This window comes from Hibiscus syriacus, unplaced genomic scaffold, assembly GCF_006381635.1.
Source record: "Hibiscus syriacus cultivar Baekdansim isolate YM2019G1 unplaced genomic scaffold, ASM638163v2 tig00111027_pilon, whole genome shotgun sequence".
In the NCBI taxonomy this organism is placed as follows: Eukaryota; Viridiplantae; Streptophyta; class Magnoliopsida; order Malvales; family Malvaceae; genus Hibiscus; species Hibiscus syriacus.
In genome coordinates this window covers 550,578-694,756 of record NW_024062960.1, presented here as the reverse complement: position 1 = coordinate 694,756, position 144,179 = coordinate 550,578, and the positions used below count along the sequence as shown (strand labels likewise).

The 144,179-nt window shown below is 34.0% G+C and overlaps 7 protein-coding genes and 4 pseudogenes across 8 annotated transcripts; 5 read left to right on the top strand and 6 right to left on the bottom strand.

Annotated features, from left to right (window-relative positions):
• The first annotated feature begins 28,119 nt into the window (after positions 1-28,119).
• On the top strand, positions 28,120-29,388 carry LOC120150890 (probable inactive 2-oxoglutarate-dependent dioxygenase AOP2). The gene is made up of 2 exons (XM_039163493.1): positions 28,120-28,496; positions 29,151-29,388. The coding sequence occupies exons 1-2, from the start codon at positions 28,120-28,122 to the stop codon at positions 29,386-29,388; spliced, it is 615 nt and encodes a 204-aa protein (XP_039019424.1).
• Positions 29,389-32,087: 2,699 nt separating this feature from the next.
• On the top strand, positions 32,088-33,260 carry LOC120150995 (annotated as a pseudogene).
• A 17,306-nt stretch (positions 33,261-50,566) lies between these two features.
• On the bottom strand, positions 50,567-51,451 carry LOC120150889 (annotated as a pseudogene).
• A 2,526-nt stretch (positions 51,452-53,977) lies between these two features.
• On the top strand, positions 53,978-63,428 carry LOC120151125 (pre-mRNA-processing protein 40A-like). The gene is made up of 29 exons (XM_039163673.1): positions 53,978-54,112; positions 55,204-55,290; positions 55,436-55,504; positions 55,617-55,946; positions 56,032-56,193; positions 56,319-56,395; positions 56,798-56,871; positions 57,597-57,648; positions 57,735-57,792; positions 57,886-58,202; positions 58,289-58,361; positions 58,456-58,551; positions 58,640-58,708; positions 58,801-58,878; positions 59,035-59,121; positions 59,213-59,247; positions 59,378-59,483; positions 60,164-60,244; positions 60,322-60,414; positions 60,507-60,560; positions 60,643-60,759; positions 60,857-60,955; positions 61,145-61,192; positions 61,274-61,366; positions 61,682-61,789; positions 61,887-61,951; positions 62,355-62,457; positions 62,769-63,059; positions 63,145-63,428. The coding sequence occupies exons 3-29, from the start codon at positions 55,451-55,453 to the stop codon at positions 63,277-63,279; spliced, it is 2,955 nt and encodes a 984-aa protein (XP_039019604.1). The 5' UTR covers positions 53,978-54,112; positions 55,204-55,290; positions 55,436-55,450; the 3' UTR covers positions 63,280-63,428.
• A 13,629-nt stretch (positions 63,429-77,057) lies between these two features.
• On the top strand, positions 77,058-77,611 carry LOC120150888 (cysteine-rich and transmembrane domain-containing protein WIH1-like). Its single transcript, XM_039163492.1, has 3 exons — positions 77,058-77,109; positions 77,207-77,378; positions 77,566-77,611. The coding sequence occupies exons 1-3, from the start codon at positions 77,058-77,060 to the stop codon at positions 77,609-77,611; spliced, it is 270 nt and encodes an 89-aa protein (XP_039019423.1).
• A 1,671-nt stretch (positions 77,612-79,282) lies between these two features.
• On the bottom strand, positions 79,283-89,152 carry LOC120150769 (LIM domain-containing protein WLIM1-like). 2 transcript variants are annotated; one of them, XM_039163396.1, is made up of 7 exons: positions 89,121-89,152; positions 84,139-84,147; positions 80,407-80,625; positions 80,223-80,319; positions 79,950-79,993; positions 79,744-79,827; positions 79,283-79,523 (listed from the first exon to the last, which is right to left on the bottom strand). In XM_039163396.1, the coding sequence occupies exons 3-7, from the start codon at positions 80,542-80,544 to the stop codon at positions 79,287-79,289; spliced, it is 600 nt and encodes a 199-aa protein (XP_039019327.1). In that variant the 5' UTR covers positions 80,545-80,625; positions 84,139-84,147; positions 89,121-89,152; the 3' UTR covers positions 79,283-79,286. The 2 variants fall into 2 exon arrangements, with proteins under 2 accessions (XP_039019327.1, XP_039019328.1); XM_039163397.1 differs by lacking the exons at positions 84,139-84,147; positions 89,121-89,152 and having other exon boundaries at positions 80,407-80,581; positions 80,617-80,635.
• On the bottom strand, positions 87,611-106,800 carry LOC120150770 (annotated as a pseudogene).
• On the bottom strand, positions 90,157-110,777 carry LOC120150887 (annotated as a pseudogene).
• Positions 110,778-111,667: 890 nt separating this feature from the next.
• Positions 111,668-112,347, bottom strand: LOC120151061. Its single transcript, XM_039163609.1, has 2 exons — positions 112,100-112,347; positions 111,668-111,981 (listed from the first exon to the last, which is right to left on the bottom strand). Exons 1-2 carry the CDS (start codon positions 112,259-112,261, stop codon positions 111,799-111,801), a joined length of 345 nt encoding a protein of 114 aa, XP_039019540.1. The 5' UTR covers positions 112,262-112,347; the 3' UTR covers positions 111,668-111,798.
• Positions 112,348-112,738: 391 nt separating this feature from the next.
• On the bottom strand, positions 112,739-113,188 carry LOC120150886. Its single transcript, XM_039163491.1, has one exon. The coding sequence runs from the start codon at positions 113,186-113,188 to the stop codon at positions 112,739-112,741; it is 450 nt and encodes a 149-aa protein (XP_039019422.1).
• Positions 113,189-117,129: 3,941 nt separating this feature from the next.
• Positions 117,130-118,185, top strand: LOC120150885 (zinc finger protein ZAT10-like). The gene is made up of 2 exons (XM_039163490.1): positions 117,130-117,134; positions 117,525-118,185. The coding sequence occupies exons 1-2, from the start codon at positions 117,130-117,132 to the stop codon at positions 118,183-118,185; spliced, it is 666 nt and encodes a 221-aa protein (XP_039019421.1).
• The last annotated feature ends 25,994 nt before the right edge of the window (positions 118,186-144,179 follow it).

The window sequence follows — 144,179 nt, the reverse complement described above, 5'->3', positions numbered from 1 at the left end:
TATTCCCTGGTAATCTTTTATTCCCACTGGTAATCTTACATTCCGTGAACCAAACGCACCCTTAGTGTAATCCTTAGGTCCCTGGTTCAAATTCGACAGGTAGGTAAAAAATATTTTACATTGATTTATGATCGTTGGATGAATAAAAAAAATACGTTTTGAATGACTGAAAATAGACAGCTGAGATTAAGAGTAAAAAATAAAAAGATATTCATTAAAAAAAAATAAGTGTAAAACTAAAATTCTTTTACTAAGTGAATTTTAACTCACATGTATATATATAATTGTCGAACTAAACACACAATTCTATTAAAACTTAATAATATTATCTTTGAACCTATCAAGTAGAAATTGTCAAAATTGAAAGTATAATGGGTTTATCGACACGAATCTCATGGTTAAGTGGTCATTCGAGTAGTTTACCTAAAAAAGTTTAATATGTTTTAAAAGATCATGAGAACATTTTAGAAGGTCATGAGTATTCATTGTTTTAGTACGAACTAACTTATTTTAGTGGTTAAAAGAATTGTTGTTGTTCCTAGAGATCATAAATTCGAGCACCGGTAACTGCAAAGGTAATTGAGTATTCATTGTCAAATGATAATTTTTTTTGTAACTAGTATAATAAATTATTTAAAATAGAATGATCTTAATGGTTTGAGGATTGATTCTCAATTTAAAATTCCAAAGTATTTATTCTACTGAAGGCCGTTTCTTCTAAACACTGAGTCGTTAAGCATCAATATACATTATTTTTAAAAGTACTATGAAGTAGTTAATAAATTTGAGGCCAAACATGAATGCATCATTCCTTTAAATGATAATATACAAAATTAAACTAATATCGTTGGCCCCAAAATTAGAATAAAATAAATGCTATAGTATTCCTGAAACTCGTTAAATGAGATATTAATTTTTATTGATTTTGTTCATGTGAGTTTCGTGAATCATATTGTTTTAATATATTTGACGGAACTCGTCATGATCTCTTAACGTGTTTTTTTTGGTGAACAAAAGAAATAAGCTGCAATAGATTAAGCTTCTATTGTCAAAATGCAGTCGGCAGCTTCCTGTTGAACTAATTCAACCACTTCCCGCGGTAGAACGGAGAATACCTTATGAACCTCTCCTCTTGTTATGGCAATCTTAGCTAGTCGATCTGCCACCTTATTTGTAGTCCGGCTTATATGCCTCAAAATAATATTCCAATCTCGGTTAATCAACTCAAAAACACGATCAAGAAGTGTAAAAATCGAGCCCCTCTTAGAGTTTACCTTTAGCATTCAGACAGCCTCCAAACTATCTGCTTCCACTATGATTTGCCTTTCTCCTAGGTTCCAAGCATGAGAGAGATCTTCATGGATACCCTATAATTCTGCTTCAACTATGGAACAAACTCCGACCACTTTAGAAAATCCAAACATCCAACCACCATTCGAGGATCGAATGACGCCTCCACATGACGCTAATCCATTTTCTACGTTACGAGACCCATCCGTATTAACCTTACACCAATTATGAGGAGGCGGATGCCAAATATCGGACATAGTAGAGGAACGATGAGAAGGCTGGAACATTGACAAAGCTGAATCCAATGCACGGGTAGCTTCAAGAGTGAGGCGCCTACTCTTTTCTAGTACATACTCATGCTCAAAATAATCTGGATCAAACAATCTTCTATTCCGGTTCTTCCAGATCAACCAAAGAATCGAACCAAACAATAAGTCCCAATCACCTTCTTCACGTGCATAAAACCCCGGAGAAGCGATGTTAATTTGCATCCAATCTCTGAAATCCCTTGGGAAACAATCCGCTAACTTCTCCGTTTTAATTAATGATGACCAAATAGCCATAGCCATATGACACTGACGAAAGAGATGATCTGATGTTTCGCCTGACTGTCAGTAGATTCCACAGCTGTTAAATGTGGCCATATGTCGTCTGACTCGCGCCGCATTAGTAAGTAGTTGATCATTCGCTAGTAACCATAAAAAGATTTTAATTCGCTGTAATCCTCAATACTTTGATATCACCTACCACACTTTATGCGAATCATCATTCAAAATTCCCCGCCTCAACTCGTAAGCTGATTTAACTTGTTTTTCATGTAAATTAAAAGAAATCCTTTTTCGTAAAATATATTATTTTAATTTTTATTTTATTCAAATAATAATAATTTTAAAATTACAAACACTATTTTTTGGGCCCTTTGACGTTTCTCAGTGAGATCCATCCATTGATCCGAATTAACGATGATTGACAATGATAAAAAAATAAAAATCAAAGTTTTATCTTTAAACTCGAATTATTTTTAAGTACAATAAGGCCGGATCCGAGTTCAAAAGAACAAAAATATTTAAAAAAATGAGTTCTTAAGTTTTCAACCATTATCGATGGTAATTGATTGATGACAAAAAATGATGGCTGGCGTGGGGAGACGCGACCGTCACACGGGTAGGTTTAAGAGTTTACAGAGAGAAAAAAGAGAAGAAAAACAATTTTTTAAGAGGAAGGCGAAAGTGAAATTAATGTCCTTCAACTTGACCTACACCCCAAAGATAAGAGGAATGATAATATATTATAAACGTATAAATCACAAATAATACAAATAATAAATTTCATATTTTTATAACCCAATATATGTATATACTATGTATCTAAATACTTTCTCGACATCTTTATAAATATTGACGAGTAGTGATGTGAAATGATATGAAGAAAAGAAACAAATATATATATATATATATATATATATATTGTGCAAACATTGAAAGTTCGAAAGCCCTCGATCCATTACATATCTTCATTTTCTAAAATTATTTTTATTAAACAAATCTAACGGTAATTTTTTTGAGTTAAATTAAATTTAATTTAAATTATAATTTCTAATAATTATAATAAATTGATATTAACTAACCTAATAATCAATCGGATACTTCATAAATAAGTTAAACGCAATGTAATATATCACTATGAAAAAGACTCGTCATTTATACATGTTACTATTATTGGGGACCAACATTATTGCCGGGGACTAACATGATTGATATGATGTAATGGAATTTACGTATAAAACAAATTGATTTTTTGATAGCGAGAGGATCGAGTCTTGGAATATTATATACATTAATTTTCTTATTTGTGCGATGTTAGAACTATTGGTTTTATATTGAAAAATAGTACTTCTTTTGTTACATATAACGAATTTAAAAAATATGAAATTGGGTTTTCATATTAATATAAATTATTATACTTTCGAAGATAGTTTTTTGAATCCTTCAAACTTTCATCAAATCAGACTCTTAAAATAATCAACACTCTGTCAATCAAGGTCTTTAGACATATTCCTTCGTTAACCATAGTCTCCAACAAGCCTATATTCTGTAGTACCCATAATGACCATATGACTGACACACATTAAATACTCTCAACCAAGACTGAAAAAGGGATTGTAACCTTCACAATCCATGTATTTTCTTCATCCTCCATGACCAATCATTTTCTGTAGAAAACATTTTGATGTTTCGATATAACAAATTAAGTTAAATGAATTTTAAGATTTTACAAAAGATTTTCTAAGTATATTCGATGTAATTATTCGAATATCAAAATATTACTCCAAGTCTTTCAAAGTTCATTTTAATCCTTACTAAAGTGTAAAATTGTGTTTTATACTTAAACAATTTTACAAAGTATTTCTTTTCAAAGGGTTTCAAGAAAAATCAGATTACCCAGGGGGTACAGATCCCCCCCAGGGGGAACAAATTCCCCCCCAGGGGGTACATATTCCCCCTGTCTAACGGTTAAAAATAGATTGCACTTAGGGAACCGATTCCCCATGAGGGGGTACCGATTCCCCCCATGCGCCAAGTTTTTATTAATTGTTTCATCTCCAAACGGCTCCAAAATCCCAACGACTATACGACTTCAACACATTCCAAGCTATAATACAACCTAAGGACACTTGAAGATGCAAGAGAACAACTATCCAAACAATCAAACACAAGAGAAGAGTTTTTCAATCTTATTCATCTTTCTCTTGTAAATATTTGTTCTGTGAGCTCAATCTTGTAAACACCTACCTTAGAGATGTTTTCTTGTTACATATTTTATCCTTTTGTAAAGGTGAAAGTTCTAGCTAATCCCGTGTAAAAGCTAGGAAAGGTTCTAGTTTAACCCGGAAAACTAGGGAGTTTGTAAGGTTACTCTTTATCTTAAAAAGAAAGAACAAATTAGTGAATTTGTTGGAAAATCCTTGGTGAGAAGCTAAGGTAGTGGACGTAGACTTTGGTTGAGAAAGTCGAACCACTATAAATCGCTATGCAATTATCTATATTTCAATCTCCTTACTCCCTAAACACAAAACCGTTTCGACCCCTCTTTGCAAACCGTTCCAGTGTCGATTTGAGCTTCTGAAATGGAAGACTCCCTACCAACAGACAAGCCTCCATACTTCAATGGAGATAACTATCGTCATTGGAAGAAATTAATGAAGGTATTCATCCAATCCAATGATCTTGATGCATGGGAGATAATCGAGAACGACTACTCTTCTCCAAAGAAGAAGGAGAAGAAATTGAGTGACAAAGAACGGAAGAAACCTCAACTTAATGCCAAGGCCATGCACATGGTGTTGTGTGCATTTGGTCCTGGAATCTATTAAGGAGTTTCTTCATGTTCAAATGCCAAGGAGCTTTGGAATAAGCTCGATGAAATCCATGGAAACAAGAAAGAAGAACCAACAAAGGTGGTGTCTCTAATGGCTCTTGAAGAGCTTGAGGTATCTTCTAACTCAAATGAATTTAATTCATTTACTTTTGATGAGTTACAAGATGCTTATAATAGGTTGTATTTGGGATTTGAGACCATGAATTCCAAATATACGAAATTAATTTCAAAACTCAAAATTGAAAATAAATCGATTTTGAAAGCTAGAGTTGATTTTGAAAATCAAAATGAAATTTTGAAAAATGATTTAGAACTTTCAAAAATCAAAATAATGATTTAGAAAAGAAAAATTTTGAGTTAGAAGTTAAGCTTGAAAGCTTAACAAAAGAAAAAGAATTAATTTCTAAAAACAATCTATTATGTTTAAAAATGGCAAATGTTCACATTGCCATTATCATGGTCATTTGGAACATACTTGTCCTTTGAAGAAAGGAAAACGTTTTAAAATTAGGAAAGTATGGGTTCCGAAAGGAACAAGGGGCATTGAAACTAACGTCCAAGGATCCAAAGTAATTTGGATACCAAAATCTACTTAAATGTCTCTTGTAGGTGTGTGGTGAGTTTTGTTTTTAAATAATTATACATTATTGTTTTAATCTCATGTATGTTAAAAAGGTTTTATGATGAACACTTTAAAGTTTTAATGTTTTTTTTTAATTTTTAGTTCATCATAAAAAATTTTGGTCAAAATTTGTTTTAATGCAAATGATATCTCTCTAACAATTGATATCAACTTTTCAAATACTTTGATTTTATAAATATTAAAAAATTTTTGACCTAAATTTGAATGTTTATGCATGTGGTTTAAATAAAAATGATATATCTCTAATAATTGATATCAAAAATTTTCAAATGCATAACATTTTTAGAAAACTTTATGCATATGATCTTAAATTCAACAATTGGTATTGCATAAAGTATTTTAGTTGGATATATTGAATTTCATATGCTACTAACATGTTTGTTATTCTTTGTTGAAATTCAATTTTGTTTAAGTGTCAAGATCCTAAAAGCAAAATTTTATTTGAAATGCATTTATTGAGGGGGTGCTTTGATTTTTTCAAATGATTTTTAAAATGTCAAATTTACTACTTACTCTCCAAAGTTATTTTGAACTTCAAAGATTAGAGTCTTTTTGATTTAACAAAAAGGGAGGAGAAGTGTTAAATAAATGTTAAGGTGTTAAAGGGGAGAAGTGTTAAAGTAAGGGGGAGTAATTTCAAACTTTATTTCAAAATCTTAAAATTACTCAAATGTTTTGTTATATTAAAAAGGGGAAGATTGTTGAAAACATTTTGATGTTTTGATATAACAAATTAAGTTAAATGAATTTTAAGATTTTACAAAAGATTTTCTAGGTATATTCGATTTAATTATTCGAATATCAAAATATTACTCCAAGTCTTTCAAAGTTCATTTTAATCCTTACTAAAGTGTAAAATTGTGTTTTATACTTAAACTATTTTAAAACAATCGAATATCAAAATATTACTCCAAGTCTTTCAAAGTTCATTTAATCCTTACTAAAGTGTAAAATTGTGTTTTATACTTAAACTATTTTAAAACAATTTTACAAAGTATTTCGAGCCTTAAATCGATCCAAAATATTTTCTTTTCAAAGGGTTTCAAGAAAAATCAGATTACCCAGGAGGTACAGATTCCCCTCCAGGGGGAACAGATTCCCCCCAGGGGGTACCGATATTAATTGTTTCCTCTCTCAAACGGCTCCAAAAATCCCCAACGGCTATATACGACTCAAACACTTCCAAGCTACAAATACAACCTAAGGACACTTGAGAGAGAACAACTATCCAAGCAATCAAACACAAGAGAAGAGTTTTTCAATCTTATTTCATCTTTCTCTTGTAAATATTTTGTTCTTGTGAGCTCAATCTTGTAAACAACTACCTTAGAGAGGTTTTCTTGTTTACATATTTTATCCTTTTGTAAAGGGGAAAGGTTCTAGCTAATCCCATGTAAAAGCTAGGTAAAGGTTCTAGTTTAGCCCGAAAAAACTAGGGAGTTTGTAAGGTTACTCTTTATCCTCAAAAGAAAGAACAAATTAGTGAATTTGTTGGAAAATCCTTGGTAAGGAGCTAAGGTAGTAGACGTAGACTTTGGTTGAGAAAGTCGAACCACTATAAATTGCTGTGCAATTATCTATCTTTCAATCTCCTTACTCCCTAAACACAAACCGGTTCCGACCCCTTTTTGCAAACCGTTCTGGTTGTTGATTTGAGCTTCCGAAAATCCCAATATTTTCTCTACAAAAGCAATAGTTAATAACTATTCCTTCATCGATCATGACTCTCTTTCCAAACCAGAAGGGGTGAATCGCTAACGACCAATGAGACTAATTTGTTCTTGTTAACAATTGGTGCGATGAATATAGACAAACCCCTTACCGAAAGAATCAATTGAGATATCTCTCAAAAACAAAAACTGTTAGCATTAGTGCCCTTGGCATATTGTATGGACATCATATTTTGATTATTGGTTTTTATTTATGAAAACCAAAACAGATATCCTCACTTTTCCTCAAAATCGGAACAACCATCCTCATCTCTGGCCAATCCATTAAAGTAGCCATGGACTTCTTTGCTTGTACCTCATACACCTTTTACAAATTAGAGGTCCGAGCATAATAATGAAAGCTTTGAGCTATAGCAAGGCATATCAGACGAGGAGCACCAGACGTTAATGTCTCACACTTGACCGTGGCAAGGGTAGAAAAGTTAAACAACGTGCGCGGAGAAGCATCCATGAAGATCACAAGGAGTCACACCTTGAATGACGACCCCAACAAGGGTGATATAGAAAAGTACACAAAACTGTTTCAAAGACCCTCCTAGTAAATCTCGATTATCAATAAGCATCACCAACAAACATGTAACAATGATTATGAACTAACTCATTTCTTGAAGGAAACTTTATTGCGAGAAACTGCCAACTACTTGAAACTCAAGTATTCGTAAAACTCCCTCTAGGAATAGGTGTGAATTTTAACAAATACATGTAAGCATTTTGATATCTCTGTGTAAGCACCCGATCTACTGGTACATTTTATTACCTTTTGTTGTGCTGCCATGGTTAGAGTATGCCCAAAGACCAATCATGAGATGATTGAAATGATATACTTTCTTTACTGTGTTTATTCAATAAAGGATTGTCATTATTTTTCTTTAGTTATATTTCTATGTATTAAATAAACTTAAAGATAATAATGTCTATATAATAATATGATTATTATTGAAAGGTCCTTAGTCGAGTATTATTGTGGGCATGAACAACAATAATATGTTCAAGACTAATATGTTGATTAATGACAATGAGTTGTCATTGAAATAGAGATGTCAAAATTGATACATGAGTATGTTGTTAAAGAACAAAATATTGGATTGAGTCCCTATGAGCATATGTCTTGGATATTATTGATGTCAACATTGCTCATGGTGATGACTACATTATGATCCTTAGACTTGAGATCATTACTATCTCAACATATATAGTCGTATGTTTTGATACATTTAGACATGCTCTGTAATTGGTTGCACTATAAATACTGATGTTGGACATATCACGATATATGTAGTGGGGTGTGAATGATTAAGATATGATTTGTCTTTCCCACATAATAAGAACTATATCACAGGCCACTTGATTGAGTGGGACTAGAAATGCATGGTCATGCTCGAACAAGTTGATTTGAGATATCATAAGTTGTTTGCTTATTATAGTCTACTCTTGATATCAAGAAACATTAGAGGGCTATACAAGTGTGACTGTTCCAAGACTTGTGCCCAATTTAGATATAAACGATGAAATTATTTAATACATAAGGAGTTAGTCATGAAGAGGTTATGTTGAATCATGACTTCTTGTAACTTAGGTGAAAATGATACATTGCTAGATGACACTCATTGTTTGTAATATTAGAATGATTCTAATAATTACTACTAATGTTACATGAACCTATAGGTCACACCCCAGGGTTGAAATGAGAAAATATTAAGTGAGTTGTACATGTACAATTTTATTGTATATGAATTAAGTGTACAATTAACATATATATATATGTATGTATTCTAATTATATTGAATATGTTAAATAAATATTAAAGAATATAATTAGAGTAATTATATTTCTTTTAATAATTTCAATATAAAACCCTAAGGGTCATGGTAACAACACAATATAAAAAGAATAGGATGGTCTAGCAGTTGTTTTTATCATTCTTAGACAAAATTCTCAAAATAGTTTTGAGTAAAGAAAATTTTCTCTCAACCAGGTAAACCAAGTAGAGGCCGAGACGACTTTGTGGAGGCTTGAGATTTGAACTAATTGTGACTTTACTACGGATTTACTGTTATTCCAGGAACCTAAGGTAGATCACACATCCCTTACTCCAGAATTCGATTTTGCGTACATGGATCACTCGTGAGATAGTCCGATTAATTTTTCCGCTGCGTCATGGGGTGTACCAACAATTGCAACAACCATGGTGTTGAGATACCTCCACTATGCTGCCATAGTGGGGATGCCCCTGATCTACAATTAATAAATCATTGAGCTACCTCCGATCGGAGTGTTGAGATGCCTCCACTCACCAGAAGAGACGATATGTCTCCAAACACGAGAGAATTCTCCACCCCTTAATTATAGAAACATCGAGTTACCCTCGTACTTATTGACAGTGAATTATCTCCATAGGGTGTTGAGTTATCTTTACCCTGACTCGTGTCAAACATTTAAATGACAAAACACCTTTGGCTATGGAGTACACGGCTGATGGAGGAAGAAGAGAAGAGTTTTCTTGAAATTTCTCCAAAAAATCTCCTTAAAAAGTCATTAAAGTGAAACATTTTTAGGTTATATCTACAAAGGAAGAGAGATCTGAGGTGAATGGCTCTATAAGAAATTATTTCTTTGTTTGTGGATTATCTTCCATTCTCTATTCATTGGAAATGTCTGTGGCAGATAGTGGGTCGTTATGGAGAGGTTCTGAGTGTGTTTATTCCAAAAAAGAGGAGTCAAGTAGGAACAAGGTTTGGTTTCGTAAAAGTTTGTAATATGAAAGAAGCTGAAAGAGTTAGGGATCATTTGAATGGTATTATGGTGTATTGCAGTCGTATTTCAGTGAGTTTAGCCAAGTATACGTTAGAGGTCCCAAAGGATAAAGGTGTGCTAAATTTGAGTTCATGGAAATCTAAATTAGGGAGTTCATCCTTTCATGAAAAATCTCAAAGTACAGAGGGTGGTCAAGTGAGAGTATCCAGAAAGGAAGTTATGGGCCATGCTGATGAGGACGATGTTAGCAAGTTGAGGAGATGTTTGGTGGGAGTTATGGCTGGTGTTTGTAGTGTTGGGTGTATCGTCGATAGATTACATAACTGGGGCTTAAGGGATATTAAAGTTCAAAGATTAGATGGTACTTCCTTTTTTGCTTTCCATTGAGGATGAAGAGTGGTTTTCCATGCTAGAAGACATCCAATGGTCTTACTTGTAGGAGATTTTCGTTGATGTTTTGCCTTGGGCTGAATCGTTTTGTCAAAAAGAAAGAGTTGTTTGGATAGAAATCGTTATGTTGCCTTTGCAGTGTTGGAATACAATCACGTTGAAAAGATTAGCAGGCTTGTGGGGAAGATTTGAAGCTTTTAGAGAAAATTTAAGCCATCATTTAGATTGTGAAAAAGTTAATATGTTGATATCTACTTCAATTGCAGCTCGGATTGATGAAGTTGTTGACTTCGTGTTTGAGAATAAGAAAGTTACTGTTTGAGTGCTCGAAGTAGGGTTGATGGACCACTCGTTAGTTAATTCGTCCTTTCCTGCTGGTATTAAGAAGAAAGAGCTTGAGGATGAGAATGATGGAGTAGAGTTTGGGACTATTAATGTGGATTTTCCTTCGGCAAATCGTTCCGTTGATCCGTCGGAGGATTCTGCTGCGTCGGAAAGTTCTGACGGCAAGAAAGGGACTCCCATCTTTTATGGCAGCGCTTTTGATGAAGTATGCAACGAAGTCAGTCTTGGAGATGGGTTCAAGGACGTTGTCGGGCAGTCGAGCATGAGTGTTAGTGGTTTCGAAGTAGGTAGAAAGGGAGTTGATTTTCAAACTCTAAATCTATCTAATCACGTGGGGCTTCAAAGAGTGGATGTTAATGAGGTAGTGATCAAGGATGAAGGTTTTAATATTGCCAATGCTTTTCCAGAAGATGATTTAAGGAATGAGGTTAGTGGGTTGGTTGTAGGGGCTGTTGAAGGTCCAACAGTAAATGGGATTCCACGTGGAGTGGATATTTCGGTAGAAGCTTTAGTGGATATTAATAAAGATAATATCGTGGAAACAGGGGGGAAGTGTGTTGGATTGATCGAGGGTGCAACTTTCTTAAGTGAAAAAGGTTATTCTAATATTAAGAAGAAAGCAAATAAGGAGCTTGTTGGGTGTGACTTTGAAGAGACGTCGGTCTTGCCGTATCGGTCCGTTAGCAATCATATAAAGTTGAAGAAATTCGACTTTATGTTGGAAATCCAGGGCAAAGTTCTATCTAAAGCTGAGAGAAGAAGAAGAGATCGAGCGCTGAAGAGATTTAATTTGAAGATGTCGGATCTAATTCTCTCTGATTTATCAGGTACTTCTATCTCAGATTCGATTTTAAAGCAAAGGTAGGCTAAAGCTTTTGTTGAAGCGCAGGAGGCAATGTCTTTAGGAAAGCATTTTGGTTATGTTTGGTAGTCATGAAACTGAGATTCTTAAGGAGTTAGTGTCATTTAAAAGGTGTTGAGGGTAGTTAGAGTTTTGTAGGGGTTGTTAAGGTTTTAGCGTTCGGTCTTTGTGTTCAATTAAGTGAATTTAAAGGTCTTGGTTTCTTATTTATGGGTTTTATGTATTTTAGTTCGTTTTGCAGTGGGCTATCAGGATCGGGGAGTGTCTTAGTTCTCTATAGTATAAAAATTATTGAGTTTTTGTCTGAGAATGAGAGAGTCTTGGTCTTTATAGGTTTTTTGACGAAAAGGTAAATGGGAGTGGTTTCTTTGGAAGTTCCATGGTTGTGAAATCTTGGTTTTCGGGGTGTTATGGTGGTCTTTTTTGATTCTAAAGGTTAGGGTTCTGTTCATAAGGCCTTTTGTGCTTTGTTTTGGAGCTAGGTAGTCCTTTATTTATTTTTTCAGTGGAGGCTTCTTCGGTGGATAGGTGATGCTCTTAGTTGTTTTTTGGTTGGTGTTTATTTGTCCTTGGTTGAGGTGGGATGTATGTGGACATATTGTTTGGTTTATTAGAGTTCTTGTGGTAGAGTTGATTGGATGGTATTTTGATGGTTGGTTTTCTGCTCCTGATTTCTAGTTTAGAGGCTTTCGTAATGTTCTATGTTGGGTTCTTCTTGTTATTATAGCGGTGGTTATGGCTAGTTCTACTGCTGTTCTTATTGATTTGTTCACTATGACTGGTTTCTACTTTCGTTTGCAGCTTTTTACGTTAATCAGATTAGTTGTTTCTCTGTTGTAATCTGTTCTTAAGCAGTGTTGTTTCTTAGTAGCATGGATTGAGCTATTCCGTTGGTTGGTTTCGTTTTCTCCACATCATGGTATACTCTTTTTACTCCAATAGGTTTATGGAGGTTTTGTAATGAGATCCATAGGGTGGTGTACCTTGTATCCTTATCAATACAAAGTACCCATCTTTCAAAAAAAAAATCTTTACCCTGACTTAATTATACAGAATAGCTCAAAGGGTCAAGATGCCTCATCTACGGTGTTGAGATACCTTTTTTCTATTTTGGCAAAGGTAACTCAGTTCCACTCGCAGTGTATGGTACACATAGAGATGCCTCTACACCCACTATAGTGTGCTACCGTAGGCTGAGTAACCTCTTCTACCTAGCTGAATAATGTTGAGATTTATCACGCCTTCTCCATACAAATAGGATTATATCCCAAAACCGATCGAAAGATTTGAGAGCCTTCACTTAGACATCGAGATGCCTTTTCCTTGATTTTGTCATGATAAAGATGACTTACTTTCACCTGCAGTGTATAAAACACATTGAGATGCCTCCGCACCCACTGTAGTATGCTATCGTAGATTGAGAAGCCTCTTCTACTTGGCCTAATAATGTTAAGACACCTCACACTCTTCTTAGATAGATGAGATTACGTCCTGAAACTAGATGAAAGATTTGAGAGCCTCTACTATAATTGAGTGTTAAGATACCCTACCCCAGAAATGATGAAATACCTCCAATATCTTGACCAAATTAGGGATGTCTCTTTCTCTTGCTTATATAGCTCATATCTACCTCCAAACAGAGTTAAAATGTCTTCGCTACAATGTCGAGATGCCTTTATTATGATAAGAGGAAAGTTGGCCATTTTCCAAGGTAAAGATGCCTTCACCCAACTACTAGATTAATCTAAGGGTGTGGAGTTTCCCCTCCCTTAGTTAGGGACTTAGAAATCTTTGCATGTGACTTTGTCACCAATGTCGATGAATTGACCAGAAAGACAAAAATCCTTTGCTTTTTTTGCAATGTTGAGAAGTGGACATACTCTATGAGGTTCTCCCTAAGAAATGACACCCTTTGTGAAAGATATAACACGAAATATCAAAACAACGGCGTAGAAAGGAATCCACATTCTCCTGTTACATGTTAATGTCTCTGTGTAAAGCATTGAGAAATTTGGCTAGAGAAGGCTACACTTCATGTTATATAACAAAACATAAAGTGTTAAAGTTGGTACGAAGAAGCCTTCCCCCTATGACATGTAACTTCTTACAAAGCGTTGAGAAAATAAGCTCAAAAAAATACCTTCGCAAAAACGAGGAGAAAAATCTTATACAAAAAAACAAATACTATATGAATTATGTTAAAAGTAAAGCCTACAATTGTTTAAAGTTAAAGAAACTTTCGGTGGCAGCAACAATTGTTGAATTTGGAAAATGGTTAAATCATAATTTAGTAATTATAATTTAGGGTATTTACAAATTAGTCCTTAAGCTTCAACTATAAATACCCTAGCTCATTTAGCTTCAAAACCATCCCAAGTCATTCTAGCTTTCTCCCAATACTAGAGAATTTAGAGAGTTTCTTGAGAGTTGTTTTCTCCTTTTTATCAAGAGAAAATTATCATTGTTTTCACCTTGGTAGATCGAGAGAGGTTGTAATTCCTATTTTTCCATAGTGAAATTCTTCTACCGTTGCCCGTTGTTTTTTATCCTATATTATTTATGGGTTTTCCACATAAATTTTATGTCTTCTTTATCTTTATTTTTATTTTCTCAAATTATCAGTTGCGATTTTGCTCTATCCGATAGCCGTCTTCCGCAATAATTGTAATTAGAGCCAGATTTGAGTGTGTAATATCTGCTTATTGTCTTTGTGGTTGTCACCAAAAGGTGGATCCTCCAACATAAGAAAGTAAGAAGGTGTTAACCATTATTTGAAGGTTCTAGAAAACTATTCACGATAGTGAAATAATGGGAGCTATCCATAATAGAAACTATGGCAACGAAATTTGATATTGAAAAATTTAATGGGAGAAATTTCTCATTGTGGAAATTGAAGATGAAGGCTATCCTGAGGAAAGACGGATGTCTAGCATCTATCAGTGAAAGGCCAATAGATTTCATAGATGACAACAAATGGATCGAAATAGACGGGAATGCTATGGTAAACTTTCATCTAGCATTAGCAGATGAAGTATTGTCAAGCATTGAGGAGAAGAAGACAACTAAGGAGATATGAGATCATCTCACCAAATTGTACGAGGCCACATCGTTGCATAATAAATTTTTTCTTAAGAGGAAATTGTACACTGTCCGTATGCCAGAATCTACTTCAGTGACGGAGCACTTAAACAAGCTGAACACTTTATTTTCTCAGCTTACATCCCTAAGATGTACAATAAGAGAACAAGAACGTGATGAACTTCTACTTCAAAGTCTACCTGATTCATATGATCAACTCATCATCAACTTGACAAACATTAATGTCACCAGTCTAGTCTTTGATGACATTGCAGCTACTGTTCTACAAGAAGAAAATCGGCGCAAGAACAAGGAAGACAAACAAGTAAATCTGCAACAAGCAGAAGCGTTGACAACGATAAGAGGGAGATCAACAGAACGTGGCCAAAGCAGTAGTCACAAACATGGTAGATCAAAGTCGAGAAGCAAGAAGATTTTAAAGTGCTACAACTGTGGAAAGAAGGGTCACTTGAAGAAGGATTGTTGGAGTCTAAATAAAAACTTTAATCCATTAGGCAATACCGCAAACACTTCAGATAATGGAGATGCTCTACGCTGTGAAGCGTCAACCACTGTGGAAGGTAGAAAGATATATGCAGATATATGACTCATTGATTCGGGAGCAACATATCACATGACCTTGAGAAGAGAATGGTTCTATCATTATGAACTTGTCTTAGGAGGATCTGTGTATAGTTACAATGATCATGTCTTAGAGATCGTTGGCATGAGAACCATAAAATTGAAGATGTATGATGGAACAATTAAAGTTGTTCAAGATGTTGTGGCACGTGAAAGGCCTGAAGAAAAATTTATTATCCTACGGATTATTGGATAATAATGCAAGCAAGATTGAAACACGGAAAGGAATCATGAAGGTGTTCCGTGGAGCGCTTGTGGTGTTGAAAGGCGAAAAGATAGCTGTAAACTTGTACATGCTGAAGGGAGAGACTTTGTTAGAAGCATAAGCCTCTGTTGCCTCATGTAGTTCAGAATCTACAATGCTATGGCATCAGAAACCTGGACACATGTCAGAACAAGGAATGAAAGTCCTTGTAGAGCAAAATCTACCTCTAGGCTTAACAAATGTATCACTTACTTTGTGTGAGCATTGTATAACAAGTAAGCAACACTGGTTGAAATTCAACACATCAAATTCTAGAGGCAAAAGTATTCTAGAATTTGTTCACTCTGACGTATGACAAGCACCAGTTATATCCCTAGGCAGAGCAAAATACTTTGTCTCATTTATTGATGACTACTCTAGGAGATGTTGGGTGTACCCTATTAAGAAGAAGTCAGATGTGTTTTCAACTTTCAGAAACTTCAAAGCACGCGTGGAACTTGATTCTGGAAACAAGATCAAGTGTTTTAGAACAAATAATGGAGGAGAATACACAGGCAAAGAATTTGATGACTTTTGCAGAAAAGAAGGCATCAAAAGACAGTTCACAGTGGCGAACACTCCTCAACAAAATGGAGTGGCAGAGCGGATGAACAGAACCTTGTTAGAAAGAACAAGAGCAATGTTGAGGGATGCATACCTAGAAAAATCATTCTGGGCAGAAGCAGTCAATACCGCCTGTTATTTGGTGAATCGAGCCCCATCAACTGCAATAGAGCTAAAGACACCATTGGAGATGTGGACTGGTAAACCAGCTGATTATTCAAACCTCCGTATATTTTGGAAGTATTGTGTACGTGATGTACAACTCCCAAGAAATTTCAAAGCTAGATCCAAAATCTAGGAAATACAAATTCTTGGGGTATGCTGATGGTGTAAAGGGGTATCGCTTGTAGGATCCCACTGCTCGCAAAGTGATCATCAACAGAGATGTTATCTTTGTAGAAGATAAAATACAAAGAAAAGAAAAAGAATATAGCACTGAAAAGTCAGAGACTACACATATACATGTGGAAAAGGAGTTTGAACAAAGAGATTCTTCTGAAGCAGAACCAGCACATGATGAACAAGAACCAGAGGGTTCTGAAGCTCCAAAAACTCGTCAATCAGATCATATGAGAAGACGTCCAATTGGCAGTCAGATTATGTTATAGAAGGTAATATTGTATACTGCCTTTTAACAGAAGACAGTGAGCCACCAACATATGAGGAGGCAATAAACAACTCAGATGTTTCAGTGTGGATGATGGCGATGCAAGAAGAAATTGAAGCCCTTCATAAAAATAATACATGGACCTTGTGCCACTACCACAAGGAAGAAAGCCAATTGGTAACAAATGAGTCTTCAAAATCAAGCAAAATGGTGACGATCAAGTTGAGAGGTATCGTGCAAGATTGGTGGTCAAAGGATATGCTCAAAAAGAAGGTATTGATTTCAATGAAATATTTTCTCCTGTGGTTCGACTAACAACAGTTCGAGTTGTTTTGGTTATGTGTGCTACATTGAACTTACATCTAGAGCAGCTAGATGTTAAAACAACTTTTCTTCATGGAAATCTTGAAGAAAAGATTTACATGCTCTAGCCTGAAGGTTTTGAAGAAAAAGAAAAGAAGAACTTGGTTTGCAGGTTGAACAAATCTCTATACGGTCTAAAGCAGGCGCCGAGGTGTTGGTATAAGAGATTTGATTCCTTCATTATGTGCCTTGGATACAACATACTTAATGCAGACACATGTGTTTATTTCAAGAGGTCTGGTGATAACGATTTTGTTATATTGTTGTTGTATGTGGATAACATGTTGGTTGCAGGACCCAACAAAGATCATATTGAAGAATTAAAGGTACAACTGGCTAGGTAATTTGAAATGAAAGACTTGGGATTAGCAAACAAGATTCTAGGGATGCAAATTCACCAAGACAGAAGTAATAAGAAGATTTGGCTTTCACAAAAGAATTACTTGAAGAATATCTTGTCACGATTCAGGATGAAAGATTGTAAGCCAATTTCTACCCCTCTTTCTATTAACTTCAAATTATCCTCCAGTATGAGTCCTAGCAGTGAAGAAGAGAAGATGAAGATATCTTGAGTACCGTATGCATCAGCAGTGGGAAGTTTAATGTTCTCTATGATATACACAAGACCAGACATTGCACAAGCAGTGGGAGTGGTTAGTCAGTACATGGCTAAGTCAACAACAGAAGAAGAATATCTACTACATTTTCTTACGGAGGATCAAACTTACTAATAAATGGGTATGTAGATTTTGACTATGCATGGGATTTGGATAAAAGAAAATCTACTATAGGATATGTGTTCAAAGTTGCTGGTGGAGCTGTAAGATAGGTTTCAAAATTGTAGTCGGATGTGGCTAAGTCAACAACAAAAGCAGAATATGTAGCAGCTACACAAGCCAGTAAAGAAGCAAGTTGGTTGAAGATGCTTTTGAAGGAGCTTGGACACAATCAAGAGTATGTATCTCTATTTTGTGACGGTCAAGGAGCCTTGCATCTAGCAAGGAATCAAGTATTTCATTCAAGGACGAATCATATACGAGTTCATTACTATTTCGTTCGTGAAAAGGTGGAAGAAGGGACAATAGATATGCAGAAAATTCATACCAAAGACAACATAACAGATTTCATGACGAAGGCAATCAATGTTGATAAAATTACCTGGTGTTGATCCTCTTGTGGCCTGTCAAAAACGTAGCAACATGAAGGTACAAGGTAGAAAGAATGGTGTGAAGATATGATTGTTCCAATCAAATATTCAAGTGGGACATTATTAAAAGTCAAGCCTACAATTGTTGTAAGTTAAAGAAACTTTCGGTGGCAGTAGCAATTGTTCAACAATTTCTTTCGATGGCAGCAACAATTATTGAATTTGGAAAATGGTTAAATTATAATTTAGTCATTGTAATTTAGGGTATTTACAAATTAGTCCTTAAGCTTCAACTATAAATACCCTAGCTCATTTAGATTCAAAACCATCCCAAATCATTCTAGCTTTCTCCCAATACTAGAGAATTTAGAGAGTTGTTTTCTCCTTTTTATCAAGAGAGAATTATCATTGTTTTCTTCTTGGTAGAGTGAGAGAGGCTGTAATTCCTATTTTCTCATAGTGAAATTATTCTACCGTTGCCCGTGGTTTTTTACCCTATATTATTTAGGGGTTTTCCACGTAAATTTTGTGTCTTCTTTATCTTTATTTTTATTTTCTCAAATTATCAGTTGCGATTTTGCTCTATCCGATAGCCGTCTTCCACAACAAATTATGACTCTGCGTAAAGTGTTGAGAACTTTGGGATGAGAAGCCTTCGCTCCATGTTATATACCTATGCATAAGGCGTCGAGAGCCTTGCGAGAAGAATCCTCTGGCCTAAAACTTGCCTCCGCTCTACTATTAAATGTTTAAATCTCCTACCTTGGAGACTCCCAAGATGAAATCAATTTTGGGTTATCTCTAAAGAAGTTAAAATGACTCCACCACAAGCATATAACATATATCTATGTATTCCATATGGAGAACCTTGACATGGAAGAGCTTCACACCCAAACATGATAGAGACAACCCCTTTTTAGTTAAAGCATCAAAGTCCCTCTCCAAATAACACAACGAAGAGAGACCTCCACCAATATTCATATTGGAGCACCAAAACACCTCTGTGTAGATACCTTCCTTAAATTAAAATTTCAATACATTCTATATGTGCCTCTAATTAATTGTAGAATCATCGAGTTTCCTCCATACCTACAAAGTCCTGAGTTATTTTTTAGGACCAACTAGACCCATACAAGACGGTAAATTGCCTCATTCTTGATCAAGACTTTGGGGAACCTTTAACCCTACCTTTGATATAACAACTCTACCACTTCCACTAGTTTTCAACCGAAACAATTAAAGTACCATCGTTACCCTTTGGAGTGTCAAAGTGCGAATAGGAGTGCTTATCAAGTGAGTCGATTGTGAGTTGGGTAGTTCTTGACTCGTGCTCGTTAAAAAAAATTGTTGCTCGACTTGACTCGTTGTTCGTTAAGCTCATTACTCGCCTTGTTGCTTGTTAAACTCAACGAAATTTTTACCTAATTTTTTTAACTATATGTAAAATATATTAATACTATATAGAGCCTAATATAAACATAAATTAATAAATTTAATCAAAAATTACCAAAAGAGTGTATGAAGCAATTTTAAAGTCTAAACTCCAAAGCAATAATCCATAAATACATTAAAATAATAATTAGGGTTTGATTTTAAGTGTAGTAAAATTATAATAATTAATTAATAATTTAATATTTTTATTATTTATTGGAAAATTAATATATTATTAATTTCTCATCTTTTTTTATTATCTATTAGTAAATTATTAGTTTTTTAAATGTAATTTTTTAAAATAATTACTAAAAAATTATAAAAAAAATTAACAAACTGCTCACGAACTTATCGAGTTTTGACCTAGTCTAGTTTGAGCTGCTCAACTTATTAAGCACCCTAGACGCAAAAATCCTCTTCCTTATCCCTATGAAAGATTTTGGTATGCAAAAATCATCACTGTCTTCTAGGGTCATGGACAAACAAAGGTCGATACGACCTATGCTTCACTAGCACAAACATTCAGATACACTTATCCCTCTTACAAGGGCTAAGATGCCTCCTACTTCTCCAAAATTATCCACTAACCAATTCACATTCATGCATCGATTGTAGCTCTCCGTCCAAGACAGAAGGGATGAACCACTAACGACCCACTTGTTCCTAATCAGGAGATTCCCAACAAAATCAAGAAAGAGTCGCTATATTTTCTACCATAAATCTTAGGTCAAGCCACTTTATGATGTTTCCCTCGACCAAGGGGGACAACTTGTTATACCCAGGAGATGGCCTCCAAAAACCTTTAAGCCTCCGCCAGATCGGACTCGCTAAAGTTATCAGCACTTCTTCAGCAAAGGTCTCCATATGTATCCTGATAACTCCGTAAAAAGACTATTTTTAAGGCCCTTTTCACTTAAGTTATTGTTTGTTTAAGGGTACATATAGGTCATTTTAGATATATGTAGCTGCATATAATTGCATTTGTGGTGGTTGTGTTATTTTATTTTATTAAGGTGCTATATGAGGAGGAAGGTGCAGTTTTTTTAGTGATGTGCAGAAAATAACAAACAAAATAGGTGAGTTGTGAAGTAATGTCGTGGCATCGCACGTTGCTGAAGCAGATTGAAATGCCTTGGCAATTCTGGCGCAGAAAACGACAAAAATATATAGCTGTACGTGGACAGCTGGCTCTGCACGTGAAATGATGGCTGTAACAGCCTGCTAGGGGACCACTGACACCTGGAGGATAAGGTTCACATGCAAGGTGTGATTCTAGGGGTATGAGGGGTATTTTGCACCCAACAATCACACAACAACCTCATCATTACCCCTAGATATTTTTATTATTTAAGGACACCTCACAAGAGAGAGGGTGTGGAAGAAAGGAAACGCATACTGTAGCAGAAAAATTAGATTTTTATTTTTCCTTTTCCTTTCTTCTTCCTGGGTTTTCCTCCATTGATAAAGCTTCAAGGAGTGGTGAGCTAGGCGCCGAGAGGAGCTAGCGAGCTAAGGTGGTTCGTGGTGGCCGAGGAGACCTCCGGTGGCGCGCGTCGAAGGCTCTTTCTCACTTCCCTTTGCTCCTATTTTATTTATTTTATTTGTGGGCTGTTGGAACGATATTTTATGGATTTTTCTATGATATTTCGAACCCCACCATGAACTAACTATTTGGTGGTGGTTGGTTTAATGGATGTTTAAACTTTATTTTTAATGGTATGTTTAAGTTTATTTGGTTCTTATTTGCTTGCTTATGAATGCTTCACCATCTAGGCTTGTAAGAGGCATGGAAATGTCCATTTCTTAGATGAAGGTTAGGTGTTCGGAAGAATCCTAAGCTAAAATACTTGTAAGTATTCGGAAGAAACGCAAGACAAGATCCTCATAAGCAATGGGTTAGTATTTTCAAGGGGCTTTGAAACGGCCTAGGAGTATTATAACCTAATCCCTTAGATCTCGGAAGAGACTAGGATAGGATTTCAACGACTAAAAAGGGTGTCTTTATCAATAGGGTAGGCTGTCCAACATCGTTGAGTGAGAGCAGATGCCTTGGCATCCTATTCTGTTAGGTTCCTGTGAGAACATTTTAGGAAAGCCCTGTCGAGTAAGTAACGACCAGGTAGCTTAAATCTGCCTGAGAGATAAGTTTAACATCCTTAGATCAATCCTACCATTCCATTGAAAGCTTGTCACGTGAGGATTATCTTCTTTTTATTTATTTACTGTTTTTTTTTACCATTTTCCTTTGCCATGACATTTCTTTTTGTTACTCATACACATTTCATTTGCCTCGGCATAATCATTTGTGAATACCATTAGCTATACTTAATTAATTTAGAATAGTGCATAAATTTTACTCAATATCCTTCCAATCCCTGTGGAGACGATACTCACTGTATTACTTTTGCGATTGTGTATACTTGCACATATTTGCGTATAATTTTATAGTACTCGCAATACGCAACAAGTTTTGGCGCCGTTGCCGGGGATTGGCAATTGGCGATGTTGAGTTTAGTGTTGCACCGTTTATTTATTTTCTTTGTACATAGTTACTTGTTTTTGTGTTTACCTTTTTCAGGTGTTACGTTATCACATGACACGTAAAAGACCCAAAGAACCATTATTTCATATAGAACCCGAGGCTCATGTTGTTCAAAATCAAGTGAAGGATCCTGCAGTTCTAAATGCCACGACAATTCCAAATGCTAGGAATGCTGCTCAACCACAAACTATTAGAGATTACTTAGCTCCCACCTTAGATGACCTACAACCTGCTATTATACCTCCCAAGATTCAGGCAACCCAATTCGAGCTCAAACCAGTTATGTTCGACATGTTGGACTTGATTGGAAAGTTTGGTGGTGCTCCTCATGAGGATGCAGGGCAACATGTTCGAGAATTTTTGGAGGTCTGTGACTCCTTTCGACAAGAAGGTGTGCATGAAGATGTGCTGAAATTGAAGTTATTTCCATATTCTTTGAAAGATGATGCCAGGGCATGGTTCAAAGGATTACCTTCCAGCTCTATAAGGTCTTGGACTGAATTGTGCAAAAAAATTTTGCTACGGCATAATCCACCGAATATGAACAACCATCTTAGGAATGCCATAGCATCTTTTCACCAAGCTGATGACGAGTCAATGTATGAGTGTTGGGATCGCTACAAAGAATTACTTCGCAAATGTACCAACTATGTATTCCACGACTGGACTCAAGTCGTGATGTTCTACAATGGAGCCAATGCACCCACGAGGATGATGCTAGATGCCTGGACAAATGGCACTTTGCTTGACAAATCACCTGAAGAGGCTTTTGGCATTCTTGATCGAATTACTAACCATGATTACCAATTTCCCTCTTCAAGGTTTGAAACTCGAAGAAAGGCATCTGGGACATTCAAGTTGGAAGCTGAAGATTCAGTGTCAGCCCAACTCTCTACCATTACCAATATGTTGAAGAATTTGCAACATTCTAATGAGGTGAAAGAAGTGAAGGTTGATAGCTTGGCATGTCTGTTATGCCAAGGCAATCACCATGAATGTGAAGGCCCGAGCAATCAAAAGTCCATCAACTATGTGGGAAGCTTCAATGGATGGAGTCAGCAGCCCAACTTCTCATGGGAAAATCAAGGAGCTTGTAATGTCAGTCATCTCGCTCAGCAGCAGTATATGGATGAGCCCCCAGCCTTGCGAACGAATATGCCATGGCATACTTTTAAGGGGACAACATCTTCTCTAGAGGCCACTATGCAAGACTTTATGGCAACTACAAAGGCTCTATTACATGACACACATCTATTAAGAGTCAAGAAGAAGTATTACAAAGTCATGGAGCATTGTTGCAAAGTCATAATTTGTCTTTGAGAGCTTTGGAAATGCAAGTGGATCAAATTGCCACGGCATTACAAGAATACCAACCAGACAGATTGCCTAGTGATACTGAAGTCACTAAGGATAAAGGCAGTGAGCAATTTAGTACACCTCAGGGAGTAGCACCCAGATCTACAAAGATGCTAAGTTTGGGGGGGAAACACTCGAAGAACCTAGCTATGAGATTGTGCATGAAGAATCTCAATTGCAAGAGGACTTACATTCGTTGGAGAACAAAGTTGAAGGTTCAATGAGTAAACCCAATGATGGCAGGCAAAATAATGCCACGGCAAACGAAAAACCCCCACTAGCAAAAGTTGATGACCAAAGGGAAGCTGCAGAATTATGCCATGAAAATTTTGTAGGCACTTGTGAGTACTTGAAGCTCGATGAAGAAGACAAAGATGAGCTTAAGGATATTTCAAAAGAGACGGGTCAGTCTAGCTTACTCATAGCTAGACCAGGTACGAAATCTGAACCTTTGGATTTCATTGAATTTCCTCATCCTAAACTCCAAGTAGCTGTCCATTTTTCTAGGCTAGAAAGTGTGAAAGAACTAAGGAATGAAATGGAGATTAAATTCCCTGATGAGAAATTATTATTTGCCACGGCATTGTCGTGGTATGCTGACATTATCAATTTTCTCGTTAGTGGTATTTTACTTCCGTACTTGAATAGCCAGGGCAAGAACAAGTGGATGTAGGATGATGACCCCTACTTCTTCAAAGACTTTGTTACCCAAGCAATTAAAATATGCCACGGCAACGGGGAGCGAAAAGAGATCATATTTCACCACAAATTAGCTTTATGTGGAGAACACTCAAGAGGAGAGAGGACTACTGCAAAGGTCCTACAGATCAGGTTCTATCGACTTACACTGAAGGTGGCGCTGTTATATATATGGAGCATTTTAGTCTATACTGGTTCCAATCGAACGCGACAAAATTCCATAGTAATTCATGATGTTTGGAGTTGCATCCCTTCAACTCTCTTTAATTTATGTTTTAGAAGTTTTGTTTGTTTTTTTTCATGAGTGTTTGTTTGTTTTTCTTTGTTTTATTTCTTTATTTTTATTTTTAATATTAGTTCTTTTTAGGACGAAGGGTGTTTTGGAGGAGGAATATGATGAAATCTCATGAGGGAACTTCACAAACCAATATGCCACGGCAAATCTAGATGTAATTGAGGCTCTAACAAGACGCAGTCGTGGCACCTGTTCACAAGGATATACTCCCACATTTGGCTTATAATCTTCTCGTCATCCTGGACGTGATATTGCCATCATTTGAGGATGCCACGACATTTGAAAATGTCACTCAGCAAGACAGTACACCCAAGCCAGAGGATGCTAACCCAGGCAACATGGACTAGATGACGTCTGAAGTCATCTGGGCGTATGGAGACCTCAACATCTAAGAACACTGAAGGCCCTAGCACACCAGCTGCTGAACCCAGTTCTGATCCTGACAAAAGCCCCACATCACTGAGGAAGTGCACCAGACGCAATACTACTAGCACTGTCAGCGCGACTCCACCACCATCTTAGGAAGACAAGGTACCTTGCATGGAATTGCATCGCATCACATAGCATGTAGTCTAGTTTTAACTTAGTTTTTATTCAGCATTGAGGACAATGCTTCTCTCAAGTTTGGGGGAGGTAGTTCTTTTTAGAACATGTGTATGATAATATTAGCATAATGTTATGTCATGGCATCAGTAAATGGTAGGACAGTTAGATGAAATGTTTTGATGATACCTGATGATGATGAACTTTTTAGGCTAGAAATTGAATGTAAATGATTGTTGAGAATGATAGAACTGACTCTAGGGCTTGATGCTTTGTGAATTATTCTTACACGATTTGTATGTTTTCTATACTTAAAGAACTTAGGAAGTTTTTATGAAAGAACTCTGGTTAGCCTTGGCATTAAAATATGGTATTATGCTTAAATGATAAATCAATTAAAAAAAACTCCCTTATCTCTGAATTTTGTTTAATCGTGAATAAATGCTTCGGCATAGCTGTAGAGGGACACTCCTCTTTGCCGTGGCATTACCTGGAACTCTCTTTATAAATGGCAGCCACGCGCATACGTGAATGAAAGTAGTCACGGGATGACTCTACCTGACTAGCTTGGGGGTGGAAGGTATGCTCCCTTTCACCTAGAGTGTGGGATGGTAGGTGTGATGGGCTGACTCTCTTCGTAGCAGCGTAAAAAAAAGAAAAAGTGAAAAAAAAGAAAAAAAAGAAAAAAAAATGTGTACTAAATGAAAAGGGAGTATAAATGTGCTTAATGAATGAGTAAATGCTGTGGCAAAACTAGGGAACTCAATTAGAAATTGCCTAAATTCGTTAAGTATAGATTAGATACAATCAATCACACACAACACCATAAAGGATCTTGACCTAGGGAAAAGTACTTGAATTCTTGATATGTCTAGCATGTAGAAGCCGATTTTTCTGAGGGTTGAAATTCAATTTTTGTCTTGTTGTCCTACTGTTGAAATTGCCATGACATTTTGATTATGTTAATTGTTATCCATTGCTTGAGGACAAGCAATAGCTTAAGTTTGGGGGTGTGATAACTCCGTAAAAAGACTATTTTTAAGGCCCTTTTCACTTAAGTTATTGTTGTTTAAGGGTACATATAGGTCATTTTAGATATATGTAGCTGCATATAATTGCATTTGTGGTGGTTGTGTTATTTTATTTTATTAAGGTGCTATATGAGGAGGAAGGCGCAGTTGTTTTAGTGATGTGCAGGAAATAACAAACAAAATAGGCGAGTTGTGAAGTAATATCGTGGCATCGCACGTTGCTGAAGCAGATTGAAATGCCTTGGCAATCCTGGCGCAGAAAACGACAAAAATATATATAGCTGTACGTGGACAGCTGGCTCTGCACGTGAAATGATGGCTGTAACAGCCTGCTAGGGGACCACTGACACCTGGAGGATAAGGTTCACATGCAAGGTGTGATTCTAGGGGTATGAGGGGTATTTTGCACCCAACAATCACACAACAACCTCATCATTACCCCTAGATATTTTTATTATTTAAGGACACCTCACAAGAGAGAGGGTGTGGAAGAAAAGAAACGCATACTGTAGCAGAAAAATCAGATTTTTATTTCCCTTTTTCCTTTCTTCTTCCTTGGGTTTTCCTCCATTGATAAAGCTTCAAGGAGTGGTGTGCTAGGCGCCGAGAGGAGCTAGCGAGCTAAGGTGGTACGTGGTGGCCGAGGAGACCTCCGGTGGCGCGCGTCGAAGGCTCTTTCTCACTTCCCTTTGCTCCTATTTTATTTATTTTATTTGTGGGCTGTTGGAACGAATATTTTATGGATTTTTCTATGAATATTTCGAACCCCACCATGAACTAACTTATTTGGTGGTGGTTGGTTTAATGGATGTTTAAACTTTATTTTTAATGGTATGTTTAAGTTTATTTTGGTTCTTTATTTGCTTTGCTTATGAATGCTTCACCATCTAGGCTTGTAAGAGGCATGGAAATGTCCATTTCTTAGATGAAGGTTAGGTGTTCGGAAGAATCCTAAGCTAAAAATACTTGTAAGTATTCGGAAGACACGCAAGACAAGATCCTCATAAGCAATGGGTTATAGTATTTTCAAGGGGCTTTGAACCGACCTAAGAGTATTATAACCTAATCCCTTAGATCTCGGAAGAGACTAGGATAGGATTTCAACGACTAAAAAGGGTGTCTTTATCAATAGGGTAGGCTGTCCAACATCGTTGAGTGAGAGCAGATGCCTTGGCATCCTATTCTGTTAGGTTCCTGTGAGAACATTTTAGGAAAGCCCTATCGAGTAAGTAACGACCAGGTAGCTTAAATCTGCCTGAGAGATAAGTTTAACATCCTTAGATCAATCCCTACCATTCATTCCATTGAAAGCTTGTCACGTGAGGATTATCTTCTTTTTATTTATTTACTGTTTTTTTTACCATTTTCCTTTGCCATGACATTTCTTTTTGTTACTCATACACATTTCATTTGCCTCGGCATAATCATTTGTGAATATCATTAGCTATACTTAATTAATTTAGAATAGTGCATAAATTTTACTCAATATCCTTCCAATCCCTGTGGAGACGATACTCACTCATCACTGTATTACTTTTGCGATTGTGTATACTTGCACATTATTTGCGTATAATTTTATAGTACTCGCAATACGCAACATATCCCTTCGCCTACTAGAGCCTCCAACGAGCCTACATCTGGCAACTACAATACATATATAAAACCTCTGATAGATCCACATGACTTGTCAAAATGGAATCCAAGGTCTGACAATCATATCTATCTAGCCCATTAATCTACAAATAACTATAATGACCCTATGACTGACACGCGCACTAAAAGCCACTATAAATAACCCAAACCAAGACTGAAAAAAGGGGCTAGAACCTTCACAACCCTTGTATCATCTTCTTCCTCCATGACCAACAATTTTCTCTACAAAAATATTGACCAACAATTGTTCCTTCACCGATCGCAATTCTCCACCCAAACATTAATTGCAAATATTAAACAAGAATGAAAGTCTTGAATTTGAAAAACGGTGGCATATATTCTATCAAATATATTTTTTTGAGAAGAAATTAATAACCTCGTGACAAAGAGAATCACAAATATTAAGATCTACATTATATATAAAATCCCAATTAATTTAACAATTTTCATCTATAAATAGCAAGCTCAAAAAGCCAATTAGGTTCATCGGAAAAAAACTCAGTCAATAAACAATAATAGCAATTGATTTGTTATGGGGTTGGAATCACATAGAAAGCTTCCGGTTATCAATTTTTCTGAGAAGAATTTAAAGCCTGGATCAAGCGCTTGGACATCAACTTGCAACGATGTCCAGCGAGCTCTGGAGGAATGCGGTTGCTTCGAAGCAAAATTCGAGAAAATGTCTCCCCAGGTTTACGAGGTAGCTTTCGCCGGAGCCGAAGAGTTGTTCGGTCTCCCAACCGAGGTAAAAATGAAGAACACCAGCAATAAACAACCCTACTTCGAATACTTAGGACAATACCAATCTCTTCCACTCTATGAATCATTGGCGATTGACCATCCAACATCTTTCGATGCAACTGCAAGTTTCACCAATCTCATGTGGCCTACCGGAAACGATAGCTTTCGGTATAATTTTTTTGAACAAAATTATTCACCCACTTAAACCTTCTTTTGGGATAAACTATATCAATGCCCACTTAATTATTGCATCCTTTTAGTTTTGACCACCAATTTTTTAATCAGACTATTTAACTATTTATATGATGCCAATCAAACCACCTTTCATTAATATTTAACAGAAGTATTGATTTGACAGTTACCAAATTTTGAATAATTACATATTTGGTCCTTAATACTTATAAATTCTATCAATTTAGTTGTAATTTGAACGGAAGTGCTAACGTATCATCATTTGATTGGAGAATTAAATTTATTAAGTTAAACCAAAATTAGGATCACATTTATAGAATATATGAGTATTGAGGACCAAATATGTAATTATATCAATTTTTTTAACTGTCACGTCAAGATTTTCATTAAATGTTAACGGAAGGTGGCTTGATTGACATCATTTAAATAATTAAGTAGTCTAATTGACAAAATTGAAAATTCGGTGGTCAAAAGAAAAAAGATACAATAGTTAAGTGGTCATAAGTATAGTTTACCCTTTGTTTAACGATCCCTTAATTATGTTTACTGGGATTTTAACTTTGGATGAATAACAGTGTCGAGAATGTTATTCGAAAGCTATGGTGTTGGATATTACTATGATTATTACAGCAAAAATACGAACAATCTTCTTCGATACTTCAAATATAATGAGCCTAAGATGGAGCAGAGTAATGCAGGTTTGTTGCCCCATGCAGACAAAACTTTGTTTTCGATAATTCATCAAGGTAAAGTCAGTGGGTTGCAGCTGAAATTGAAGGATGATCAATGGGTTGATGTTCCACCATTGCCAACTTCTTTTTATTGTCATTGCTGGAGAAGCATTGATGGTCAGTACCCAATTCCCTAAAATCCTAAATTCATAAATTAATGTGCATTTTTTCACGAGGGATGAACGTTGAGATTTTATGTTAAGAGGGCATGACTTTTAAAATTTTAGAATGAAACGAATTTATAAAATTTTGAGGGATGAAAACAAATTATCAATGAAAATAGAAAGAAAATAGGGTAAAGTACACAAATGATTTTCCAATTATAGGACGCTAGTTTGTTGAGTCTTCCGACTATTAAAAGTTACAAAATAGTGATCCGACTATTCATATATTCCAAACTTGTCATTTTTCGTTAAAAAAATTGATAGTTATATGAGCTGGACGTTAACCTGTTGACTTGGATATGATAAAATCTGATCACATAACCGTTTAAGTTTTTTTTTGTGGGTCGACTCTTCGTTTATATTATGTCGTCGAGCTAGTGTTTGAAACATTATATCATTGAGCCAATGCTTAAAAACAACGGCAGTGCTAATAGACATCATTAAAATATGATTTCATCAAATCCCAATAAGCAGGTTAGTGTTCAGCTCAGACGACTATCAATTTTTTAACAAAAAACGACGAGTTTAGAATATATGAATAGTCGAGTCCTCATTTTGTAGCTTTTAATAGTTTGAGGACTCAACAAAGTAGCACTCTATAATTGGGGGATCATTTTATAACTTTTAATAGTCGGTGGATTCAACAAAATAGTATCCTATAGTCGATGGACCATTTGTATACTTTATCCAATAAAATATCTAAAATATACCCTAATTTAAAACTTTTAAGGGGATAACTGCCCCGTCCGTTCCCCTCAACCCATTCCTGTCTACCCCTGACTACTCATATATCTTTTTGTTTGTTTAGGCATGGAGTAATAACCGAATACCATCATGTTATCATCAAGTGATCCTCAAGGAGAAGGGAACAAGATACTCATTGGGGATGTTTTCATTCATTAGTGGAACCGTACACATCCTTGAAGAGCAAGGGGGCGAGACTCACCCCATCAAATACAAGTCCTTCGACCACTTTGAATTCCTTCATTTTGTGAAATTGAACCTGGGACCGAACTCCAACCCATGTTTGGTCAAAGACTTTACTGGTGTTTGAGACCTATGTTTCTATATATATGGTTGAAATGTTTGTTCTTAGTTGCCACATGAATGTTTATTAGTGTTAAGTGCTTTCTGTCTGAGTTTTAAACATTGTTCTTCAATAAAAGAATGATATTATCACGATCCAGAAACAAAATATCATATAGTTAGAATTTACATTTGCTAAGCTTAAACATTTGCTTTTCACATAGGGTTTAGAGAATCATTTGAATATGTTTATCATGATCATCTTCAGTTTTAGAGTACATAAGGATGTCATTAATAAACAAAACTTAAAATTGATTCATATAGAGTTGAAAACTTAATTCTACAAATCCATAACAGCACTAAATACAATTTTTGAGTTTTTAGACTATTTCACTTTCATGTGATAATATCCAAAAGGAAGATCGATCTCAGAGAATACTAAAACATCTTTAACTAATCAAATAATCGTTAATTCTTAGAAGGTGTATATTTATTTTTTATAGCTAATTTATCCAACTGACGATAATCAATACAGAGCTTCATTGAACTATTTTTCTTCCAAAAAATAATACAAGAACATCCTAAGGTGATATGATTGGTCGTATAAAGCCTTAGTCTAACAATTCTTGAAGTTGTGCCTTCAATTCTTTCAATTTAATTAGAGTCGTTTAATACAAAACAATTAAGATTTATATAGTCTCATCTTATAATTCAATTCCAAATTTTACCTCTAAATTGGGAAACACATCAAAATACTCACTAACAGTTGGAATTGATTCTAGCTTTGGATCAAATTTTTGGGATCAAACTATAATTTTTTACAAAATTAATTTAAAATTTAATGATTCAATATTTAAAATAATTATTTTTAATTATAATTAACATATAAAATAATGATATTATAATTAAAATATTATTTCTAGATCAATCAATATCATCAGCACTTGTCATCTACCTGTGATTTTCAATATATTAAACAAATTACTTTTATTATTACATAAGTTCTTGTCGTTTTATTTCTAGACTCGGTATCATTGGAATTTTTTAACATATACAGATAATATATATACTATTATTAGATAAGTTCTTGTCGTTTTATTTCTAGACTCAGTATCATTTAAATTTTTTTAACATATACAGATAACATATATACTATTATTTTAACATTTCATTTTGCGCATTATAGATGTGATTATTTTAAAATTGTTTAATTATCAATTTATTATCTATTAGAAATGTCTAATAAAACAAATCAATTTCATTTTAAATTGGATTTAAGCTTATGGATTAGCATTATTTTACTACTTCTACGATGCTTTATTATTAATTTTATTTTATTAATTCAATGAAATTTTATTAATAAAAGAGGTAATGATTTTTATAAATTTTTTTATAATTATTAATTATTTAATAGTTTTCTAGTGATATTTTTTGTTTGTTAATGTGAGAATTTTAGAGTATGTCAATGCGATAATTTTAGAGTGTGTTGTGCGTTATTATTCCATCGACTCGTTTATGATTTTTTGATTTTTAAAAAAAAAAGATAAACCTCGTTAAAAAATCTTTAATCAGAATAATTTAATTTGATCAATTAATTCATTTAAAACCGAGAAACAACCTTTCCCTAGTAATCCCCTAGCTAAACAACTCTTCTATAAATATCATATTGAAAAAGCCAATAAACCAATGAAGAAATATAACAGTTATACCAATAGATTCATTATGAGTTCGGAATCACAGATAAAGCTTCCCGTTATCCATTTTTCTGACGAAAATCTAAAGCCTGGATCAAACACTTGGACATCAGCATGCAACGATGTCCGGCGAGGTCTCGAGAAATGCGGTTGCTTCGAAGCAAAATTTGAGAAGATACCTGTCCAGGTTCACGATGCAGTTCCCAACCGAGGTAAAAATGCAAAACACCAGCAACAAACCTGCCTTCCATTATTTAGGACAACTCAAAACTCTTCCACTCTTTGAATCTTTGGCGATCGACCATCCAAAATCTTTCGATTCAACTGCAAGTTTCACCAATCTCATGTGGCCTGATGGAAACGATCGCTTTGGGTATAATTTTTTTGAACTAATTTACAAACTGAACTTTTTTTAACCATCTCATACTTTTCTGGGGTTTTGACTTTGGATGAATAATAGTGAAAGTGTTCAAAGCTATTCGGAGCTGGTGACGGAACTCGATCGAATTGTGGCGAGAATGTTGTTCGAAAGCTATGGTGTTGGATATTACTATGATTATTACAGCAAAAATACAAACTATCTTCTTCGATACTTTAAATATAATGAGCCTATGATGGAGCAGAATAATGCTGGTATATTACCTCATACAGACAAAACTTTCTTTTCTATAGTTCATCAAGGTAATATCAGTGGGTTGCTGGTGAAAGTGAAGGATGATCAATGGGTAGAAGTTCCTCCGTCGCCAACTTCTTTTGTTGTCATGGCTGGGGATGCATTGATGGTCAGTAATCCATTCTCATCTTCCATAACCTCTGTATTAAGTATAATTACAATTTGGATGATGTTGGTTTGTTTAGGCATGGAGTAATGACCGAATACCATCATGTTATCATCAAGTGATCCTCAAGGAGAAGGGAACAAGATACTCATTGGGGATTCTCTTTCATTAGTGGCACCGTACATATACTTGAAGAACTAGGGGACGAGGCTCATCCCATCAAATACAAGTCCTTTGATCACTTTGAATTCCTTGATTATATGAATTCGCGTGGGAGTACAAACCGAAAAATTAGTATTATCAAAGAGTTTTCAGGCATTTGAGACTGTTTCTATATGATTGAATAGATTGTACTTATTTGCCGCGTGAATGTTCACTACTCTCAATGCTTTGTGTTTCTATTTTAAACTTTGTTCTTCAATAAAGGAAAAGCTATGCAATGTCATTTCCAATGTTGAAAAATTCGAGTCAAAAAACCATTAATTGAACAACTCTTGTCTTTCAAAAAATACAATGTCCACATAACTCTAATTTATTAATGGTTTTTTCGTCAACGAGTCATCTTTTGCTTAATTCTTTCGGGGTAGAACGTGACTTATTATCGCGTAGTAAAAAAATGTGATATTTTGATAAATATTAGAGAAATGATTTGCCATTTTAGTAAATAATAAATTTTAAGGTGATTTTTAGTAAAATTGCTTACAGTGTCACATTTATATGATTTTGAAAATTTTATTTAAAATAAAAAATATTTTTTTAACAGAAGCTCAATTTTTTTGGAAATCATAAAAAATCTCAAAACTTTGAAAATCCTAATTCAATCCCTAAATCCACACTTTGTCGCCACTAAACCTCTTCCTGGCGAACAACCACCAGAACAAGAGCCAATAAATGCTAAACCCGACGAAGAACAAAGCTGTAAATTGCAACATCATGTGACCTCGACGGTATTTGACGACAAGGGCGACGATCAAGAAGGAGATGTCAAGGGTGGCGGAGGCGATGACGACCGTGGCCGGCAATGGAGATGATAAGGTTAGAGTTACGAATTTTAGGGTTGATTTTAAGAATTTTCGAATTTGATACTTTTTTGTAATTTTAGAGAAATTAGGATTTTTTAAATATAATAATATTTTAAGTTTTTTTAAATAAAATTTTTAATGAATGCAATATGTGACACTTAATGGACTTTTAACGGCCGTTATGACCGAGATATTTAAAATGAAACGTTTGTAACGTTAGACACTGGATTGACCAAAAATAGTCTAGGCACCTAAATGGGAAAAAGGCAGGGCGGAGCTAGAAAATTATTTAAGTATCAAATTTAAAGAAATTTTATTTTGGGTGTCAAATTAGAAATTATATGAAGAATTTTTTTAAGTGGATGAAAATAAATAATGAGTATTATTTATGTTTAAGGTTAATATTCTTGTAAAAGTATGTTTATTTTGTTTTTCATTACATTTTTATATTAAATGTATAAATGATTTTTTCAAATAATTTTATTTTACACTAACTTGGCTCCGCCAATGGAAAAGGGTATAGTACTTTGGGTACTTATTTTGTATTAAATCTTATTGAAATATAAGTATAAAATAGGAAAGTATACAAATGGTCCCTTGACTATAAGACGCTACTTTGTTGAGTCCATTGACTATTAAAAGTTACAAAGTGTTCCTCATGTTATAGGGTGTTGCTTTGTTGAGTCATCCGACTATTAAAAGTTACAAAATGGTCACTCGACTATTCATATGTTCTAAACTCGTCCTTTTCCGTAAAAGTTTGACGACAGTTTGAGATGATCGTTAACATGATGACTATGATATGATAAAATTTGATCCCAGAATTTCAAACGACTATCATATCACAGTCAGCATGTTAACGTTAAGCTTAGACCGTTAATTTTTAACAGAAAATGACAAGTTTAGAATATATGAATAATTTGATGATCATTTTATTTTTAATAGTCGAGGGACTCACAAAATACTTTCTTATAGAATGCAAATGCAAGCATAAGGACGAAAACAGAAGAATAATTAAGAACATGTCACCATTTTATCCTCACTTGTCCTCGAATCTTACTTTCCCATATTCACGTTTAGTATTATTGTAGCATTGGTTCGCCATCCATATTCTCTAGTCTTGTTTTGTTCATTGAACCAAACGATTCTAGGCTAGAATATTGGAGTTAATTTCTAATCTGATGATGGATTTGGAGAGATTAGAAAGATGAATTCAAAAGATTATAGACTAGATTATGGAGTTCATGATTTTTTCAGTGCAGGGATATTAAATTCGTGTTTAAGATATCAAACAGAGGTGAACTGAAATTTTTAGTGTAACGATCACTACTGACATTAGTTGATAGTAGTGAGCGACTGCATGCAATTGGGGACTGTTGGGAAATAAACGAGTACAAGTAATTTTCCTATAACCAGATTAGTGAGATGCGAAATAAAAGCGGAAAAATAATACCGAAATTGATAACGGAGTTCAGCCAATTACTTACGTCTCCGGACTGATGCAAATCTTTTAATAAGAGAAAATTTACAGGTGTTACAAAACACTCACTACTCACAAAAACTCTCTAGTAATGGGAGAAAGAATGATTTTAGGGATGATTTTGAAGCTAAATATGTTAGGGTATTTAGTTGAAGCTTAGGGACTAATCTTATGAATACCCTAAAGTACAATGACTAAATATGATTTTACCCATTACCATTTTCAACAGACATATACCAAACTTTGAAAACCAATTTCAAAGGTATGCCAAACTTGAAAACCCATTGCATGTGCGTTGTGCCTTCCCCTTTTTCCATTTTTGGTGGCCTCCCTTTTGACTTTACAATCTCCTACTTAAAGACTGATTTTAATCTGTTTCATACCTCAATCAATGCTCAACATTTATGGTCTTGTTATTTTAGCATGCCAACTGAAGTTGAACACAACTTCAGTTTTCGTAGTCACCATCTTTGTCAACATGTCTACCGGATTTTGAGCTCCACTAATCTTTCAAGTTTCAAAATCCCATCTTCCAGAAGAGACCGGATAAAATGATATCGCAATTGTATGTGCTTCATCCTGGAATGAAAGACGGATTATTTGCTAGATGGATAGCACTTTGACTATCGCAATACAAGGCATTGTTTTGTTGTTTCTTGCCTAACTCTTCCAAGAAACTTTGGAGTCAAACCATCTCTTTGCTGGCTTCTGTAACAAGACATATCTGCTTCAGTTGTGGAGAAAGCAACTATCTTCTATAGTAAAACCCAACTCACTGCGGTTCCCTAGTATAGACATACCCTGTAGTGCTCCTTGATGTCAACATTTCCGACTAAGTCAGCATCTACATAGCTTGTCAGTATCGTATCTCCACCTTTAAAACAAGTGCTTTATTTGTAATACCTCGCATATATTTGAGGATCTATTTGACAGCTTCCCATGTATCTTGCCTGGATTATTCATGTACCCGCTAACAACTCCCACTGTGAGCAATATCTGGTCTAGTACAAACCATGTCATACATTAGACTTCCAATTGCTGAGCATACGACACCTTCACCATGTGTGCACGTTCATTCCGTCTTTGGTGACGTTCTTTGGTGAGTCTAAAATGAACACCTAAAGGTGTACTGGTTTAACATCTTGCATGTTGAACCTGGAGAGTACTTTGTTGATGTACTCAGCATGTGATAACATCAAAGTCTCCAACTTTGTGTCTCTCTTAATCCTCATTCCAAGAATCTGCTTTGCAACGCCCAAATCCTTCATAGCAAACTGATTGACAATTCTTGCTTCAAATATATAATCTTGCATGTTTGAGCCTGTAATGAGCATGTCATCACGTAATAATAAATATGAAGTTGTTATCGAACCTCTTGATATAGCAAAAATGATCTGCTTGACATATGGTAAAACCACTGCTACTCATGAAACTATCAAACTTCTTGTACCATTGTCTAGGAGCTTGTTTAAACCATACAAGCTTTCTTCAACCGGCATACCAGGTTTTTCTTACCTGCCTCTGAAGCCTTTTGGCTGCCTCATATATATTTCTTACTCTAAATCACCATGAAGGAAAGCTATCTTTACATCTACTGCTCAAGATTAGATTTTCTGCAGCTACAATTTTCAACACCAGTCTGATTGTAGACAGTTTCACGACTTGAGAGAAAATTTCATTGTAGTCAATACCTTTTTTTTACTGAAAACCTTTGACAACCAATCTCACTTTGTAGCATTTGCTCCATCGTGCTCTTCCTGGATCCTGTAAATCCACTTGTTGTGGGCGCTTTCTTGCCTGGTGGTAATTCAGCTAATTCCCACGTCTGATTTGACATAAGCGAGTTCATCTCATCTTTCATGGAAGACTCCACTTGACTGAATCCTCCACTTCATTGCTTCATCATAACACTCTGGTTCACCATTGTCAGTCAGCAACAAGTAGTGCAAAGAAGGAGAATACCGTTGGGTTGGTTTAGGAATTCTGGAGGAGCATCTCAGTTCTGGTGTGACTGGTTCTTCTTGAACTGCTTCAGGAGTGATCTGAACATCATTTCCAAAATCTCCTCAAACTCAACAAATTCCTTTGTTTCAGCTTCAGTGTTGGAGCTACTTGATTCCATGGTTGACCTTTCTTTGTACATCACATTCTCATTGAAAATGACATCTCTGCTTATGATGATCTTCCGATTTTCATAGTCCCAAAATCGGTAACCGAACTCATCACCACCATAACCAACAAAGACGCATTTGTTGGACTTGGCATCAAGTTTACTTCTTTCACCAGAATCTATGTGTACATAAGAAATACAACCAAACACTCTTAGTGTGAAAGGTTTATTTTTTCTTGCTCCAAACTTCCTTGGTATTCTATCATCCAAAGGAACTGAGGGCCCATGGTTGATCAGGTATTGCAGTGTTGATAGCTTCAGCCCATAGAAATTTAGGTAGTCCGGCATGTATTCTCATGCGTCTGGCACGTTCATTTAGAGTTCTGTTCATGCGCACTGCTACGCCATTCTGTTGCGGTGTCATGGAAACTGTTGTCTCCATCTTTATCCCATTGTTTGCGCAGAAATCTCTGAATCTTCTATTTTTATACTCTCTTCCATTATCAGACCTCAACCGCTTAACTTTCAAACCAGTCTCATTTTCCACCATGGCTTTCCATTTTCTGAAGGTATCAAGACTTCTGATTTCTTCTTCAGAAAATAAACCCACCTTCCTCGTAGAATCATCGATGAAGGTTACATAATATAATGAGCCTGCAAGAGATGGAACTGGAGATGGTACCCATACATCAGTATGAACCAACTCTAACTTTTCAGCCTTGAGTGTCTTGCCAATCTTTGCAAAACTCACTTTCTTTTGTTTGCCAAAGATGCAATCCTCGCATAGTCCGACATCTACACTCTTAGATCCGCAGCTTCCCTTTTGACAAAAGCGTTCATCCCTTTCTGCTCATATGGCCAAGTCTTTGGTGCCATAGGATTGATTTTCCATCAGCATCTGCGGCTACAATGATATTCTCTAAATTTGAGGTTACATAGAGAGTACCAGTCTTCTTACCACGAGCAATGACGAGTGCTCCTTTGGTAATCTTCCATTCACAGCCTGAAAAGGTTGTGCTATCCTTCTCCATCAGCTGTCCAACAGAAATCAAATTCTTTTAAGACCATAAAATGTCTCCACCTTTCAGCGTCCAGGTTTGGTTTGGCAAATTTAGTCGGATGTCTCCTCTTTGACGATCTTCAAGGTTTCATCATCAGCTAGATGAACCTTCCCAAAATCACCACTGACATAGTTCTCCATGATTTCTCGGCATGGGGTAGAGTGGAAAGATGCCCTGAATCCAAGATCCATGATTCAATCGGATTGTTGACGCTTAGAATCATGGCATCACCTGTCTCATCTGTCATGTTGGCAGATTCCTGTGCGCCGGTATTTTCTTCAGTTCTCGGAAATCTCTTTAAAGTGACCTTCTTGCCACAGTTATAACATGTAAAATCTTTCTTTTCCGTTCTTGATTTTCCCCTTCTGGATTTAGATCTACCATGATTTGAATTTCTTCTGAAGTTCTCCCTCTGGACTCCGTGTGCAAGGCTAAGAGTTGATGCTTCACCCGATTCTCCGTTAAATTTTAATTTACTATTTCCCGACGAGCTGCTAACTGCTGTAACAGTAGCATTCCAACTGTCTGGTAGAGATGATAAGAGAATTAAAGCTCGAACTTCATCATCGAATTCAATTTCCACGGAACTCAACTGGGTTGTAATTGTGTTGAGTTCATTTAGGTGTTGAGCCACTGTGCCCTTCTGCCATCGCAAATTGAATAATCGTCTCATCAAATGAACTTTTTTTGAGGCCGATGGTTCTCATACATACTGGAGAGAGCGCCATAAGACCCGCCGTGGTCTTTTCCTTTGCTATGAAAGCAACATTGCGGATAATGTCAGTCGGATAACTCCGAGGGCTTGTCTGTCGAAAGCTCAGTCTTCATTCTTCATGCCCTCTGTTGTTTTCCTGAGAGAGGTTGATATAGATTTTTCTGGTACAGAAAATCTTCAATTTGCATCTTCCAAAAGCCAAAGTCCGCACCATCGAAATTTTCAATTTTACTTCCAAATTCACTATTCATGTGAATAAAAAATAGTAACCTCAAAAAAATTGATAAAATTCACAACCAAAAGCTTTGATTACCAATTGTTGGGAAATAAACGAGTACAAGTAATTCCCTATAACCATTAGTGAGAATGCGAAATAAAAGAGGAAAAATAATACCCGAAATTGATAACGGAGTTCAGCCAATTTTGCTTACGTCTCCGGACTGCTGATCTTTTACTAAGAGAGAAAATTTACAGGTGTTTACAAAACACTCACTGCTCACAAGAAAGCTCTCTAGTAATGGGAGAAAGAAATGATTTTAGGGATGATTTGAAGCTAAATGGGTTAGGGTATTTATAGTTGAAGCTTAGGGACTAATCTTATAAATACCCTAAAGTACAATGACTAAGTGTGATTTTAGCCATTACCATTTTCAATAGGCATATACCAAACTTTGAAAACCAATTTCAAAGTGCAGTACCAAACTTTGAAAACTCATTGTATGTGCGTTGTGCCTTCCCCTTTTTCCATTTTGGTGGCCTCCTTTTGACTTTATGGGACTTAGCCGAATTCTGAGATTAGAGAAAGTTTTAAGGATATTTTTAGGAGAAAAAAATTAGGGTTAAATTAATATTTTTTTCTAAAGTTCAAGAGTCAAATTAAAAATTAATCATTTTTAGCGTGTCTCGTCATCAAATGATATGAATTAATGATTCAGTGACGAAACTATAACAAATTAATAACACAAGTGATCAGAATTTAATCTTCGATGATGGAATTTCGAAAGTACTAGCGGAGAGAACTTAAGTCGTCTCTTAACTTTTTTGGTACAATTTTTAATATTTTAAGGACGAATTGGCCCTCCAACCTCTAAAATTTTATTTTGTTGCATGAACTTATTATGTTTCTTTGTTCATCCTTGCACATGACATTAATAAGCTATAAAATCATCAGCATCAAACAAGCAAATGAATTGAAAACAATACAGATAACTATGGAACAGCCTTTAATGGTCCCTAGATGCAAATTATCATCATCGTCTTCATATGTCAAGTGACTTTTAATGCAATAATAAATCTCATGCATTGTATAAAAAGTGCCATTCAAGTATAGATTCTGGCATCAATTACATCAGGGAAAATAAAGAAAGAAATGGTTATGATTCCAGTTATAGATTTCTCTAGGCTTAATAAAGCCGTGCAGCCTCGAATGGGATTCAGTGAAATCTCAAGTCATGGGAGGACTCAAAGCGTACAATTGTTTCGAGGTGTCTCTCGACCAAGCCGTCGAGCATCGAGTTCTTTCACTTGCCTTTAGAGACAAAAAGGCTTTGTGAATCGGAGAAGCCCTTTCGTAGCTATTTGGCCCTCCACCACTGGGGTTGTATGAATGCTGTCTATTGATGGTGCACATGTTGCTGAAAACGTTGAGCCCCTCACGAACACTTTGTGGCCTCAAGGAAACATAAGCTTCAGGTAATTAGAAAACAATACAGATAACTTAGGTTTGATGATTATTAATAAAATTTAAATTGCCGATAAAAAAGCATAAGCTTCAGGTAATTTAGAAATATGTCTAATTATGAATTCCATCCCTATTTTACTATAACAGAAAACTTTAATAGTGTTGTCTAATCTGACTAACTTCATTTCTTTAAAAGATAAAGATGATCAAGTTTTGACATAGAAGAACTAAATTTCAATTCTAGACAAGGAGATTAATTTAATTCAGAAGGATATATTATCCTTTTAGTCACCTAACTTTCAACATGTTTCTTTTTGGTCACCGACTACAAATATTTTCAATTTAGTCCGTAAACTTATGAAATTTGTTTTTAAGTCACTGAAACCTTAATTATTTAGCATCTTGATGCTATAACACCAAAACACTATTTTGGATCTTTTTATTTCTAAAATAACCTTCTTGTTTTCCCTCGTCGACCTCCTTCTCCACCACCGTTCAACGCTGTTGGTCGTCGTTTGCATTGGAATAAAAATGTTCCTTTTTATCCCATCTTCTTCTCAATTTAGTTGTCCTAAAATTCCCTCAAAATGATAAAACCGAAATCAAGGTTTAGCCGTATTTTGGGCTGATCAATAATTTATGTACTAAAATCTACATGAAATCATGATATATTATTTTTATCCTCATTTTCGACCAACGAGCCAATGGTCAATTGACTTAAAAAAAAATTCCAAAAGTTTATTGATCAAACTAAAAAAGTTTATAATTTGATGATCAAAACCGAAATAAACTGAAAGTTAGGCGACTAAAAAAGTATTTTACGGAATTCAGAATTAGACCTCGACAATAATAACTCGTTCAGATTCACTTGCAAAAGTCCTCTAGCAAAACTATTAAACTTGTTTGGTTTGATCAATTATTTTACGGGATTTGGCAGTAAACTATGGTATCATTCACTCAGCTACTATCAGAATTAGATAAGACAATTATGAGAATGATTTTGGAGAGTTTCGGAGTAGAGAAATACACGGATGAGCTCATTGACTCCACAAATGATCAGCTAAGAGCCTTGAAATATGAAGGGCCAAACTCCAACGAGCCAATTGTTATGTCCGTTCCGCACCATGACCTGATCACTCTTTGTATCAAAACGAGGATAACGGATTGGGTATTCAAACCAAAGCCGGCGAATGGATTGATGTAAAGCCTTCACCGAGCTCTATAATTGTCATCATCGGAGAATCGCTCCGTTTATGGTAAAATGGTAGATTGTCTCCGACTCGTCATCGCGTCATTAAGACACAAAACAAGGTCCGGTATGTCGTCGGATTGTTCGCGAGAACGAGAGGAGGCTACCTAGTGAAGGCTCCGAAAGAGCTTGTGGATGATGAAAATCCCAGGCTCTTCAAACCCTATGACCACGAAGATTTTCTGGAATATCTCTACGTTACTTGATCAAGGAGTTAGGACCAATTATAACTTATTGCAGTATCTAAGATTTGGCCGTAATAAATAAATTTATTTTGAGGTAAGAATTTTTTTAAAATGAAGATGAAGAAATGTAATAATGAAAAAAGAAAGAAAAGGAAAAATAAATTAAGAGAAAAGAAATTTGAGAATTAGTGTGCGGATACAAACTCGATATATCATGTATAAGATTCGACACGCTCATGTATAAGTTACACATTCATACTACCTTCAGATACATCGGTTCTTGATATATCAAATCATCCAAGTCACACATACAATTCTACAATTACTTCAAGATTGAGGTCAATATATTTGAACGTCACAAGTGAATTTAATAGAAAAACGGATTTAAGATTATTCCATCTTGCTCTATTTTTATATCGGCAATAAAAATTATATAATTAAGAAGCCAACTTGATATACACCTTATTAAAACCTCCATAATCCTAAGCGAAGGAGAAGAATACATAAAATTAAGACCCAAATGAACGAAACAACCCAAGAATCTACTACTACAACCAGCAAAGAAGGTACGACTCTTACACATATGAAAAGCACATAAACAACAAGAGACAAATAACACCCCAAAATACCCACATAACAACCAAAAAAAAAATCACTAACATAAAAAGGAAAGCATAAGGCGAGCACCATGCCTTCACCAATCCACATCGTGCTAGCCTGGACACCAATTTTGAACACAAGCAAAAGGATCAACAACACAGCACAACCCTCCGAAACCAAAAGAACATACCAGAAAAGCTTACCACCAATCCTTGAACATATCAAGTCTAGCCATGCCAAAATTAGCCGACCAGTCCGCCATCGAAGGGCAAGACGCAACAAGTTTAAAACAAACTGAATCGAGCAGATACCTCATCTCAATATCATCCGGTGTTGTCAGTCCAAACTAATATATCTATATTGCTACTTGGGAATTAACCTACTTCGATAGCTAAAATAAACTTCTTTTTCAAACTTTAGACAACATAATAATTATAATATGAATCATTTTGTCGAGGTAATTTAATGGACAGTACTTATTTAAATTATCAATTAATATAGATTATCTTCTGTATTATAAATAATTTATAATACATTTATAATTAATTAACCGGTGGGGATGCCAGTTAGGTTTGAGAGATATTTTTATAGATTTTAACTTTTTATATATTATAGGAGGAAATAGTTTTCATTTGATTGTCAGTTTCAGGAATCTATCAATAAATTAATCATTGTTTTTATTATACCACTTCTTGTCTTCATGTTCTTGTTCTATGTTACCTGGGAATTCTTTATATTATGAATTGATTCCTTTAGTTGGTAGTTGTTATTTTATTTATCATCATTAAAAATTGGAATCAAATTGAAATTAAAAATTGATTATATTCCTTTGGTTGATCATTTGTTTTATTATTATTATTTATGAATTAAAAAAGAATAATTTTATTTACTATTCGTTGAATAAAAAATTATAAATAGACTTAAGAAATTTAAATTAATTATGAATATATTTTCCAACTCCATCAAGTCACCATTATATCTAATAAACAAAAAATATTCACGAGAAAAAAAAATATATAAAAACATTATACATCATATAATATGGAAGTATACATGAATTTATTGTTGAAGTCTAAAAAATTTTGATTTCCTGAGATGCTTAGATAATGGATATCAACCATTGATTACATTATTTGGTCATGTTCTTAACTATTTGCAGGTATAAATAATTAAGAAAATTGGTAGGATAAATGCATTACACGTGACATGTCATGCATGCATACTCTATTTCTTATATTAGATTAATGTTTCGGTGACAATTCCCATTGTGATTGTTGCAGACAGAGAGAAAAACAAAAACCCTTAGCAGACCTTGACGTACATGGCTACGATTCCAGTTATAGATTTCTCAAAACAAGACTTGATAAAGCCCGGCAGCCTTGAATGGAATCGGCGAAACTTCAAGTCCGGGAAGCTCTAGAGGAGTACGGTTGTTTCGAGGCTTGTTCGACGGAGTCGTGGAGCTTCAGAAGCCAGTATTTGGAGCTTTGGAAGAGGTCTTCGACTTGCCTTTACAAACAAAAAGGCTTTGTGTTTCTCAGAACTTTCGTGGCTATCATGTGGCTCCGCCACCGCTATCGTTCGAAAGCATATCGGTTGATGATGCACATATTGCTGAAAACGTTGAACAACGGCTCACCACCACTTTATGGCCTCAAGGAAACATAAGCTTCAGGTAACTTAGAATATGTATGACTAGTAAAACCCTTTAGCAAAATTAGTAAACTTTTTTTCTAAATTAAAATTGTTTGGTTTACTTATTTTGCTGTGGATTTGGCAGTAAAACAATGGCATCATTCACTCAGCTACTGTCAGAATTACAGAAGACAATCATGAGGATGATTCTGGAGAGTTTTGGGGTCGAGAAATACTTGGATGAGCTCATTGACTCCACAAATGATCAGCTAAGAGCCAATAATATAAAGGTCCCAACAACAGCGAGACAACCCTCGGGGCAATTGCGCACCATGACCCGAATATACTGACTCTTTTGCATCAAAACGAGGTGGATGGATTGGAGGTTCAAAGCAAAGATGGCGAATGGATGAATATAAAGCCTTCACCAAACTCTATAATTGTCATAATCGGAGATTCCCTCACAGTAAGTAGTTATTATGACATAACGAACGATACGATTAGTAGAAATAAACTCACAATATCATTGCAGATATGGTTAAATGGTCGATTGTCTTCGCCATTCCATCGAGTCATGATGAGGGGAAACAAGACCAGATACGTCATCGGATTGTTTGCAAGGGCGATAGGAGGCTACCAAGTGAAGGCTCCAGAAGAACTTGTGGATGACAAACATCCCAGGCTCTTCAAACCCTTTGAACACGACCAATATTTGGAAGTTTATCCACCAAACTTGCTCAAGGAGTTACATACAGAGCTAAAACTCACTGCAGTACCTAAGATTGGGGCATAAATACAATTCTATATTGAAGAATTGTTTGTTTTCTGTATATCTAAGGCTCATGGTACAGCGGATGCATTCGAAAAAGCTGCTAGTGTTGTTTATGTATTATCACTCCGTTTTATGTTTGATTGTTACTTTCTTTCATTAATAAAGGTACCATGGCTTATCAATGAGTATAATCTCTGGCTAAACTTAATTGTTAATTGCCAGCATTTTAAATAGGATTCTCAAATCAAAACCTAAATCGAGCAGCTTTGAATGGAATTTGGTGAAATTTTAATTTCGGTTCTGTGTATTGATTTTGTCACATATTAAAAAAATCATTTCCATTTAATTTAATATTGTTTCTAAAAAATGATTTATAGTAAAGTATTTAAATTGTTTTATTTTGTGTGTATAAATTTTATAGTGTTTTATTTCATTCTATTTTGATTTTTTCTGAAAATAATGTGATTGTGACTTTTACAATCTCTAATACTAGAATCTGTAACATCTAATGATAATAATCATTTCTTAACTATTGAAATAACTTTTAATTATCATTTTGCTCCCTTAATGAAAGTTTCTATCAACACGCAATTCAATACCATATGAAGTCTTTTAACAAAGACTAAACGATTCAAAGCTTGCAGAACAACGAACCAACACATAAAGACACATTTGCCACTAATTAATACTCTCATCTTCACCCTCATTACCCTCAGCTGACTCAGCACCAACTGTTGAAAGTCCAACTTCGGTGGAAAGTTGTAAAATAATAATAATAATTCCACCGAAAATTTGGTTGAATAGTAGCTGGAAATTATTGATTTTTTGGAAAATGGTAAAATCATTTTTAGTCATTGTAATTAGGGTTGAATAGTATCTCCCACTTGAAGATTGATTGAAACAATCATATCTTCACACCATTCTTTCTACCTTACCATCATGTGCTTAGTCTCTAATAGGCCACAAGAGGATCGACACCAGGTAAATTTATCACATTGATTGCCTTCGTCATGAAATGCTATATTATTTGGTATGGATCTTGCATCTATCGCCCTTCTTCCACCTTTTCACGAATGAAATGGTAAACGTATGTGCTTTCTTTGAATGAAATGCTGATTCCTTGCTAATGCAAGGCGCTTTGACTGTCACAAAACAGAGAGACATACTCTTGATGTGCCCAAGCCATCCAATAGCATCTTTAACCAATGCTTCTTTACTGTATCCAATGCTCTTTGCCTGGATTCACCATATACCAACTAACCACTCCCACTGCTTGTGCAATGTCTTGTGCATCATAGCGAACATTAAACTTCCCACTGCTGATGCATACGGTACTCGAGACATCTCTATTCTCTCTTCACTGCTAGGACTCATACTGGAGGATAATTTGAAGTTAATAGGAAGAGGGGTAGAAATTGGCTTATAATCTGCATGCTGAATCGTGACAATATTCTTCAAGTAATTCTTTTGAAAGCCAAATCTTATTACTTGTCTTGGTGTATTTGCATCCCTAGAATCTTGTTTGCTGATCCCAAGTCCTTCATTTCAAATTCTCTAGACAGTTGTGCCTTCAATTCTTCAATATGATCTTTGTTGGTCCTGTAACCACATGTCATCCCATACAACAGCAATATAACAAATCATTATCACCAGACCTCTTGAAATAAGCACAAGGGTCTGCATTAATTTTGTTGTATCCAAGGTACATAATGAAAGAATCAAATCTCTTATACAACACCTCGACGCTTGCTTTAGACCGTACAGAGATTTTTTCAACTTGCAAACCAAGTTTTCTTTCTTTTCTTCAAAACCTTCAGGCTGGAGCATATAAATCTCTTCTTCAAGATTTCCATGAAGAAAAGTTGTTTTAACACTAGCTGCTCTATATGTAAGTTCATTGTAGCACACATTGCCAAAACTACTCGAATGTTGTTAGTCGAACCACAGAAAATATTTCATTGAAATCAATACCTTCATTTGAGCATCCTTTGACACTAGTCTTGCACGATACCTCTCAACTTGATCGTCGTCATTTCGCTTGATTTGAAGACTCATTTGTTACCAATTGGCTTCCTTCCTTGTGGTAGTGGCACAAGGTCCCATGTATTTTATGAAGGGCTTCGATTTCTTCTTGCATCACCATCATCCAGTGAAGCATCTGAGCTGTTTATTGCCTCTGGTATGTTGATGGCTCACGTCCTCTGTTAAAAGGTAGTATGCAATATTACCTTCTATAACATAATCTGAGTGCCAATTGGGACATCTTTTCACACGATCTGATTGACGAGTTGTTGGAGCTTCAGAACTCTCTAGTTCTTGTTCATCATGTGATGGTTCTGCTTCAGAAGATCTCTTGTTCAACATCATTTCCACATTTATCTGTGTAGTCTGACTTTTCAGTGCTATCATTGTCTTCTTTTCTTGTAGCTTATCTTCTACAAAGATAACATCCCTGTTGATCACTTTGCAGGCAGTGGGATCCCACAAGCGATACCCCTTTACACCATCAGCATACCCCAAGAATTGCATTTCCTGGATTTTGGATCCAGTTTGAGATTTCTTGGGAGTTGTACATCAGGCGATATTGACTGTTTCTGCCCAGAATGATTTTTCTAGGCATGCATCCCTCAACATTTCTCTTATTCTTTCTAACAAGGTTTTGTTCATCGCTCTGCCACTCCATTTTGTTGAGGAGTTTGTCACTGTGAACTATCTTTTGATGCCTTCTTTCTTGCAAAAGTCATCAATTTTTTGCTTGTGTATTCCCTCCATTATCTGTTATGAAACACTTGATCTTATTTCTAGAATCAAGTTCCACCCGCGCTTTGAAGTTTTTGAAAGTTAAAAACATATGACTTCTTCTTAATAGGGTACACTCAGCATCTCCTAGAGTAGTCATCAATAAATGAGACAAGTATTTTGCTCCACCTAGGGATGTAACCGGTGCTTGCCATACGTTAGAATGAACCAATTGTAGAACACTTTTGCCTCTAGAATTTGACGTGTTGAATTTCAACCGGTGCTGCTTACTTGTTATGCAATGCTCACACAAAGTAAATGATCTTGCAAAAGTCATCAAATTTTTTGCTTGTGTATTCCCTCCATTATCTGTTATGAAACACTTGATCTTATTTCTAGAATCAAGTTCCACCCCGCGCTTTGAAGTTTTTGAAAGTTAAAAACATATGACTTCTTCTTAATAGGGTACCTCAGCATCTCCTAGAGTAGTCATCATAAATGAGACAACATTTTGCTCCACCTAGGGATGTAACCGGTGCTTGCCATACGTTAGAATGAACCAATTGTAGAACACTTTTGCCTCTAGATTTGACGTGTTGAATTTCAACCGGTGCTGCTTACTTGTTATGCAATGCTCACACAAAGTAAATGATACTTTTGTTAAGCCTGGAAGTAGCTTTTGGTCCACAAGGACTTTCATTCCTTGTTCTGACATTTGTCCAAGTTTCTGATGCCATAACATTGCAGAATCTGAACTACATGAGGCAACAGAGGCTTCTGCTTCTAGCAAAGTCTCTCCCTTCAGCATGTACAAGTTTGCTGCTATCTTTTCGCCTTTCAGCACCACAAGCGCTCCACGAAACACCTTTATGATTCCTTTTCGTGTTTCAATCTTGCTTGCATTTATCCAACAATCCGTAGGATAATAAATTTTTCTTCAAGCCTTTCATGTGTCGCACATCTCGAACAACTTTAATTGTTCCATCATACATCTTCAACTTGATGGTTCCCACGCCAACGATCTCTAAGGCATGATCATTGCAACTATACATATCCTCCTTATACAGGTTCATAATGATGGAACCATTCTCTTCTTCGAGGTCATGTGATATGTTGCTCCCGAATCAATGAGCTATATCTGTATATCTCTTTCTACCTTCCACGGTGGTTGACGATTCACAGCATAAAGCATCTCCATCATCTGAAGTGTTTGCGGTATGCCTTGTGGATTGGAGTTTTTATTTAGACTCCAACAATCCTTCTTCAAGTGACCATTCTTTCCACAGTTGTAGCACTTTAAATTCTTCTTGCTTCTCGACTTCGATCTACCATGTTTGTGACTGCTGCTTTGGCCACGTTCTGTTGATCTCCCTCTCATCGTTGTCAACACTTCTGCTTGTTGCAGATTTACTTGTCTGTCTTCCTTGTTCTTGCGTCGATTTTCTTCTTGTAGAATAGCAGCTGCAACGTCATCGAAGACTAGACTGGTGACATTATTATTTGTCAAGTTGATGATGAGTTGACCATACGAATCCGGTAGACTTTGAAGTAGAAGTTCAGCACGTTCTTGTTCTCCTATTTTACAGCTTAAGGATGTAAGCTGGGAAAATAAAGTGTTAAGTGTATTTAAGTGCTCCGTCACTGAAGTAGATTCTGGCATCCGGAGAGTGTACAATTTCCTCTTAAGGAAAATTTTATTATGCAACGATGTGGCCTCGTACAATTTGGTGAGATGATCTCATATCTCCTTAGTTGTCTTCTTCTCCTCGATGCTTGACAATACTTCATCTGCTAATGCTAGATGAAAGTTTGACATAACATTCCCATCCATTTCGATCCATTTGTTGTCATCTGTGAAAATTGGCCTTTCACTGATAGCTGCTAGACACCCATCTTTCCTCAAAATGACCTTCATCTTCAATTTCCACAATGAGAAATTCTCCCATTGAATTTTTCAATATCAAATTTCGTTGCCATAGTCTTTACGGATAGCTCCCACTATTTCACTATCGTGAATAGTTCTCTGGAACATTCAAAGAATGGGTAATACCTTCTTACTTCTTATGTTGGAGGACCACCTTTTGGTGGCAACCACAAAGAATAAGCAGATATTACACACTCTAATCTGGCTTGGAAGAAAGCTAGAATGCTTTTGGATGGTTTTGAAGCTAAATGAGCTAGGGTATTTATAGTTGAAGCTTAAGGACTAATTTTTAAATACCCTAAATTACAATGATAAAATGATTTTACCATTTTCCAAAAAATCAATAATTTCTAGCTACAAATCCAACCAAATTTTTCAACAAAATAGGTGGAAATATTTTTCCACTTTCGGTGCAGCCCATAATTTTTGACTTTCTACCTTCATTTTTATTTTCTGAAATTATCAGTTGCGATTTTGCTCTATCCGATAGCCGTCTTCGTAACACCAACTTCTTTATAATCCTTCTCCAATGCAGCAAGGTCCTCACGAGCCTCAGAGAATTCTCCTTCTTCCATACCCTCGCCGACGTACCAGTGAACAAAGGATCGTTTGGCATACAAGATCGAACTTGTGGTTGATGCGATAGAACACTTCAACAACACTAGTGGAGTTGGAAATCATGCAAACTGAATGGTGCGCTTGGTCGGTTGATACCACACTTGAAGCCTGTTGGGCACTAATCAACAAACTGAATGGTGCGCTTGGTCTTGATGGTAGCGACGACAGCATTGGCATCCTTGGGAACAACGTCACCACGATACATCAAACAGCGAGCCATGTATTTCCGTGGCGAGGATCACACTTGGCCATCATAGATGAGGGCTCAAAGGCACTGTTGGTAATTTCAACAACCGAGAACTGCTCGTGATAAGCCTTCTCGACAGAGATGACTGGTGCATAAGAGGAAAGCATGAAGTGGATCCCTGGGTAGGGAACCAAGTTGGCCTGGAATTCGGTCACGTCAACATTCAAGGCACCATCAAACCTCAGTGAGGCAGTCAAGGAGGAAATAACCTGAGAGACAAGGCGGTTAAGGTTCGTGTATGTGGGTCGCTCAATGTCGAGAGAGCGTCTGAGATGTGTAGATAGCTTCATTGTCGAGGAGAACAGCGACAGTATTCTCCAAAAGGGGGTGTGCCTTCCAAGTTCGTTTTTCCTGTGATAGAGAAAGATAAGATTGTGTTCAACTGATCACTACCATTTTGCTTACTGTTGTGATTGGTTGTTATTATATCCTGGAAGACCGACATTCAATGTTACTCAAGTACCGAGGAGAGGACGAATTTGTCTTGAGTAAACTTCATATAGGCGTCAACAAAACTTCCTACTCTAATCATTCGATTCAGTGTCTACATACGAGTAAACAAATTTCGTTTCTCTATTTCAATTTCATATTTATTTCGTTCGTTCGATTCAATAATAATATATGTTATTATTTTTTAATCTCGGATTAACATTCTGTCAAACAAAAGGCAATGTAACCTTGTTTTTTTATGAGAATTTCTATGATCGTGAGGATCTTATATTATCGTGCCAACACATTGTATCAGCGATTGTTGCAACAAGTCACCAGTGCATTCACCAAGTCCTTGCTTCAGGCAAGTGTCACGAGTCCTTCCGTGCGACCTTGAATTGCCTCTCTCTTTGTTGGATTAAGGCAAATGTGGATGGTGCGGTTAATCTATAAGGAAGCGAACTTGCTACGGGTGGAGTGCTCTAGGATGATCGTGGTGCATGAATTTTTAGTTTCTCCTGTAGTTTGGGTAGTTGCCCTGCTATTATTGCATAACTTTGAGTTGTCCATGGTGTACTCTCACATGCTTGGCACTTGAGATTTCGATGTGTTGAAGTTGAAAAAGACAATCCTGAAGTATGGAAAATTTTGTCTCGATCATCTGATGTGCTTGTTGCTAACGCTTTGGTTGAATCGATACATACTTTGATTTCATGGGTGGTTGATTCGCTTTCGTCATGTCCGACGCGAGTTAATTTTGTTGCAGATAATTGGTTAAACTTTGAAGAAACTACCTGTTGGAGATATTCTCAATGTTGATCGTCCATATGAGGTTGCTGCACTGATTGCTAAGGAAAGCCTAGGTTCTTAGACCTTTTGATTCATGTAATATCGGGGGGGGGGGGGGGGAAGTCTTGAACTAAAATTTTAATTAAACTCAAATAATTCGCATCAATTGATTTAAAATCTTTTTTATTTGATTATTTTTAAAAGTTCTTGACAGTCTTTTATAAAAACAAATAACCTTTCTTAAAAAAATCTAGAGCATGTTCTCATTTATCTCGTATTGTTGTCTTCCCTTTCCCTTCATGTTCTTATGTCGACAACAACATTAGTTTTTAGCGATCAGATCAGATAAGTTTGGGTTTAAGATAAAAATCTCTAATCTGACCCGAAATAATTTTTTTATATAAATTTAGAGAAAATTACTATAATATTCATTCTTTTTATAGTTTTTTTTTTAAATTATATCTTTATTTTATCAAACAAAAATATTTTTTATATATTTATATCAAATTAGGTCACGTCAGATCAGATGTGAAATTTTACTCTAAAAGTTCATGTTAGATTAGGTTCGGGTGGAGAGAATATACAAATCAGGTCAGGTAAAGCGTGTATGCTTTCTGGATTAGGTCGAGTTGACAAAAATTCTAATCCAACTTGACTTGTTGTCATCCCTAGGCATGGATGATGACCTATGACATAGATGTCATACCAAAAACTACAATGTTTTTGGTCACAATATTTTGATGTCAAAAAAGACTAAAAAACGATATCGTTTTTATATAGATAAATAATCAAATAAGCATAAAGGTACTTAAATCTAAGATATATGAGAAGAAAATATAACACTTAACCATTGAATACTTAAAATCTATTATAATTTGAACCAAAATATTATATGCATCAAAAGTTGAGATTAATAACATCTCTAGATCTCTAAATATTTCGCTTGCAACTCCACGACTCTAATTTTTTTTCCCAGCATCCATTTTTCATTAAGTTAACCTAATATCTTATAATTTAATTAACTCATTCTTTTTAGGTTTTTAATAGGAATAATTATATCTTTGTAACACATTTTTTTCAGTCTTTGTGACATTTTTTGTCTTCTTTCTCGGTCATTTGACCATTCTTTCTATTTATGTTTTTTAGGATTTAATTTGATAACACCACTACTGATCAAGATGACGTTTGTTTGTAATCATGTTGGACTTTCTTGTTTTGGATCCTCGAATTGAATTTGGATACGAGATTTTGTGTTCATGGATAGATTCTCATGATCCTCGGCTTTGATTTGTGGTTCTTTGTGATCTTTCAATAGTTTAATCTTCTTTTGTGGTTCGTTTGTCAATGCATTCAAATTTATTCGTATATATTATTTGTTCAAGTCTTTTGATTAAGTTTTTAACCTTTCCATTTATGTCCTTGTATGATATGAGATGACTAGTTTCTTGTGTCAATGTTATTAAAAATGTTTAAATTATATATTTAGTTTATGATGATAATTATGAACTGTTAGTGAAATTTTAAATATTTTCAAATTTTAATAATACTAAAAGCCACTACTAAAAAAATTAGCTCATTCTCTTCGAACGTAGGTAATAATTTTTGGTGATTCGGGTAACATTTGTATACATTTAAGATGCTAATTATTAAATACTAAATAGAGAAAATAGGTAAAGATTAGGGCAAATGGTGGGTGCATAAGCCTAATCAAAGTATAAAATCCTCGCACTTAAATACAACCATAAAAGTTGAGGAGCTTCTTAGCAATTTAGCAATTCTTTCCTTATTCATCCAAGTAACTGATGTAAAATCATTCTGTAGGTCCTTCACTTATAATTATTTTCAGTACAGTGACTTCCTTCAGTTTCAATTTACTCCTTTGTTTCTATTTCTCTCTGTGCTTCTGCTTCTGCTATCCCCATCTCTATCCAACTGCTACAAAGTAAGTTTTTTGAATAATTTTCTGTTGTTTATTAATGGGTTTCAGATGCCCGTTTCAATTCACCAACTGCAATTTTAATAGATGCGATTTTTGAATTAGTTTGGCCATTAGGGTTATGAATGTTGTTTTTTTTTTTTTGAGGTTTGGCTTGCAATGGTTTTGATATTTGGGGGGTGATTGATGAATTTGGGGTTTCGTTCTGATGGAATTATTCTAAGCCTGAACAGTTGATTGCATTTATTTGGCATTCTGGTGATTGTTTTACTGCTCTACCCAATGACTCAAAATTTGATATTTCCATTGTTTTTTACGTATTCTTGGTGTATGAAACTGATTGAGTCATATGCGTGAATGAATGTTTGTTTGCAGATAGGGAATTAATGGATGCCCAATGCGAAATTATATGTGTGTGTGTGTGTATGCATGTATATTTTTCCTTCGTTAGGTTTTCTACAGGTTTAATTAGATGTAACTGGTTTTGGTTTTTGCAATGCATTGTTGTTTTGTTAATCTAATTAGGCTCTTGATCAACTTTATTGTTAGTCGAGAAAAAATGAAATGGAAAGAGTTTTTGAGACATGCATGTACAAGGTGGACAATTGTATATATAAATATGTATTTGCTTTTTAATTATGCCTTTCTACTTTATTTGATGCTACCCTTTATTGCCTTGGATGCATGTGAAAAGGTTTAATGCTTAATTATCTTTACAAGATTGAATATTGAACCGCCTTTTAAGGGTTTTTATATTTTATCTATGCCTTGTCTGTTGTTATTATTAATAGTGTTATTTAATAACCAGCGTTCATCTGGTCCTACGGATTCATATTCACCTAAGATAAGTCTGCTAGTTCTCTCATGTGCTGATAAGAATGAGAAAGATTGTTGTAATGTGTCAAACTCACCAAACTGTTCGAGTAAACTATCTAACTTCTATAGGTTATCCAATTGCATCATCATTAGAATTACGAAGAAAATACTATCTTATTCAGCAGTTGGCACGAAGCACTCACTATCTAACTTATTCTGGTCTGTTTCGTGGAGGCCTCTAACATGATAATGATGCTTGTTCATTGTTTACTGCTTTCTAGGCTAATCGGATTGCTGAGATGCCCAATAACCCTCAATTTTCAGGTGTATAGGCAGCTTGTGATTGAAAGAATGTTTTTTGGATAGAGGTTGGTCTGAATGTAATTATGAAATACGATTCTTTTCCTTCACTGGGCTTATGTACTATATATGAAAATCTTCCCTAGAGAACTGGTGGCTATTTTCGCCCTCCTACAAATAAATGCTAATTGCTTCACTTTTTTCCTGAATTAGCATCACACCCCTCCTATGGTTGGCAAAATGGACCCATCTCAAAATTTCCCTCCACCTATGTCGGGTCAGGTATTAACTTATCTTTTCGTTCTTCCTAATGTCTATGTTGTATTGTTCAACACTATCTGTATAAACTATTTTCCAATTTATATATGGGTGTATGTTTATATATATTATGCAGTTCCGACCTGTTGTTCCATCTCAGCAGCCACAACAATTTGTCTCAGTGCCTCCTCAGCATTTTCAACCTGTTGCTAGAGGAGTTACTATGATGAATGCTGGGTTTCCTTCTCAAACCCCACAATCCCAATTTCCTCAAATAATGCCGCAATTACCAGCTAGACCAGGCCAACCAGGCCATATTCTACCTGCACCAGCCGCAGGTTCATTGCCAGCTGCACAGCCTAATCAGCATGTTAATCCAGGGGCATCACTGCCTCAACCTAATATTCAAACTCCAACCAACTATTTTCCTGGTGTCCCAGCATCACACCTCTCTTCATCATATACAGTAAGTGATTAAGAATTTATATGTTTAGTGCTAAATTTATTTTTTATTTTTTTAACCTTGAGTTTCTATCTTCATGTCTTTGCAGTTTGCACCACCTTCGTACGGTCAATATCAACCCATGGCACAATTGCAGGCGCCGAATGTTCCTATTGGAGGCCAGGTGGGTGTCCATGTGAGCCAGAGTACTTCTGTCATATCAGCGCAGCAAATTGGTGAACAACCTTCTGTTTCAACAGCTACTATTCCAGTAAGAGCATTCATCTGCCATCACCTTTTGCTACAAATCTAAACCAAACACTTCCACATCTTGTATTTCTTGTGCTTCTATTTGTGCAAGTACCACATCCAGTTCACAATTTTATTAACTTTAAGGTACCCATCTTTCAGCCGAAGCCCACTGAAGAGGCTTCAATAGATTGGATAGAGCATACTTCTGCAAATGGCCGGAGGTACGTAGTACTCTACTGTTGGGCTTCTAATAGATGATGATTTTAAGGCTGGGATTTTGGTTTCGGTAGCGAAAAAAATTATCTTTTATGTACATTTGAATGGATTGCTTTGCGAGGATGTGTTGGAATAATGTATCCTTCCACTTTAGTTGACATGGCTGCTGAAATACTCATATCCCCTTGTTTGTAATGGAGTTTAGAGAATGTTGAATGTCCATCCAGCACAGGCTGCTTCTTGTGTCTTGGATCAATTAATACTACTTAAAAGTTCCTTGATGTTTCTGTTAAGATATTGCAATGCTCATCAGAGAGTTTACCTATGCATTTTCATACTTCATATCCGTGATTTGCATGCTTTATTCTTGTATTTATTTAACCATGGATTCATTTTGCCTTATGCAGATATTATTACAATAAGAAGACACGCCAATCTAGTTGGGAGAAGCCATTGGAGTTGATGTCACCAATTGAGGTTAGTTATGCTAATTATACTGGTTTTCTACTATTATTTTCTGTCTCTGGTTTCTTACTTATACTATTAAACTGTGTTAGATGCATTGCCCCTTGTATTTTATCGGTTCCAGCCATAGTGAGAAAGTACTTTGCATGATAAGAAAATTAATCGTTGTTCAACGTGGGGAACACATTTCTAGTGGAGTCTCTACCCTATTCCTTTTGAAATATGTGTTTTAGTTGGTACCTTCTGCAATATAGTGTATTCAAATTTGCCCGCAGAATCCCAAAATAATTGAAAAAGTGGCCAGGGAGATGGGAAGGGGTAGGAAACATAGTGGTCTTCTTTTTAGTAAATTGTGTCTTTCATTTTTTTTCACCGTAGATTCATATTGCTTATAAATTTTGCTGTGAGCCTTTGGTTATTGTTGAAATTTCTTTCGTTCTTTGTTTGTTACTAAATCCTGTCAATGGGCATTCCATTACGTATAGAACCTGTGAAGGGTGGTGATACAATAATCATTTTTCTTATTTGACCTTTGTAAAATTTCTAACATTGTCTTAACAGTTGAAGTCAAACTTTATGACCATCAAATCACTTTGCTTTTTTATGGTGTTTTAGCCTGGAACGGAAACCTTTGAGATTTTCCTTTCCTTTTTGAACTTTTTACTTTTTCCTCCAATTGATTTTAGTTGTTTTTCCTCACCAAAGTTGAGTGCCTACTTACCTCTTTTCTGCATGACAGAGGGGCGGATGCATCGACTAACTGGAAAGAATATACAAGTCCTGATGGAAGAAAGTGCGTAATTAGAATGATTCCTTTTAAGCTTCTGTAAATTTTGTTTATCATTTTTTTTATCAGATCCTTTTTGTGAACATCTGCAGGTATTACTACAACAAGGTTACAAATCTATCAACATGGTCAATCCCTGAAGAGCTGAAGGTTTCCTCCCATAACAACCTTTACTCCTGTGATTTCCTATCATAGGCATGGCTCCTTACCTTCTCTTATCTTATTGGTGTTATAATATTCAAGTTGGCTCGTGAACAAGTAGAAATGGCATCAGCCAAAGGAACACAGTCAGAAGTTTCTTCTCATATGCCAGCTCCTGTACCTCCTGCAAGTAAAGCACAATCTGATGCTGATACATCATCTACGATAATTCAAGGAGCTTCCTCACCAGTTCCTGCTAGTAGTAAAATTGAATCTGTGGTGGTTTCTGGGTCAGATTTACCTGTTGCAACTTCTTCAACAGTGACCAATGCTGTTGAGGATGCTATCACACCATCTGTTTCTGTTTCAGAAAGTTCCGAAGTTTCTTTCACAGAGGCCAATGCTGTTACAACTCCAATGTATTTTTATCTTAACTGGTTATGAGTGATCTTCTTGTAACTTTGCCTTTTGTACCTTTGAATGATTTTCTGCTCTTCGAATTTAGGAATAATATGAGCAAAGCTTCTTCTTTAGATATGGTTAGTTCTGCCGAAGGAGTTTCAACTCAAAATGAAGATGTATGTGATGGATTATTCATCTTCCCTTCTAGCAATAAATTCTGCATATGTTTAATTGGCAAGATGAGTGATATCTTTTTTTTTTTAATTTCAGGAAACTGTAAAGGATGTGGTAGTGAGTGAGAAAATTAACAATGCCTCAGAAGAGAAAGCAATTGATCAAGAGTCTTTGACTTATGCCAGCAAACAAGTATGTAGCAGATTTTCCAAACCCTTCAGCTAATGTTCCTTTTACAGTTCTTGACCCTTATTACTTTCAAAATAATTTTCACTTCTAGGAGGCTAAAGATGCATTCAAAGCTCTTTTGGAGTCGGTAAATGTTGGTTCTGAGTGGACATGGGATCAGGTAAATCAATAGGTAGTTCGAATTATGTCAATACCTTTAAATGTATTTCTCACATTTCTGCAAGTATATGATATTTGCATTGATTATGATAGGCCATGAGAGTAATAATAAACGATAAAAGATATGGTGCTTTGAGAACACTGGGAGAGAGAAAACAAGCTTTTAATGAGGTAAATCCTTGCATTGTTTTCACTTTTAGTCAATCTCTTAATCAGCGTGCATGTAGCTTGGTAATTGGTTGTTTTCAAATCAAGTGACAATTTTATGTTGTTCATTAAATTTTCATTTGGTGTTATATATAATTATCACATTTTTTCCCTTTTCAGTTTTTGGGTCAAAAGAAAAAACATGAGGCTGAGGAAAGGCGGATGAAACAGAAAAAAGCACTGAAAGAATATAAAAAAATGTTAGAAGTGAGTTATTTTCCTCCCTAGAGATTGTATAATCTCTCTTTGCTAGATTCAATATGTTCTTACTCATGTGATATGTGTGAATCTTGTACAGGAGTGTTCGGAGTTGATGTCATCCACAAGATGGAGGTTTGCTTTCCCTTTTTGCCTACATAACATTGATAATTTTCTGGTTTGGATCGTATGCCAAAGTTTGGTATATCATGCTTGTAACATGGAAAGTGGTCTTTGCTAATTGAGTAGTTGCACTATTATTCAGCAAAGCAATTCCTATGTTTGAAGATGATGAGAGGTATAAAGCTGTTGAAAGGGAGAAGGATAGGAAGGATCTTTTTGAGAATTACATTGATGAACTCAGGAAAAAGGTACAGTTTGACCCATTAACTCCCATCCATTTCGACTGGTGTCTCTCTAGAATGTATATTAAATGCCTTACACAACCTCTCTGTCTGCCAAAACTAGTATTTGTGGTCTAGTATGCTTGATTATTTGTATTCACATGGATGCACGTGCATGCATCAGATGTTTGTTTGTCTCCTTCCAACTATAAGCCAAATATCGTTTTGATATTGTCTGTGCTCAAACCTTGTATTCCTGCTCATTGTTTGCCCTGTGGTCCTGTAAATTTATGCTGAGATTTGTTGGGGTTTTTTTAAGGAGAAATGTAAATGCTTGAACTTCTAAACACCTTAGTAATCATGTAATCATTTGTTTTGGATGAGTTTAGTTGACATGAGCTATGTTTTGTGTTTATATTTATATCTTTCTCCTCCATTACAACATACTATTTGGGTTTATCGCCTGTTGATTTAATATGGAAAATGTTATGGTATCCTTTGCAAGTACATTATCATCTATAAATTTTGCATGTCTATGAAATATAATTGTGAAACTATCCATTATATGTATTCACATATTGTGCGGTTTTCTGATAAATGACTTTGTTCATAGAGGGAAATGGGCCTTTTAGGCTTTTACCAATATTGGGACTATGGTTTGGAAATTTTATCATGACTTCATTTTCTTGAAATTGTTTATTGCATAGGAACGGGCGAAGGCTCAGGAGCAGCGCAAGCATAATATTATGGAGTATAGACAATTTTTGGAATCTTGCGACTTCATTAAGGTACCTTTAAGCACGTTTCAAGTTTGCATTTATGGTTTACATTGGACTCTATGTAAGGTAGTACTATTGCTCTGTAGGCAAATAGCCAGTGGCGAAAAGTTCAGGACCGCTTAGAGACTGACGTAAGATGTTCACATCTTGACAAAATTGACCGCTTGGAAATATTTCAGGTAATATCCTTCATTTGACTGTAAATAGTTTTCATTTTTTACTTATTTGCAATTTCTTTGCAATTTTCAATTCTAAGGGAAGTTTTTTATAGGAATATATAAGGGACTTGGAGAAAGAAGAAGAGGAGCAGAGGAGGATACAAAAGGTGACCTCAGTTATTTCCTTTAGTCTTCACGCGTGTCTGCATTTTGGGATTATGGTCTGATCTGGGTTTTTTGTCAAAATAGGAAGAACTGAGAAAGACAGAGCGTAAAAATCGTGATGAGTTTCGCAAGTTGATGGAAGAACATGTTGCTGCAGCAACTCTTACTGCCAAAACACACTGGCGTGATTATTGCATGATGGTTAGCAAGCTAGTTTGATAGAATTTTTGGAGAATGGTGCACAAAGTAGCTATTATTATCTTGCTTTGTGACATCTTTCATGTCTTTTTGTTTTCAGGTTAAAGATTCACCTCCCTTTCTGGCAGTTGCATCTAACACCTCAGGTCCAACACCAAAAGATTTGTTTGAAGATGTAGCTGAGGAGCTTCAGAAACAGGTGAATCTTTACCTTTCTACTCTGGTTATTTTCTGTATTTTACCCTTAATCTAGTAAATCATCGGCTTTCTTTTAGCCTTTTCTGGATTGAAGAGCAGTCCAATTATTTATGTCTTGTGACTTTGGTTACTTTCTTTGAGCAAACAAGTAATGCTGCTTATAACTTGCCTGCTTATGTTTAATTTACAGTATGATGATGATAAAGTTCGTGTAAAGGATGCAGTGAAGTTGAGAAAGGTGTGGGAGTGGCATTCAACTGTATATTTTCCTTAACATGCCCATATGATTTTTTCGTCTAATATTCTTGCATGTTTTCAGATTTCTTTGGCTTCAACTTGGACTCTAGAAGACTTGAGGGTTGCCATTTTTGAGGATATTAGCTCTCCACCTATATCAGATGTTAACATGAAGGTGCCTGCATGTTTTTAATAGTTATCGTATTGTTTGAACACGGAGTGGTTTTCCAGGGCATGCTGTTGGAATTTTGGGCTGTTCTAAAACATTTTTACTTTTTCATGAACACGTGTTGCTCATACTTGCATACCATATGTGTATGTATATGCGTCAGTGACTACATTTCTGTTCAAATTAGACACACGGTAAAGGGTCTGAAAAGCGGACATGGGTGCTCGGATTCATTGTTCAAACTATTGCGTTATTTTGCGATTTTGATTGATATTGAGGGACAACCAGCTGACTAATTAAATTGGCCATCTTCAATTGCAGCTGATTTTTGAGGACTTACTTGAAAGGGTCAAGGAGAAGGACGAGAAAGAAGCTAAGAAGCGCAAACGTCTTGCAGATGGCTTCTTTGATTTATTGCAATCTATGAAGGTGAGGCAGGCTACATCTTTTAAAATTTTGGTCGAATGGTTCAATAGTCTTGAAAGTTCTTTTTTTTTCAACTATATGATTGTTTAACCTATTGCAGGAAATCACTTCATCTTCAGCATGGGAGGAGTACAAACATCTTCTTGAAAGCAGTCAGGAATTCAGGTACTTGCTGGTTAGATTGGCTTGTGATAGTCTTAGTTTAAACATCTACTTACGATACCGCAATAGTTTATAAATAATAGCCATTCATCATACAGAATCTCCTCTCTCGGTCATGTTGAGAAAATTTCATTAAATTTGGAAATGCTTGCAGTTCTCTGTTGGTGTCCTAGATACTAATAAGGACCTTCTTATAATTGGAAAATTTTGTTATTTGTTCCTCATTGCTCTTTTTAGTTGTGATATGATTTCTCTGAAAATTGACGATGAATTTGGAAAAAGAAAATAATTATGCATTATTACCTTACGTTTTGCATATAACTTCCAAAATTTCTTTTGATCATTCTATATATTCTCCCTCAAAAATTGCTTACTTGAAGCTTATTTGTTGAATGTTCATATGTAGTTCCATTGGGGATGAAGCCTCCTGCAAGGAGATATTTGAGGAATATGTAAAACAGTTGAAAGGAGATGCAAAAGAGAAGGAACGAAGACGGAAGGAAGACAAGGTATTAGATCACTTTGAATCAAGTCTACGCATTTTCTTTTGAATTTTTGTTTAACCTTGAATGTGTGGCTTATTGACTTATCGTTAGTCTATTCTTTGCACTTGCTTGAGGTTAGTGATACTCTCGCTGCCCACGACCCTCTTTATCGATGTTTGTTTTCCGTAAATGATTGTGAAACTGCATAAATAAAATATTTCCTTACCCATGCTGAATATATTTGGTATTTAAAGAAAAACGTAGTCCAACTATGCAGTCTCCAATGGCTGTTTAGAAGCATGCAAACGAGAGCAAATGATTCTTTTATCCTACAGGCAAAGAAGGAAAAGGAGAGAGAAGAGAGGGAGAGGAGGAAGTCGAAGCATGGAAGGGACAAAGAGAGAGGATACGAAAGAGAAAAGGAGGAACCCTTGAGGGAGGGACCTTCAGATGCACACGTTGACACAGGTGAATTTCACAATGAAAACGAACACAAACGGTCAGGAAAAGACGACAGTAAGAGACATCATACACGACATCGAAGTTCAGTGGATAACTCAAATGAAAGTGAAAAAGATCGGACTAAGTCTCACAGGCATAGCAGTGATCACAGAAGATCAAAAAAGGTATGATATTCACTCCCATTCATATGTTTGAAACAGTTGCGACCATGTTTTGACAGCACTTCATTAATGATCGTTACTGCTTCAGCACACATCGACACCAGAATCCGATAGCGAAACTAGGCATAAAAAACATAAGCGAGACCATCGGAACAGTTCGCGTAGAAATGCTGATCCCGAGGAGCTTGAAGATGGAGAGTTTGGTGAGAGGGAAAGTCAGTAGCAGTAGGTATGCTTTTAGCTCCTCTTTGTTTATCAAGCTTAATGTATTTCAACAATGAAAGGTGGCCTGTTTTTAGCAGTTTCTTAAATTTGATGATAGTGGCAAATGTTGTATTAGTATTTCATAATTTATAGCTGGTAATTTCATGTTCTGTTTTTATTTTAATAATATCGATTTTTTATTTTAAATTTGATTTTTGTTATGAATATATTTTGTGGATGTCATTATTACTCCTTTTAGTTAATGCTTTTAGCATTCTTCAATGAATTGAGAAGATGAAATGCCAAAGGACTTGACTTTTCCCATGTATTATAATTATTAGAGAGTATTCCTCACCCCTATATATATATATATATTTGGGGTTCATGTACTCATCAAAATAAGAAAAAAATATCGATACATCTATCTCTATTTTCTCTCCCATATCTCTCCTTTATTTTAAAATACATTATCAGCACGATATGAAAATATTATTGGGCAAGGTTGGACAAAAATGAACCCAACGTTACCAACTACTATTATTGTTAAAAGTATACATGACATGACTTCTTTTATTGAAATTTACTATTTAAGTGACATTTATTTTGTAAAGAGATTTATGACTATATTTTTTTTGTAGTTTTAGCATGTGTGAATATTTTAATTTATGTTTTCCTTTACTGTATATTATTTAAGGTTTGTCCATTATTTTATTTATATGAATTAGTTATCATACACAAGTCTCTTGTTTGTAATAGTGATTTAATCTAAATATCTAGTATATATTAGCTCAACTTGTAAAATGTATTTTGTTGTTTGACTTTCTTATCATCTATCATTGGGATTAGAGTTTATCCATGCATTGTCATTTTAATTATAATTTAGTAGTTTTTAGAGTTTATCTATCACCAATTGTTTTTTAATTATAATAGTGATCATGTCGAATCTTACAAAGCTTGAATTTTTGGCCTTGAACATCACTGGAAAGAACTATTTATCGTGGGTTCTAGATGTTGAAATTCACTTGGAAGCAAAGGGTCTTGATGAGACCATTAAGGAAGGAAATATAATAACAACTCAAGATAAGGCTAAAGCCATGATATTCCTTCGGCATCACCTTCATGAAAGTCTTAAGATTAATACTTAATTGTTAAAGACCCTCAAATCCTTTGGATAAATCAAAAGGAAAGGTATGACCACAACAAAACTATAATTTTACCTAAAGCTTGTTACGATCGGTTGAATTTAAGATTATAAGATTTTAAATCTGTTAGTGGTTATATCTCGGCCATGTTTGAAATCACTTCAAATTTGAATTTATTTAGAGAGAAAATTACTGATGCATAAATGTTAGAAAAAACATATTCTACTTTCCACACAAATAATATTGTCTAGCAAACACAATATCGTAAAAAGAGATTCAAGAAATATTTTGAATTAATTTCTTGTCTCCTAGTGGATGAGCAAAACAACGAGCTACAAATGAAAAATCATGAATTACGCCCAATTGAATTTGTTTCTGTCCCTGAAGCGAATGTGACAACTAAAATAGGCAAGAATTAAAAAAAAATCATGCCAATGGCAGTGGTAATGGACACGGCCGTGGTCGTGGACATGGATATAGATATGGTCAAGGTGGTCATTTTAGAAACTCATATTCCCACCGAAAATCGGATCGTAAAGATGAAATCAAACATGAGAAAGAAAAGGAAAACAATGTGACCAATAAATGCTATCGTTGTGTAGGAAAAGGTCATTGATCATGTTTATGTCGTACTCAAAAGCACCTAGTTAATTTTTATCAGCAGTCACTAAAACAAAAGGGAAAGAAAGTAGAGACAAATCTTGTGTATGAAGATGACGAAGGTGATTTTGATGCTAGCAATACAACCTACTTGAAAAATGCTGATTTTTATTTTACCCCTGAAGAAAATAATTAAGTCCATAAATTTTCATTGATCGTACTAAACTCTATCAACTTATGTTTATTTTTAATTATCTAGATTTATTATTACTTTTATGAGACAATTTATTGTCGGATATTTTAACTATTTGGATTTGGATATATGTTTTAGACATTGTAATTGTTTTTGTGACTATTTTTTCCTTCTTTAAAGAAAATTATGGATACCTCTCAAAGTCAATTAGCATTGAATGATGAAGATTTATGTCTGGTAGACTGTGCAACTACTCACATTATACTCAAGATAAGATATATTTTTCTCACTTAATAATAAAAGAAGTAAATGTGAGCACTATATCTGGTAGTACAAACATTATAGAAGGCCCCGGAAGAGCAAATATAATATTGCCAAGGGGAACAAAGTTTGAAATCATTGATGTGTTATATTTCCCCAAGTCTTAAAGAAATATATTGAGTTTTAAAGATATTCGCCAAAATGGATATCATAGTGAGACTATAAGTGAAGGAAATCATGAATTTCTTCAAATTACGAGAACTACTCAAGGAAATAAACAAGTTCTTGAAAAGTTGCCTACATTCTCTAATACTGGTTTGTACTACACAAAGATAAATTCAATAGAAACACATGTTATAGTAAACTAGAAGTTTATTGATAACTTTATTGTTTGGCATGACTGATTAGGCCATCCCAATTCAATTATGATACACAAAATAATCAAAAGTTCATGTGGACATTCATTGAAGAGCTAATAGATTCTTCAAAAATATTTTTTCATGTCCCATATTCACTAGGCAATTTAATAATTAGGTCATTACCTACTAAGATAAATTATGAATCAATTACTTTTTTGGAACGAATTTAAGGGATATATGTGGATATATACATCCCCATGCAGACCATTTAGTAACTTTATGGTTTTAATCGATGCATCGACTAGATGGTCCAATGTATCTTTGTTATCAACTCACAATATGTGTAACATCCCAAACTATGGGTTAGTGACTAAATGGTAAAGTTTCAAAAATTTGGTGATTAAAGTAGAAGAATGGATTAGTTCAATGATTTATCTGGAAATAAATCCTAAAAGTTGTTAGTAATTATCAAATGAAGTAGAGGGCAAAATGGTCATTTGACTAATAAATGAATTAAAAATAGATATGATAAGGATATATATGTTAGAGGGGATAAGGATGAAGATATATTTTCTTCATCTTCTTCTTCTTCTTCTTCTTCATGTACGAGAGAGAGAAGAGCCAAGCTTGCAAAGGTAAGATTCCTTGTTAGCTGATTATTTGTTAATTTTAAGAGTGGGTTTTGATCATTAGGTAATACTTAAGCTTATGGAAAGCTTAAGTTGTCCTAAAATCAAAAGATAAAGAAGTTATGAAAGATTAAAGAAAATGAGTTTCTTAAGGAAATTCTGGAAAAGAGTTAGTAAGTGAATTTTGAGTAGGAATTTGACTTGTCATCAATCTAATTAAGGAATATGGAGTGTTAGAATTAGATTTAAAACATGTTAAAAATCTGGTATGATTCTTGAAGTTAATAAAGAGGAGAGGATATTAAGGTTAAAGACGAGATAATTGATTATAAATGAGTTTAAACATGTATATGAAAGTTAGGAATATGAAAGGGGATGAAATATGAAGCATTTGAGTGAAGAGTTGATGATTTTCGGGTTCAAAAAGAGGTTCTGGGCAGAGTGCATCGATGCACATTCATAGTGCATCGATGCACATTCATAGTGCATCGATACATCAAGGTTAAAACCCAGAAATTGTTTGAAGGTGTATCGATGCATTGGTAGTGCATCGATGCACTCTTTTAAAATAAAAACATCGAATGCAATTCATGCATCGATGCATAAGTAGTGCATCGATGCATACCAGTAATAATATAACATCGAATGCATTTTATGCACCGATGCATCAGTAGTGCATCGATGCATACTTTCATTAAAAGATGAAATTGTCATTTTTCTTAGTCTAAGGAGTGAACCATTAGAGTATATTAGTTATAATACTAATATAGATCTATGTATGATAATGTAGATATAGAATGTGATCCCGTTCCGGATTAATTCAAGGATTATAATCGAACCAAAGCAAAGCTAAGGTGAGTGCAATTTAATTTGTACTTATATTATTGAATAAACATTTGGCTTGCGATGAGCCAGTGATGGAGTTACTATGGTAAGAAGTAACTCCTAAAATGTTATTTGATTGGTGATCAATGTTATGATTTGTGTGATTATGAGATATATAAGTTATATGGAAAGTATATATGAAATAAGATATGAGCTTATATGAATATGTGATATGAATAAAGCTATAAGAAATGATTTATGTGAATACATGAATTTGTGATGCGTGTTATATGATATTAGATATATGTTTACACATACATATGGTATGTGACTGAAGAGAATGAACATGTGATTATAAGATCAATGATTACACGTACATTTGGTACGTAACTGAAAAGAAAAGATATATGTTCATAAGAGAAAGGATATGAATATGTAAATTGAATTGTTATAAATGTTAATGCCCATGTTATGTGATAAGAGAGCTAGTGGTATAGTTGGCATGCCAAGGGTAGAGGGTTTACCTATGTTCTTCGGGACATATGGACTGTTTACCTATGTTCTTCTGGACATATAGACTGTTTACCTATGTTCTTCGGGACATATGGACTGTTTACCTAGGTTCTTCGGGATCTATGGACTGGTCCTTTGGGATGAATACTAAACTAAGGTTCGGTGCCCCATGAGGGAATTGATACGAGCTGTGGTGACAGCATTAGTGCACAACCTCAATGTACTCACATACCTTAAGTTCTCAAAAGTATACATGTCCTAATGCAAGGGCTTTAAAGATAATAAATAACTTGTTATGATACTATATATATGCTTACATGATAGAAAGAAATTAGTAATAATGATATGAGTACTGATAAGTATATTAATGATATATGTATAAGTATGCATTATGTTATATGAAATGGTTTGTGGTTTTATTATATGTTTTATATGCCTCACTAAGTCAACGACTTAGCGTGTAAGTGATTTACACGTAGGTATGGAGAGGAGTAAAGAGCGATGTGGAGTAAGACAGATCAGTTCTCCTTACTCAATATCAGATCAGAAAAGAGGTGATTAATATGTACTTTAATATATAAAGTTCTAGTTGGCATGTATTCAAAAGAATATATTGTATAAACTCTGAATAGTTTTGTAAACGTTTTGAATAAGTTGAATGTTATAAAAGTTTTTAAATTACTCAATATTTTATACGAATAAATGTTTGAAAAGTCAATGTGACACTTTGGACTCGTATCCGGGTCGGATACGGGTTGGGGATGTTACATTTAATGGTATCAGAGCTACGGTTTAGCCGATTCTAGGCTTAAATCGAAGTCAGAAGTGTTTTAAAAAGTATACATGCCAAATCAAAGTGAAAAATTCTGATCTGATAGTGTAAGGAGTATGTTGTCTTGCTAATAAAAATAGATTATTATATGATAATAGAAGTATGATAATAAGTGCTTCGAAAGAAGTGAAAGGTAATAAACCTGAAGGTAATAACATTCACCTGCCCTGGCCAGGCAGGGAGAAGAGCGAACACCTCAGGAAGTGATTGTATAAAATTTGGAAAATTATTCTTCATGTTGAAGAATGTTCTGATGTGTTTTCAATTTATATTTCTTTAACTCATAGAATGAATGTATCAAATTAGTTGATAAAGTTACGAGCACCCAAGTTAAAGGGTGGATTTGAGGAAGGTTCTATTGTTATAGACCTTTCGTTAAATGATATGATAGAAGGTTTTCATTTATTCAAAGTGGAGATGTTGAATTGAGTAGTTTTGTTACTACTTTGGTAAGTTAGAGTATGGTGGACAATTGTCACCATAAGAACGTTAAAAGATTAAATGATGTGATTAGAATTGTATAAGAGTTCAAGAATAAGTGCATTGATGACCAGTTTATAGGACATATGAAACTGGAATACACGCGCTTGAAACAAGGGAATTACACCTTGTATGAATATGATTATAAGTTTAATAAGCTAAGCAGAATTGCTGCTGAGTTAATTCCGACTGAAAATGATACATGTGATTTGTTGTTTAGGACTTGCGCCTTAAATTAAAAGAGTGTTACTGGTTTTGAATTTGTTATCGTTTTAAGAAATGGTTAATTGTGTTAAAGCTTTAAAGAGAAAGAGCTCAGAATGAAAAGTTTGGAGAATAAAAATCTCATATGATTAAGAGAATTGGTGCTTCATATAGTTCAGTACCATCAAAGAGAGGTAGAGATTCTGGTTTTTAACTTCAGATAAGGTATGAATTAGTTGTATTCTCTGCCAGAGAATCAAATCTAATGAGAGTCAGACAGACTCAATTAGTATGGTCTGGTACTGAAAGATTAAATATGATAAAGGGTTATAAGGAAGTGCAGATTATAAGTTTGATTAGAAGTAAGAAAAGTATGTAAGGTTATATGAAGAGATTATGTGTATCGTAATACAGACAAGGATGAAAGAATGAGTAAAAGTTTGGATTGTGGTGAATTAATTAGAAAATGAGGAAAGAAATCAATTGATTGATTTTTGATTTTGAGTGATAAGAATTGATGTTACTGTCTACAGGATAAGTAACATTATATGAATGAAATCAGAGTTATGAATTTGAAACAAAGGGATAGTATTGTGTATAAGAAAGAGTGTGGAGATGATAAGGATTTGTACTTTAGAATGAAAGAGTTAGCGTTGACTAACAAGATTTTGTGATGAAATTGTATTGGATATAGTTGTATATTTTGATTACGTAAATGTGATATAGTGAATGAAGTGAGGATTCGTATGGAAGTGTAAATGATAAATTCGATATAGAAACATGAAAAGTGTACAAGGTGATGTGAAAATATTGTTTGACTCCTTAAAGTATATGTTTAATCACAATTAAAGAAGATTTAAAGTTGTGTTTTGGTCAAATGATGACGAAATACAAGTTTGGTATGGTTATAAGGTAATTAGAGAGTTATGAAGGAATAGATGGATTTATGATATAGAGTGATGAGATGGATGTTACTGTCAACGTGATGAGTGACATTATATGGAATTTTAGAAAGGTCAAAGGAAAAATGCATAATCGAATGAGAGAAAATACAACAATGGATTGGTATTACTGGTTATTGTTTATATGATAAGCAACAGAAGATGAATGTATAAACAAAAAAGATAGTTGGAAAACTAAAGGATTGAAAAGTAAGTTTCTGATGATGACAAGAAAGAATAAGTCAGGGAAGCAACATAAGAACATTAGAAGATATGTTCTTATTAAGATGTGCAGTGAAAATTCGAGGACGAATTTTCTTATAAGTAGGGGAGAGTTGTAACATCCCAAACTATGTGTTAGTGACTAAATGGTAAAGTTTCAGAAATTTGATGATTAGAGTAGAAGAATGGATTAGTTCAATGATTTATCTGTAAATAAATCCTAAAAGTTGTTGGTAATTATCAAATGAAGTAGAGGTCAAAATGGTCATTTGACTAATAAATGAATTAAAAATATATATGATAAGGATATATATGTTAGAGGGGATAAGGATGAAGAGATATTCTCTTCATCTTCTTCTTCTTCATGTACGAGAGAGAGAAGAGCCAAGCTTGCAAAGGTAAGATTCCTTGTTAGCTGATTATTTGTTAATTTTAAGAGTGGGTTTTGATCATTAGGTAATACTTAAGCTTATGAAAAGCTTAAGTTGTCCTAAAATCAAAAGATAAAGAAGTTATGAAAGATTAAAGAAAATGAGTTTCTTAAGGAAATTCTGGAAAAGAGTTAGTAAGTGAATTTTGAGAAGGAATTTGACTTGTCATCAATCTAATTAAGGAATATGGAGTGTTAGAATTAGATTTAAAACATGTTAAAAATCTGGTATGATTCTTAAAGTTAATAAAGAGGAGAGGATATTAAGGTTAAAGACGAGATAATTGATTATAAATGAGTTTAAACATGTATATGAAAGTTAGGAATATGAAAGGGGATGAAATATGATGTATTTGAGTGAAGAGTTGATGATTTTCGGGTTCAAAAAGAGGTTCTGGACAGAGTGCATCAATGCACATTCATAGTGCATCGATGCATCAAGGTTAAAACCCAGAAATTGTTTGAAGGTGTATCGATGCATTGGTAGTGCATCGATGCACTCTTTTAAAATAAAAACATCGAATGCAATTCATGCATCGATGCATAAGTAGTGCATCGATGCATACCAGTAATAATACAACATCGAATGCATTTTATGCACCGATGCATCAGTAGTCCATCGATGCATACTTACATTGAAAGATGAAATTATCATTTTTCTTAGTCTAAGGAGTGAACCATTAGAGTATATTAGTTATAATACTAATATAGATCTATGTATGATGATGTAAATATAGAACGTGATCCCGTTCCGGATCAATTGAAGGATTATAATCGAATCAAAGCAAAGCTAAGGTGAGTGCAATTTAATTTGTACTTATATTATTGAATAAACATTTGGCTTGCGATGAGCCAGTGATGGAGTTACTATGGTAAGAAGTAACTCCTAAAATGTTATTTGATTGGTGATCAATGTTATGATTTGTGTGATTATGAGATATATAAGTTATATGGAAAGTATATGTGAAATAAGATATGAGCTTATATGAATATGGGATATGGATAAAGCTATAAGAAATGATTTATGTGAATACATGCATTTGTGATGCGTGTTATATGATATTAGATATATGTTTACACATACATATGGTATGTGACCGAAGAGAATGAACATGTGATTATAAGATCAATGATTATACGTACATTTGGTAAGTGACTGAAAAGAAAAGATATATGTTCATAAGAGAAAGGATATGAATAAGTAAATTGAACTGTTATGAATGTTAATGCCCATGTTATGTGATAAGAGAGCTAGTGGTATAGTTGGCATGCCAAGGGTCGAGGGTTTACCTATGTTTTTCGGGACATATGGACTGTTTACCTATGTTCTTCGGGACATATGGACTGTTTACCTAGGTTCTTCGGGATCTATGGACTGGTCCTTCGGGATGAACACTGAACTAAGGTTCGGTGCCCCATGAGGGAATTGATACGAGCTATGGTGACAGTATTAATGCACAACCTCAATGTACTCACATACCTTAAGTTCTCAAATGTATACATGGGCTAATGCAAGGGCTTTAAAGATAATAAATAACTTGTTATGATACTATATATATGCTTACATGATAGAAACAAATTAGTAATAATGATATGAGTACTGATAAGTATATTAATGATATATGTATAAATATGCATTATGTTATATGAAATGGTTTGTGGTTTTATTATATGTTTTATATGCCTCACTAAGTCAACGACATAGCATGTAAGTGATTTATACGTAGGTATGGAGATGAGTAAAGAGCGATGTGGAGTAAGACAGGTCAGTTCTCCTTACTCAATGTCAGATCAGAAAAGAGGTGATTAATATGTACTTTAATATATAAAGTTCTAGTTGACATGTATTCAAAAGAATATATTGTATAAACTCTGAATAGTTTTGTAAACGTTTTGAATAAGTTGAATGTTATAAAAGTTTTTAAATTACTCAATATTTTATACGAATAAATGTTTGAAAAGTCAATGTGACATATCAGACTCGTATCCGGGTCGGATACGGGTTGGGGGTGTTACAATATGGCATTTACGAGGTTACTTTCTCAATTGATTCGATAATGAGCCCATTTTCCATATTTTTCTATTTAGACAATTCGTCTTGATAATTCTGGAGAATTTACTTCTTACTATTTTAATGACTATTGCAAGTCCATTGGAATAAGTATTGAACATCATGTAGTTCATGTTTAAACACATAATTGTCTTGCATAATCTTTAATTAAGCAACTTCAATTGATAGCAAGACCATTACTCATGAAGTCTAAACTCCTAATTATTTCTTGGGGGCATGCAATTTTACATACATCAACATTGATTCGCATCAGGCCAACGAGTTATCATAAAATCTCTCCATTACAAATGATTCATGGTCAGGAACCAAATATCTCATCTAAGAACTTTTGAATGTGTCATATATGTTCCAATAGCTCCACCATACAAAAGTAAGATGGGTTATCGGAGAAGGATGGATATATATGTTGGATTTGAATCCCAATAAATAATTAAATATCTAGAACCATCTACTGGAATTTATTTACCGCTTGTTTTGCATATTGTCATTTTGACGAGTCAATTTTTCCAACATTAGGGGAGAGATCAAACATCTGGTAAAGAAAATTAATTGGAAAGAATATCATTATCTCATCTTGATCCTCGTACTAAGAAATGTGAATTAGAAGTTCAAAAGATTATTCATTTACAAAGTTTAGCTAATGAATTGCTAGACGCATTTATTGACCCAAAGAGAGTGACTAAGTCATATATACGAGTCGTGAATGCCCTAATAACACTTGACGTCCCAGGAGGACAAATTCTAGTTGCTAATATGTCTAATGCACGTCTAAAGCAGGGTAGACCAATTGGTTCCAAAGATAAAAATTCTCGAAAAAGGAAAGGAGAAAAGAAGAATGATTGTCAAATCGAGGAAACAATGGTTTTACCAAGATTTCTATAAGAGAATTCAGACATGATTGATAAAATAGTTTCAGAAGAAACTCAAGTACCTGAAAATGAAGAGATCTCTATTGATTATGTCATATCCAATATTAAATGGAACCGAAATCAAATCGACGTCGATAATGTTTTTGCATGCAATATAGAACTAGATGTTATGAATGACAAATAGGATCATGAACCAAAATCAATTGAGGAATGTAGACAAAAAGATGATTGGCCAAAATGGAAAGAAACAATTGAAGTTGAATTGAAATCGTTAGCGAAAAGAGAAATGTTTGGACCAGTAATTCGTACACCTTCAGGTGTGAAACCAATGGAATACAAATGGGTCTTTGTGCGTAAAAGAAATGAAAAGGGAGAAATTGTGAGATATAAAGCACGTTTAGTTGCAAAATGATTCACACAAAGACTTGGAATTGATTATGAGGAGACATATTCTCATGTGGTGGATGCAACTACATTTATATTTTTGATAAGTCTGGCTATAAGAGAAGGGTTTGATTAACACCTAGTGGATATAGTAACAACTTATTTGTATGGCCCACTGGATACTAACATTTACATGAAACTCCCTGAGGAATTTAAACTGGCAGAAGCAGTGAACTCAGGTTCTCGAATATATTATTCAATCAAATTGAATAGATTCCTCTATGGACTGAAACAATCCAGACACATATAGTATAATCGCCTAAGCGAGTTTTTGTTAAAAAATGGTTATAAGAATGATCCAGTTTTCCCATGTATTTTTATTATGAAGTCTGGAACTGGATACATTATTATTGTAGTATATGTTGATGATTTAAATATCATTGGAAATCCTGAAGAGATTCAAACTGTAGTTGATTGTTTGAAGAAAGAATTAGAGATGAAAGATCTTGGAAAATGATTTTTTTAAGGTTACAAATTGAGCACCTAAAAGATGGAATCCTTGTGCATCAATCAACATATATAGAAAAAAGTGCTAAAACGGTTTTATATGGATAAGGCACATCCAGTGACTACCCAATGGTTGTAAGAGCACTTGAACTGAGTAAAGATAATTTCTATCATCGGAAAAATTGGTCCCAAAATATCATACCTCGGTGCAATTGGGGAATTGATGTATTTTGCTAGTCATACCCGACCTGATATATCATTTTCTGTAAATTTGCTGGCAAGATTTAGCTCATGCCCAACTCAAAGACATTGGACTGGAGTTAAGCAAGTATTTCATTATCTCCAAGGCATAAAAGATATGGGTTTTTTTCCATAATAAATCCAAAACAGAGTTGATTGGTTTTGCAGATGCATGATTTATATCATATCCTCATAATGGTAAATCACAGGCTGGATATGATTTTACATATAATGGTACAACAATCTATTGGTGCTCCATGAAGCAAACAATTGTAGTAACTTCTAATCATGCAGAAATCTTAGCAATACATGAAGTTAGTCCTGAATGTGTATGGCTATGATCTATGATTCAACACATATGGAATAACTGTGGTTTGTCATATAGAAACGAAGTTGCTATTGTCTTATTTGAAGATAATACAACTAGGGATGACAACTCAACCCGAACCCAACGGGTTCCGACCCGACCCGACCCGATCAGGTCAGATTTTTTTTAAAAACAATTTAGGTTCGGGTCGAGTCGGGTTCTTTTATGCACTGTTCGGGTCGGGTCGAGTTTAGGGTGGAAAAAATCCGACCCGACCCGACCCGAAAAATATATATAATTTTACCATATATATTTAGGGATAATTACAATAATACCCTCTATATATAATTTTTTCAATTAAGTAACTATTTTTATTGAATAAAAATATATTTTTTATTATTTCGGGTAGGGTCGGATTTCTAAGTCATATATTCAGGTCGGGTTGAGTCGGGTGAAACCTTAATTTCATCGGGTCGGGTCGGGTCGGGTCACGGGTGGAGGATCTTTTCTTCTCGGGTCGGGTGGCCCAAAAACCCGACTCGACCCATTGCCATCCCTAAATACAACATGCATTGAATAACTCAAGAGTGGGTACATCAAAGGTGATAGAACAAAACACATTGTACCTTAGATTTTCTTCACTCATGACCTTCAGAAGCTTAAAGAGATAACAATTAATCAGATCAATTCAAGTGGGAATTTGACAGATTTATTCACTAAGACACTTCCTACATTTGTGTTTCAGAAGTTAGTACATTACATTGGAATGCGTCACTTTAAAGATCTCAAGTGATGTAGCCATTAGAGGGAGTAAATACACGTTATACTCTTTTTTTCCTTAACCTTGGTTTTTCCCTATGGGTTTCCAGGTAAGGTTTTTTAATGAGACAACATATTAAGTGTAAATACGCATTGTACTCTTTCATTTCACTAGGTTTTTGTCCCACTAGGTTTTTCCTAGTAAAATTTTAACGAGACACAATTAGACGAAATTACTCCTATAAGTTATGAATATATTATGTGGAAGTCATTATTACTCCTATTAGTTAATTTGGCTTTTAGCATTCTTCAATGAATTGAGAAGATGAAATGCCAAAGGACTTTACTCTTCACAAGAAAAAGATACAGATACATCTATCTCTATTTTCTCTCCCATATCTCTCCTTTGTTTTAAAATAATTTTAATGTTTTTCCATATTATTTTTAAGAATACAATTGTCTATATTCTCAAATTTTATCAATTATCTTTATTATCAATATTTTTTTAATTTGATTAAATTTTAAGGCTTTGACATTAAACCTAGAAATTTATAATTGAAATTAATATAATGTTAAAACATTAAAACTAGAAATTAATTACCAACAGGGGTTGGATAAATTAATATTTTTTTATTTTCTTGTTTAATAATAATAATTGAAGATAAGTTTTAAACTCAACTTATTACAATTAATTAAAACACAATAATAGTAGGTTTCTAATTTTAAGATATATATTGATTATAAGCGGTAAGTTTTTGTTGTTGTTATTGGTTATTATTACGAGTAATCGACACCTCTGTATTACCTATAATTTGTTAAAGATCGAATTTTCCTTTTCGATCTCTACTATATAACACTTCCCTAATTCCCTTCCTTTTTTGCATAAACGTTTTATTTCACTTTTTCTTGTGAAATTTTCCAAGGGGGATTTCTTTTCTCGAGAAAGGATTAGAAAAGAACAGAAAAGAAACGGAAAGAAAAAGGCATTTTTCTACGGAAACGATTAGCACATAATATTAGAAGGAAACAATGAGCTATTATGATCAAAAGCAACCTCCCGTCGGTGTCCCTCCTCCGCAATGTCAGCTCTCGATTTTTTCCCTTTGTTTTTTCAATTACATTTTGATTATTATAGAATGTATTTACTCATTATTTGTTCTTTTTTTTTTTAATTATAGATTATCCGCCACCTCCGGGATATCCACCGCAAGAAGCTTATCCTCCACCGACGTATCTACCGCCACAAGGGTATCCTCCTCAAGGATACCCTCCTCAAGGTTATCCTGCTCAGGGATACCCTCCTCCCTATGCCCCTCAGAAGGAAAAGCATAATGGTTGCTTACAAGGCTGGTAAGCTCCTCATCCTATATATATATATATATATATATTCATGCATGGTACGGGGCCAAAGCCCCTATTTGATCCTTTTCTCCACCCTTTATTGCTGTGAATGCGTTACTCTCGAAACTTATCCGTAATTGTAACCGAAATTTAAATCCCTTCGAATCTAATTCTTGGTTTTCATTTGTACCTGCAGTTTGGCTGCTATTTGCTGTTGCTGCTTGCTGGATGCTTGTTTTTGAGGGAACCAAACTTTGCCAGCAATCTCCAGTTGAATTCAACCCTTTCTCTCTAATAAAATTCAGTAGTATTTTCTATTATCTTTTTCTTTAACAGGCCCGACTCAATACATGTGTCAGATGGGCTTTAGCCCAGGGCAGCATGTTTGAGGGGCATCAGTTTTCTAGTGCTTATAGTGTGTATATATATATTTGGCCAAAAAAATTAGCCCAAAACACATGATCGTCGATCTAAAAAAATTAATTTTCCCTTGGAAGTGCATATGCCAAACGGTGTTTAATCAATTCTCCCTTCGAAAATCCAAAAAAAAAATTATGTTTTGTCTATTATACGGTACAAGTATAGGGGCATAAAATTATTATCTCGCCCAGGGCATTAAAACTCATTGGACCGGCCCTGCTCTTTAATATGCAAGTTCATGGTTAAATTGAATTATTAATAACTGAGAGGACCATTTCTGCTGCTGTCCCATTTAACTAAGGGGAGACGAGGCATTTACCTGCCTCCCTTTGGCTATGTCTCTTCTCATGAATTATTTAAGCTGGCTAGTCGAATAAGAGTCCGAACATGACAAGGTGAATGTAATAAAGCTATTCGTGATAAAGTACGAGTCGTTTTATTAGAATATCGACAAGTTTCAATCTAATTTAATAACGATTTTATTTAAATTTAAAATAAAGCCTTAATAATCGATAACTTCAGCATCAAGTTAAGAAATACACATATTGAAACCTGTCGAGCAATGGCAACAAAAGAAGATGCATTAGACCCCTTGCAAACAGAGGCGTCAATCAACATTGCACTTGCCACCCTCCCAACAGATTCCGCCACCTTGTAGCAGCATCGTCGTGATCGTTTTCGGTTATAGAATTCTTACAAGAGCAGTCTCTGAGTCATGCCGGAATTGCCGGAACCTAGTTCCGAAATTGAGCACAATGGTCGAAGTAACATCTTTTCCCTGTCACACTGCCAAATCCCTACGGAACCAAAGGCTCCAAAGCATCACCAGAGCCAAACGACGAACATTGTTAATTGCAATGTTAAAAAGATGACCAATAAAATCGTTAAACATTGAATACCAATGGAACTCTGACAATTTTACATCTTCGTTAATTTGTTTCACATCAAATTCGAGTCAAATTAATAATGTATTACTGCAAACTTTTATTGATAATTCATTTATTGCAGTTTTGCCCTTTGTAACCTTCATTTTTATTCAATTTAATCCTTATATCTTTTAAGCTTATACATTGACATATTTAAATATTCCATTCATCTGTTAGGCATATTACAGAGTAATGTTTACCACTTAAATTTCATTTTGTTATCGTTTTAATTGGAACTTAATTATTTTAAATACTCTATCCTTTGCTTGAAGCTCCAACTTTTATCTTTCACATTACACGTTTAACCAAAGTTGATATTTAATTGTTGATGTTTATCCAAATCCAAAATTGAAATAATTCAAAATAAATTTCGACATTTCAATAAACAATACAATCATGAAATGAATCTTATTTTCATAAGCTCACTCCTCTTGGTATTAAAAAAGAAGAAACGGATAACCCAATTAGCACACCATACAGTCTCATCTATGCAACAATGGATTGAAGAAAAGAAAAATTAAAAGGATTTCCAGATTCAACATTGAGGCAAAGTAACGCGTATGAGTTTTCATCATGACTCAGTAGCAACTTCCATGGAAGCAACCTTATCGGCCATGGCATTCTGTTGTTTCTCGCAATCGGTCGTCTCGAGCTGGCTGTAGTTTCCTTTGACCTTGAAGAGTTGGATATGGTGATGTTTGCAGTAGAGTTTACCTTCATGTGCTACGTAGTTTGATGGGCTAATGGTGCAACCTCCATGTGTACATTTGAAGCAGCTCTTGTGGTATATTGTCCCATTCACAGTAACCTTAAAAGCAACAAAAAACCCCCTCAAATTTCATTGTTATAATTCACATGGGTTTTAACTTATGTTTTTGAATTCGGGTGCAAGTGTCATACACGAATAATGTGACTAATACGATTGTATTTAAAAAAATTACCAAGATTTTCATTTATCTAGAAAGATATGGATCGAACATAAATATGTTAAAAAGAAGAAGAATAGGAGTAACATAGATTTTAATTACCCTCTCAATTGGATAAGCAGTCTTGCTACAGCCCTTGCATTTTTCTCTGGTGCCCTCAAACAAGTTCAACACTTTCAATGCATTCTGTTCGATCCAATTTGATACAAATCAATGAAAAACTTAAAAGTAATTTTTGAATTTTAAACAATTTTATCATCAATACATTAAATATTCCTCTGTATATAAATATAAATTTTGAGAATTACCTCATTTTCTTTTTGTCTTTCGGGCTTGACAATCTTTGGAATTCCTGAAAAAAAAATATTGGAGTAAAATATTATGTTGTTTGAATATTTTATTTTATTAGAAATATTTGTGTCTGGTGTTTATATAAGACATGTTGATATGAAAATACGATTTCTAAAGATTCTCAAATACAATGATTTTTTTTTTAAATAACTAAAACGTATTAAGTACATAATCGAGGCTGAAACTCGAATAACATATGTTAAAAATGGTAAATGAATAGAAAAGTTTACCTTCAAAACTCTTGTCCAGACTGCCAGTTCTCTTGAAGAGTTGATCAAAATGAGGCCTGCAGTATAACACCCCTTCAAAAGAGTTGTAGTTGCTAAGCTGCGAGAAGTAACATATTCGTGTTTAATAATCATTCGATACCGAAACCCAGATATCGAAAATCGATAGTCATAAAAATATGTTTACCTTGAGAGTACTCCTGCAATGGTAGCATCGGAAGCAAGCCTTATGGAAAACCCTATTATCAGCCGTCAACTTATCAACCAAATACACTGTCTTGTCGCAGGCACTGCATTTTTGTTGAGTCGCTTGGAATGTCGCCATTGTTGCTTCCACCAAAAGCTCTGATCTCTCAACAAAAGAAGAAGAAGAAACCAAGATCAGAAGAAGGCGAAAAAGAGTAACCGAAAACGATTCTTTTATGAATCGAATTTCACCCTTTTTGCCTTTCGATCTGAGTTTCTTCCTTCGTTTGGAGCTTTGAGATTTGTTTATTAATATAGCTCGAAGGAGGGGTAGAAGATGGAAAGGGTGAGCACAAATTTTGTGGACTGCAGTAAATTGAGGGAGGCAACAAATTAAAGCGAAATTATAGGATTTGGTGTCACTTTTTCCATTTTCGTACTATATTTATCACTTGAAGCAATCCATTAATACCATCTACACTGCATTTGATTAATCTTATACAACAACTTTCAGCAAGTGATTGAAAACAACAAATCTCAATTAATGTTATTGCTGAAATTAATTTAATCTCTAATCACTAATCACTAGTCATATATGCTACAGAAGCTGCATGTTGAAGTAATGAGATTGATTGAACTAAAAGTTAAAAAGAGAGCTAAAATCTTCTATTTGATGACATTTTTAGGTAAGATTTAATTTATTTATTTATTAAAGCATTTGCTTTAGGTTGAAAGGAGGTGGACATAAGGTTATTGAGTAGCAAAATTTTAATCATGAACAGGCCCGCCTTACTTCCTTTTTTTTCACTTCCGATTTTAAGGAAGTGGACCGATCCACGTTGCATCTTAGGTGAGTAAATATTCTACCAAAAAATAATTTGTTTATAAAGATTTGAATTCAAAATCTTATTTAAATAATATCAAGTTACTCATCACTTAAATTAACCCTTGTTAATATTTTATTTTTCATTTAAGGGAATTTTGTTATTAATTATGTAATTACATATTACTTTGAATATATATGATATAACTGATATTTTATATTCGTGATATTTATATGATTTTATGTACTATTATATATGTGTGTTACAAACTTTATCATATGGACTTTGAATATTATATTATCGTTAATTGAATATTTTCCGTTAATTTCATATTTAAAAGTTGTATAAGTTTTCAAAGATTTCTGAGATAAGATATATAACTGACTAGGAGATTGTAATTTGTAGAGTTTCAAAGTTTCATAATACTTTTAATTTTTTATGAAAAGTCTCCAAATGGCTAGATTTCATCCACAATGATTATAAATGGCTACAAACTCATCCCTCCATTATACAATCACATCAAGAACACTTCAAAAATGTCACTACACCTATCTAAGCTTAAAAATCAAGAGAAAAGAATTCTAATATTTATTATTTCATTTTTTTCTTGTACATAGTGTATAGAGCTATTTTGTATATCATGTTATTTCGCTCTTTATAAGATTAAATTTGTAACCATACATATAGAGAGGTATCCTTATTTACACAATTTAAACGTTATAAAATGGGAAGTTTTTAGTTTCACTTTAGAAGAACTAGAACGATTCTATCTTAGCTAAGATAAAAGATAGAGGAGGTTTGTATCTAATCCTTAAAAAGATAGTGCAGTAAATGTTAAACCTTATCATAGATATGTTTAATTCGAGATTAGTGAATTGAGAAATCCTTTATGATGAAAAACTAAGATAATGAATGTAGACTATAATTGAAAAAGTTGAATTCTGAATCGATTGCATCATAAACTTTTACTTTTAATCAAGTTTTCATCAAAAATTTTAAAAGTCATTTTGCATCCTCTTTATAGTTAGTTCAATATATGATTATAAGTGTTGAAAATTCAATGCACCTTTCGGTGCAAGTTGAAAGTTAGAAAAAAAATTAAATCCACCGAAATATGTTAAGTCAAAAAAAGGGGTTGTAATTGTTGAAAACGAGAAAGAGAAAATTACAAAGTTTAGCCACTAAAGTTTGGGTATTTACAAATTAGTCGTTAAGCTTCACCTATAAATACCCTAGCTCATTTAGCTTCAAAATCATCCCAAAGCATTCTAGCTTTCTTCCAATACTAGAGAGAATTTAGAGAGTTTCCTGAGAGTTGTTTTCTCCTCTTTATCAAGAGAGAATTATCATTTTTTTCTCCTTGGTAGATCGAGAGAAGTTGTAATTCCTATTTTCTCATAGTGAAATTCTTCTACCGTTGCCCGTGGTTTTTACCCTATATTATTTAGGGGTTTTCCACGTAAATTTTGTATATCTTTTATCTTCATATTTATCTTCCGCAAAAATTGGTATCCGAGCCAGATTAGAGTGTGTAATATATGCTTATTATCTTTGTGGTTGCCACCAAAAGGTGGATCCTCCAACATAAGAAAGTAAGAAGTTATTACCCATTCTTTGAAGGTTCTAGAGGACTATTCACGGTAGTGAAATAATGGGAGCTATCTGTAAAAGAAGCTATGGCAACGAAATTTGATGTTGAAAAATTCAATGGGAGAAATTTCTCATTGTGGAAATTGAAGATGAAGGCCATTCTGAGGAAAGACGGTTGTCTAGCAGCTATCAGTGAAAGGCCGATGGATTTCACAGATGATAACAAATGGATCGAAATGGACGGGAATACTATGGCAAACTTTCATCTAGCATTAGTAGATGAAGTATTGTCAAGCATCGAGGAGGAGAAGACAGCTAAGGAGATATGAGATCATCTCACCAAATTGTACGAGGCTACATCGTTGCGCAATAAAAGTTTCCTTAAGAGGAAATTGTACACTCTCCGTATGTCAGAATCTACTTCAGTGACGGAGCACTTAAACACACTGAACACGTTATTTTCTCAGCTTACATCCTTAAGACAATAGGAGAACAAGAACGTGCTGAACTTCTACTTCAAAGTCTACCTGATTCGTATGATCAACTCATCATTAACTTGACAAACAGTAATGTCACCAGTCTAGTATTCGATGACGTTGCAACTGCTGTTCTCCAAGAAGAAAATCGGCGCAAGAACCTCCAATCCACAAGGTAATACCGCAAACACTTCATATGATGGAGATGATCTATGCTGTGAAGCGTCAACCACCGTGGAAGGCAGAAAAAGATTTGCAGATATATGGCTCATTGATTCAAGAGCAACATATCACATGACCTTAAGAAGAGAATGGTTCCATCAGTATGAACCTGTCTTAGGAGGATCTGTGTATAGTTGCAATGATCATGCCTTAAAGATCATTGGTGTAGGAACCATCAAATTGAAGATGTATGATGGAACAATTAAAGTTCTTCGAGATGTGCAGCACATGAAAGGCCTGAAGAAAAATTTATTATCCTACGGATTGTTGGATAATAATGAAAGCAAGATTGAAACACGAAAAGGAATCATGAAGGTGTTCCGTGGAGCGCTTGTGGTACTGAAAGGCGAAAAGATAGTTGCAAACTTGTACATGCTGAAGGGAGAGACTTTGCTAGAAGCAGAAGCCTCTGTTGCCTCATGTAGTTCAAATTCTGTAATGCTATGGCATCAGAAACTTGGACACATGTCAGAACGAGGAATGAAAGTCCTTGTGGAGCAAAACCTACTTTCAGGCTTAACAAATGTAACAATTCATTTGTGTGACCATTGCTAACAAGTAAGCAGTACCGGTTGAAATTCAACAAATCAAATTCTAGAGGAAAAAGTGTTCTAGAATTGGTTCACTCTGACGTATGGAAAGCACCAGTTACATCCCTAGGTGGAGCAAAATACTTTTTCTCATTTATTGATGACTACTCCAAGAGATGTTGGGTATGCCCTATCAAGAAGAAGTCAGACGTATTTTCAACTTTCAAAAACTTTAAGGCGCGGGTGAAACTTGATTCTGGAAATAAGATCAAGTGTTTCAGAACAGATAATGGAGGATAATACACAAGCGAAGAATTTGATGACTTTTGCAGGAATGAAGGCATCAAAAGACAGTTCATAGTGGCTAACACTCCTCAATAAAATGGAGTGGCAGAGCGGATGAACAGAACCTTGTTAGAAAGAACAAGAGCAATGTTAAAGGATGCAGGCCTAGAAAAATCATTCTGGGCAGAAACAGTCAATACCGTCTGTTATTTGGTGAATCGAGCTCCATCAACTGCCATAGAGCTGAAGACATCAATGGAGATGTGGACTGGTAAATCAACTGATTATTCAAACCTCCATATATTTGGAAGTATTGTGTACGTGATGTATAACTCCCAAGAAATCTCAAAGCTGGATCCAAAATTTAGGAAATGCAAATTCTTGGGGTATGCTGATGGAGTAAAGGGGTATCGCTTGTGGGATCCCACTGCCCGTAGAGTGATCATCAGTAGGGATGTCATCTTTTTAGAAGATAAGCTATAAAGAAAAGAAGACGATGATAGCACTGAAAAGTCAGAGACTACACAGATACATGTGGAAAAAGAGGTTAAACAAGGAGATTCTTCTGAAGCAGAACCAGCACATGATGAACAAGAACCAGAGAGTTCTGATGCTCCAACTACTCGTCAATCAGATCGTGTGAGAAGACGTCCCAATTAGCACTCAGATTATGTTATAGAAGGAAATGTTGCATACTGCCTTTTAACAGAGGACGGTGAGCCATCAATATACCAGGAGGCAATAAACAACTCAGATGCTTCACTGTGGATGATGGCGATGCAAGAAGAAATTGAAGCCCTTCATAAAAATAATACATGGGACCTTGTGCCACTACCACAAGGAAGGAAGCCAAATGGTAACAAATGGGTCTTCAAAATCAAGCGAAATGGTGACGATCAAGTTGAGAGGTATCGTGCAAGACTGGTGGTCAAAGGATATACTCAAAAAGAAGGTATTGATTTCAATGAAATATTTTCTCCTGTGGTCTGACTAACAACAGTTCGAGTAGTTTTGGCAATGTGTGCTACATTGAACTTACATCTAGAGCATCTAGATGTTAAAACAACTTTTCTTCATGGAAATCTTGAAGAAGAGATTTACATGCTCCAACCTGAAGGTTTTGAAGAAAAAGAAAAGAAGAACTTGGTTTGCAGGTTGAACAAATCTCTATACGGTCTAAAGCAGGCGCCGAGGTGTTGATATAAGAGATTTGATTCCTTCATTATGTGCCTTGGATACAACAGACTTAACGCAGACCCTTGTGCTTATTTCAAGAGGTCTGGTGATAACAATTTTGTTATATTGCTGTTGTATGTAGATGACATGTTGGTTGCAGGACCCAACAAAGATCATATTGAAGAATTGAAGGCACAACTGGCTAGGGAATTTGAAAAGAAGGACTTGGGATCAGCAAACAAGATTCTAGGGATGCAAATTCACCGAGACAAATATAGGAAGATTTGGCTTTCACAAAAGAATTACTTGAAGAAGATCTTGTCAAGATTCAACATGCAAGATTGTAAGCCAATTTTACCCCTCTTCCTATTAACTTCAAATTATCCTCCAGTATGAGTCCTAGCAGTGAAGAAGAGATGATGGAGATGTCTCGAGTGTCGTATGCATCAGCAGTGGGATGTTTAATGTTCGCTATGATATGCACAAGACCAGACATTACACAAGCAGTGGGAGTGGTTAGTCGGTACATGGCGAATCCAGGAAAAGAGCATTGGAATATTGTAAAGAGGATCCTAAGATACATCAAAGGGACCTCAAATGTTGCATTATGTTACGAAGGATCAAACTTACTAATCAATGGTTATGTAGATTCTGACTATGCAGGGGATTTGGATAAAAGTAAATCTACTACAGGATATGTGTTCAAAATTGCTGGTGGAGCTGTAAGCTGGGTTTCAAAATTGCAATCAGTTGTGGCTACGTCCACAACAGAGGTAAAATATGTAGCAGCTACACAAGCCAGTAAAGAAGCAATTTGGTTAAAGATGCTATTGGAGGAGCTTGGGCACAATCAAGAGTATGTCTCTGTTTTGTGATAGTAAAAGCGCCTTGCATCTAACAAGGAATCCATCATTTCATTCAAGGACAAAGAACATACGAGTTCAGTACCATTTCATTCGTGAAAAGGTGGAAGAATGAACGGTAGATATGCAGAAGATCCATACCAAAGACAACATAACAGATTTCATGACGAAGGCAATCAATGCTGATAAGTTTACTTGGTGTCGATCCTCTTGTGGCCTATCAGAAACGTAAGCAACATGAAGGTACAAGGTAGAAATAATGGTGTGAAAATATGATTGTTCTAATCAAATCTTCAAGTGGAAGATTGTTGAAAATTCAATGCACCTTTCGGTGCAAGTTGAAAGTTAGAAGAAAAAAAATTAAATCCACCGAAATATGCTAAGTCAAAAAAAGGGGTTGTAATTATTGAAAACGAGAAAGAGAAAATTACAAAGTTTAGTCACTAAAGTTTAGGGTATTTACAAATTAGTCCTTAAGCTTCACCTATAAATACCCTAGCTCATTTAGCTTCAAAATCATCCCAAAGCATTCTAGCTTTCTTCCAATACTAGAGAGAATTTAGAGAGTTTCCTGAGAGTTGTTTTCTCCTTTTTATCAAGAGAGAATTATCATTATTTTCTCCTTGGTAGATCGAGAGAAGTTGTAATTCCTATTTTCTCATAGTGAAATTCTTCTACCGTTGCCCGTAGTTTTTACCCTATATTATTTAGCTGTTTTCCACGTAAATTTTGTCTCTCTTTTATCTTCATATTTATTTTCTCAAATTATCAGTTGCGATTTTGCTCTATCCGATAGCTGTCTTCCGCAATAATAAGATCTACGGTTAATTTCATAAACAATATTTAAATATTGTCATGTGTCCTTTTTATATATTTTTTCCTACTACATCATATATGTTTCATGCCACCCATTCAGTATTGCTTGTGAAGTTTTTCAACTCCATTGACAGAGTATAAAATAATTTTTATATATATATATTTGATTTAATTGCACTAGACATCGCTAAACTATCACATTCATTTGAGGTTGACACTTAAGCTCTTAAACGTTTTAATTTCATCCTTAAATTATGACTTTCGTTATAAATTAGTCTAAAACTATGTAATAATATGATATAAAATAAACTATAATTAATGTTAAGTTAAAATAAACAATTATTTAACTAACAAATGTAGAATGAATTATAAACCAATTGGTAGAACAAAATGAAAAACAAAGAACCATTCATTCAAAATAAAACTATATGAAATGAATCTTATTTCCATAAGCTCACTCCACTGAGTATTAAAAAAGAAGAAACAAATAACCCAATTGGCACATCATATAGTTTCATCTTTGCAACAATGGGTAAACACCCCCCAACCCACCCAAGGATTTCCTGATTCATCATCGAAGCAAAGTAATGCGTATGAGTTTTGGTCATGACCCAGTAGCGACTTCTATGGAAGCAACCTTATCGGCTGTGGCATTCTGTTGTTTCTTGCGATCGGTCATCTCCAGCTGGCTGTAGTTTCCTTGACCTTGAAGAGTTGGATATGGTGATGTTTGCAGTAGAGTTTCCGTTCGTGTGCTACATAGTTTGATGGGCTAATGGTGCAACCTCCATGTGTACATTTGAAGCAGCTCTTATGGTATAATGTCCCATACGCAGCAACCTTCAAAAATTTAACAAAAAACCCTCAAATTTCATTGTTTTTGAATTCGGATGCAAGTGTCAGATATGAATAATGTGTCTAATACGATTATATTTAATATTTTTTACCAAGATTTTCATTTATCTAGAAAGATATGGATCGAACATAAATATGTTAAAAAAATAAGGATCGGAGTAACATATATATTAATTACCCCCTCAATTGGATAAGCAGTCTTGCTACAGCCCTTGCATTTTTCTCTGGTGCCATCAAACAAGTTCAACACTTTCAATGCATTCTGTTGAATCCAATTCAATACAAATCAATGGAAAAATTAAACATAATTTTTTTAATTTTAAACAATTTTATCATCAAATATATTAAATAATTTTCGAGAATTACCTCTTTTTCTTTTTGTTTTCCAGGCTCGACAATCTTTGGAATTCCTAAAAAATTATTAAAGTAAAAAGTTGTGTTCTTCGGACATTTTATTTTATCCAAAATATATGTGTAAGATGTTTACATAAGGTGTGTTGATATGAAAAAACAATCTCTGGAGATCTTCTAAATGCAATGAATTCTTTTTTATAAAAAAAATCTAATTATGTAGAGTATATATTCGAATTTAACATTTTCACTCAAATCCGAATATCATATGTTAAAATGACAATTCAATAAAAAAGTTACCTTCAAAACTCTTATCCAAACTGCCAGTTCTTTTGAAGAGTTGATCAAAATGAGGCCTGCAGTATAACACCCCTTCAAAAGAGTTGTAGTTGCTAAGCTGCAAAAAGGAAAAAAATATATATTCTTAAATATTTATCAGCTGAAAATCATAGACGATATAATAAAAAGATGTTACCTTGAGAGTACCCCTTCAATGGTGGCATCGGAAGCAAGCTTTATGGAAAACCCTATTATCAGCCGTCAACTTATCAACCAAATACACAGTTTTGTCGCAGGCACTGCATTTTTGTTGAGTCACTTGGAATGTCGCCATTGTCGCTTCCACCAAAAGCTCGGATCTCCCAACAAATGAAGAAGAAGAAGCTAAGATCAAAAGAAGACGAAAAAGAGTAACCGATAACGATTTTTTTTTAATCGAATTCCACCCTTTTTGCCTTCCGATCTGAGTTTCTTCTTCCGTTTGGAGCTTTGAGATTTCTTTATTAATATAGCTTAAAGGAAGAGTAGAAGAAGGCAAGGGTGATCACAAATTTTGTGGACTGCAGTAAATTGAGGAATGAGGCAACAAATTAAAGCGAATTTATAGGAATTGGTATCACCTTTTCGCTCCTTGCTATCATTTTTGTATGACAATTTGTTAACAGTCTGAGGTGAATATATTCATGCATATGTGGTATTCGAACTCATAACTTTAAATAATAATAACAATTTTTTAATTATTAAGGTTGTCTGATTCATGTATCTACGTTACATTTGATTCATCATGTTAGGGTATTTCTCATATATATACAAATTATCACTAGCGCTATGACATCAATCGACCCTTATCTCTTGTGAAGATGTACTCCAATAATCATAAATTATTGTCAAATTTCTATGAAATTAATTAACCCTCTAATCACTAATCATATATGCTGGCGAAGCAGCATGTTGAAGTAATGAGATTGATTGAACTAAAAGTGAAAAAGAGAGTTGAAATCTTATGTTTAATGACATTTTTAGGTAAGATTTAATTTAATTTTTAATTATTTTTTAAAAGCATTTGCTTTAGGCTCAAAGAAGGTGGGGTGGACCTAAGGTTATTGAGTAGCAAGAATTTAATCATAACAGGTCCTCCTTACTTTATTTCATTTTCTTAATAAACTAATTTTTAATATTTAAATTTCATATATTTTTTAATTTAATATTTAAATTTCATATATTTTTTAATTTAATATTTAAACTTTAAGTTCAATTTTTGGTTTAATTTTAATTTGTTTGACGTGACATTTTAGGTGTACGTTATCATTAAAAGGGTTAAAATTTAAAAAGTAATATGGATCAAAATAAAATTTAAAGATTGAATTTTGGTCCCTAGTGAAATTATTTGGAGTTAAAGGAGAAAATAATTAATAATTATAAGTTGAACAGCAATAGGACATTTGGTGTAGTGGTATGATTCTCGTTTCGGGTGCGAGAGGTTACTAGTTCAATTCTTGGAATGCCCCTAAGCTCTTCAGATTATACTCAATTAAGGTTAAATTTTTGCAGACATTTAAGCCCATTGTCACTTTCTTTGTCTTCCCTTTCTTCACTTCGACCCTCTCAAACCCGATCAGTTGTTTTTTCGGTGCACCAGTCACCTCCGTTAAGCTTGGTGGCTTCCAGAAGAGATGCACTACATGAGCTTCGTCCATTGATCCTTTTTCCTCAATCTGATAACGACATCGAATTGTAGGATGTTGTAGTATAGGGTCTCGGCGTCGATCGCTTCGTCGATGTTCGAGTAGGTATCATATAGTTTGAGGATGTTGTTTGGTGTTGAGATGATTGGTATTGTGGAAGGGGCTAATATTAGAAACTTTGAGAATGATGTGTAGCTTAGTCTGTGTTCGAATTCATAAACAGTTTTGCCTTGTAGAATCTATAGGTTTGTCCGGGGAAGTTTGCAATTGCGTTGGCTCGCATGTTCATATCGATCATCGGGACCTTATCGGCGTACTCTTGCGGATACCATGTAAATGGTGATCTTCTAGCTGAGGCACTAGAAAAATTTATCGGCATATTTTGTTTTGGGACAAATATTTTACTTAAATTGTCATAAAAGAAGATGAAAAGGAAGGCAACCTAGTTATAGTCTCTGAATATGATTTGAGCAATGGCGTCTCCACCGGCTTGACCCGGATATCCGACCCATAGGATTGTTAAAAGTCAAATTCAGTGGCAGCTACAATTGTCAAATTAAGCTGCAATTCGGTGGTTTTTTCGGTGCAAAAAGCTGGCACCAAAATTGTTGAAAAAATGGGATGGTAAAATTACATATTTAGTCCTTGTACTTTAGGGTATTTACAAGATTAGTCCTTAAGCTTCAACTATAAATACCCTAACCCATTTAGCTTCAAAACCATCCCAAATCATTCTAGCTTTCTCCCAATACTAGAGAATTTAGAGATTTTTCTTGAGAGTTTTTTTCTACTTTTAATCAAGAGAGAACTATCATTACTTTATCCTTGTTAGATCGAGAGAAGTTGTAATTCCTATTTTCTCATAGTGAAATTCTTCTACCGTTTCCCTTGATTTTTACCCCATATTATTTAGGAGTTTTCCAAATAAAATTTGTGTCTTCTTTATCTTCATTTTTATTTTCTCAAATTATTGGTTACGATTTTGCTCTATCCGATAGCCGTATTCCGCAATAATTGGTATCAAAAACCAGATTTGAGTGTGTAATATCTACTTATTGTCTTTGTTGTTGCCACTAAAAGGTAGATCCTCTAACATAAGAAATTAAGAAGTTATTACCCATTCTTTGAAGGTTCCAGAGAACTATTCACGATAGTGAAATAATGTGAGCTATCCGTAATAGAAGCTATGACAACGAAATTTGATATTGAAAAATTCAATGGGAGAAATTTCTCATTGTGGAAATTGAAGATGAAGGTCATCCTAAGAAAAGACGGTTGTCTAGTAGCTATCAGTGAAAGGCCGATATATTTCACATATTACAACAAATAGATCGAAATGGACGGGAATACTATAGCAAACTTTCATCTAGCATTAGCAGATGAAGTATTGTCAAGCATCGAGGAGAAGAAGACAACAAAGAAGATATGGGATCATCTCACCAAACTGTACGAGGTTACATCGTTGCACAATAAAATTTTCCTTAAGAGGATATTGTACACTCTCCGGATGCCAGAATCTACTTCAGTGACGGAGCACTTAAACACACTCAACACTTTATTTTCTCAGCTTACATCCTTAAGATGTACATTAAGGGAACAAGAACGTGTTGAACTTCTACTTCAAAGTCTACCTGATTCGTATGATCAACTCATTATCAACTTGACAAACAGTAATGTCACCAGTCTAGTTTTCGATGACGTTGCAGCTGCTATTCTACAAGAAGAAAATTGACGCAAGAGTAAGGAAGACAGACAAGTAAATCTGTAATAAACAGAAGCATTGACAATGATGAGAGGGAGATCAACAGAACGTGGCCAAAGTAGCAGTCACAAACATGGTAGATCGAAGTCGAGAAGCAAAAAGAATTTAAGTGCTACAATTGTAGAAAGAATGGACACTTAAAGGATGATTGTTGGAGTCTAGGTAAAAACTCCAATCCACAAGGCAATACCGCAAACACTTCAGATGATAGAGAAGTTCTATGTTGTGAAGCATTAACCACCGTGGAAGGCAGAAATTTTTTTGCATATATATGGCTCATTGATTCAGGAGCAACATATCACATGACCTCAAGAAGAGAATGGTTTCATCATTATGAACCTGTCTTAGGAGGATCTGTGTATAGTTTCATTGATCATTCCTTAGAGATAGTTGGCGTGGGAACCATCAAATTGAATATATATGATGGAGTAATTAAAGTTGTTCGAGATGTGCGGTACATGAAAGGTCTGAAGAAAAATTTATTATCCTACAAATTGTTGGATAATAATGCAAGCAAGATTGAAACACGGAAAGTAATCATGAAAGTTTTTCGTGTAGCACTTGTGTGATGAAAGGCGAAAGGATAGTAGAAAACTTGTACATGTTGAAGGGAGAGACTTTTCTAGAAGCAGAAGCCTTTGTTGCCTCATGTAGTTCAGATTCTGCAATGTTATGGCATCAAAAACTTGGACACATGTCAGAACAAGGAATGAAAGTCCTTGTGGAGCAAAAGTTACTTCAAGGCTTAACAAAGGTATCACTTACTTTGTGTGAGCATTGCATAACAAGTAAGCATCACCGGTTACATCCCTAGGTGGAGAAAAATACTTTATCTCATTTATTGATGACTACTCTAGGAGTTGTTGGGTGTACCCTATTAAGAAGAAGTCAGATGTGTTTTCAACTTTTAAAAACTTCAAAGCACAGGTGGAACTTGATTTTGGAAATAAGATCAAGTGTTTTAGACCAGATAATAGAGGAGAATATGCAAGTGAAGAATTTGATGACTTTTGCATGAAAGAAGGCGTCAAAAGACAGTTCACAGTGGCAAACACTCCTCAACAAAATGGAGTGGTAGAGCGGATGAACAGAACCTTATTAGAAAGAACAAGAGCAATGTTGAGGGCTGCAGACCTAGAAAAATCATTTTGGGCAGAAGCAGTCAATAACACCTGTTATTTGGTGAATCGAGCTCCATCAACAGCAATAGAGCTGAAGACACCAATGGGTATGTGGACTGGTAAACCAACTGATTATTCAAACCTCCATGTATTTGGAAGTATTGTGTACGTGATGTACAACTCCCAAGAAATTTCAAAGTTGGATCCAAAATCCAGGAAATGCAAATTCTTAGGGTATCGCTTGTGGGATCCCACTGCCCGCAAAGTGATCATCAGTAGGGATGTTATCTTTGTAGAAGATAAACTACAAAGAAAAGAAGAAGATAGTAGCACTGAAAAGTCAGAGATTACACAGATACATGTGGAAAAAGTGTTTGAACAAGGAGATTCTTCTGAAGCAGAACCAACACATGATGAACAAGAAACAGAGAGTTCTGAAGCTCCAACAACTCGTTAATCAGATCGTGTGAGAAGACATCCTAATTGGCACTCAGATTATGTTATAGAAGGAAATATTGCATAATGCCTTTTAACAGAGGACGGTGAGTCATCAACATTCCAAGAGGCAATAAACAACTCATATGCTTCACTATGGATGATGGCGATGCAAAAAGAAATTTAAGCCTTTCATAAAAATAATACATGGGACCTTGTGCCACTACCACAAGGAATGAAGCCAATTGGTAACAAATGGGTCATCAAAATCAAGCGAAATGGTAACGATCAAGTTGAGAGGTATCGTGCAAGACTGGTGGTCAAAGGATATGCTCAAAAAGAATGTATTGATTTCAATGAAATATTTTCTCCTGTGGTTCGACTAACAACAGTTCGAGGTAGTCTTGGCAATGTATACTAAATTGAATTTACATCTAGAGCATCTAGATGTTAAAACAACTTTTCTTCATGGAAATCTTGAAGAAGAGATTTATATGCTCTAACCTGAAGGTTTTGAAGAAAAAGAAAAGAAGAACTTGGTTTGCAGGTTGAACAAATCTCTGTACGATCTAAAGCAGGTGCCAAGATGTGTGTATAAGAGATTTGATTCCTTCATTATGTGCCTTGGATACAAAAAACTTAATGCAGACCCTTGTGCTTATTTCAGGAGGTTTGGTGATAACAATTTTGTTATATTGCTATTGTATGTGGATGACATGTTGGTTGCAGGACCCAACAAAGATCATATTGAAGAATTGAAGGCGAAACTGGCTAAGGAATTTGAAATGAAGGACTTGGGATCAACAAACAAGATTCTAGGGATTAAAATTCACCGAGACAGATGTAATAGGAAGATTTGGCTTTCACAAAAGAATTACTTGAAAAAGATCTTGTCACAATTCAACATGCAAGATTGTAAGCCAACTTCTACCCCTCTTCCTATTAACTTCAAATTATCATCCTTTATGAGTCATAGCAAAGAACAAGAGATGATGGAGATATCTCGAGTACCGTATGCATCGGCAGTGTGAAGTTTAATGTTCACTATAATATGCACAAAACCAGACATTGCACAAGCAGTGGGAGTGGTTAGTCGGTACATTGCGAATACAGACAAAGAGAATTGGAATATAGTAAAGAGGATCCTGAGATACATCAAAGGGACCTCAAATGTTGCATTTGTTATGGAGGATCAAACTTACTTATCAATGGGTATGTCAATTCTGACTATGCAGGGGATTTGGATAAAAGAAAATCTACAACAGGATATGTGTTCAAAGTTGCTGGTGGAGCTGTAAGCTGGGTTTCAAAAATGCAGTCAGTTGTGGATATATCCACAACAGAGGCAGAATATGTAGTAGCTACACAAGCCAGTAAAGAAGCAATCTGATTGAAAATGCTATAAGAGGAGCTTGGGCACAATCAAGAGTATGCCTTTCTATTTTGTGACAGTCAAATCGCCTTGCATTTCGTAAGGAATCCAACATTTCATTCAAGGAAAAAGCACATACGAGTTCAATACCATTTTATTCGTGAAAAGGTTGAAGAAGGGACGGTAGTTATGCATAAAATCCATACCAAAGACAACATAGCAGATTTCATGACGAAGGTAATCAATGCTGATAAATTTACCTGGTGTCGATCCTCTTGTGACCTGTCAGAAACGTAAGCAACATGAAGGTACAAGATTGAAAGAATGGTGTGAAGATATGACTGTTCCAATCATTCTAGCTTTCTCCCAATACTAGAGAACTTAGAGAGTTTTCTTGAGAGTTGTTTTCTCCTTTTTATCAAGAGAGAATTATCATTGTTTTCTTCTTGTTAGATCGAGAGAAGTTGTAATTCCTATTTTCTCATAGTGAAATTCTTCTACCGTTGCCCGTGGTTTTTACCCTATATTATCAGTTACGATTTTGCTCTATTCGATAGCTGTATTCCGCAGCAAAGGATGTAACACCCCTGACCCGTATCCGACCCGAATATGAATCTGATATGTCATATCAACTTTTAAAACCTTTACTTGTGCAAAGTAATAAAACTTTCCTAAAAAAAACTTCATATTATTTCAAAATAAAAGGATACAAAACTTATCAGAGCATATACAATTCAAATCGTTTATCTTATATGCCAACTATATTTCATATAACAAATACATAACAGACTTTTCTGATCTGATATTTGGAAAGGAGAAGTTGACTTGACTTGCTCCTCTTTGCTCCTCAATCTTCTCGCAACCTACGTGTGAAACACTCACAATATAAGTCTATGACATAGTGAGGCATATAACACTTATAATATAAATTCTGACTCCTAACAATGCAGGAACATTCATAAAATAATATCATACAACTTATATAATATTTCATATAAAGAAATACATACATACACATATATCATCATTTACATTTTAGCATCATTTAATATCATCATATCATATATTATCATATACTATTTCATGTTCCCATAATCATTTATATCTACACCACTTAAATTATATTACATTCTCATGTTATCATCTAAATCATTGTATCTACATAATTCCTGATCCTATAATTTCTATCACAAGTCACATATCTTATTTCTTATTTTTATATGTTCTTATTTATCATATAACCCATATATTTTCATAACATATTTTTATCTAATTCATATTATCTTTTCATATGATTTCCTAGATCTTTGTACTATATTTTATATCACCTAATAATTTAACAAGTCTTCGATACTAATTTCATTTAAACATAGAGACCTTTCTATACAGCTTATCCAAGATATTCTTATACTTATTTATGTATATGTTTCCTAGTTGATATACTATTCATTTTATCTAAATTCTCATTTTCTCATATAATTATTTTAAATTAATTCACCTACAAAGTATATTCCTATAGTACAATCATAATTATTGTTCTATTCATACAATCATATAGTTAACCACCTCATTACCTATACATATACCTATAGATCTCATAATATTTCTTATGTAATCACGTATACCATATCATACAAACATATTTTCACATAGATAATATAACATATGCAATACATGTAATTTACAAACTCATATCCAAATAATCACCCACATATAATCTTACCAAGTTTATTTATATTATCTCTTATTTAGACCATGCATATTTGTGAGAACCTAAGGTATGTGAGTACTTTGAAGTTGTGCACCTATATTGTCACCACAACTCGTATAAAGATACACTCAGCGGCATGTGAAATTTGTCCTCAATGACCTATGTATGTCCTGAAGGACCTATGTATATGTCTTGAAGGACCTATGAAACCCTCGACTCTTGGCATGCGAACTATACCTCTAGCTCTCATTTCACATAACATGGGCATTCTCTTTTATATCATTTCCCATATTCATATAATCATATAGTTCACTTTCACATGTTTCTTATCTCTTGTGATCATATAATCACATAACTTTGTATCATATTCCACATATTCATATCACATAGCTCATATCACTTTGCATGGTTTCACATAAACATATATATCATATCTTGTTCACATATATTTCCCATATAACCCATATCATATGATTCATATCTTATTCTTAGATCATCATGTATATCATCTATGCTCATTCACTTAATCTCTTATGTTCATATATCACATATTCATATCATTCATTATGTCAATATCATATAACTTATGTAAACATATATATATATATATATATATATATAATATATATATATATATATATATATATATATATATATATATATATATATATATATATATATATATATATATATATATATATATATATATATATATATATATCACTTATACCAGTTCCTATATCTTATCACACTAACATATATTTATACAAATTATGTCACGCATACAATAACATATAACTCATACACTCATAACAAACACATGCTCATGTTCATGAATTCATACATAATACTATAGGAAATAGACTTGTCGCAAGTCTTATTTCCATTAAATATCATACACTATCTAATATGCACTCACCTTAGCCTTGCTTGATTCTAGCACTTTCTCTCTATCGACCGTTTCTGAATCTTTGATTGTTCCGAAACAAGGTTAAGTTCAATATCTATATAATCATACATTGCTACATATTAGTATTCCACATGACATATTCTAATTTTTCATTTCCTACACTAAAGGAAAGGCTAATTTCATTTCTTGTTTAACGTAGGTATCGATACACTATAGGGTATCGGTACATCCCTTAACTGGTGTATTGATACACTCCCTAGGTATCGATACCAAAATTACATTAGATATTTTTCTTTTCAAGGGGGTATCATACACTTTTTAGGATATCGATACCCTTTGAATATCTTCTTGAATTTTGCTCTTGAGGTATACGTATCTGTTGAATGGGTACCGAAACCCCTAGCCCAAAAAATCACATTTGAGCACAAAAATCACTTCATTCTAGCTCAATTTTGTTATATTCAACCCTTTTCATATCTTTAACTTACATACACCTATTTAAACTAATTAATACCCATTCAATACCTCTTTAACTTAAAAATCCAATCCCCCACATAGTATTCAAGAATCATACTCAAATTTCAACATGTTCTAAATTCAATTCTATCACTTCATATCTCTTAATTAGGTTGATGACAAGTCAAAATTGGCTTCCAACTCTACTTATCAACTCTATTCCAAGTTTTCATTCAAAAACTCCAAATCTTTAATTTCTCCTAACTCCTAAATCTTTTAATTTAAAGATACCTTAAGCTTTCTTTAAGCTTAAATATAATCTAATAATCATAACCAAATCAAAAATTCAACAAGAAATTAACCATATGGAAAACTTACCTTTGCTTGGAGCTCATGACCACGATGGAGAAGAAGAGAACTCTGGAAACTGGAACCTTGTCTCCTCTTCACTTCCACGTGGGTCACTCCCTTAAAAAGGGGAAATAAAAATCTTTCTTTTCCAATTGACCATTTTACCCTTTACTTTATTTAAAAATTACAAACAACTCTTCACAAAAAAATTATAAATAAGTTCTTGAACTTTTCAATCTTTTAAAATCATACCTCAAAGTTTCAAAACTTCTAATTTAGTCAATAACCCTGATTTTGAGATCTTACAAATATCCCCTCCTTTTAAGAAAATTCATCCTCAAATTTTAATTGTACATATCGATATAAACATTATCTGCATATACCTTCAAATTTGCCCATATTACTTGCACTACTTTAATCTTTCGCAGTTACGCTTAATAACTTGCCTTTAATTCCCAAGGAACTGAATCTAATTCTTGTCTTCTCACTCCTTCGATTCTACACTTTCCTTTGACATTTATAAAATCCATATAAAGTTACTCATCATGTAGATAGTAACATCAATTCTTATCACTCAAAATCATAAATCAATTAATTTCCCCATTAATCTCTAATTACCTTATAATAATAACCAAACTTTTATTTCATCATCATTTGACTGTCTCTAAACTTTCTTAATACGTATAACTAAATTTTTATTTCTATGACAACGTCCATTTGACCGGGAAACACAACCTTAAATCTTTATCGGATATAATTAAACATATACTTTATGAAATCAAACAATCTTCTCACCTCAACCTGCATATTTTTCTTACTTATATATCGAACTGATAACCTACACTTCCATATAACCTTTATTATATTTGATCCTTTAAACTCTATCCTTTCATTAAATTTTCCTTATCCCTTTACTCTTCCACAATTAAGATCTCCTTGTAACATAGAGCATATCTTTTCTTCAGGCTCTCATAATCTTTTCATATCACTTATATATATTCTTGATTATCAATCTTTATTACATCTTCATAACTCTTATAATACATATGAATTGCCCAAAATCTTATTCTTATACAAATTCCTTATCTTATTTTACATACTCAGAATACACTACCAAATCCAAATCCACATCATACTTGATTAACTCAGTCTCATATCTTTTCTAAATCTTGCAACTCTATCACCTTTAATATTACAGCTAATCAATAGCAACTGCTCCATCTAGGGAACAAGCCCTAATCAACCAATTATCTACATCTTTTCCAATTGAAATTATCCCAACAATAGTTTACTTAACTTATCAAATCCACATTTATTTTCATACACCATGTAGTTTCCGTTATTCAAACTCAACATTCTAACTTCCTTTGTCTTATAAACTGAACACCGATATACTCATTCTTAAACTATTATTATCAATCCTTAGCTTCCCTCAAACATACGAATCATTATCTCCTTCACTACATCACATTTACATAATCGAGATACACAACTATATCCATATTCGTTCGTATTTGGTTAACTTATCCTGACAATATCTTCAAATTTTTTAACTTCACAACACTTTTCATCACATATCCTTATTAACCAGTATCAACTCTTTCAATTTAGGATACAAACCCTTATCAAATCCACACTCTTACCTATACAATACTATTCCCTTGTTTCAAACTCATAAACTCTTGTTTCATTTATCTTATACACTTGTCACTGATGCACTTATTCTAGAACTCTTCTACAAATTCTAACCACATCATTTGATCCTTTAACGTTCTTATAGTAACACTCGTCCACCATATTTTATCTTATCCGCATAATAACGAAACTACTCACTATTACTTTTCTGATTCGAAACAGTAGACACCTTCTAACGTCATTCTAACATGATTTCAGGTTCTTGAAATCAACCTTTAATCTTACGAGTCAATTCCTGAAGTATTCGCTCTTCATCCTGCTTGGCCAGGGCAGGTGAATTACTACCACCATCAGATTTATCGCCTCACGATTCACTTTGACCATTATATTCTCATAACTATCTCATACTAATCTTATTCTATTAGCAAGACAACATACTCCTTACACTATCATATTAGAAATTTTTTTCACAATGTATTGGCATGTACACATTTTAAAACTCTTTTACCTTCGATTTAAGTCTATAATCGGTTAAACCTTAGCTCTGATACCATTAAATGTAACACCCCGACCCGTATCCAACCCGAATATGAATTTGATGTGTCACATCAACTGTTGAGTTAATCGATCGACGAATCGGCCAAGAGGGGGTGAATTGGAAATAAAAATTTTGATGGAAGCTTTTACAGAAAATTGAAAATATTTACACAGCGATTTAAAGTGGTTCGACTTTCTCAACCAAAGTCTACGTCCACTACCTTAGCTATTCACACTAAGGATTTTCCAACAAAATCTCTAATTTGGTCTTTCTTTTGAGGACAAAGAGTAACCTTACAACTCCCTCAAGAATTATACCCCAAATTCTTGAGAACGCTCTTTCCCAAAACGAAATATACAAATTTGCAAACTTACAGAAAAACCTCACAAGACAATATGTTTGCACAATTCTATAACAAAGAAAAAACACTCAAGAATGAATACAATTGAGCAAAAATGGTGTTCTTGAAAGAAAAATGAATATTGAATGAAAATAGGCTTGAAAATGCTCAAACGATAAGTTCAAGGCTTTTTCTTTGATTCTCTAGCTTCTCTTCTTAATTCATGTTGATCAATGGCTCTTAAACTTGTTTAAATACACCTTGGATCACTTGTGAACGTTGGGGATCATTGGTGAAGTCAATATAGTCGTTATTGAGTAATTATCATTTAAAAAACTGGTGGGAGCATGGGTACATCGGTACATTCTCAATGGTGCATCGGTACACTATGTGTAAAATTCAAATATTTCGACCGTTATAAGACCTAGTGCATCAGTACACTAATTACATTCGATGTTTTAAAAGAGCCAGGAGTGCATCGATGCATGGTCTATGCATCGGTACATAAAATGCATTTGATGTTTCAATAAAATCAAGAGTGCATCAATGCATGGTTATGCATCTGTACACAAAATGAGTTTGAATTAGGGTGTGCATCGATACATCAAGGAGTGCATCGGTACATCCCTTTATAAACTTATTTTTGGCTCGATTTTGGTTCGAAATACTTTGTAAAAAAATGTTTCAAAAATATTTTAAGTTTAAAACACAATTTTACACTTTAGTAAGGTTTGAAATTTACCTTTGAAAAACTTGGAGTAATATTTGTGATATTCAAATAATTTAATCGAATATACTTTAAAAAATCTTAAAATTCAATAACACTTAATTTGTTATATCGAAACATCAAAATGTTTTCAACAATCTCCCCTTTTTTGTTATAACAAAACATTTAAGAAATTTTAAGATTTTCTTTGAAAATCATTTTTGAAATCAATTTTTGAAAATTACTCCCCCTTGCTATATTCTCCCCCTTTTTGTTAAATCAAAAAGACTCTGAAACGTTTTTGAACAAGGTTTTTGAAAATTTAGCCAATTAAAATTTAGATAAAGCTTAAGCTGCTAAGATCACAATCAAGAGAAATATTAGCCATTAGTTTCATAAATCAATATTCATAAATAATATGCAATAGTAAATTGGTCATATTTCAACTAATATGTAAATGATGCAAAAACTAATAATCGTTAAGCTCAAATTTAAAAATGCAACCAAACCAAATATATAAATATAAGCATTTAAGTCCAAACATCCATATCAAATTCAAACATTCAAACATCCAAAACATAAATCCAAAAATATCCAAAATGTTTTAACAATAAATCCTAAGTTCAATCCAAGAAAACAAAAGCAAGAAAAAGATCTAATCATTCATCGGTGGATCAGGAGGAGATAAATGTGCCCATATATTGGCCACATCATGAGTAAGTGCGTCGACCCTCTCATCTATAGCATTGAAACGATGATTCATCAATTCATTGTTAGTAGTTAAATACAACTCGATGTAAGCAAACCTCATGTCAAGATTCTCCATAAACGATCAGAAATATGGAGGCATCTTACTTTCTTGCTGTGCCGGCTCATCCTCAGGTACGTGTTCGTCGATATCTTGAAATAGCTCTTGAAGTTCTGGATCATCGTTCGCTGCCGGTGCCGGAGGAGCTCGTGAAGAGCTAGCTCCCGATGTTTTCTCAGTGGATCGAACCCATTTGTCCTTTTTCTTCTTCCATCCCGATTTCTTTAAGAATGTGAGATTTATTTGGTTCTAGATAGGGATAAGAATATCAAGAAAAACCTTAAGCCTGAGTTTGATAAACATATTGCTAAAGAGATAACTGTAAACTAAAGTTTCGATATTTTTGGATGGGACAACATTTATGGTATCTACTAATTCACCGAAAATGATCTGTGACAAATTTATTTTCTTGTTATGTTGGATACAATGTATCCACCATAAATCTAAGACTCTAAGGGAGGAGTACCTACCTCCGGATGGTCTAAACCACCAAGAGATTATCAAGTGAAGGAATCGCTCGTGATGAGTTCTTAAGGTACTTACACTATTCTTAGCTTTATAGGGTGTAGCCACAATCTCTCTTTCATTATCTAGACCAGTGTTATCTAACCCAAAAGAATTAGTGATTGTGTCGGAGTTGATATAAATGAATTCACCTAAGAGATAGGATCGAATTCCTATGGTTTTAGTTCGACCCTCATTTTGAACACAAACTGCATTAGAATAGAAAATGCGGACCAATTGGTGATAAACAATGGGATGGAGCTCAAACAGTTTATCAAATTTCCAAGAACAGAGGGTAGGAAAATATTCGAAATTTATATAGACCATTGCTTGGATAGAGGGGATACGTTCTTCCCGGATTTTGTATGACTGAAATGAATTAACAAACCTATGGTAGAGATCTTCTCTACAAAGACCAGGTTGGTTAAAGCAATAATTAAGAATAGTCAATTCAGGAGCGTTTGGGTTTGGATTTTGAGGTGGAGGTGGAATAGGAGGTGGTTTTGAGTTGAACGACTCGATGAAGACCTAGGGCGTGTAGGATTAAACATAGTTAAAGATCAGAATGGGTAAGGTAACCTGCAAATTTGAAACACATGTATGCAATATAATAAATCCCAAAACTCAATAAGAGTTTGCAATATTCAAGGTTCTCTAAATCGAATCCTAAAGGGCAATGTTTAAAAATTATTTTTGAAAACAATGTTTGAATAACAATATGTAATTTTCAAAACAACATAATTAAATCAAAAACATCAAATTTTAAAATCAAAGCAATAATTTTCGAAATTTTTTAATTTATTTCCAAAATTCCAAAAAAAATTGAAAAATTGTGTGTTTTTTTATGAAATTAGTTGTAAAATCTAGTTTAGAAACATCATATAATCAATTCCCGATATAAAGTTCAACCTAGAACTAATTGAATCTAGTTCTAAGTTTAAAAATCAATAAAACATAGGTTTTTTTGAAATATTACCTTGAAAATTCGGATTGTATGAGAATGTGATGTTGTTTGCACGAATTTATTGATAGTAGCAGGTTTAGGAGTTGAAAAATGAGTAGATTCCGACTTGATTTTGTTGATTTAAGCAAGAATGGAGATTTAGGGTTGAGATAAGGCGTACGGCGTGAGATGTTATGTTTTAGGGGTTTTGTTAAAAATGAAGATATTAGGGATTTTAAGCCAAAACCTGACTAGTGTATCGATACACAACAGAGTATATCGATGCACATTCAAGGCATGCATCGGTGCACCTTTATAGTGTGTCGATGCATATTCAAGGGATGCATCGGTACACTTTCATAGTGTATCTATGCACATTGCACAAAAATGTTAAAATCCATTTTAAGCACTTAAAAATGCTAAATTAATTAGCTCTAGTGGCATTGGCAACTCAAAGATCGAAAATTAACAATATTCAATCAAATAAAATTATCCTTAAATTTTATTTGAACATACAATTAATTTTCACTAAAGATCATAAACTCCCCCTAACTATTAGCAAAGAATGCAATCAAAAATATTATTTTTATAAGCAATTTTCAATTCTAGTTTAAAAGTGCTAAAATTATTTTAAACACTAAGTCAAGGTAGGTTGGTCAAACCTAATTCTCTCCTAAGTGTCTGAAATCTTTCTTTATCTAAAGGTTTTGTAAAAGTATCCGCTAATTGATGCAAAGTATCAACATATTCTAGAACTATATCTCCTTTTGTGACATGATCTCTAATGAAATGATGTCTAATTTCAATGTGCTTAGTTCTAGAGTGTTGGATGGGATTTTTAGTGAGACAAATAGCACTAGTTTTTCACACTTGATAGGTATAGTACTAACTTCAATTCCATAATATAAAAGTTATTGTTTCATCCATAAAACTTGTGCACAACAGCTATTGGTTGAAATGTATTCCGTTTCAGTGGTAGATAATGCAACACAATTTTGTTTCTTTGAAAATCATGAAATCAACATATTTCCTAGGAATTGGCAAGTACTAGAGGTTCTTTTCCTATCTATTTTGCATCATCAATAATCCGCATCAGAGAATGCATGCAAGCTAAAGCTAGAGTCTCTAGGATACCAAAGTCCTAAACTAGGAGTATCCTTAAGGTATATAAAGATTCTCTTAACGGCTAGTAAATGTGATTCCTTAGGGCATGATTGAAATCTAGCACTTAAGCAAACACTAAACATAATGTACGGTCTACTTGTGATTAGATAAAGCAAAAAGCCAATCATTGACCTATATAATTTAACATCCACGCATTTACCTTCTTCATCTTTGTCAAGCTTTGTTGATGAGCTCATTGGAGTGGTATGAGGTTTCCCATTTTCCAATCCAAATTTCTTGAGTATATCCTTGATGTATTTTGCTTGATTGATGAAGATGCCATCTTTTCTTTACTTGATTTGGAGTCCCAAGAAAAATGAAAGCTCCCCCATCATGCTCGTCTCTAATTTACTCTGCATTAGCTTAGAAAATTCTTGGCAAAAAACATTATTAGTAGAACCAAATTTTATATCATCAACATAAATTTGAAATACTAATAAATCTTTACATTTATGATTTAAAAACAATGTAATATCAACCTTCCCTTTTGAAAAACTTTTTTCAATTAAAAAGTTTGACAATCTTTCATACCAAGCTCTAGGAGCTTGTTTTAAACCATAAAGTGCTTTTTTCAGTTTAAAAACATGATCTGAAAATTTTAAATCTTCAAAACCAGGAGGTTGTTCCACATACACTTCTTCTTTTATAAAACCATTTAAAAATGCACTTTTAACAACCGTTTGATATAATTTAAATTCATGAAAACATGCAAATGCTAATAACATTCTTATTGCTTCCATCCTAGCTACGGGAGCGTATGTTTCATCATAGTCTATGCCCTCTTCTTGAGTATAGCCTTGAGTAACAAGTCTAGCCTTGTTTCTCACTATATTACCACTTTCATCAAGCTTATTCCTAAATACACATCTAGTACCTACAGTAGATTTATTACTAGGCCTTTCAACTAGTGTCCATCTTTACTTCTCTCAAATTGATTTAACTCTTCTTGCATAGCCATAATCTAATGTTCATCATCTAATGCTTCTTTAATATTATTAGGCTCTATGTATGAAATAAAAGCAACATAATTACAAATATTTCTAAGAGAAGATCAAGTTGTTACCCCTTTGGATGGATCATCTATTATCTCACCATCCTTGACATAGTTGTATTCTCTTGGGTAAGAGACTTCCCTTTCTTCAATGGTTGGATTCTCGAGAGCATTGTGAGTTTCCTCATATTTTTTTCTTCCTTTGATGATGGTTCTCCAACATCATGTCTAACGTCATTTGCTTTTTTAACACCTACGTCATCATCAACACAAGAAAGCCTTTCTCAGAAGGGATTATCATCGAAAACAACATGTATATACTCTTCTTTATCTTCATTTTTATTTTCTCAAATTATCAGTTGCAATTTTGTTTTATCCGATAGCTGTATTTCGTAGCAAAGGATGTAACACCCCCGACCCGTATCTGACCCGAATATGAATCTGATATGTCATATCAACTTTCAAAACCTTTACTTGTGCAAAGTAATGAAAATTTCCTTAAAAACTTCATATCATTTCAAAATAAAAGGCTACAAAACTTAGCAGAGCATATACAATTCAAATCGTTTATCTTACATGTCAACTACATTTCATATAATAAATACATAACAGACTTTTCTGATCTAATATTTGAAAAGGAGAAGCTGACATGTCTTGCTCCTCTTTGCTCCTCAATCTTCTCTCAACCTACGAGTGAAACACTCACACGCTAAGTCTATGACTTAGTGAGGCATATAACACTTATAATATAAATTCTGACTCCTAAAAATGCAGGAATATTCATAAAATAATATCATACAACTCATATAATATTTCATATAAATAAATACATACATACATACATACACATATATCATCATTTACATTTTAGCATCATTTAATATCATCATATCATATATTATCATATACTATTTCATGTTCCCATAATCATTTATATGTACACCACTTAAATTATATTACATTCTCTTGTTATCATCTAAATCATTCTATCTATATAATTCCTGATCCTATAATTTCTATCACAAGTCACATATCTTATTTCTTATTTTTATATGTTCTTATTTATCATATAACCCATATATTTTCATTGCATATTTTTATCTAATTCATATCATCTTTTCATATGATTTCCTAGATCCTTGAACTATATTTTATATTACCTAATAATTTAACATGTCTTCGATCCTAGTTTCATTTAAACATATAGACCTTTCTATACAGCTTATCCAAGATATTCTTATACTTATTTTTGTATATGTTTCCTAGTTGATATACTATTCATTTTATCTAAATTCTCATTTTCTCATATAATTATTTTAAATTAATTCCCCTACAAAGTATATTCCTATAGTACAATCATAATTATTGTTCTATTCGTACAATCATATAGTTAACCACCTCATTACCTATACATATACCTATAGATCTCACAATATTTCTTATGTAATCACTTATACCATATCATACAAACATATTTTCACATAGATAATATAACATATGCAATACATGTAATTTACAAACTCATATCCAAATAATCACCCACATATAATCTTGCCAAGTTTATTTATATTATCTCTAATTTAGCCCATGCATATTTCTGAGAACTTAAGGTATGTGAGTACTTTGAAGTTGTGCACCTATATTGTCACCACAACTCGTATAAAGATCCACTCAGCGGCATGTGAAATTTATCCTCAATGACCTATGTATGTCCTGAAGGACCTATGTATATGTCTTGAAGGACCTATGAAACCCTCGACTCTTGGCATGCGAACTATACCTCTAGCTCTCATTTCACATAACATGGGCATTCTCTTTTATATCATTTCCCATATTCATATAATCATATAGTTCACTTTCACATGTTTCTTATCTCTTGTGATCATATAATCACATAACTTTGTATCATATTCCATATATTCATATCACATAGCTCATATCACTTTGCATGGTTTCACATAAACATATATATCATATCTTGTTCACATATATTTCCCATATAACCCATATCATATGATTCATATATTATTCTTAGAACATCATGTATATCATCTATGCTCATTCACTTAATCTCTTATGTTCATATATCACATATTCATATCATTCATTATGTCAATATCATATAACTTATGTAAACATATATATATATATATATATATATATATATATATATATATATATGTCACTTATATTGGTTCCTATATCTTATCACACTAACATATATTCATACAAATAATGTCACGCATATAATAACATATAACTTATACACTCATAACAAACGCATGCTCATGTTTATGAATTCATGCATACTACTATAGGACATAGACTTGTCGCAAGTCTTATTTCCATTAAATGTCATATACTATCTAATATGCACACACCTTAGCCTTGCTTGATTCTAGCACTTTCTCTCTCTCGATCGTTTCTAATTCTTTAATTGTTCTAGAATAGGGTTAAGTTCAATAACTACATAATCCTACATTGCTACATATCAGTATTCCACATGACATATTCTAATTTTTCATTTCCTATACTAAAGGAAAGGCTAATTTCATTTCTTGTTTAACGTATGTATCGATACACTCTATAGGGTATCGGTACATCCCTTAACTGGTATATCGATACACTCCCTAGGTATCGATACCCAAATTACATTCAATATTTTTCATTTCAAGGGGGGTATTGATACACTCCTTAGGGTATCGGTACCCTTTGAATATCTTCCTGAATTTGCTCTTGAGGTATCGGTACCTGTTGAATGGGTACCGATACCCCTAGCCCAGAAAATCACATTTGAGCACGAAAATCACTTCATTCTAGCTCAATTGTGTTATATTCAATCCCTTTCATATCCTTAACTTACTTACACATACTTAAACTAATTAATCTCCATTCAATACCTCTTTAACTTAAAAATCCAATCCCCCACATAACATTCAAGAATCGTACTCAAATTTTAACATGATCTAGATTAAATTCTATCACTTCATATCTCTTAATTAGGTTGATGACAAGTCAAATTTGGCTTCCAATTCTACTTATCAACTCTATTCCAAGTTTTCATTCAAAAACTCCAAATCTTTAATCTCTCCTAACTCCTAACTCCTTAATCTTTTGATTTAAAGTTACCTTTAGCTTTCTTTAAGCTTAAATATAATCTAATAATCATAACCAAATAAACAAGAAATTAACCATTTGGAAAACTTACCTTTGCTTGGAGCTCATGGCCACGATGGAGAAGAAGAGAACTCTGGAAACTGAAACCTTGTCTCCTCTTCACTTCCACGTGGGTCACTCCCTTAAAAGGGGGAAATAAAAATCTTTCTTTGCCAATTGACCATTTTACACTTTACTTCATTTAAAAATTACCAACAACTCTTCACAAAATATTTTCAAATAAGTCCATGAACTTTTCAATCTTTTAAAATCATACCTCAAAGTTTCAAAATTTTCAATTTAGTCACTAACCTTGATTTTGGGATATTACAAAGGATGCCACCAATGTTTCTCATATTCATTGCAAATGATATATCAATCGGGCCAGCAGCCATAACCACAAGCACCACTTTTCCTTTTGCTTCTTTAGCAACATCAGTCACCAACTTCTCTTGATATCCAGGCAATGTCAAGTTTACTCGATCGAGCCCCTCAGCCTCGATCGATTGATCCAATCCCTCAAATAGCACCACATCATCGGAATTTTCTGTAGGCTTAATAAGTGTATTGCTACTGCATTTCACATCACTACACCCTGCCTGATACATAACCGTTGATACATACTTTTGCAGCCCCTGTAAAGGGCTAGTGTACCGGCAAGGTATACCGGCATAGTTACTTATCATAACCTTTGTGGCATTAGCATTTGGTCTGATGACGGCTAAACTTTTTGTGACGGCTTTAGACAGAGGAAGATCTCCGTTGTTGTCGAGTAAAACTATCCCCTGCTTGGCAGCATCAAGGGCTAACCGCTGATGATCATTTGTGCATACATAGGACGGACCAAGGTCACCAAATGAAAGCTGTTTTGGGTTTCCATCGAAGAAACTGATCCTCATAAGAACTATATAGTTATAAATTAAAGCCTGGTCAACAAAAGATTCATCTACTTTCTTCCATTTGACTGCATTCACTGTGTATTTCCCCAAATAATCCCCATAATTCATGTTTAAACCTGCTTTCAAAGCAAGGGCCACTGCATCTTCAGGTGTAGCAGTGTAATGGATGGCATTATAATAAACCTCAACTGAGTCACAGTCTGAAACAATGTATTTTCCAAAAACGAAGCAAAAATTTCGATTGCCGAAAACCGAAAATGATCGGTTTTTTCGAGTATGAACAAATAAAAATATACCCATCAAGACCCCATTGGCCTCTAACTATTCCTTTAAGAAGGTCTGGATCAGCACAAGTAGGGATTCCATTTACCCTATTGTATGAGAACATCACATTGCTCACGTGTCCTTCCTGCACACAACTCTTAAATGGTCGTATCTTTTTTGGGGATCAAATTCAGTCATCAGTCCCTGCATTATGCACAAACTATAGTTTTAGTTCCTATATTCTGATTTCATCAATTTCAGCTCTTTCAGATTTCAAATTTTAATGATGTAACGTCTTATAGTCAGGGATCATTTTTCCATTACCATTGCAATTTTCTTTCCGACCCGACCCATGGGTAATATTGTAATTTCTTTTATGTATATGTGTGTGGATAATTGTTGATCCAATTTAATAGGGTTGGATTTTTTGAAAGAATTCAGATTTGGTTCAAGTCATATAAGATTTTATATATATAGGCGAGGTTAGATTGGGTCGGGTTCGGATGGAGGGTGAAATACCTCCAACCCGACCCATGGGTAATATTGTAATTTCTTTTATATATATGTGTGTTAGCGCGCGTGGATAATTGCTTATCCAATTTATTAGGGTTGGATTTTTTTGAAAGAATTCGGATTTGGTTTTAGTCAGATAAGATTTTATATATAGGTGAGGTCCGATTGGGTATGGTTCGAATGGAGGGTGAAATACCTCCGACCCGACCCATGGGTAATATTGTAATTTCTTTTATATATATATGGATAATTGTTATAATACCCATCTCTATAGATTTTTTAATTAGATCTTTATTTTATATTATGTTGAGTAGGATCATATTGAATTTATACTTTAAAATTTTAAGTCTGGTCGAGTTCGGGTAGAGAATATATATTTTCGAGTCAAGTCAGATCGGATGAAAAGTATATATATTTCGGATCAAATCAAATTCAAATGGAGGATATATATTTTTCTGATCGAGTCGGGTTGACCAAAAACCTAATACAATTTTAGATTACAAGGACGGTAAATCGTAAAATCATAAATTCAATATATCCGTTTTTAATACAATTTTAGATTTTTTCTAGGATTGCTTGGAATGACGACTCGATGTTACTGAAGTTAAGAGATACATGCTTATATTTTTAAAGTATTATTAATTGAAATTATTACAAGTTAAAGAGACAAACTAAACACACATAATTGAACCGCTAGAGCTAGTGGCAATCCTTTATTATTGGCCGTCAAATTTATTCAAATAGTAGTAGTGCACGGTGTAAACAAGTTGTATTTTATTTAGTTTTGACAGCCTCACCATCGCACCACATATTGCCTAGAAGAGTAATAAAGCACAACAAGGCTAGCTTAATTTGGAACCGGTTAAGAGTAGAATAGTATGACACTTAAGGTTTGAGCATCACCATCTGATTTGATTTCTAACGTTGAATTGTATTGCCAACCGTAGCTGGTGCAGTACGAATCAATGGAGAAGTCGCGTTGAAGTTTGTTCCAGATATCTTTCCAAATAATACTGGTACCAGCAGGAAGGATCGAGGCAGCCACCTGTCATTGATAAATGAGCTAATTATTATATATGCTACAAAATAAAACAAGATAATTAAACAAAGAATCAATTGTTACATAAAATAATAATACAATTACCAAGTGAGATAATATTTACTTCGTTATTAACCGTCCAAACAACGACCAGCGTGGCTATATTTCCGATAGCGTACACAACAGATGCGATAACATTGAGCTCTGTATCCTGCGGGAATTCAGAGGGCGATGCACCACTCTTAATCACGCTAGGAACGCCTTCATAGGTCGACGAAACCAACATTAAAGTGTCGCCGGAATCATTTAAGAGCTGGACGGTTGTGGGTGTAGTAGGAGCAGCAATTTGTTGTTAGCTCAACTAAACTTGCGTTTTTGATTCGCTTCTCTTGTGCTACATAGCTGCTTGCATACACGTATTTATATACAACTTTGCAGCCTAATAAGATTATATAAATATACATGTAATAATAATAATGTCATACAGCGTTATTCTTAGGGGGAAAACAAATAAAACATATTATGAATCGCATGGCCATTAAATAAAAATTATAACATTAATGCCCCATTAGCTATAACATTTTTGTCGTCTATCCATTCCTTTTATTTAAAGTATGATGAATTCATACTAACATCAAATAAAACATTTAAAACTCTAGTAATATTATTTTTTTATAAATAAAATTTTATTATCCATGGAAGAGTTCAATACAAAACATCCCAATCAAGAATCAAAGAAAAGCTATTTACAACAAAAAATTGGTTAGCCTATACCCCAATTGATACAAAGAAGAGAGTTAACACTATCAAGTCTATTAAGGTTTCTATTGCTAAGCTGAGCACCAACAATCTCCTTTATGGAGCTTAACATCTCTTCAACTGTTCGAGCTCTCCCCTGAAAAATTCTTCTGTTTCTTTCCTCCCAAACTGTGTAAATGAAAGTACACCAAGCAATCTTCATGATGGAAGTTAGAAGAGATTTATCTTTCCAAGCAGTAATAGCCCATGCAAGCATACTATCCCATGACATAGGAGGCTTGGTTAGGTGATTGAGCCTTAAAATTGCTTTCCATAAGGTTGTTGCTGTTGTACAATCAGCAAACAAGTGGTTTCTCGATTCAACGTAGTCATTGCATAATACACAAGAATCTACAGTGGTAATTCCCATTCGAGAAAGCCTCTCTCTAGTTGGTAGTCTATCAAGGATTGCCATCCAAGAAATAATGTTGAATTTAGGGATTGAGCCTTAAAATTATTGCATTATGCACAAACTATATTTTTAGTTCCTATATTCTGATTTCATCAATTTCAGTTCTTTCAGTTTTCAAATTTTGAATTTTCGTCCTAATCCAATTGGTACGGAGTTTGATTTAACGGTCATCAATTAGATCATAACTAAAATTTTAAATTTTGAAAAGAACGACTACTAAATTTTCTACCTAATTAGAAACTAAAAGTGATCGGATCAAAATATAAGAATAGAATTTATAATTTATGCATATTATAAGGATTAATAATAAAAGTTTACATGTTCTTTGACTGGTTGCTTTTCTTATATAACATGGGTTGCTTGCAATGTGAGGAATAACATGCTTTCCCCTGTTTAGGAAGTAAATGACAAGTGAAGCTAATGATACTTCGATGCTTAGACAAAACAAAATCATTAACTCTCCATGGCATCCGACACATATGGACCACTAAATAGTGTTACATCTTATAGTCCTAAATTAGTTGGGGCAATGCAATACTTAGTTTAGTATTTGGATTACCAATGGTTAAAGAATTTAATTAATTGAAATTTCGAAACTCATCAAACAATTTCAGTGGTAAAAGGGAGTGTTGTTCTCCCTAAAGGTTTCGGGTTCAAGTTATTGTGTCTACAGTATATGTGTGCGTTCTTAATGGCTAAATGAAAATTATGAACATACACTAACATGTAATCACCTCAAACTATTAAAAAGGTTTAAAGACGTTGTTATCCAAAATTAACATAATACTTCTAGATATATAGGGTTTAATTATCTTGTCAAGAAGGGGACACGTCCGGAAATATATGAGTGTGCACTCAATGAAGGGTGCCTTTGAAGAGAAAATAGGATGAAGTGCGTAGAAAGTTGCATATCCGTTTGAAGAAAATTTGCATGATGCGTACAAATATGTCAAAATCTTATATACCATGAATCATTATCAAAATTTATATGACTACGTACTCGTACGATAACGATACGAAAATACGTAGGCATTACAAATAGAATGTATTGCCAAATCATTCGTATGGCATGAAGTGAACAAAGGGTAGGCAGCACAACGGTTTTCACTTTTATGGGTGGAGATGACGATCAAAGGAGTTAATGACTTTTAATATAAAACGAGATTGATAATGAACATGCCATTATATTGTTAATATGGGTGAATATTTGATTGAATCGAGTCAAAAAAAATTTAAGTTAGTCAAGTTTGTTAGTCCTATTTTGTCATTCACACTTTATTTGTAATTGTTTTTAGTTAAGTTGTTTGAATTTTTATTCAAATGTAATTGTAATTATTTATAATATTATGTTATGATTATTTCCAAGTTAAACAACTTTCTCTAATCATATAAGATATACATTTATCTTTCTTCATATTCTTTTTCACATTGTAACATTATTTAATAAAATAAATATCATCTAAAATTATAGAATATATTCACAATGTCATTTTTTAGAGAATAGATTTAGGACAAAATATCGATGGGAGTATAATAGTGTCAAAGAATTTATAGTAAAAAGAATTTGTAAAAAATTATAGAGGAAAGGTCAAATTGTATAAATTATAAAATTGAGGGATTAAATTGTAAAAATCATAATTTTTTTGTTTAAAAATAAGAATTGAAGTCTCATTGGTATTAGGATCATGTGCTTCAAATTCGGTTAAAATGTACTTAAAATGAGAAAAGAATTGTAGAAATAACGAAATCATGCAAACTTGAGAGACTAAATTGAAAAATAAAGAATTTCATATACATAAGTAATCTAAAATAGTGTAAGAGCATATGGTTCAGATTTAGTCAAATATTGACTTAAAAGGAAGGAAAAATTGAAGAAACAAATAAATCAGGACCAAAACAGAAAATAGTCAAATTATTAAGCTAAAAACCGAAACGATATCGTTTTATTTTCAGTTTTTTGTTACTCAAACTTTTAAAATTCATGCTCAAAATTCAAATTGACTCAAACAACTAAAAATTGAAGAAAACTAATAAATTTGTTTTTGTCTAATTGAGTTTTTTCTCTACCCTAACCACTAATAATTGAATGGCTCAATTACCAAAACAAACACACACCTAAGAGACACATACTCTATAGATATAATTACACAAACTCAGATTTTTTATAAAAAAAACATTCATATTTACCAATGAAATAATTAGAATAAATATTATTTTAAATAATATAATATATATGAAATAAAATTATTTGAGAAAGAAAATGATTTGACTTATTAACATTTATATTCGTCTAATGAAAGGACCATTATTGAAATGATTATTTCTATATTAAACAATTTATGATCAACAACTAAATTTTTTTATAAAAAAATCTACAATAATTGTAAAAGTAATATCTGTTCAGAATTTTTAATCATTGTAGCCCCTTAATAAATTCATAAATAACCCAGTTTAGATTAAATGGATATGAAATTGACTTATAAGTACTATTATTAGTATATGAAGATTTAATAAAACGCGTAGAATTTGGTTTCGAAGGAGAGTAGATGAGATTTTGACCAGGTGAGTCGCGGTTGACATGGACTCAACTCAAATCTAACGGGTTCGTTTTACCCTTTCCAAATTGTGAGCGGTTTCAATAGCACAGTACCACGCGTGGACCATTGCTTTGACTTTGAAGAAGTCACTCATTAAATGAATTAAAGAACCGTTAAAAATGTTTTAATTTTTATTATGAAGATAAATTACAAATTTCATCACTCAACTTTATTCTCGCTCTTATTATGGGTATTAAAATTTAATATTTTTTAATTTATTCGCTGAACATTTGATTTGATCCTATCTTCGTCACTCTAAATACTTAAAGGTACTATGACTAGACATTTTTCTTTTAAAAATCATGAAATAACCCCGGGTGCGTTTGGTTCACGGAATGTAAGATTATCAGTGGGAATAAAAGATTACTAGGGAATAGGATTACTGGGGATGTTGTATTTTGTGTTTGGTTGGTTTAGCAGAAATGTAAGATTATCGTGTTTGGATAAAGGAATAAAAGATTATTGGAATATATATTTGACCAAATTGTCCTTATTATATATTTGTATAATATTACAAGTTGAAAAATATTTATATATTTTCTTTAAAAAATTAAATTCAAAATATTTATATACTTTTTTTTACAAAATTAAAAATATAAAAAAGGTTTAATAAAATGGTAAAATTTTATTTTAACCCCTGAACTTCATATAAAATTTTAATTATAGACTTTTTTTTGTAAATCTAAAATAATTTAAGGATAAATTTATAATTTAACCTTAGTAGAATTTTTATTATTCAATGACATAAGAATGATATTTTTGAAAAAAAATAAAAAATTAAGGGCATTTTAGTCCAAAATGTTGGTAATGTTACAATACCTAAGGGAATGGAGGTAATGACATTCCCGGTAATATACCCCAAAAAATCCACTATTGGTAATAAAACATTACCGGGAATGACATTCCCGGCCAAACCAAACGGGGGAATGTGGATTCCATTCCCGGGGGAATCTCACATTCCCCCATCCAAACGCCCCTGAAATATTTTTTTCTTTATGAAAAATATTGAGTTTTGAATTCCCTTTGATTTCTCAATTAAAGGTATTATGACTAGATATTTTTCTTTTAAAAATCATGAAATAACCCCGAAACATTTTTTGTTTTATGAAAAATGTTTAGTTTTGAATTTCCTTTGATTTATCGATGATGAAACATCTTCCTCCAAAAACCCAATAGTGAGAAGGTGTATGAGGAAAGTAGTTGTATATCTTGATTTCACATTGATTTGATATTGGATATTATAGATAAAAAATAGTTTGGGGTTTTATGAGTTTAGAGTTTAGATTAAGTTTTATGAGTTTTAAAGTGATTTAGGTAAAATCTAAACTAATAGAGTGATAGGAGACAATGAGGCAAGTTCGTTGATATCTTAAGTAATCGAAGAAGACGTCAAAGGATGACACATGGATTTCATGTAAATAAATCAAAAGTTTAGTAAATAAATAGACTAAAATTAGAGTGGGAAGAAAGTTAAATTATGCAATTTATAATTTACCCTTAGTTACTATTAACATTAAATCTTGAGTCTTACATAACTCCGTCTATTTGACCTTGACGGACTCAACCCGACTCCTCTTTATTTACAAAGTTATAAACCTCATTACATACAAACTATTTCTCACTCACTCTCTCCAAAACGACGTCACTTTCTTAATTTCTTTTCTTCGCTAATTTCCTTCCATCAATCTTTTTTCTAATAAATAAAAAAATTGACTGAATTTTAAATTTTAAATAGTATAAAGAATTATAGCACTTGAAGCTTTGATTTCTGCTACAATGGCTACACCTTCAAGCAATAAATACGACGACGTCTCGTGTAACAACCCCACAGCTTCTCCTAAACGACCAATCAGCGATTCTCCACCGCCGTCCGAAGAAGAAGAAGAACGCCTTGCTCTCTGTCTCATCACCTTGGCTAGCGGCTCCAACGAAGGTGGTGGTGGCCGTGTTGTTCTGTCGTCATCGGTGGTGGAATCCGTTTCGCCTTCTTCGAAGTTGCCTCACAAGTGCAGTGTCTGCAGCAAGGGTTTCCCTTCTTACCAAGCTCTGGGTGGCCATAAAGCCAGCCACCGTAAACCCGCCTCCACCGACGGTGACAACCCATCTACCGCCTCTGTCAGATATAGCGGGAGGGTTCATGAGTGTGGTGTCTGCCGCAAGACTTTCCCTACAGGCCAAGCCTTGGGCGGGCACAAACGCTGCCATTACGAAGGCGGTGGCAACATCAACAACAATAACGGTAACAAGAGCGGCAGCGTTAGTGGGGTGACGCTGTCGGACAGTGGCGGTGCCTTGAACAAACGCCACCGTGTCAGCTTTGACTTTGACCTTAACCTGCCTGCTTCCCCGGACTCCCATGAGGAAAACAACGATGAAAGGTTTAGTCAATCACACAGAGATTAATAGTATAAGAATTTGTAGAATTAATTTAAATCCAAAAAATATTTTTTTAATATTTTCATTGATTTGAGACTTGTATTTGATATTTATTAATTAACTTGTTTAATAAAATTCAAATTTACCTGTTAAATTCTAATTTACATAAAGATTATATATATTAAATTGTATCGACTTTTTTATTTTAAATTTGAATTAAAATATTATTTTTAATTTTTTAAACAATTTAAAGAGAATAGGAGTGAAAAGAAAGATTTTACTACTAATGAGTATTAAACACATAATTAAATAAAAAATATTAACTAAGAATTTTTAATCACATACTTAAAAGATCGTTATTAATATTATTTTTGTTTAACCTCGTTCTACGTGATTAAATGCTTTCAAGGCACATCTTGGCATTGCCATCATCAAATGTATCATTCATCATTCATAATCATCGATAATATTCATATTTCTTCGACGCTTTTTGCATGGCTTAATAGATACTTGTGACATCTATAACATTTAATATGTTTATAAATAAATGTCGTATTTATGTTATATTATATATATTCATATTTTATATAGTTATTTATAACTATTGATTTCGTCCTATCGTATAAAAAAGAATAAGAATGTAGTTAAATTCATTCTCTAAAAAATCTTAGTGTTTTTTTTCTCTCGGCCGGCCGTTGTTCTTTTCTTTTTCGTATTAGTTTGATAGACAGGGACATCAAATTTGATATTGGTCACTGAACGACTGTATTTCTTGTTTCTTATATATATTTTTATATGTATATTTATTTTTTATGTTTTTTTATTCATAATAATTCCGCTTTTACAATACGATTTTTTTTACTTTTATGACATATTTTCTTCATCCTTCGTGGTATTTTGTGAGAATTCCAACATGGTGCTGGAATAGATGAATGGCGGTGACCAGACATGCAAAACAAGTTAAAAATGGAAGAGTGGCGCTAGGGTTAGATGGCTATAGTAAACAATAGAAACGTGGAATTATTATTATGAAAAGAAGTTTATTAAAAAAGGTTTGAAAGCCTATTACATTAATGGGTACATATAACCCATACCAACCTAATTAGAAACGGCCCAACAGATTAACAATCTAATAACAAACTAACTAATTACAATATATTTCTAACATACTTTTTTTGGTTTAATTACTTTTTAGGACATGACAATTTTGAAATTAGTGAAATTAAGCCCCAGTCCTCTCGTAGATAGTTTTCTCACGACGCTCAATTATGATTCGCGATTGTTTGTGGTCTTTCAGTAGTTTAATCCTTGTTGTGGTTCATTTTTTAATACAGTCAGATTTATTCATATATGTCTTTACTTCGAGTTTCTTGGATGAGTTTTAACTTTTTTCTTTTATGATCCTTAAATGATCTCAAGTGTCTAGTCTATTTTATCAATGATTATAAAAAAATACTCTAATTATGTGTTTAGTTTTTTAACTTTATTGTAATTTCAAATATTTTTTTTCATTTTAATAAAATTAACGGCCCTATTTGTGTAAAAAATATAACTATTAATTTCAGTATAAATATTATTGTGGACTCTTAAAAGTTGCATGGGTGAGAGATCTATTAATTGGTCGAGTGGTCAAGAATGTTCATATTATCTCATCTTGTATAGATTTAAATCTTAATATTTACCTTAAAAATACGACACCATTTTACTTAATAAAAAAATCAGTTCGAGAGGATATAAGGGTATAATGTGATTCTTATACGAGTAAAATTAGTTAAGGTTTTGGGTATAAGATAGATTTTGAAATGAATAAAAAATTTAAGGTATTATATCACTAAAACATTAATATGAATATTATGTTCGATTAAATAATACATTGTTTGTGAATTGTAGCGAGCAACATGGTTGTTAGAATCGAACTGGTCGATTGGATCAATTGAATCATGAACCAATAAGATAAAATTAGAAATTCTGCGATCATATATAAATCATCAAACAATCCAAAATTAAGTAAGAATTTAGTAGTTTCAACCAGCTAAATTAATTTTTGAGAACTTTTTTTTTTTAATTTAGTATTTTAAAAAAAAAATTATTTAACTATTATTAAACTAATCGAATCGGATACGAACCAAGCTGAAGATACTAATTTTTTTATCCATTTGTTTTTTATTATTTTTATTATTATTATTATTATTATCATTATTATATTTATTTATTACTATTATTTTTAATTTTTATTATATTACTTATTTTTATTATTATTAATAATATTAATAATACTATTATAGGCCCAAATAGACCGACCCAATTACAAAAGCCCAATACCCGAAGGCCCGTTTTACACCCAGACTGGCCTAAATAATACCCTAAACTCGTTTAGGGTTTAAAACTCATTCTCAGCCGCCATCCATCAGACATCGTTGGATCTGATGAGATCCAACGGTCCAGAGCCTTCCACCAACAAACCCTAGGGTATCATAACCCTAGGGACACGCGGCCGCCGCCTCTGTTGTCGCCGCTCTACATCGATCCAGCTGCTGCCACGACGTTCTCTAAGGCCTCCAGAAGCTTCAACGCCGATCGTCCACGTTGAGGCCTACGGTGAGTCACCACTACAGTTTGGTGACTCACCAAACTTTGCCCTATTATCCGGTCTGAAGCCATCACCGGTGGTGGCTATAAAAGCCATCACCGGTGGTGGCTATAAAAGCCACCGATGCCCTGCCAGCAAATGACCACGACAGAAAAGAGAGAACAAAAAAAAATACGGACACCAACAGCAAGCAACAAAACCAAAGGAAAGTAAAAGGAGAGAATAAGATGAGCTTACCTTACCGGAGAACCCCAAACGTCACTAAAGAACTGAAAATACCGAAGGTATTTTCTTAGATCTAGGAAATTGCGGGGATTTTTAGGGGAAATAGATCCCGGATTCGGCCGGCCGGATATCAAACTCCCGGAGCACAGGGATTCGACCGGCCAGAGTTTTAGGAAATTACGAGGATTTTTAGGGGGAAATACTGAAAATACCGGAGCACGGCAACCGGCCGGATATCAAACTCCCTCCGGTGGAGGGTTTAGAGAGAAGGCAGAGAGAAAAAAAATTCTCTCTCAGTTAGAGAGAGAAGAATAAAGGAAAAAAAATGAAAGAAATGACCTTAAGGCTGGTCATTTTAGGATAATTATACAATTTCCCAAACGACGTCGTTTTGGGGAGGGGTGTATCTGTAATTTCAGAAAAATGGGTAAATCATATGTGCTACCATCACATGTTTGTAAACATTTATATTTTAGTCACTGAATTCAAATTATAATTATTTTAATTCGGTCAGTGAATTTTATTTAATTTATAATTTAGTCCTTATCATAAAATATATATATTTTAGACAAATAACCAATTTAGCCCTTGTAACTTTATTAATTAATATTTTAATCCCGAAATACATGTTTTAATTTATTTTAATTTGAGGTTCGAATTTAATATATGTTTATTTTAGTAACTAAATTAAACATAGGTAAAATAACATGTTTAGCCACTGAAAATTTATATAGCTAATTAAGAATTAGGGTATTTAATTTTAATATGTTATAATTTAGTCATTAATTTTAATACTTTCATTTATTTTACAAGTTTTTTTACTTTTTTAATACTATAGTTTTAATTTTATTTTAGTCATTATTTATTTATATTTTAAATTTATATATTTATATATTTAATTATTATTGTTATTATTATTATGTAGTCATATAAATATATATAATAAATAATATTTATTTACTTATTTTTTTATATTAAATAAAAATCCTATTTATAAATTTAATTTTATATAAATTACTTTTAGGAAAAATAATCATATTTTAATATGTATTTTTTAATATTAAGAAAAGAGTTGTCTTAAATCACCTAGAAGTCCTTTTCTGATTATCTTAATAAACAAATATCCTATTTTTATAAATTATATATTAATTATTTTTAGAGAAATGTTTTATTAATATTAATTTATTTTTTAATATTAAGAAAAGAGTTGTATTAAAGCACTTAGAAGTCCTTTTTTTGATATTTTCAAGTAAATAAATATCTTATTTATAAAAATATAAATATTTTCTTAAAATTATACTAATAAATTTGAAATAATAGAATTATGAATTAAGTATATATTTTTGAATTCTTAAATTTTCAATAATAGAGACAATTTATAATTAATGAGTACTAATTTTGGGTGTTATAGGGGTGTTAATCCTTCCCTAAACGTAAACCGACCACGAATCCTTTTTTATTAAAATTTTTTGGTTATACGCAGATCAGTTTATCTTTTAAATTATGTTTTCTTAAAAACTATTTTAAAAGATTGTTTTTAGGTATTTGACATACCTAACCCAAAAAGGTCAATGGCGACTCCCAAAATATTTTTTAATCCAAAATCATTCATTTTAAATTTTCCCGCCAAGTAAAAATTCGTGCCCAGGCGAAAACCGGTTACGACAACTTGGCGACTCCACTGGGGACCGGTCAATCTTTAAAATCAATTATAAATTGTCTCTATCAATTAGATATTAAAAATTCATATTTATTTAATTTATAATTCTTTTCTTTCAAAATTTTTATTACTTATGATTTTCATAATATTTTTATATATTCTTTTTTATTAATATCTTTATTTTATTTTTATGTATTAAATTTCATTATTTATTTGTTCGTCAGAGGTTTGAATATTTCTCCTCACAAACAATACGTAAATTGCATAACATAAGCTTTATAATCAAGCTTGTCCCTTTTAAGTGGGAGTGAAAGCGACGTCTTCGTGAGAATTTATTCTTCGTGTCAGACCTAGTAAGTAGCTTTTGGGGTTCATATACTCTATGTCTTTGTGAGAATTTATTCTCCGTGTCAGGCAAAGGGAAATGTGTCCCCTCGAATTGAACTCGATCCGCTTAAGTCTGTAGTAGACTAGGATTGAGGGTTTGACAGCCCAAGGGGGCATCAACAAGGACAATTCGGGTACCTTTACTCTTAGAATTGAAACTCTGCATATAATAAACCCTAGAAACTCTTCTGATCTGAAACCATGCCGAAATTTTGTCCAAAATAGGTGTACACAAAGGAGAAATAAATTCTAACTTTTTTCTTTTAATTTATTTATTTCCCTGCTGAATAAATTGCATGTGAATTTTGATTATTTAAAGTATGTTATGTAGAAAGCATGTTTAAATAGAAATATTTGGGTACACATTATTATTAAATTAATTTTTTTCTTCTTCCTTATTATTTAAACTAATTCATTTCTTTTTGTGTTTTCTTTTATTTTTGATGTTTGCATAGCATCATACAGGATTAAAGGTATTGATCTTCGAGTTAATTGTCTCATTGGAAAACTTTCATCTATGGATATAAAGTGTTCAAATCAAATAGTTCCAAACTCAGAAGTAAGAAAGTGGTCTGAGGACTTACAAAGACAGGGGGAGACAGTCTGCAGGATGATTATGTACCTGATTTAGCAAGTTATGCTTTGGTTTCTCTAAAAAGAAATGATATTCAAGATCTGCGAGGCATTTGGGAGAGTTGGGACTCGAACAAAAAGTTGCAGTTCTATCAGGCTTACGAGGACATCCCATATTTTCTCTATGTCGAAGTTGATGATGAATTGCTTCGATCCCTGATTCAATTCTGGAATCCAGGGTATAATTTTTTTGCTTTCAATAAGGAGGACTTGGTTCCTACTATTGAAGAGTATACAACTTTGCTACATATAGAAGGGGTTTTAGAGAATAAAATTTATTCAAGGACAGTTAAAACTCAACCTTTCCGGGTTAAATTAGCAAAGGTTGCAGGAGTACGAGAGGAATTGGTAGTGGCCCGTACGAAACAAAAGGGTGAAATCGAAGGCATTTCCTGGACCAACATCAAAGAAATCATTCAGAGTCATCCAGATGAAAAAGTACGATTTGATCTCTTTGCTCTAAGTATATATGGTATGGTCATTTTCCCGAAAGCATTGGGATACATTGAGGCTGCAGTAGTAGATTTGTTTGAGCAGCTATAAAAAGGGTTCAATCCTACTTCTGCAATTCTCGCAAAGACTTTTCGATTGTTAAGCGCTTGTAGAAGGCTGGGAGGTGGACGATTTTCGAGATGTGCACAATTGTTATATGTCTGGATCCATAGCCATTTTTGGAGGACAGAAAAAGTCTCATACCATCGCTTCATTACAGACTACTCACCATTGAAAGAGTTTCTAGAGCAAGAATGGCCGAAAGAAGTCGCGAAAGACATGTGGATAAATGCCCTTCGAAATCTACAAAGCAATGACATCATTTGGCGTGCCCCGTGGCAAATTCAAAGAGTGTTCTTTTATACATGTGGTGACTACAACTAGATGATGCTGCTCGGTTTATGGGGAGGAATTGGATATGCACCACTTCTGGTTATAAGGTAGTACGAGGGTCGTCAATTTATTCCTTTTACTACTGGGTTATACTCGTATGAGTTTGCATTTCATAGCAAAAATTACAAAAGAAACATTATGGAGGCCGTTAAAGCTTGGAAAACAACTTTATGTATTCAAGCCAAAGCAGCGAAAGTAATGTTAACCCCTGATTATGAGGAATGGAGGTCTGTCAGGAAAAATGAAAATATTCTTCTACCAGACCAAAATGAGGATATCTCTATGGAAGATCGCATTCATGTAGTTCCATCAGAGACAGAAATCCTAATAGCTGAGTTTGAAGTAGAAAGAGAGGGTTGGTCGAAGATTTGAAAGAAAAAAATAGTCGTTTACTCAAAAGCCTTGAGAAAGAGAAGCAGAAAATGTAAGATCTTGAGGTTGACAAAAGGGAGCGAATTATAAAGTACAAAGTTGAAAGTCGTGAGATTATGAATGAAATGAAGAAAGAAAGGGATCGAGCCAAAGAGCTAGAAGATATGAAGAATGGCATAATTACGAGATTTGAGGTTGAGAAAAACACCATGTTTAAGGGATTTGAAGTTGAAATAAATAATATGATTGTCGATCTTGAAGTTAGGGGCCAAAGGATTGAAGAGTTAGATGTTGAAAAAGAAAAATGGGATTTGGAGAGAAAGAACTTCAGTACCAGACTTGAAGTAGAGAAAGAAGTGGCCAACGATTGGATACGATGATGTAGAAACAAGAATGTGCAAATCCAGAAGCTTAATCAAAGGACACAAGAAACACGAACAAAACTTGAAGATGATTTAGATCAGTGTAGAAACAAAAACACAGAGTTTAATGCTTACATCTTGCAACTTGAAGAATCATTATTCCAAGAGAATGTTCGTATAGGACCTAGCGATCTTAAAGAGAGTTATGAGGAGAACACTTCACTACGAAGACGAATCCGTGATCTTGAAAATACTCTGCACAGTTGCCAAGTCAGAATCATTGAGTTAGAGCAAACTCTTGATAGAACTAATGAACAATGGCAAAAATCTACTGATTTCTATGAAGAAAGAAGTGAAGAAAGAAGTAGTATGGTATTCGAGGCCATGGTACAAATGAGCGAAGTTGCTAGATATATTGGGGAATTAGCCGCTGAAGCAAAGATTATTGAGCTTCACGTTGATCCAGTTTCTAAGTTTGGAAAGAAGATGGCATGGCTGATGAAGGAAATCATAGAGCTTAATAAGAAAGTTATGTCGTATTTATAGTTATGAACTATTATATAGAAACTTTTGTATGCCGATGGAAGTTATTCTATGACAGTTAACTTTTTAGAATCAATACCTTTTGCATACATTCATTGCATTATTTTATTTATGTGTAATTTTTATTTTACATTAAGATAAACATTCATTAAGTAAAATTTGAAAAAAATAATATGAAAAGGATTTTCAATCTCAGTTACCCTGGCCAAACAAGAAATTCAACACCACTATGGTACTAGAAAAGCAACTAAGAAAATGGAGGATAAAATACAACATCTCGAGGAACAACATAATAAAGAACAAGCAGAAATGAGAATGAAGTTGGAGAAAATTGAAGCCAGCATTGCAAACTCACAAGAAAGTATGATGCAGAAAATATAAGATATGCTCAAAAAGCAAGCTACCATTAGAAAAATTCTTGAAAATCCTGTATCTTTTGAACAGGAACCTATGTATCCTTTAGGTTTCATGCTAGAACCGATTTATCATTTTGGTATTACACCTGTGCATATTCATGCTCGCACATCGGCACTTCAAGAGACCAAACCTATTGAAAATCAACAAGTGGATCATGCATCTTCAAGCAAAAATCCGCTTATATCATATGTGAAGATAGGGGAATTTAATGTTGAGCATCTAATTCCAGACCTGAATGAGAAAGAAAAAGCCAAAGAAGAATTGACTAGACAGATCAAAAGCTTGGAGGAAAGAATAAAATCCGTGGATGTAACTGAATCATTCTATGGGTTTGACGCTAGTGAGTTGAGTTTAGTTCCAGACCTAATCCTCCCCATCAAGTTCAAAGTTCATGGATTTAAAAGATATGACGGTACTACATGCCCTTCGTCCCATATTACCATGTTTTGTCACAGAATGGAAGGTCTTGTGAAAGACGAGAAATTGTTAATTTATTGCTTTCAAGATAGTTTGACAGTACTAACCTTAAAATGGTATACTCAATTGACCAAAGCCCACATTAGATCATGGAAAGATCTGGCAAAGGCATTTTTAGAGCAGTACCACCACGTTACAGATATGGTTCCTGATAGATTGACTCTCCAAAATTTGGAGAAGAATAACAATGAAACATTCAAACAGTATGCCCAGAGATGGCGTGATACAACAGTACAAGTTCAACCACCTGTATCAGAAAAAGAAGCCACAGTGATGTTCGTCCACACTTTAAAGGCTTCATACTTAAGCCATTTAATGGGGAATGCAACCAGAAATTTTGCAGATTTGGTCATTTCTGGAGAACTCATTGAGAATGTCATAAAAACTGGCAAAATTGAATCAAGTGAGGGGTATAGTTCCAAAAGACCCATGTACCGAAAAAATGATAATGAAGTTAACAACGCAAACATTTACAAGAAGGATACCTCGAAAAGTGTTACAATAACCCAACCAAGGGTTAAAAAGGAGGAAACAAACACTAATCGAACGGAATCTAGAGGATCTCACAGGGAAAATGAAAGGCTTTCCTTCACACCATTACCAGTACCATATGTTGAGATCTATGATTCGCTGTTAAAGGAAGATGTAATACGACCTTATCATTTGATTCCCATGCAACCACCATTCCCTCCATGGTACGATATAAAAGAACACTATGTTTATCATGACGGAATTACAGGTCACTCTATTGAAAACTGTTTGGCATTCAAAAGGGTGGTCCAAAATTTGATTAATACTGGAAAATTGGAATTCAATTCACCAGCTACATCAAATCATCCGCTGCCAAATCATGGAGACAAGAGCGTGAACACAATCAATGAAGAGAATAGAAGGAAAGCCAAAACTGATGTTTCTGAAATTAAATATCCCTTTTGTTGGATATTTCAACAACGTTCCCTATTTGGTATGATTCAAAAAAATTCAAGAAAAAGCATAATGAAGGCAAAAATTATTGCGAATATCATCAAGAAAAGGGACATGGAATTCAACTATGCCCAGAATTTAGGGGACTGGTGCAAAAATTGATGAATGACAAAGAGATGGAGTTATTTGAAGAAGAACCAGAAAAAAGAGAAGATGATGTTTGCACATCAGAATATTCTAAACCTAAGCAGAGAACAAGTGATCCCATGATTATCACTGTGAAATCATCTACAGTGAATCCTGCACCAACAAAGCCGAAAGTGGTTATCACAACTTCTTTACCATTTCCATATAAGGATACTCGCAGGGTACCTTGGAATTATACTACCAATGTTTCAATGGTAGGAGGATCTATTTCTTTTGAAAAAACAGAAGAGAAAACACAGAGAGTGGATTCGAAATCTGAAGCAGTAAGTGAAGTCAGATTCTTTACAAGAAGTGGGAGATGTTACTCTCCTAAGACATCGAATGTGTCAGAAGAGGAAAAACCAAAGGGAAAAGCTACAGTGATACCCCAAAAGGTATTTGATGATGAATCCCTGCCAACACTCAATGAGCCCGTAACAGAAAAACAAGCATAAGAATTTTTGAAAATTCTAAAACATAGAGAATATACTGTGGTTGAACAACTACATAAACAGCAAGCACGAATTTCAATTCTTGATTTGTTGATGAATTCAGAAGTACACAGAAATGCCTTGATGAAAATGCTTAATCAAACATTTATCCCTGAATATATATCTCTCAACAAGCTTGACAGGATTGTGGGGCACATAGTCGCTGATAATTACATAACGTTCACTGATGATGAAATACCTAAAGGTGGAATGGGATCAATGAAAGCTTTGAATATTACCACGCATTGTCATGGTCATGTGTTGCCAGGAGTACTGATTGATAATGGATCTGCTCTTAACTTAATGCCTTTGGTTACACTTCAAAGGATGCTAGTAGATAAATCGCACATGAAGAATTATCAGAATATAGTACGAGCTTTTGATGGCACTCAAAAAGAGGTACTGGGAAAAATGGAAATACCATTGTTGATCGGACCAATAGTGTACAATATTGACTTTGTGGTAATGGATATACACCCTACATATAATTGTTTATTGGGGAGGTCGTGGATTCATTCTGCAGGAGCTGTTCATTCTTCGTTGCATCATAAACTGAAGTTTGTTGTTGACGGTCAACTGATATGTGTAGGAGCCGAGGAAGAAATCATTGCTTCTATAACAAGCGATTCTCCGTATATTAACACAAATGATGATGCTCTAGAGTGCTCTTTCCGAGCTTTGGAATTTGTCAATGTAACCTTTATTGTTGAGGGAAGCAAAATTCCACATCCCAGATTGTCTGATTCCACCAAAATGACTGTACAACAAACTTTGGGCATAGGAGCTAAAACTGGGAAAGGTTTGGCAAAGAATCTTCAGGGAAGTGCAGTTCCTGTAAATGTGAAAATGAAGAAAGATCGTTTTGGGCTTGGATTTAAGCCTAACTTTCAACAAAGAAACAAAGAGATGAAAAGAAGAGCTGAAGATAGAATGGTAAGATTAAAAGGAGAAGAAATTCCCTGGGAACGCATATCTTTCCCTCATTTGAAGTCCACATTCAAATCCGGAGGAATGGTTAATGTAGAACAACAGCTTGTTGATACTCTTAAAGAAGAAAAGTTGACAAAAGATCAAAGCATGGCTGAGGAGGCTATAGGAGGATTATTTATTAACATGATCACAAATGACCACAAGACTGGCAAATACTTGGATGGGATTCGCCCTTGTCTTCCTAGGGAAACACTCAACAATTGGAATGCTGAAGATCTCCCTGTAGTTTTTAGTATTAACTCAGAGTAATACTCAGAACTAATCTTTATGCTTTTGCCCGAGAATATAAAAATTTTTGTTATCTTGTAAGGGCAATTCTGTTAAGTTCACTTAATATCAAATATAAGAAGTTTTCTTAAAATTCTCAAATGGAAATCATTCTTTATACTTTACATTTTTTTACATTTTACATTCATTATTTCTCATTTTTTTTATTTAATAAATTTACTATATCCTTTCGGAAATATGTCCGACTTAAATTTGCAGGTGTCACAATGTTAATAGCATGATTATTCTTAAATTTAATCATGAGAAAATTTAGAGTGGTCCATATGTTTGGAGAAAATCAATGAGTGTGAGGATGAAGTAGAATGTGATGTTCCTATCGAATTGTTAAGACTGGTAGAAAAAGAAGATAAACAAATCTTACCGCACAAAGAAGAGATTGAGACTGTAAATCTTGGAACCAATGAAGAAATGAAAGAGGTGAAAATTGGTACCGCTTTGACAGCCCAGATAAAACGAGAATTGATAAATCTCCTCCAAGAGTTCAAAAATAGTTTCGCCTGGTCTTATCAAGATATGCCTAGTTTGAGTACATATATAGTGGTCCATAAACTTCCGATCAGTCCAGAATATAAACATGTTCAACAAAAGCTCAGACGAATGAGGCCATAAATATTGTTGTAGATTAAAGATGAAGTAATGAAGCAGATAAATTCAGGTTTTCTACAGGCAGCCAAATATCCAGAATGGGTAGCCAACATAGTTCCAGTACCAAAGAAGAATGGGAAAGTTCAAATGTGTGTGGATTACAGAGATCTTAATAAAGGTAGTCCAAAATATAGCTTTTTGTTACCTCACATAGACACATTAGTGGATAATACTGCAGGACATGCATGGTTTTCATTCATGGATGGCTTTTCAGGATATAATCAAATAAAAATGAACCCTGAGGACATGGAAAAAACAATATTTGTAACCATGTGGGGCACATTCTGTTACAAAGTAATGCCATTTGGATTGGAAAATGCAGGGGCAACCTATCAGAGAGCAATGGTAACTCTGTTTCATGACATGGTGCATAAAGAGATTGAAGTATATGTGGATGGCATGATTGTCAAGTCTCGAACCGAAGAAGAACATATTCAAAATATAAGAAATCTTTTCCAGAGATTGAGAAAGTATCAATTAAAGCTCAACCCTGCTAAATGCACTTTTGGGGTAACATCAGGGAAGCTTTTGGGATTTGTAGTCAGCCAAAAAGAAATCGAGATTGATCCAGATAAAGTAAAAGCAATTCAAGATCTTCCACCACCCAATACAAAAAAACAAGTTCGAGGCTTTTTGGGGAGATTAAACTATATATCTCGGTTCATTTCTCAATTAACTGACAAATATGATCCAGTGTTCAAGTTACTTCGAAAGAATAATCCTGAAGTTTGGAATGATGAATGTCAAGATACTTTGGATATTATTAAGAAATATTCATCCAATGCCCCCATTTTAGTATCACCAGTGCCTAATAGACCGTTAATTCTCTACTTGACAATCTTTGAAAATTCAATGGGATGTGTATTGGGACAGCATGATGAGTCTTAAAGAAAAGAAAAAGTCATTTATTATCTGAGTAAGAAGTTTACTGATTGTGAAATTTGATACCCACCAATACAAAAATTATGTTGTGCCTTGGTGTGGGTTACTTGAAGACTCAGACAATACATGTTATATCATACTACTTGGTTGATATCTAGACTTGATCCTTTAAAGTTCTTAATGGAATCACCAGCTTTGACAGGCAAAATGGCTAGATGGCAGATGTTATTATCCGAGTTTGATATTGTATATGTCAACCAAAAAGCAATAAAAGGAAGAGTCATAGCTGATTTTCTGGCTAGTCGTGTATCAGATGATTATCAGTATTTGAGTTTTAACTTTCCAGATGAAGATTTGTTGTGCATATCCATAAATGAAGAAGTCAGAACAAATGATGAATCCTGGAAGCTTTATTTTACTGGAGCATCCAACGCCTTGGGACGAGGAATTTGAGCAATGTTAATTTCTCCATAAAATATTTATTATCCTTTTACAAGCATATTGGAGTTCTGTTGCACCAATAACATGGCGGAATATGAAGCTTGTGTCATGGGATTGAAGGCAGCCATAGAAAGAAAAATTAAATTTCTCAAGATATATGGAGATTCATCGTTAGTGGAGTGTCAACTACGAGGAGAATGGGAAACGAAAGATCCCAAATTACTGGAATACCGAGATTTTATCCTCAAATTAGTGAAAGAATTTGAGAGAGTCACTTTCAATTATATCCCTCGAGAGGAAAATCAAATGGCAGATGCTTTGGCTACATTAGCTGCTATGTTTCAGGCAAATAAAAAAGTTGATATGATGCCAATCAAAATGCAAGTATATGAAATTCCTGCATATTGCTACAGTATGGAAGAAGAGGTATATGGCAAGCCATGGTATTATGATATCTTGCAATATATCAAGTATCAAAGTTATCCACAAAATGCATTTGAGATTGATAAAAGAACATTGAGAGGAATGGTTGTTGGATACTTTCTTGATGGTGAGACTTTGTATAGAAGAAGCAATGATCAAATGCTATTGAGATGTGTAAATACTAGCGAAGCCAGAAGCATTATCGAGGAAGTACAAGTGGGATATGTGGAACACATGCAAATGGTCTTTCCATGGCAAGAAAAATAATGAGATATGGGTATTATTGGGCCACCATGCATACAGATTGCATTGATTATGCAAGGAGATGTCATAAATGACAGGTATATGCGGATGAAATTCATGCACCTCCATTACCTTTACATGTAATGACAACACCTTGTCCATTTTCTATGTGAGGAATAGACGTCATTGGGGCAATCACACCAAAAGCATCAAATGGACATTGTTTCATCCTAGTGGCAATTGACTATTTTACCAAGTGGGTTGAAGCTGCTTCATATGCTAATATTAAGAGGTCTACAATTTTTAAATTTATAAAGAAAGAAATAATCTGCTGATATGGGCTACCAGAGAGAATCATTACAGATAATGCTCAGAACTTGAATAACAAAATGATGACTGAACTTTGTACACAGTTTAAGATCAAGCATGCAAACTCAATGACATATCGCCCAAAGATAAATGGGGCAGTGGAAGCAGCAAATAAGAACAACAAGAGAATCATTACAAAGACTACTGAAACTTACAAAGATTGGCACGAGAAGTTACATTTTGCTTTATATGCATATCAAACTACTGTGCGAACATCTACCGGGGCAACGTCTTTTTCTTTAGTCTATGGGATAGAAGCAGTCTTACCAATTGAAGTTGAGATCCCATCACTTCGAATCTTGAGAGAGGTAAAATTGGATGAGTCTGAATGGATCCAAGCTCGATTTGATCAATTGAACCTTATTGATGAGAAGAGATTGAAAGCTATTTGCCATGGACAGATGTATTAGAAACGAATGATGAAGTCTCATGACAATAAAGTACATTCGAGATAATTCTAAGAGGGTGATCTAGTGCTGAAAAAGATCTTGCCTACACATAAAGATTTATGTGGGAAAAAGATGCCTAATTGGGAAGGGCCCTATTTTGTAAAAAAGGCATTTTCCGGAGGAGCGTTGATCTTGGCAGAAATGGATGGAAAAGTTCTGAGAAACCCAATAAACTCATATTATGTCAAGAAATATTATGCTTGAAGGAAAAAAATGAAAAAGAAAAAAATGAAATAAAAAAAGAAAATAGAAAAGGAGGGTCAAGATTAAAACCCACAAAGGGTGTCTTGCAACCAAAGGAAGGATTTGAGTTGAAAACCTGAAAGGGCTGCTCAAATGCATGTTGATATTAGGCATCTAGAAATTAAACCCTCTTAAGAGTTTGATACTTTGGGAGAAAATTTACATCTACAAGCATTCTGGCAACGTTTGAGATCATTTAGACATAAGCTTACCTCAGTGATATAAATTATATCAAGTTGATTAGTTTAGAAATGCTTATGCTAATAATTTGTTGAGTCATTTGAATTTATATCATTCCTATGTTTGCCATGATTTTGAATACATTTCTATATATTTATTCCAAGTTTATCTTTTCGAAATTCAATTTATTTTCAAAATTCAATTTATTCTTTTTTATAAACATCATGCAAATGGATTAACATAATTTTTGAAATAAGCAAAAGATGTTTGGATATCACTTTATGTTAATACTTTTAAGTGTATGGAATCCAAAGTAAGTCTTATCAACATTTGCAATCATTGTTGAAAAGCAAACAAGTTATTACCATCACAGAGTCATTTGGAAGCAAGTAAAATAGAAAAGTAGAAAAGAAATTCTGGACAGAAGCCACAGGAAAGGATGAATGTGTTGTCAAATGTTTTACGAACCAGTAATTATGGTGTTGAACCAATGTTTCCATTTATTGATCTAAAATAAAGTTTGTCTTCTTCAATACCAAGCTTTGAAGTGAGATATGATGAAGATTTCTTTCCACAGAATGGAAGCTGAAATTTAACAACAAGAAACTAGTGGAGCCAACTAAGATTGAACAACAGGTTGTTGTTAAGCATCTCGACGTAATATGGTATAAATGGCTTTGTTCAAGATCTGACTAGATGTGGAGACATGAAAGGAATTAGGGTAAATCATCCTTATGATGTGTTTCAAGAGTCAAATCAAAATAGATACTACTCTCTTGCTTTATCCACTAATTTTGGCATAACTACATCTACAACCTTCAAAGATGATAGATTCTCTCTTAAAAGATTATATATTCTCTCTTCAAAGATGATAGATTCTCTTTTCAAAGAAGAAAGATTTATTGGATTTCTACACAAGTGCAGAAAAGAAAACCGATTTATCAAAGACCAAATGGGGCGACAAGGTCATAGTTCTAACTACGACGAGAGTTCCAGTTTGAAATAATTTTGACTAAGTGAAAGAAGACCAAGTTCACCACTTTGAAATAAAATAAAGATGAACTTAACATTCATGCATCATATTTATACATTTGCAAAAATAGGAGCATTTTCATTCATTTTATCAATATTGAATAGTTGACAGGAATTTCAAAGATTAAGAAATATTTCAGCAAAGATTTGAATCCATCACTCAATAGATCAACATTTCCAGAGAAAGTTCATAATAAGAAGAACTTATGTTGAGTTAATCGATCGATGGAATTGGCCAAGAGGGGGTGAATTGGCAATTAAAATTTTGGTGGAAGCTTTTGCAGAAAATTGAAAAGATTTGCACATCGATTTAGAGTGGTTCGACTTTATCAACCAAAGTCTACGTCCACTACCTTAGCTATCCACACAAAGGATTTTCCAAAAAATTCACTAATTTTTTATTTCTTTTGAGGCCAAAGAGATAACCTTACAACTCCCTTAAGAATATACCCCAATTCTTGAGAACACTCTTTCTCAAAGAGAAGATTACAAATTTGCAAACTTACAAGGAAATCCTCACAAGGTAGATTGTTTGCACAATTCTAGAACAAAGAAAAGAACACTCAAGAATGAATACAATTGAGTACAAGTAGTTTTCTTGAAAAAAAAATGAATACTGAATGAAAAATAGGCTTGAAGTGCTCAAACAATGAGTTTGATGCTTTCTCTTTGATTCTCTCTTGATTCTAGTTGCTTGTTGTTTCTTCTTGTTTTCTCTTATTGATCAATGGATTCTAAGCTTGTTTAAATACTCCTTCAAATGATTTTGAATGTTGGGGATGATTAGTGGAGTCAATAGAGTCGTTTAAGTGTGAAAACAATTAATAAATTCAGTTGGAAGCATCAGTGCATCGATGCATACCCATGGTGCATCGGTGAATCAAGTGTAAAATTCAAATATTTTGACCGTTGGACCCTTAGTGCATCGGTGCACTAATAGTGCATCGATGCATAAAATGCATTCGATGTTTCAAAATAGCCATAGTGCATTGATGCATCAAATGCATTGAGTGCATCGATGAATGGTATGTGCATCGATGCATAAAATGCATTCGATGTTCAATTTAATACATAGTGCATCGATGCATGGATTGGTGCATCGGTGCATCACTTTGAAAAATTGATTTTAGGCTTGATTTTGGTTCAAAATACTTTATGAAAATTGTTTCAAAAATAGTTTAAGTATAAAACACAATTTTACACATTTAGTAAGGTTTGAATTTAATCTTGAAAGACTTGGAGTAATAATTTGATATTTGATTAATTGAATCGAATATACTTATAAAAATCTTTGTAAAATCTTAAAATTCATTTATACTTAATTTGTTATATCGAAACATCAAAATGTTTTCAATAATCTCCCCTTTTTTTGATATAACAAAACATTTGTGTAATTTTAAGATTTGTTTAAGAAAAATTATTTTTGAACTCAATTTTGAAAAATTACTCCCCCTTACTATAATACTTCTCCCCTTTAACACTTTTACACTTCTCCTCCTTTTTGTTAAATCAAAAAGACTTTAAAACATTTTAAACAATGTTTTGAAAAGTATGTCCAATTGATAATAAGTAAATAAGATTAAGCTGCTAAGATCACAATCAAAAGAGATATTAGTCATTAGTTTCATAATCAATATTCATAATCAAATGTGAAATGGCATTATTGGTCATATATGTCGAATGATGCAAAAATAAGAAAATTCAACCAACCCAAATATATATATATATATATATATATATATATTAAGTTCAAAATCCAAACATCCAAACTATAACAAATTCAAACATTTAACAATCCAAAACAAACAATCCAGAAACATCAAAATCAATCCAAGTTTTAAAAATCAAGAAAACATAACAAGGAAACAAATTTACTCCATCGGAGGATCGGGATGAGAATGATAATGAGCTCGAACTTCAAGAGTGAGAGCTTCCATACATTCACGCATCTCCCGCTGAAACTCAGTAATCTGAGACTCCATGGAGGCAAACCTCAGATCAAACGACTCTAAGAAAGATCGAAAATATGGTGGCATTTGATCTTCTTGTCGTGCTGGTTCCGGTGCAGGCTCATCGTCTGGTACGTGATCGTCGATATCTTGCATAAGTTGTTGAAATTCGGGATCATCTTCAGAAACCAGAGCCGGAGGAGGAGGAGCACGAGAAGAGCTAGGAGCATATCGTGAAGAACTCACTCCCGGAGTTTGCTTACCGGGTCGAAAGACCCAAAGATCAGTTTCCTCGTCTTGTTTCCAATCCTCTTTCTTTAACGAAGTGAGATTGATTTGATTTTGGAGAGGGATAGGATTGTCGAGAGAGACGTTTAGATCGAGTTTGATAAAAAGGTTACTAAGAAGACATCCATAAATTAATGTTTCGACATATTTTGAAGGAACAATGTTTATGATATCCATTAGTTGACTAAATATAATGTGGGGCAGATTTATTTTGTTCTTATTCTTGATACAGTGCATCCACCATAAATCCCTAGTACAAAGAGTAGAGTACCTACCTCTGGATGGTCTAAACCACCAAGAGATCATCAAAATGAAGAAAACGATCGTGATGAGATCGTAGAGTACTAACACTAGAGTTTGGGACATAGGGATATTCCACATTTTCATTTTCATTATATAACCCATCATCATCTAGCCCAAAATGGAAAGCTATAGTCTCGGGGTCAATATTAATATATTAGCCTAAAAGATAGGATCTAATTGCTATAGTCCCATATTGAGTTTGGTTTTGAATGCATGCCGCATTGGAGTAGAAAAATGTGGACTAACTGTTGATAGATGATAGGTTTGAGCTAAAACATTTTATCAAACTTCCAAGTTTTGAGAATCGGAAGGTATTCAAAGTCAATATCTATCATGGCTTGAAGAGAATGAATACTCTCTTCCCGGATTCTATAGGATTGGAAAGAATTTATGTACCTAGAGTACAATTTTTCTCTACGACGTTAAAGCATATTAAAATATGATCCTATAAGACTATTAGGTGGAGGAGGAACGGGATTTGGAGGTCGGGTAGAATGACTAGAAGAAGTCCTAGGGCGTTTTGGATTTGACATGGTTTAAAGAATCGGAATAAGTAATGAAACCTTGAAAATTTTGGATTGATGAGAATGAGATGTTGTGTTGCATGATTTAATGATAGTAGCAAGATATAAAGATGAATAGCTCGAAGATTCCGATAAATTTTCGTTGATTTTGAGAAAAATGAGGATTTAGAGAAGAAGAGAGGTGTACGGCTAGAGAGAGTTTAGTTTTAGGGTGTGAAACAAATAAGAAAATAAGTCTTTTAAACCCAAAACCCGACCGATGCATCGATGCATGACCTTGTGCATCGAAATACATTCAAGGCGAGCATCAGTGCACCTTCATGGTGTATCGATACACATTCAAGGATGCATAGATACACTGTTAGGTGTATCGATGCATTAAGCACAAAAATGTCAAAAATCTTTTTTAAACACTCAAAATGCTAAATTAATAGGCTCTAGTGGTATTGACACCCATATAATGAAAATTAATCATGTTCAATCAATCAAATTAATCCTTAAACTATATTTGAACATAAAATTAATTTTCACCAAAGAATATAAACTCCCCCTAACTAATAGCAAAGAATGCAATCAAAAATTATTATTATAAGTATTTTTCATTTATTCTTAAAAGTGCCAAAAAATATTTTAAACCCTAAGTGAAGATAGGTCAGTTAAACCTAATTCTCTCCTAAGTGTCCAAAATATTTCTTTGTCTAAAGGTTTTGTAAAGATATCCGCAAATTGATGCAAAGTATCAACAAATTCTAGAACTACATCTTCCTTAGTAACATGGTCTCTAATGAAGTGATGTCTAATTTCAATATGCTTAGTTCTAGAGTGTTGGATGGGATTTTTAGTGAGAAAAATAGCACTAGTATTGTCATACTTGATAGGAATGGTACCTACTTCAATTCCATAGTCAAAAAGATGTTGTTTCATCCATAAAACTTGTGCACAACAACTACCGGCTGAAATGTATTCCGCTTCAGTGATAGATAATGCTACACAATTTTGTTTCTTTGAAAACCAAGAAATCAGCATATTTCCAAGGAATTGGCAAGTACCGAAGGTGCTTTTCCTATCTAATTTCCAACCTCCATAATCTGTATCAGAGAAGGCATGCAAGCTAAAGGTAGAGTCTCTAGGATACCAAAGTCCTAAACTAGGAGTGTCCTTAAGGTATCTAAAGATTCTCTTAACAGCTAGTAAATGTGATTCCTTAGGGCATGATTGAAATCTAGCACATAAGAAAACACTAAACATAATGTCTGGTCTACTTGCAGTTAGATAAAGCAAAGAGCCAATCATTGACATATATAATTTAACATCCACACATTTACCTCCTTCATCTATGTCAAGCTTTGTCGATGAGCTCATTTGAGTGTTATGTGGTTTCCCATTTTCCAGTCCAAACTTCTTGAGCATATCTTTGACGTACTTAGCTTGATTGATGAAGATGCCATCTTTTCTTTGCTTGATTTGGAGTCCCAAGAAAAATGAGAGCTCCCCCATCATGCTCATCTCGAATTCACTTTGCATTAGCTTAGAAATTTCTTACCAAAGAACATCATTAGTAGAACCAAATATTATATCATCAACATAAATTTGAACTACTAATAAATCTTTACCTTTATGCTTTAAAAACAATGTAGTGTCAACCTTCCCTTTGGAAAAACCTTTTTCAATTAAAAAGTTTGACAATCTTTTATACCAAGCTCTAGGAGATTGTTTTAAACCATAAAGTGCTTTTGTCAACTTAAGAACATGATTTGAAAATTTTAAATCTTCAAAACCAGGAGGTTATTCCACATACACTTCTTCCTTTATAAAACCATTTAAAAATGCACTTTTAACATCCATTTGATATTTTAAAACAATGTAGTGTCACCTTCCTTTGGAAAAACCTTTTTCAATTAAAAAGTTTGACAATCTTTTATACCAAGCTCTAGGAGATTTTTAAACCATAAAGTGCTTTTGTCAACTTAAGAACATGATTTGAAAATTTTAAATCTTCAAAACCAGGAGGTTATTCACATACACTTCTTCCTTTATAAAACCATTAAAAATGCACTTTAACATCCATTTGATATAATTTAAATCATGAAAACATGCAAATGCTAATAACACTCTTGCTTCCATCCTAGCTACGGGAGTGTATGTTTCATCATAGTATGCCTTCTTCTTGAGTATAACCTTGAGCAACAAGTCTAGTTTTTATATTACCACTCTCATCAAGCTTATTCCTAAATACCCACTAGTACCTACAGTAGATTTATTACTAGGCCTTTCAACTTACTTCCTTTCTTCAATGGTTGGATTCTCGAGAGGATCTTGAGTTTCCTCATCTTTCGTTTCTTCCTTTGATGATGGTTCTCCAACGTCATGTTCAACGTCATTTATATTTATAATACCTACATTATCATTTAAACAAGAATCCTTCCTCGGAAGGGGATTATCATCGAAAACAACATGTATAGACTCTTCTACAACTAAAGTTCTTTTATTAAATACTCGATAAGCTTTAGAATTTAACGAATAACCCAGCAAAATTCCTTCATCACTTTTAGCATCAAATTTGCCAAGGTTTTCTTTATCGTTGTTTAAAACAAAACATTTACATCCAAAAGGATGAAAATAGCCAATTTTAGGCTTTTATTTTTGAAAATTTCATATGGAGTTTTCTTTAAAATTGGCCTAATCATTACTCGATTTATAATACAACAAGCGGTGTTTGTGGCTTCCGCCCAAAAATATTTTGACAATTTGTTTTCACAAAGCATAGTTCTAGCCATTTCTTCTCAAGTTCGATTTTTTCTCTCAACAACTCCATTTTGTTGAGGGGTTCTAGGTGCTGAAAAATTATGGCTAATACCATTAGAATTACAAAACTCAGTAAATCCAAGATTTTCAAATTCAGTGCCATGATCACTTCTAACACTAGTGATAGAGTAACCTTTTTCGTTTTGGATTATTTTTGAAAAAGTGATAAAAAGTTCTAATGCTTCATCTTTAGTACTTAAAAATAGAACCCCAAGTATATCTAGAATAATCATCTACCAAGAAAAATACATATTATTTTCCACCCAATCTAGTAGTCCTAGTTGGCCCAAAAAGATCTAAATGGATCAATTGTAATACTCTACTAGTGGATACGTCATTAATGGATCTGAAAGAAATTCGCTTTTGTTTTCCTTTAGCACAAGCATCACATATTTTATCATTATCAAATTTAAGCTTAGGCAACCCTCGAACTAAATTTCCTTGAATTAGCCGTTGCAAAACACTCATACTAGCATGTCCTAGTCTCCTATGCCATAACCAACTATCATGCTCATCCTTAGAAACTAGACATAAATTAGTCATATCAATAGAGTCTAAATGCACCATGTAAATGTTTCCTATTCTATGACCAACAAGCATAATCCGATTCGATGCAATGTCAATAACTTTACAACCATTAGTTTGAAACATGACATTGAATCCCTTATCACATAATGGACTAATACTCAAGAGATTATGCTTTAATCCATTCACATATAAAACATTTTTAATTTGTATGGAAGAGGTATTACCAATGGTACATATACCTTCGATGTGACCTTTTGAATTATCACCAAAAGTCACTTCTCCTCCATTTTTGGCGTTAAGCTCTATGAACCGGCTTTTATCCCCGGTCATGTGTCTTGAGCATCCACTATCAAGGTACCATGAGTTTGAATTTGTTTCTCGTGCCTAGTAGCAATGCTTCGTTTCCTACAAACATAGATTAATTTCTAATTTTTGGTACCCAAATTCTTTTGGGTCCATATTCATTAGTTTACAAAATCCTAGTCCCCTTAGGTATCCATTTGTGTAGGATATCCTTTTGTTCAAACTTTATCAAAAGAAGCTTTAAGATCATCAATTTTCTTTTGATGATCATCATTGACCTTTGAAAGTAAATTTTGCAAATCCGAATTTTTTTTTCAAACTCTTCTAATTTGATTTGCAAATCTTTGATTTTACTTTCAAGATCGTTGTTGGTTTTGGATATGAGTTATTTTCATTTTCAATTTGAAATATATTTTTATATTTTAAAAACAATTTCTCATAATCCGAAGCCAACCCATTATATTCCTCTAATAACTCATCATAAGATAAATCATCTAAATCAAATGAGTTAAAGGTTACCTTAGAATCTTCCCCGATGCCATCAAGCACAAGTTTTTTACTTCTTGTTCCTCTTCATCGGAACCTTCTTCATCGCTCCATGTAGCCACATGAGCCTTGTGCTTATTCTTTAATTGACCCTTTCTCTTTAATTGTGGGCAATCATATTTGACATAGCCCGACTTTTTGCATTCATAGCAAATGATTGGGTCCTTATCTTTTGGTTTATTTTTTAGGCCTTTATTTCGTTTGAATTTTCTTCCTCGGTAAGGTCTCATCATTTTTCTGAACCGTTTGGCAAACAATGCCATTTCCTCGTCATCGTCATCTTCATCCGAATCACTCTCATCTTTTGTGGATTTGAGAGCAACTCTAATGTTTTTCTTCTTCCCCTTCTCTTTTGGTGTCTCGTCAATCTTATCGAGGTCCACCTTATCTTCAAGCATCATTTCATGAGTGAGGAGGGAACCGATTAGCCCTTCAAGAGTTAAGGACTTTAAGTTCTTAGCCTCGATAATTTTCGTCTTCTTGGATTGCCACGATTTTGGAAGTGAGTAAACTAACTTCCTCACAAGCTTTTCATTTGGAATGATCTCTCCATATGATTTGAGACCATTGACAATTGTTGAGAATCTATCCGTCATAGCTTTGATATCTTCATTTGGTTTCATCCTGAAATTTTCATAGTTATGTGTTAGAAGACTAATTTTAGATTCTTTTACCTCGTCGGTTCCTTCATGAGTGACTTGTAGTTTATCCCATATTTCTTTGGCAGTTGTACAAGATGAAACTCTCTCATATTCATCTGGTCCAAGAGCACAAAATATGATATGGATGGCTTTGGAGTTGAGCTGGAACATTCTTGTCTCTCCTTCACTCCACAATCTTGGATGAGTGAGAGGTTTGATATATCCGTCTTCTACAACATTCCATGCTCCCATATCACTTTCTTGAATGAAATACATCATCATATCCTTCCAATAGGAATAGTTAACTCCATTGAAGAAAGGAGGCTTGTTAACGGGCATTGAATCAAGACCGGAGTCGACGTTTGAAGTGGAGGCCATTGATAACTTGATTATAGATGTAAATCTTCCCGAATCGAATCAAGAGGCGATTAAACCTTCAAATGAGTGAGGCTCTGATACCAATTTTTGAGTTAATCGATCGATGGAATTGGCCAAGAGGGGGTGAATTGGCAATTAAAATTTTGGTGGAAGCTTTTGCAGAAAATTGAAAAGATTTGCATAGCGATTTAGAGTGGTTCGACTTTCTCAACCAAAGTCTACATATACTACCTTAGCTATCCACACTAAGGATTTTCCAACAAATTCACTAATTTGTTCTTTCTTTTGAGGCCAAAGAGATAACCTTACAACTCTCTCAAGAATATACCCCAATTCTTGAGAACATTCTTTCCCAAAGAGAAGATTACAAATTTGCAAACTTACAAGGAAATCCTCACAAGGTAAATTGTTTGCACAATTCTAGAACAAAGAAAGGAACACTCAAGAATGAATACAATTGAGTACAAGTAGTGTTCTTGAAAGCAAAATGAATATTGAATGAAAAATAGGCTTAAAGTGCTCAAACAATGAGTTTGATGCTTTCTATTAGATTCTCTCTTGATTCTAGTTGCTTTTTGTTTCTTCTTGTTTTCTCTTATTGATCAATGGCTTCTAGATGCATAAAATGCATTCGATGTTTCAAAATAGCCAGAGTGCATCGATGCATGGTTTGTGCATCGATGCATGGTTTGTGCATCGATGCATGGTTTGTGCATCGATGCATCAAATGCACTGAGTGCATCGATGCATAAAATGCATTTGATGTTCAATTTAATCCATGGTACATCGATGCATGGATTGGTGCATCGGTGCATCACTTTGAAAAATTGATTTTAGGCTTGATTTTGGTTCAAAATACTTTGTGAAAATTGTTTCAAAAATAGTTTAAGTATAAAACACAATTTTACACATTTAGTAAGGTTTGAATTTGATCTTAAAAGACTTGGAGTAATAATTCGATATTCGATTAATTGAATCGAATATACTTATAAAAATCTTTGTAAAAACTTAAAATTCATTTATATTTAATTTGTTATATCGAAACATCAAAATGTTTTCAACAACTTATCTGAAGAGGAAGAAGAAGTTCATAATGAGAAGAATTTGTTTAACCTTTTGAGTGACTCTATCACAGAAGGAGATAAATCAGCATCAACTTTTCCAGAGAAAGTTCATAATGAGAAAAACTTATCTGAAGAGGAAGAAGTTCATAATGAGAAGAACTTGTTCAACCTTTGCATGACTCTATCACAGAAGGAGATAGATCAGCATCAACTTTTCCAGAGAAAGTTCATAATGAGAAGAATTTATCTGAAGATGAAGAATAATTTCATAATGCGAAGAGCTTGTTCAACCTTTTGTGTGACTCTATCACAGAAAGAGATAGATCGGCATCAATATTTCCGGAAGAGTTCATAA

Coding starts and splice junctions, on each gene's coding strand:
- LOC120150890 (XM_039163493.1), top strand. CDS start 28,120: ATGGGGTTGGAATCACATAGAAAGCTTCCGGTTATCAATTTTTCTGAG. Junction 28,497..29,150: donor ACCGGAAACGATAGCTTTCG/GTATAATTTTTT, acceptor TGATTATTACAG/CAAAAATACGAACAATCTTC.
- LOC120150886 (XM_039163491.1), bottom strand. CDS start 113,188: ATGGCAATCCTTGATAGACTACCAACTAGAGAGAGGCTTTCTCGAATG.
- LOC120151061 (XM_039163609.1), bottom strand. CDS start 112,261: ATGTTGGTTTCGTCGACCTATGAAGGCGTTCCTAGCGTGATTAAGAGT. Junction 111,982..112,099: donor TTTGGACGGTTAATAACGAA/GTAAATATTATC, acceptor TATCAATGACAG/GTGGCTGCCTCGATCCTTCC.
- LOC120150888 (XM_039163492.1), top strand. CDS start 77,058: ATGAGCTATTATGATCAAAAGCAACCTCCCGTCGGTGTCCCTCCTCCG. Junction 77,110..77,206: donor CGGTGTCCCTCCTCCGCAAT/GTCAGCTCTCGA, acceptor TTTTAATTATAG/ATTATCCGCCACCTCCGGGA. Junction 77,379..77,565: donor AATGGTTGCTTACAAGGCTG/GTAAGCTCCTCA, acceptor TTGTACCTGCAG/TTTGGCTGCTATTTGCTGTT.
- LOC120150769 (XM_039163396.1), bottom strand. CDS start 80,544: ATGGCGACATTCCAAGCGACTCAACAAAAATGCAGTGCCTGCGACAAG. Junction 80,320..80,406: donor ATTGCAGGAGTACTCTCAAG/GTAAACATATTT, acceptor TACTTCTCGCAG/CTTAGCAACTACAACTCTTT. Junction 79,524..79,743: donor CTGCTTATCCAATTGAGAGG/GTAATTAAAATC, acceptor GTTGCTTTTAAG/GTTACTGTGAATGGGACAAT.
- LOC120151125 (XM_039163673.1), top strand. CDS start 55,451: ATGGTTGGCAAAATGGACCCATCTCAAAATTTCCCTCCACCTATGTCG. Junction 55,505..55,616: donor CTCCACCTATGTCGGGTCAG/GTATTAACTTAT, acceptor TATATTATGCAG/TTCCGACCTGTTGTTCCATC. Junction 58,362..58,455: donor TTTCAACTCAAAATGAAGAT/GTATGTGATGGA, acceptor TTTTAATTTCAG/GAAACTGTAAAGGATGTGGT.